Source organism: Anguilla anguilla, chromosome 3 (assembly GCF_013347855.1).
Source record: "Anguilla anguilla isolate fAngAng1 chromosome 3, fAngAng1.pri, whole genome shotgun sequence".
Classification (NCBI taxonomy): domain Eukaryota; kingdom Metazoa; phylum Chordata; class Actinopteri; order Anguilliformes; family Anguillidae; genus Anguilla; species Anguilla anguilla.
The window spans coordinates 8,934,070-9,075,659 of NC_049203.1; the positions used below are offsets into that span (position 1 = coordinate 8,934,070).

At 47.0% G+C, this 141,590-nt stretch overlaps 7 protein-coding genes across 11 annotated transcripts in view; 4 read left to right on the top strand and 3 right to left on the bottom strand.

Moving 5' to 3' along the window:
* Positions 1–1,248: 1,248 nt before the first annotated feature.
* Positions 1,249–5,260, bottom strand: lect2l (leukocyte cell-derived chemotaxin 2 like). Its single transcript, XM_035409710.1, has 5 exons — positions 5,049–5,260; positions 3,916–3,969; positions 3,377–3,482; positions 2,903–3,054; positions 1,249–1,754 (listed from the first exon to the last, which is right to left on the bottom strand). The coding sequence occupies exons 1-5, from the start codon at positions 5,086–5,088 to the stop codon at positions 1,588–1,590; spliced, it is 519 nt and encodes a 172-aa protein (XP_035265601.1). The 5' UTR covers positions 5,089–5,260; the 3' UTR covers positions 1,249–1,587.
* A 7,469-nt stretch (positions 5,261–12,729) lies between these two features.
* Positions 12,730–17,300, bottom strand: si:ch211-132p1.2 (proteinase-activated receptor 4). The gene is made up of 2 exons (XM_035407815.1): positions 15,870–17,300; positions 12,730–14,511 (listed from the first exon to the last, which is right to left on the bottom strand). The coding sequence occupies exons 1-2, from the start codon at positions 15,979–15,981 to the stop codon at positions 13,451–13,453; spliced, it is 1,173 nt and encodes a 390-aa protein (XP_035263706.1). The 5' UTR covers positions 15,982–17,300; the 3' UTR covers positions 12,730–13,450.
* Positions 17,301–24,819: 7,519 nt separating this feature from the next.
* rnf130 (ring finger protein 130) lies at positions 24,820–75,765 on the top strand. 3 transcript variants are annotated; one of them, XM_035409711.1, is made up of 10 exons: positions 24,820–24,977; positions 25,526–25,985; positions 47,311–47,505; positions 53,658–53,908; positions 58,353–58,424; positions 63,408–63,490; positions 69,534–69,630; positions 70,102–70,306; positions 73,498–73,591; positions 73,955–74,258. In XM_035409711.1, the coding sequence occupies exons 2-10, from the start codon at positions 25,715–25,717 to the stop codon at positions 73,968–73,970; spliced, it is 1,284 nt and encodes a 427-aa protein (XP_035265602.1). In that variant the 5' UTR covers positions 24,820–24,977; positions 25,526–25,714; the 3' UTR covers positions 73,971–74,258. The 3 variants fall into 3 exon arrangements, with proteins under 3 accessions (XP_035265602.1, XP_035265605.1, XP_035265604.1); XM_035409713.1 differs by having other exon boundaries at positions 24,823–25,053; XM_035409714.1 differs by lacking the exons at positions 73,498–73,591; positions 73,955–74,258 and adding an exon at positions 75,597–75,765.
* Positions 75,766–80,821: 5,056 nt separating this feature from the next.
* LOC118223280 (TBC1 domain family member 9B) lies at positions 80,822–103,969 on the top strand. 2 transcript variants are annotated; one of them, XM_035409586.1, is made up of 22 exons: positions 80,822–81,128; positions 83,268–83,378; positions 84,732–84,850; positions 87,394–87,622; positions 88,168–88,426; positions 88,996–89,203; positions 89,743–89,925; positions 90,576–90,731; positions 90,908–91,058; positions 92,642–92,856; positions 93,644–93,761; positions 94,480–94,765; positions 95,216–95,345; positions 95,743–95,841; positions 96,151–96,219; positions 96,727–96,967; positions 97,380–97,445; positions 98,012–98,083; positions 99,146–99,196; positions 99,625–99,690; positions 100,309–100,406; positions 100,748–103,969. In XM_035409586.1, the coding sequence occupies exons 1-22, from the start codon at positions 81,011–81,013 to the stop codon at positions 101,387–101,389; spliced, it is 3,687 nt and encodes a 1,228-aa protein (XP_035265477.1). In that variant the 5' UTR covers positions 80,822–81,010; the 3' UTR covers positions 101,390–103,969. The 2 variants fall into 2 exon arrangements, with proteins under 2 accessions (XP_035265477.1, XP_035265478.1); XM_035409587.1 differs by lacking the exon at positions 99,146–99,196.
* Positions 103,970–104,947: 978 nt separating this feature from the next.
* On the top strand, positions 104,948–108,642 carry mrnip (MRN complex interacting protein). Of its 2 annotated transcripts, none has more exons than XM_035410892.1 (6): positions 104,948–105,138; positions 105,252–105,311; positions 105,502–105,602; positions 106,118–106,187; positions 106,494–107,830; positions 108,303–108,642. In XM_035410892.1, the coding sequence occupies exons 1-5, from the start codon at positions 105,079–105,081 to the stop codon at positions 106,881–106,883; spliced, it is 681 nt and encodes a 226-aa protein (XP_035266783.1). In that variant the 5' UTR covers positions 104,948–105,078; the 3' UTR covers positions 106,884–107,830; positions 108,303–108,642. The 2 variants fall into 2 exon arrangements, with proteins under 2 accessions (XP_035266783.1, XP_035266784.1); XM_035410893.1 differs by having other exon boundaries at positions 105,502–105,593.
* A 566-nt stretch (positions 108,643–109,208) lies between these two features.
* On the bottom strand, positions 109,209–115,024 carry sqstm1 (sequestosome 1). The gene is made up of 8 exons (XM_035410891.1): positions 114,598–115,024; positions 113,705–113,800; positions 112,832–113,133; positions 112,140–112,305; positions 111,696–111,776; positions 111,216–111,385; positions 110,388–110,574; positions 109,209–109,895 (listed from the first exon to the last, which is right to left on the bottom strand). The coding sequence occupies exons 1-8, from the start codon at positions 114,764–114,766 to the stop codon at positions 109,735–109,737; spliced, it is 1,332 nt and encodes a 443-aa protein (XP_035266782.1). The 5' UTR covers positions 114,767–115,024; the 3' UTR covers positions 109,209–109,734.
* Positions 115,025–123,686: 8,662 nt separating this feature from the next.
* The window catches only part of mgat4b (alpha-1,3-mannosyl-glycoprotein 4-beta-N-acetylglucosaminyltransferase B), a 96,655-nt gene continuing 78,751 nt past the window's right edge, over positions 123,687–141,590 (top strand). Inside the window, exon 1 of the mRNA XM_035409048.1 lies at positions 123,687–123,992. Coding sequence (XP_035264939.1) covers positions 123,896–123,992 — 97 coding nt within the window. The 5' untranslated portion in view covers positions 123,687–123,895. The remainder of the gene's footprint in view (positions 123,993–141,590) is intronic.

The following is a 141,590-nucleotide window of genomic DNA, read 5'->3' on the forward strand; positions in this document are numbered from 1 at the left end:
AGGAAAAATAAGAAGAAGAAGAATGAGAAGAAGAAGAAGGAGAAAATGCAAAATCCCCTTAGTTTGGGGCTTTATTGTGTGGACATGTGAAGTTGTTTATGAATTCTGTCTGTTGAAATGGGGTGAGAATGTACAGAATTTAAAGTTTTTAAGAGCTGAGTGTCTGTGGCTGTTGTGGTTTCTGTGGGGAACCCCGAAAAGTGCCAAACTCTCGGTGCTGTATAGGCATGGGGCATGCCCCCGCCAAGGCGTAACTTGGCGGGATGGCATACCTGCCATCCCAATATATATGTGTGTGTGTGTGTGTACATACTGCCTCTCCTACAGATACCACATACTTATCATTTCAGATACACAATATGACACATGTCTTTCCAGAAAGAAGCTATTGTTTATAGTGGCACAAAGTGATTTGTGCTTCGTTCAGTATATTCAAGCCTGCATACCATTTAAAAAAAATGAACAGATAATGTGCTATATATATACAAATAGTTTTTCATCCCAAAGATGAGCAATGATATTTGGAAGATATATATACCATGGCTTCAACAGAAGTACAGGTACATACAGGTACAGAAATACACAACATTTTAAATGAGGTGACTTAATGCTTCCATACCGGCTGGCTCCAAGATGTCCACAGCCATATTTTGCCTCATCACAATCTCTCTTAGTGTTACCGGGGTTTCCACTATGGTGAACTCAGGGTTGGGCAGAGTTGCAAATGCCCCAGGGCAGAGAGCAGAAATGCAAAGGGGTAAGGAACTAGATGATTGATAATGATTTGAAGTATTGTAGAAGCCACGGTATAATGTGGAATAGGGTGCAATGCCGTGGCAGCATTTCTACAAGATTTGTACTGTACAACGGGGAAATGCGCAACTTTGTGGTCGTGATCCACCATTTTTAAATAAAGTTTTGAGCCTATGGTTAAAAAATAGTGTGTCCAAAGCTTGAACATTCCAAGGGAGGTTGTTCCCTAAGACAGGAGCTCTGTAAAAGAAGGTTTTGCCTCCCATTGTAGTTATAGTTATTATTGGAACTTTGAAATAAAGATTTTTTTTTGAGATTTTTCTTTATTTAATTCTTGAGATTTATAAATGATAGATAACTGAGTGAGTTGGTGTGTGTATGTGACGGATAGAGAGAGAGGGGGAGTGAGAGAGAGAGAGAGAGAGAGAGAGAAAGAGAAAGTGAGTGAGACAGCCTTACCATTAACCCTTTGTTATTAACACTCAGAGTCAGTTCTGTTTTGTTCAGTCTTTTATTAAATTGCAGCAGGTGAAGAAATTGACATGTTCCAGAAGCCTGATAGCCAGACAGCAAACATTCAGTGGAAGCAGATATAACTTCATAACTTTTCAGAATTCAAGAATAAAGCTGTTATCCAACAAAACTATTCTCTTGCGTTTCCTGCACTATCATTGTTCATTCTTCCAATGCTGTGTTGTCATTGGAGGCCAGTAATTAAGCCTGTCTTAAAAATGACAGTTTGTAATAAGGCTTTTCTTACGGGACCAGGCACCCGATGTGATGGTGAAGCTTAGGTTTAAAATGCCAAAGACATTTTTGGGGCTCTGGAACGACTCAGAAGTACTTGGTGGGATCCGTCTTGTCACACATCTGGACGTGCACGTGAGAGGTGATCCCTGGATAGACTGACTGCATGGGCAGCAGCTTTCCGATTTTCTGACCCTTCTTGACCGTCCCGGTGTACTTGTCCGGCTTCACGTAAAACAGCTTAAAGCACAAGCCTGCAAAAGGACAAAATGAGTCAGTGAATCCATCCAGCTACCAATGCAAATCATCTACAGTGCCCATGAAATATCATCAGTTTGTATACACATATATATATTGCATATACATGCAGTGAGCGCCAAAATGCTTGGGATAGAGACATATCTTTTATCGATTTGGCTTTGTAGTCCACAATTTTTGATTTGTAATCAAACAATTCACGTGTGGTTAAAGTGCACATTCTCTGCTTTTGTTTAATGCCATTTTTATTCATTTTGGTTGCAAATGTAGGAATTACAGAACTTTTTCACATAGTCCCCCCATTTCAGGCCACCATAATGTCTGGGACAAATGGCGTGACAGGTGTTTCTGATTAATCAGGTGCGTTCAATGATTCCCGGTATAAGGTATGAGAGAGCATTCAGGTTCCAGTTTTGATTCTAACGTTTTGAGTGCCTTTTGGGAGCTGATTCCAATTTTTAAAAATTTGTATATGGGCCAAACATGTTCTAAATGGCATTTATTAAAAATGAATGAAAAACATAGCATAGTGTAAAGAGTTATAACTTGGTGCTAGTGAGTGTTGTAATTTTCTATTAACTTTCAAGAGAGGTAGATATGCTAACACAGTGTACATGCAGACCTGGAGAGTTTGATGTGTGTGAATATATATTTTTCTGTAATCAAAAGGCCAGGAGTTCATCTATGATGGGCTGTTTTGGTCCTCGTGTGACCAGCTGAATAGCCCTAAGCTACAGGTTTAATTCGGAAGCCTCCTTTCATCCTGTCAAAATTAGAAGTGAGGGCCAGCTCAAATGCTGAGTTCATTATTGGAAAATTGATTGGTGAAATATTATGCACTGACATGATCAATTAATTGGCTGTTTTTTCTTGTCTCTACACAATGAATATCAGTTTAATTTTCGCAAATAAAAACTTTAATAGTTGCTAATCTGTGCGGATTAAGGGCAACCAGTCAGGTTTATATTTGAACACTTTGCCAGCACAGGTTCTCATCTCATCTTTGAGACAAACTGGGTTAATTCCAATGTCCAATTTCTGTTTGATTTGGATCTGTCAGTGTTTGTGTTGAGTGTACCTTGGCATTGCCGATGCCCGGCAGAAACAAGCAGGGCAGTACTTAAAACGTTCCGGGAAACGTTACCTCCTCCGCTGAGGTTGACCCCGTCATTGATGGCGTTGTTTTTCTTATAAGGAGCGGCGCGGCCGCCCAGCCTCACGTCAAACGGGGCGTAAACCGTCGCCCCGTCGGCGCAGACGATGTCCAGGCCCAAGTGCTTGCGTTTACCTCCAGCTCTGGCGACGAAAACATTCACAGGAATCGCTTGGGTGCTATTAGCGAGGGACTCCATTGCTTACCTTGGCGCTTAGCAACGGAGGGGTAGGGAGCGTTTGCGATGTGTTATTGTCACACAAAATGTGTTCCCCACTTGGGGGTTAAGTCCCTCTCCTACAGATACCACATATTTATCATTCCAGTTATACAACATGACATAGGCTACCACGCAAATAGAAGACTACATTTACAGTGTTTAGAAAGCGGCTTTTGCCAGGCACGCTGGGTCTTTAACTGAAATATACGCAGCATTTTAAATGAGGTAACTTGGCGCTTCCTCACCGGCTAGCTCCGTAGTTTCCACAGCCGTACCCTTTGCCATCGCAACCTCGCTTACGGTTGTTGGGGTTTCCACTGCAGAGGGCGCCAAACTTCACCAGTTCAGACTCTGAGAATAAAGAAACGGTGCAATTAATGAGCACAGATGGATATAGTGGCCTATTATCATCATCAGGCATGTGTTTTTTGCCAGAACAGTAATAAGTGTGCATATCTGTGCATGTGTGTGTGTGTGTGTGTGTGCGTATGTGTGTATGTGCCTGTGTGCTTGTGAATGTGTGTGTGTGTGTGTGTGTGTGTGAGTGTGTGTGTGCGTGTGTATGCGTGTGTGTGTGTATGTGTGTGTATGCGTGTGTGTGTGTATGCGTGTGTGTGTGTATGCGTGTGTGTGTGTGTGTGCGTGTGTGTGTGTGTGTATGCGTGTGTGTGTGTGTGTGTGTATGTATGTGTGTGTGTGTGTGTATGCGTGTGTGTGTGCTCAAGTGCACACACGTGTTTAAGATCACGTGCTTGATCATATTTGTGTTAGAGGCACATGTTACCTGCACTGAGCGAGTCCGGATATTCAGAAGACTGATCATATTCAGCACTCAGCGCTGTAGTAGAGAGATGAGAGCCAGTCTTAACACGGACCTGCCACCTTCAGATGCCCACACGCCTGCTGCCTCTCAGCACTGCTTTACTAGCACACGTCACACCCTCCCGTGCCACTCATCTCACGTCCCCGCTCCCTTGCTGTCACTCAGCGCCTTCTCAGATCCACGCGCAACTGCTCTCACTTAATTCTCTTTCATATGCCCCACCCACTGCGATCACTCAGTACTGTATCATATCCCCGCCCACCAGCTGTCACTCAGATCTGCCTGCCCTGCCTACGCGCTGCCATTGAACATTGAAAATCTAGCCACTTCTAATAAAATCACTAATTTGTCAGGTTACGTATATTTGTAATAACTTCCCTCAAGTTACAAATATCTCCAATAGTTTAAAGTTGTGGCGCAGCACAAATTATTTTAAATACCTAAATCCAGGCATCCATTATCTATACCCGCTTATTCCTGGTCAAGGTCGCTCAAGCCTATCTCAGCATGCACTGGGCGAGAGGAGGGAACACACCCTGAACAATTCGCCTGCTAAAATCCTAAATGTCAAAACAATTGTTGTCATTATGTACATATTTTTTATTTTAGACACTCCATCAAATTGGATAAAGATGATTGAAGAGTCAGGTCAGTGGAACGACTATCTCACACATTGTCACTGTCACCGCGGCTGTGCTGCATTCGGGATTAATGCCGATTAGTGCCAGTAAGAGCTGGTGTACGTTCTCATTTCTGTTGAAACCCGGCACTGTAATGCCTGATTCTACCTGTCAAGGTCATGACCGCAGACCACGATTCATTGGCCAGTGGAATCAGGCTTCATAGTGCTGGGCTAAGGCGAAAACCTGCACCCAAATCGGCCCTTTCGGATAAGATTGGAAGCTCCTGCCTTAAGTAACTTGCCCAAAAATTTCAGTGAAATCATCTCGTAATATAAGGTGATTTCACAATAAATTCATAATATGGGTCAGTGCATGCCGTATAGGTAAGCCTATGTATGAGTAATCTGCAAGGCTAGCTGTTAATGCAATGTACAGGTGAAGCAGCATCAAAGGATTTTGGCAGAAGCTCACCGGCTGAGACCAGGGCGGTCAGAAGAATGGTCGTCTTCATGTTGAAGCCTCCGACGGTGCTCTCCGTGCAGCTGCATGTGTTTGCCCAGAGAGGATTTGCTTCTTTTATTTTCGAGGCTAACTGGGGGCTGGGGTGGGGGGTGGGAGGTGGGGTGACAGGGTCCCCATCCCACTTCCACAAAACATCAATATACTAAAGATCCCCTTAGAGAGGGAAGTGTAGACTAACAGCCACAATAGTTCCTCCCCCAAGAAGTAACCACCACAGAATATTGCGTGTTCTGTATTTCACCCATCGGAGAGATGTTTCTGTTGCTCAACATTAAAAGCTTTCATAAGTCTGTAATTCATTGTGCACTGCTGCTCCAGATACCACTTCAAATATTAAAAATATACGTAAATCAATTTAATCATATTAAATTATGCTGAGTTTGGTGGCTAACTTCGGTGACTGACACATTTTGGGATAGGTAAATTGAACTAATGGTCACTGCTGTAGCCAGCTATAAATATTCAAGACTGGACAAATACTTTCCTTTTGTAAGATTCAGTGCATTAACATTCCCTCTGCATTTTGCCATTGAATCTGCCAACTCAAATGATGTGGATTTGCTGTTTGAATATCAAGGGCTTTCCCATCTGGCAGCCAAGAGCGTCCCTATAGTTTACCAATTCGTTTTTTTGGGATATGAAAACTCAGAATGCTTTATTAACAACAACAACAAAAACATAGTCATCAGCTTCTATGAACAATAACATGTTGTTTTAATGTTTAAAGGTGTTTCTGGGGGTAGGGAGGTGTGGGGGGGGGGGGGGGGGGGGGGCATCCCGACCGAGGGCCTTTCGGTGTGGAGTTTGAATGTTCTACATGTCCGTGTGGGTTTCCGTTGGGTACTCCGGCTTCCTCCCCCAGTCCAGGAGCATGCAGTAAGCTCACTGGAGAATATAAATTGCCGCAGGTATGAGTGTGTGTGAGTGAACGTTGTGTAAGCCCTGCAATGGATTGGACACCTGTCCAGGGTCTATTCCTGCACCTCACCCACTACATGCTGCAACCCTCCTGACCAGGAACAGGCAGTTTAGAAAATGGACGGAAGAATGGATGGATGGATGGATGGAAAGATGGATGGATGGATGGATGGTGTTTCTAGAATATAAATCGGATTTGTTTATGGCTCCAGCAGATAATGGTCTTGGAGTTTGTTTTAAAGCCTTTGGAGAGGAGCTTTAAAGCCTTTGGAGAGGAGCTTTTATATGTTAATGAAAATCAGTCTCTATGGATCCTTTCTAATGAGCAATAATGCTTGACATCCATAAAAAAGCTGTGCTATGCATGACATATACAAATGCTTTTGATTAAATATTGCTGTGTTCATTCAACAATTAGGACTGAATGCTACAGGAAATGAGAAAATGGACAGTACCAGCTTTGGGTACAGCACTGTCTTCTGAACGGATGGAGTCAGGAACTGCGAAGGGAAAATAGTTCTTTAACTCAGTATATCCAGTGAGTGGTTGGGTTAATGTGCTAACTGCATAAATCACAAATTATTAAAAACATAATTCACACACACAACTTATTTCTGAAATTCAACAGGGACCATATAGGGAGAGAGACTTTATCCAAAAAACCTGTTTCAAAGCAATTACAACATGTCTTGATTCAGCCTTGAAAGACCTTTGTTGCTCAACCCAGACGGTTATTATATTTGGCAAGCACATTTGGATTGGCGGTCATGTATTTTATTATGTTAAAACGGAAGTGAATATCAAAACTTTAAACAGTTAAAGCTGCAACACAATAAATTTAAAAAGTCAGTAGATACCAGCAATAAGAGCGGCATAAAACTATTGTCAGGGGATTAATGGAGTACACCAAGAAAAACAGAGCTCTTATCTCCTCTCCCTTAACTGCTTAGATAATGGATTAAATAATATTTAACATTAGAATGGAAAGAATCTTTTCAAGTGGAAATTCTATAATGCTACAATTATTGTGCATAATTCATATTTATATATGTATATATAATCGATGATATTAACTCCAAATCACATAGAAGAGGATATCAAATCACCAAATTCACCTAGAACAGGATAGTTGGGTAGGTGCCCCCTTTGGCAGGGCATCCCCACAGGCCAGACCTAAACGCGAATCACAGCCTGGCAAGGTGGCGCCCAATTTGGCAGGGATTTCCTGACCTCAGCACACAAGGGTGACTGACTGCAGCCTGCCCGTGCCAACCGCACAGGCTGCACCTCGGGATGAAACTGCCTGTAACTGTAGTGCAGTGTGAATCTCCAGCACAGTAACAGCACAGCACAGCTGGTAGACTGCAGCAGGTGGCTGCACACATGTCTGTGGATGAGCTCGCAAGCCTGCACTCTCCCAAACTGACAGAGGCTGTTTTGAGCTTCTACAGATACGGTGGGCCCTTTCAAAATGAGATGAACGGAGGGCAGTGGGCATTCGAAGCATTCCTGCGCATGTTTAAATATATGTTTGTGTATTAATTAACACATTGACCTTGTGGACCACACATTCATCCCAGTGCAGTCTGTTGTAATCACCCCACAAATCACAGTTACGGGAAACCACTGTTTATCACTGAATGGACCCGGACAATTCATTGACCAAGCAGAAAGAAAAACAGTCACGGTTAGGGGGCAGTTTGGGGGTCACGCATGTTTAATCTGCTGAGCTTCGGGGTTTACACAACATCCCGGCAAGTGCCACTGTACTGGCTTAGAGTAAACCAACTGACAGAGTTGCTACACCCTGTAACGTTCATTTGCGAGCGCCTTTTTTCACATTTGAGAAATGTCATTCGCTGGCTGCCACAGAAGGCAATTGCATTGCCTTTTATGGTAGTGAAATTAAGCAGGTTTTGGCTGTGAGGGACAGGGTGGAATGGAGAGTCATGTGACCAGAGTGGCAAATCACTGTCCAACATACTGCTGCTGCGGCTTACAGTCACTCTGCAAATTGATAATGGTCTTGAACCTGTTTTTCAGCCTTAACAAGCAGCAATCAATTTTAATGAGTGCCATCCATCAGGACCCAATTCTTTTTTTCTTTTTTTTTTGTTAATTGTTTCCTGCTTGATAGATATTGAAATATAATTGAGCGGCTATCTTGAACAAGGTCTAAATGAATTGTCCACTAATGGGAACGCCCTCATCTACACTGGAATGCTTATTCATTTCTGTGTGGTCATTATGGTCATTATGAACCTAAACCCTCCTTGAGTCTGGTTCCGCCCAAGATTGTTCTTATCCTACTTGTTTCACCGAGGATGTTCTTCTTTGTCATTGTCACCCTTGGCCAGTTTTGGGGGCGGGGGGGGTGGTTGAGGCTGGGGTCTGCTGTAAAGTACTGTATATTTGTTATGTGAGAATTACGAGGTTCAAAGTGACATTTTGTTAAAAAAAAAAAATTTTAAACAGCTGTTATGTACAAATAAATGCTGTATTCATCATCTTTTACTGGTTGTAATTCAAATTTTTTAGGAAGTTCTAAGTGATAAAACCAATTAACTGACAAGCACTTAAAAGCCTACTGTCTCAGAACTGCAGAAATGGCACAGGTCTCATATAGATTTTTTTTTTGTTTGTTTGTTTTTGTTTTTTGTAGTTATAAAATGCAGTATACAAATAAATTTGACCAAAGCTGGTTCTGGGTGAGTACCACATACAGTTAAGTTCTATGATTTGTATAGATCTCTGAAATTAAAGAATCTCATTCAACAAGTTCATGGTTTGCATGATACATGTTACATGTCCTCAGTAAAGTTATTCAGTCATAAAAAAAAAAAAATCGCATAAAAATTATTATTTTTTAAAAACAAAAAACTGTTGAATCATGACATGCGATGGAACAACTTGTATGCGTTAACTAAAACTTTCTTCTTCCACATCCTCTTCTTCTCCTTCCTCTTCCTGTTTGGCATCTTCATCTGCCAGAGGCTATGAAGTGGTCACAAGAAAACAATGGTCAAAGAGAATATTAGGGTGCAGTTCCTGTTACTGAAAGGTCTTGTGAAAAAAATCACGTGAACACTCAACATACAAAGAGTACACGTGCAAACTCAAAACAAAAAACCCACTTATAAGATGATATTCAATTTTTTAAAAATCGATCAGAACAGTGAAGCCTATAATTTTTCATGGACCCCCAAGCCACATGCCACGGACTCCCTGGGGGTCCACGGACCCCAGTTTGTGAACCGCTGCCCTCGAATATATTCCCATGAGAGTGAAATGTTGGGTCCTCTCATTACTGCATTCGGCAATGCTGTGCAAGTGTTGCCAAGCAACAGCTGCTCTCCGCGCACTTCGCAGCACTAGCGGGTTGGGGTTTGAGGTGAAGGTTCTGAGTCCTTACCGTGCCCGGTGATTGCTCGGGGGAGAGCTCGTCCTTTCGCCCTTTGCCCTCCCGGGTGCCCGCTGGGCGCCCGTTTCCCACCCTTCGCCGGTACAGTACCCACAGGGACGCCGCGGCGACGGCCAGGGACGCGACCGCCACGCCCACCATCACGGACATGTCTTTGGGACAGGAGAGGTGTTCACGTTCACAACGGCCGCCTCCGATAGCACGTCATTATAAGCATCCAGCAGACGCTCTTCTCCAGAGCGACTTACAGTGCACAACTTTTATACAGCACTTACATTGCATCCGTTTATTCCTCAGATCATACGCAGTGCGTCTGTCATAGGTATGAACTAATCACATTGACACTCGCGACGCAAGACACAAAAAGTCAGTTCTAATTTTGTGGTCTAACTGCTCACCATCACTTGGGGTCACTTCACTGGGATCCATGAGGCCATCAGGTGGAGAGTAGATGTATAACAAATCTGAAACGACACTCCAGTACCTGCGAGCAATGCACTTCAGTCATCAACTCTAATGATCTCATTTTCAAAAAAAATTTTTAAATAACAATTTCTAAATGGTTCACGAAAAGAACGCAAGGTGCTAATTCTAACCAAGATGCAGTACAGCTGCACAGAATTTTCATGTCTGGAGGATTTAAAAAAAAAAGTAATGTTCAGTCTAAAATATTTATCAGTATTGTGATGACAACCTGGTTAGCCACCAGATGGCAGCATACAGCCATACAATTCAAAAAAAGGAACACTTGCATCCTCTGAACAATTTATCAACCAATCATAGGCAGATACACAAAGACACTCAGTCAACTCTTTTTATCACCACAAACCTGGGTAATATTTTTAAAGTTATTTTATATCAACATGGAATGTGAACAGTTCTAAACTACTTCTTTGTGCTGCATAAAAATCCATATAATTATTATTGTCATGGCCAGTGTCTTATTGAACTGAGCTCAACATGCCTTCAGTAAATTCACTTATTAATTCTGAATCAAACTCTTGCATTAAATACAAAGGTGTTAAGTGCAACTCTGAACAAATCGAACACTCAGGAACAATGTCCAAGTCCTGCTTGCAAAATAGATTTTAATCTTAATTCCTGTTGATTAAATAATGCTTACATAAATACATTTTCTACATTTTTCAGCTTTTTCCACAGTTGGAGGAGACCAGCTGCAATACAAATGCGTCCGCATGATCGCAAGTCTCTGACTGGGTTGGCATGAGAAGCACAAGTTTAAGGGTACATTTTTTTTTACAACCTCCCATTTTCAGGAAAAAAATGTGAAAAGCCCTGTAAATGCCCTTAAAATCAAATCAGACATCCTGTTTCCTTTGAGAATCAGCAGTGAGCGCTGACTGCCATGGTAATTCTTTGGGCCCATTAAAAAGAAAATCAATTTAGAGGCCTCTTTAAAGTGCTCCCTATCAGCGAGCTGGGAGAAAGTGCGCCAAATCTCCTCCCCTCAACCCTATCTGAGAAAAACAGATATTGATCCGGCCTGAATACTGAATATTAGGCAGAAAGCAACAAAAAAACAACAAAGAAAACAAAAAAAAAACAAGATAGACATAACGGTAATTTTAGTTTTTTATAGTATGGTAAAATTTAAGCTTTGAACTAATGATACTTGCACTTCTGCCACAGCATGTCAGCAGTAAACGACTGTAGAACAAGCAAGCCGAGGAAATGGCCATACTGCAGCTTAATAGCTTCCAAACCACAAAACCAATCAAATCTCACAAACATATATATCACCATACTGTACCTTCGCACACTGAGGTAAATTCAGTGACACAGATGCTAAACTTAATGGAATTGAACAAGGCAGCACTGACAGCGAGTGCCTTTTCAGTTTATTTTTTGAAGATCAAAGTGCCAAATTGCTCAATTTTAGAAGCAGTACATACTGTATCTTCCTGTACATAAATACAGAACATTAGATTGTATCACTCAATGATAATAACCAGTGAACAGCACCTCCCCTTCCGCTGTACAGTCACAGCATTACTTTGCTACATGCAGTATTTATAAAGGTGACAAGCGCAGAAACTAAATTCAGCTGCTTAATTGCCTTTTTCCTGCACCCTCCTTGCATGTTTAGGGATTTGTTTACAGCTTTGCTTAACCACAATGCTGAAAGAAAACTTGCACTGGATATATCTTTGCAATGACAAAATAGTTAGTATTCTAAAGGAACATATGGGCAGCCTTTAAACATTAATGAGCACGGTGACCGGCAGAGATATAAAACAATTGCGCGTGACCTACCTTTGTGCATGAAGGAGTCAGTTGTGATCCTGTGTGAGAGGCCCTTGCAAATGCAACCCATCTGAAACAGGGCTGTGTCACCCCACCACCCTGACCGGGACTGCTGTGTCATTTTTGTCCTTATCTCCACAGACAAGTGCGTTTAAAAGTCGTTGGGGCAGCTACTGGCACAAGCTTGATTACACATTAGACGCGTACAGTAGACCTACAGATGGCGGCGGTCAGCTTCCCTCCTTCTGCCGCTTACCCGTTTCGGCTACCAAATTAGCACTGAAAAATGGCTCGCGTTTTTCATGACATCGCATTTCAGCGCGTAGCGCTATTGTTTTAGCTGCCGTCTTCTCGACCTTGCCTCGCCTTTGCTTACCCCGTTACATGACCTGAAATGAAAACCCCGTTGGTGTGAACATACCATGGTGTAGGGCGACCCTGGCTTCGCTACTCTCTAAGTACTTTTACTCTCTTTCTCTGTATGCTCAGTGGCACCACAGCCATCAGGGAAACATTTAGGCGAATCATTCCATTACAACAATTATCTCCAGTGGACAGAAACAGAGACCAGTCTGTCATGCTTGGCACATAACTCATATTTCAGAACACACCCGTATGTTGGGTGTCTAATTTACATGAGTATAATTATTCATAATCTGCAACCCAGCTGGAGAAATGTATATATCGAACACACCTCTCTCTACGGAGCAGCCTTAGACGTCAGTGTTTTTTTATTTTTTTATTTAGTTTATTTAAACAGGGACAGTGTACAAAGAACATTAACCTTATATAAAACAAGGAAAGATGTAATGTACCGGGTTATAGCAATTTGCTAATTTCCACCAGTGTGACTTTAAGACAAACACGTTTGTTTGTCACACAGGTTATCGTGTGAAGAGTATATTTTACCAGTGCTGCTCACTGGTAAAAACCGAAATAACTCACAGGCTAATGTAGGTCAATTCACAGTGAGCATCCACCAATGTGGCAGACATGCTCTAATAAAAAAATCAGACACCATTGACACTCTTTTTTAAAAGCTGTATATATTTTGACAAGACTCAGACAGCGATAACATATTAAATATATTATATCTTTTGCTTTTGTTACAGCCTTAGTAGTTAGATCTACTTTCACTCAGTCCCTATAAAGCAGGGGTTCCCAACACTGGTCCTTGGTGAACCCCTGCACATTCTGCTTCTTTTTGCCACCTTAAATGCAACTCCTGAAGAATAAAGAGCTGCCAATTGTTACTGCATTATGTCAAAACCAGAGAGAGAAAGAATATTACATTTCAACTTGTGGATTTTTAATCTGTCAGATCAGTTCTCCCTTAATTTCTCATTTCCAATAATAACTGGTGGCTTAATTTCTGTAATGTGCTGCAGCAAATGTTCCCTATGAAAGATGTTACATATTGGTTTATTGACGGATCTACAGTTGAAATCATTGAGCTCCTAAATGCTCAAAGTGTAGACAGTAGACCACTGGAGTTAAATCATTTGAAAAGGGAAGAGTTTGAAGCAAAACCAACTGGTAACCAGCCAAACATGCATTGCAGTAAAATCTATTTCAGCAGAACTACTGTACTTTAACACAGCAATCTTTAATCTTTTGCATTAAAGAAATATTGCAGTGTAAGGATCACTTATGTCACAATACAATACAATATACAGCGTACAATAAACATATACAATCCTCTGTAATTATGTTTTTTTTTCTTTTTTTAGATATTAAGGTATTTTTTTCAGTTTGAGTCTTGCTCTGTAGTAGCATTGAACTTGGTCAGCAGGGTACTTTGGGACTTTCCAGACTGCCCCGAATTGGAGGACGAAATCTGATTGGTGGTGTAGGAATCCGTGCCCGCACCGCCACAGCAAAAAATGGCCTTCCTGACTTTGGCCCTGAAGTCTTCAGACACAAAGTAGAAGATGAAGGGGTCCAAGCAGCTGTTGAAGGAGCTGACGGCGAGGCTGACCATGTAGGGCACGTAGAGATCCTGCTCGTCGTCGATCAGGTAGGAGTCCGAGTAGTGTAGGAGGAGGAGGAGGTTGCTGGGGAGGAAGCAGACGAGGAAGACCAGCACCACCAGGACCGTGACGCGCACGGCGTGGGCGTAGCGCTTCCCCTCGGCCAGCAGGGTGCGCAGCACCGAGCCGTAGCAGAACAGGATGACCAGCAGGGGGAGCAGGAAGCAGACAGCGAAGAGCGTGGCGAAGTACGGGTAGAAGAAGTGCTCCTGCTCTTCCTCCGGCAGGGCGTCGTGGCAGGTGGTGATGCGCGGCACGTCCAGCGGGTAGGACTGCCGCGAGGCCAGCAGGGGGAGCATGGCGGCCAGGACGACCGCCCACACCGCCGCGCTCATGCACAGGGACACCCGGTGGCTGCGCAGCGTCCGCGCCCCGAAAGGATGGACCAGCGCCACGTAGCGGTCCACGCTGACCAGCGTCAGGCACAGCACCGAGCCGTACATGTTCCCGTAGAAGAGGGCGGTGACCAGGCGGCACAGGGGCTCCCCGAAGATCCAGTCGTTGCGGTTGAAGTGGTAGAAGACGCGGAAGGGCAGGAAGGCCAGCAGCAACAGGTCGTTGACCGTCAGGTTTATCAGCAGGGAGGTGGACGGCAGCTTCTTGGTGCGGAACACCAGGACCCAGAGGGCGACCAGGTTGACGGGGAGGCCGAGGAGGAAGGCCAGCAGGTACAGGCAGGGCACCAGGAGCACCGTGGTAGGGGCCTGCACCTCCTGCATCTGCTTGTCCGCCAGCACCGAGAGGTTACATCGGGTGACCAGTTTGAAAGACCGCAGTCCTGTCAAGGAAATGGTTTTTTTTTTAAATTCATAGCCAAAATAAAACCACAGGCTGCAGGCAGACGAACCACTTTCATATTTCTGTTAACTGAAATAAGTTTCCCTTCTGCTTTTTATTATGTGGTGCTACAAAGAACTCGCACTCTGTACAGGAGGACAATGAACAAACTGAATACTCATTAATAGCATCATTTTGCTTTCTCTAGTCTCTACAAATGAGACATTTCATTGGCACAGAAAACATGTTCTATTGTAAAATATACAGTTTGACGGTATATACCAATATTCAGCCAATACTATGTTAAATCTCTACCTATATTAAATGGTCTAGTATTAATATCTCAACTGCTGATTTATGTTCTCATCTGTGTGTGGGGGTATTGATACACATGCACTCACACACGTACACAAGCACACACGCACGCACACACAAGCACATACACTCCTACGCACACACACACACACACACTCACACAAACATGGACACACACATGTTTTCAGTTACACAAGGAATGTAATGAATTCCTCTCCGGTTTTTATGTCATGAAAGAGTTCTTCATTCCACCAGTGAAGAAAGGACAACCATTGTTGCAAATTGCTATAATAAGACCAGTTCAAATCTCTCTCCATCTTGGATCATTATCATTTGCATAAATATTCTTTACTATCTATGCGTGAACAGAGTACAAAATGGCAGCACATTCTTTACTGGAGGGAGGAAAATTCAAGTCGAAAAATAAGTTCAACTGCTAAAAACAAGTAGGAAGACATATATGCACAAAAAGCACACACGTGCCTATGCACAGAAAGACACCTGAACACAAAAATATGCAATCATTCCTCCATCAGATATTCAGTACTTTCAAATATTCAATATGTTATGGCTGTTTCCTATAAAATATGTTATATTTACATTTTTATTTAATTTTGTTGTTTCTCTACCCAGTTTTTGAAGTGAAATGTGTTTCCTTTAACAAGACAATAATGGGGTTCTCTTATGTGAATCAGATGTTGAATTTTTATATAATGCCATAATCTCACTGGAACCATTTCAAAGACAAAGGAAAGAAGCGATTGTAAAATATTAGCAGTTCTGGCTGTATTTTCTGGCTGCTAAGTCTTCCAAGAGAAGTTGAGTCTTTAAACATTTATCTCTGCCAGAATCACCAACAGTGATTTCTGTTTTCAGCTACTGTACACTGTACAAAAAGGTATCAGCACATGAAGGATGGTAAAAATTTCTGTCCATAATTACTATCATCATCATCATCATCATCATCACCAATACTGGCATTATGTTCTTCATGATCTTCCTGGTGGTTTAACCAGGTTAGAATAGGAAGGATTGGAAACTTACGAGTGGACATTGGAGAGCACTCCTCCGTTGGAGTGGGTGCAGAGCCAGGGAGCAGAAGGGCCAGGGGGAGCAGGAGCAGGAGCAGCAGAGAAGGGGAGCTGGGGAGATCCATTGTACTCCAACGAGTCTCTTCTCTCTTCCCTCCCCAACTATGAACTGGAGCTGAAGTGCCACTTTCTGCCTCTGGAATGTGTTAGCACGCTCTCTCTCTCTCTCTCTCTCTTCCTGTCTCTGTTCCCCTCTCTCGCTCTTCCTCCCTCTGCCTCTCTGTTTTTCCTCTCGCTCTCTCTCTTTCTCTCTCTCTCTCTCTGTACGCCTGTCTGTCTGTCTCTCCACAGCATGTCCAGCAGATGGGAAGTCCCTTGTTGTTTATTGTTCTCGCTTTTCAGAGAACAGGAAGTGATGCTATATGACCTCCTCCATCCTGAGATCACAGATCACTATGCACAGGCCATTTGTCTGTCAGGTCTCTCCCCATTCATGCACCATATTTGGCTCAGGCACCACTTGCCGTCAATTAATGACTTGCAAACAGGCTTAGTTCTCCATAGTGAAAACACTACTAGGTTTACTGGGTTAATTGTACCACATGACTGATAACACATTCTAGCTCAGACATTTGATCTGTGACATCCATGAAGCCTCACTCTCCAGTCTCATGGAAACAGCATTCACTGTTGAGGGCACCACCATTGCTATGTGTTGATGATGTACCATAACCAGCCAGGTTGCACTTTTTCCAATAACAAAAGCATCCTATCAGAAAGAGAGATCAGCCTAGTCCCACAGATGTACATAGCTGTTGCTGACTGTCTAAACGGAAATGGAAAACATTTTTACTGTGTGTACACAGCTGAAAGAAGTTCCCCCTCCTTGGTTACTGCCAAGACACTGATTCACTTTACTCATCTCAGAATCGTACTTAGTGCACATGAACACATATCCTATATAAAATACATACTTAGGGGCCTATAAATCATTTTCTGCTCAGATTTGCACTTCATCCACTGTCGGCCTTCTTTCTGTAGCACATTCGTTTTCACTTTTCCCAAATGCGTCGAACAGGGCGTGGGGAAATGGGATGCTGCTATCAGAGTTTGGTGTCATTTCCTCTCATGTAAAATGTTTTTTTTTTTTAAACTCTTGGGCAGTTGGGCTTCCCAGCAATATTTCCTGCACAGGGGTTCGATAACAAAAAGCCAGTCATCACTACACCATGGTCCCCCTCCCACACCAAATCCAGCAACAACCCTAATTGCCGTTTCACAGCAAAACAGATCTCCAGCTTGATAAACAGAGGGGAGGGGAGGAGAGGTTTCGTGCCAGCAGGGAAACGTGTGGCTTTAATGAGTCATTGTGCTAACAAGAAGAGCATTGCTCTTAACCTTCAGAAGAGCCTTTTTCTGTTTTTTTCTTTTGGAATGTTTTTTTTTTTTTTTTTTTCAAAATTCAAATCGTTTTCGAACGTCGGTGTTCCAGAACTCCATTGCTGACAATTACCAGTCATTATTGTCAGATCAGCATCAGGATGTTCAGTTACTGGGCGGAGTGAAGCTGCAGTGAATAGCAGTTTCGTCTCACGGCGAGAAGGTTCTGACTCTGAACCTGTGTGGTTTTTGTGTGACTTCCTGTGTTGTATGCTCTACTTTCGTCTGCATGGGTTTTCCGCTGGGTGCTCCTCCCACACCATGCATGGGAAAACATTTTTCACTTATCTTCAAGTTAACAATTGTCTGGTGTTCAGGATACATTTAAATCATTCTTACAGTAAAAATGGACTCATATTCTCACAATTAATATATTAGCAACAGACCTTATTCTCTACAGAGAGAGTACATGGTTAGCTGGCAAGGTGTTATGCGAAAGACTATCAAGTAGGACCACCAACAGAATATAACACTGCGTGTGTAGTTCTGAGGATAATTCTGACAGTTCCAGGGATTTGTGACTGGCACTCGGGGCTTCTCCACAGATTGGAACATGGAACTTGCCAGGAGCAGCATTCTAAATTCAAAGAAAAGAGTGCGGGAGAAGTGCAGGACAAACACCTGAATCTTGATGTGCCAGACTGTTGTTAAATGTTTCTGGTGGCCAGAGGTTTCACCGTAGGTTTGCAAAAAGGGAAGCACTGTTTCCTATTTACAATCTGCCTCCCAATATCTCACAGTACTAAAGGCTTAATTAAAGAGTTCGTCCTGTGCCTTTATCTGTTTTGAAATGCGGTATCTAAAAGCTCCTCCAATGCATTCCTTTTAAATGGTAAATTGAAAATGTAGCGATTAATTCTTAGCTTTCTACCGACCCAAATGTAATTAAAATTCAGGTTTCCTTGTCTACAATTAAGAACCATTTGAAATTTGCATCATAAAAATATTAATCATAATAACTTTCTTTGTTATATTTCCACCAAATAAATGGCCTGGAGTTTAATTTGAATATATGGTACCATCTCATCCATATTAACCAAGAAAGGAATTGTATTTCCATTATCCAGTTTTGCAGCATGATTTTTAATTAAAATTTCTCAGATGGGGCTGAAATATCAAGTTGCCGTCTGTAACTACTTTGGCCCTCCCTGCAGAAACGTCAAGAAAGTGCCTGCTTTTTTATTTAGCACTTTTAATCTTAATTTTAGTTTGATAAATTCTAAGGTCAGAAAAATTAAATAAGCCATGTATGCCACCTTCATCAGAATTCTCCAGAAATTGTTTTTATGTCTAACCTCAAATAAAGTTCTCCCTGTCATCCTGTTCAGTGGTCATCCAATGACATGTTAACATTGGACTATGAACATTTTTATTGTTCTGTCAAAACCAAGAAATAAGGTGTTTCCACAATGTCTGAACCTGGATATTGTGCTATAAGTGCTATTAAAAACATGGTGTTACACAGCAGTGCAAAGCAATGGTCTTGAAATGAATAATACGATGTGATACTCGCATAAATTGTATTATAAGAGGTTTTGTGCAGTCAGGAGTAGGAGAGAGAGGAAATGACCGTATCTTATACAAGCATGATGTATCTTTTCATTTTTATGCTGATGATACTTAAATATATCTGTCAGTTAATCCTGGTGATTTGAGAACATAAGAGGCTCGCCATGGTTGTCTGGATGACACTAATTGCTGGATGGATCATCATTTTTTACAGCTACATACGGAAAAGACAGCAGTTCTCATTTTAAGTGCCAAGCGAAAATATGACTATCTTTGAGTCATCCCCGAATTTTGGACCGCATGCAAAAGGTTTAATACAATCTTGTCATTACCAGCAGAGAAACACTGCTAAAATGAGGTTTTCTGTTCTTTAATTCAATCTCTCGCAGATAGTGAGAAGCTCATTCCTGTTTTAATTTCCTCTCAGCTGGTCTGTTTTAATTCTCTTTTTACATGCTTGTCTCAATGCAATCAGTCCAGTCTGATGTCACATTACTCCCATCCTGACAAGTGCACAGATAGACACCAATGGATGCTGAAGTATATGCCCCCTGCCCTGAAACGGCTAACACCCCCGTTTGGCTGAAGAGATTTTTATACAGTCAAGCTATACACAGGTTCCCTTTTTATTTTGAGCGAAAATCTGTGGTTGGCCCTGTTTCTATACTTGCCTCACTGTGGTTGGCAGTAACTGCATCAGTATTAAGGTTTGATTAATGAGTTTAAAAGCAAAACATGGTCTGGCCCCTGACTATGCTGCAGAACATTTAACCCCTTCAGCTTACAGAGAGCTGGGATCACCAGACAAATCTCTCGTTACTGTTCCTGAGTCTAGACTTAGAATATAGGAAGACCCCATGTTCAGTCCTGGTTTTGATACAATCTCCATCATAAGATAAAAGCAGCCAGCACTGTGAGTAGTCAATGTGTGGAATAGCCTGCCAGGTCACGTAATATAGGCAGAATTTTCAAGATTAGGCTTGATACAGTACTAGATACTGTCTAGTCTGTTGGTAATCAGAGCACCAGGTACAATTTAATCAATTTAATCAGGAAAATGATGAGCATTGTTGGGTTGAATGGCCTATTCTCATCTGTTATGTTATGTTATGTTGTTATGATATGTTATGTTATGTTATGTTATGTTATGTTATAGGCAAGTATAAATTTATTTTACTTGAATGATAAATGCATGAAACTTGACACGTTCAGTTAAGATAGGTCAATACTACACTGTGATGCATTTTTCCGGGTAAATATGTGGCTGGACAGTTAGATGACAGAAATCATTGCCAGAACAGTCTTCCAACATTAAATATAGCTTTGGGTGAAGCCCTAGCCCTTCTAATAGATCTTTACTCATACATTCCTGATATTGCACTACTTTCGTTTCTGTGTATAATTAGTCAACCCCACAGCAATACCTCCACCTCCACATCGATAAACGATGACTGGTTCCTGGGCTTGAAATCACAAAGCGTACAGCCAAGCTTTTATTTTAATGGCTAACACAACGATATCATTTCAGGGTCATGTATGAAGCACATTCTTTATAAATAAACAAGAATCTAAAACTAATCACGCAACATTTCGGTAACAAGCGAAGAGCTTTTTGACATAATGTTGATGTTTACAAATCAGTAATCATATGTCCCATTGCATTATATTACCACTAGAGGTCCCTCCTGACTGATAAAAAAAATAAAAATTCAAACTCACAACCTAAGCTGTATTTAGAGAGAGAGAGAGAGAGAGAGAGAGAGAGAGAGAAAAGGAAGACCACCGTCAGCTTGAAACCAAACAAACACAAGCTTTTTTTGAATTCTTACCGATAGCGAATGGGTGTGCCCCTTCGGGTTCAGAGATAGGAATACTGTCACAGCGTGAATGACTCATGAGTGCTCTAACTGTCGGCTGGTTTGTGAAAACACATACATGAAAAAAGGCTTTACAGAGCCAGTATCCTGCAAGGGCAGACACCCTCAGACACGCAGTGGTCATCATTGAACAGCACAGCTGCCTGCTTTAGCAAATTGCTTACCTCTCTGCTGCCCCCTGCTGGGTTGTTTCTGGTGGAGCGCCTGGGTGTTGCACAGTGAGTTTTCAAAGCCTGGAACAAATTGGCAGGCTATGTTCATAGTCAAATGCCAAGCCTTGAAGGCCTGAATGGCCTGTTCTTGTCCTTATGAATTATTATGTAAGTTCTTGTGTTCTGTTCTGCCATGTGATGTACCATTGAAGGAGCTGTGTTTGCCCCAGCAGAAAGCATATCTTCTGTGACAGCTTCTCTGTTGAGCACTGTCCATATTTTAAGTTCTTCATATTATCCCGTTCACATTATGACTACCTGTATTGGCATACATGCATACCTATGTATCATATACTGCACGTGAGAAAATAATAATAAGAATAATAATAATAATAATAATAATAATAATAATAATAATAATAATAATACATTACATTTAAATAACGCTTTTCATCCAACCTCAAAGCACTTTACAGTGAAGAACAGAAACTCATCTCAACCGTAATCAATGTGTAGCAGAAATCTAGGTCATGCAAAGCAGCCATTTTCTCCAGAACGTTCATCACATGTTAGCTTAGGTGGAGAGAAAGGAACTGTTGAGCCAGTTAACCTGGGGGACGATTAGCTGGCCAGACTGAGAAAGCCATTTCGGGGAAAAATTCCAGGACACTGGGGAACCCTTTAACTCCATCGCATAAGAGCTATGGGAACCACAAACACAGCAGGGCTTAACAATGAAAGACGGCTTCCACAGTCGCCATCACTGCACTGGTTCGTTAGGTTCAGAAATGAAATGGCACCCTGTTGACTCACCAACACCACTTCCAGCAGCAGCTCGTTTTCCTCTGAGGTCTGCCACCCCTGAATTAACCAAGCCCACACCTGCTTTGCTCCAGCCAGGCAGCCAGGGTTCACGGTAAACATGTGCAGTGCCTTCCCCAGGAGGAACATATTGTACCCCTGTCCCATTAGCGCCTGTATCTGTGCAAGGTTCGCCTGCCGAAGCATGTGTTATCATGCTCAGGAGGTACTGTACATCCCCCCAGCCACAGGTGTACTTGCGCTGGTGTTTTCTATTATTACATCACATTACATTTTATTTGGCAAATGCTTTTATCCAAAGCAGTGTGCGATAAATGCATACCCGAAGGTACCGTTGGAACAACTGTAGAACACAGGCCGGATAAGGTACAATTCTCATAAAGTATCAGTTATCCACAGCCATGAACATCAATTCTAGCTCACATGGTAAGCATAGGCTACGTCAGTAAAGTTATGGTAAGTCATAAACTAGAAGGGAGGCATAATTGCAAGAGATATGATAAAGAACATCAAGGTGAAGATACAAGTGCAATATGAAAGAGCTAGAAGATCGAGATACACGTGATAGACGAGAGTGGCTCTATACTGGGGATAACCCTGCGGAGCAGTAGTGTTAGAGTTAGTCAAGGTACAGTCTGAAAAGAGGGCATCAGCCCAGCACGTGTCTGTAGGCAGTACGTATTCGGCTTTAAGGGCGGTGAGCGAATGAAAGGACATCTTCACATGACATACACTGATGACTGACATATTTACTCCACAGATCCCCCTCGGGTCCCCTGGGTTTTACAGAAACAACATGTCTGCCTCCCAGTTTACCAACAGGCACCACAGCTTTGATAAACATCTTTTTTTTTTTTTAAATGTCTTTTGTAGTTCTGATTGCCCAATATGCTGGCTATGTGCAATTTGGTCACCATACTGCCATTGATCATTTTGAAGAGCAAGGTTTAAAAAAAAAATATTTTTAAATTGACTGCATTTCAGCACTTTTACTATTACTTTAATAAATTGATGAGCAATTCAATGATACACGATTCAGTTTTTCACGGTTATTAAGCATTATCCCCATACAGCACTGCAGCGTGTGCCACAGAAAAGCGGAATCCATTTTCAAGTCATAACTGAGTCACAGTTAAACCCACTGTTTACACCCATAATCTCTGAATATGGTACACTGATCAGGCCATGGGTTGGTTTAACGTCTGGTATTAGGGAAAAGGCCACCTTAATCCCTGCCCCCTCTCCTCCCCGTTCATCGGTCCACCCCCAGGACAGCGTGCAGGGCCCTGCTCCCCCCCGGACGATCCTATGCCCTTACTCTTCCTCCCAGGCCCACTCACAGAAGGGCAGCGGAGTACTAGTTTACAGGCATCAGCTCTGTGGATGTGCAGAGCAATTCTGCCTGCCAGCAGTAAGCTGATCCCACACTTCAGCTGCCTGCGTGTCCCTATGGAGTCAATTGATTTAGTCAATTTGTGTGGAGTCAACTTTGCCCCCAGCGCGCTTTACCCCCTGCCCCCCTTCCCCTCCTCTCCCCCCTCCCAATTTACCCTCAGACCCTTTTGCTCAACAGTCCAAATACACAACTACATGCAGAGAGGGAGTGCACACACCATGTCCCCATTGACAGGCGATCACAGAATCCCCAGCAATCACAGAGTGATTCTAGACACCTCATGGACCAGGACGGCCCATAAGCGTCTGAGCACAGAAGCTGTAGCAGTCTCTCTTTCGTTAATTTTAACAAAATCTGGGTCTCGCCAGCTGATAATAGTCTAGTTCTTAGGGACGGACAGTACCCAGAAGAAGCCTGAAATACCTCTGGGCACAGCTAGTCTGGATGGCTGAAACCTGCTTTTTGTCACAGGGCTATTTATAAAAGGTGGCTGGGTGCTGTTGTTGTCGGGTTGTTTTTGGGCTTATGAAAGATTATATACAGGCAGCGAACAAAAATTGAAAACACTTTGGTAAATAAGAATCGCAAAACAATGACAAACTGCCACACATGTGCGTCTCATCCGTTAATTAAGCAAATAACTATGTCACGTACACAAATGCTGGACAGGCCCGGTTGACTATAATTACAGCTAGCAGGGCTCAAAGCACTCTGGGACTTTGAAAGCGGAGGCACATTTGGCAGCAGTTTCAGTGACTAAGTCAGCACAATTCGCTGATCTTTCATGACATAAGTAATGGTGGCTAAGGTGATGTCAGCATGTTACTTTGAGGGAAAGCCATCATTAGCAAAGGGCAACAGAGGGTTGACGTACATATTCCAGGTCAGGATGGTGATGTCCATCTATTAATTCAAAGAGCAAAGCAAAACAGATGGATAGCCGCATATCGCTTGGCCGCAAATTTCAGCCAGCACTAAGTGAGAGAGCTCAGCGAGGAAAAACAGTGGTGGCCCAACACCCTAATTAACCCTATTGACTGTACATTGTTGGGTTTTATAAAATAGTATTTATGGCTTTGGGTGTGTGTGTGTGTGTGTGTGTGTGTGTGTGTGTGTGTCTGTGTGCGTGTGGTTATACTTACAGTATATGGGCCATCACTGTTTTTCATCACTGACCTCTCTCACCCAAAGCAGGATGAAATCTGAATTCACATGCTATGTGCATCTGTCTGTTTTGCATTGCTCTTTGAATTGATAGACGGACATCATAATGTCTGTAAATATTTGGACAGTGACACAGTTCTTGTTGTTTTGGCTCTGTACTCCAGCACATTAAGTATGGAATGAAACAATGAATATGAGTTTTAGTGTAGGCCGTCAGCTTTAATTTAAGGGTATAACAACCACATCAAGAACATATTTTTTTAAAGAACGGTGCAACTCTACATGGATCCTCTGATACCCGCAAATTAAAAATGACAGATTTTAATCCCATATTCTTTGTTTAATTCCAAATAATTAACGACTGCTCTGTGTGTGTGCGTGTGTGCGCTGTTTTCTAGTGGGAAACAAAGCAAAACAAACAAACAAACAAACAAACAAACAAACGAGTCGTTTGTTTTCGCGTAATCTGAAGTTAACGTGATCAATTTGAGCACGAGCGCCATCATTAATTCGGGCCGCTTGAGCGCACATTTTGGGTTACTGTACACGCGCCAATGTCGCCCCCAGCCTCCCCAACCCATGTGCGCCAGCCCTGCCTATTCACCTCGCGCTTGCGCAGAGGGCTGTGCTGGGAGGAAAAGACTGGGGAAGATTCACAATATCTGATTGTTCCCGACAAAAGGCGTCGTTTGACGTTTACGAAAAATAACAACGGTTGAGCTTTACTGTAACGTTTTTTCGGTGGCAAATAAATGGATGAGGTGGGTAACGAGTTATGCAATTTATTACAGCAGATCGACGCAGAAATGAGCAAAATAGTGGCTGATTGCTAGCAAGGTAAAAAGCTATCTGGACCATAACAAGGCTAATTCTTATCACAAAGCAGAAATGACAACTCTTCGTTTTCTATCAATCATAGCTATCAGTTTATGCCTTTGGCGACCAACATGCATTGAATCAGGCTGTAATTAGATAACATAGATATTGTTTAATAGTACGTTTCGGTTTTTGCATATTTCGCGGAAGAGTGGTTACTATGATTAAAGGTGGGAATTGAATATTTATGCTGCTATAGCGAGCTAGTTCAGGCGGCTGTAGTGATACTTATCTTTGTCTTTGTCCTTGGTTCAGTGGGTATTAATATATAGTACATTTCTTTTATAAAGATTGAAACTATGCGAAATAACTAGTAAATGTTCCTTTAGTGGTGTAGTGTTTTTTTTTTTTTAACAGCTAACGTTAATTTAAAAATGCAGCCAGCTTGCAGAGGCTAAATGTTGCAATTTTTTCGTTTTTTCTCTCCCCCAAGACAGCGTAGGCGACGCATGCACTGGAATACGAAAATGATGTGAAGAGGACAGCATGTTTTTATTACGAAACCCCACACAATCGGCATGAAATAAGACTGTCTCATCCATCGCCTCTTGGATCAAGTCGTTCAAACCCCGAATTACGGATTGGGTGCACAAAGGGAATACAATAATAAGACTGTCCAACAATGCCGAAAAAGTGGACCGCAGTAACACCGTGCAGATGTCTCCATTTCGTCGTGTTGGTTCTGGTGTTTCCCAGATGTGTGCTGTCAGCTTCGGCGGACAAAAACATGGTCAAACAGGACGACTATTACAGCGCCACGGTGAACATCACGGTCCTGGACTCCAAGGGCAACCCAAAGCAAATTCTGTCAAAAGACGACGGGAGGTACGGACAGAGTTCATTGAAAACTGAAGCCAAAGGAATTGTGATCGCGCCAGCTCCCATTTTCGGAGGTAAGTGTCCCTCCACAAGTGCCCCGATTTAGTACAAAAGTCATTATGCACCTGTTCTCCGAATACTGCATTTCTATAATGTTTTTATTTTATTTTTATTTTATTTTTTGTCTGCACTATACAACAGTGTTTGATGAAACGATCTAATACGACCTAATTGCATTTTCTGATGTAATTTAACCCACAGCAGCAGGAAAAATGTTTTATGGAATAGTACTGTATCCCCCTCCCGGTTAAAATCTGCTTTTAATGCGTTATTTGGAGCTGCAAGGGGTCCAGTAGCTTCATCGACCCAGCAGACTGCCTCAGCTCCATTGGTGGCAGATGAAACCCGACTCTTCTGTCATGCTGTCGTCGCTTAGTTGCAACTTGATCATTTTTAACACGAACGCTTTAATACTAGAGGCAAAGCGTTACATTTACTACCCAATCCAGTTTTCTTCTTTAGCTTATTATGAAATGACACTGTTACCACAATGAAACCGAAAAAAAGGATCTTGCGAGTGAGTTAAACATGGTCGTGCCCCGTTGCAAGGTTTGCTTGTCCCGTGCCCATGAGACGGCAATGGAAAATATTAGACCTTCGTCGAATGTTGCTTTCAGCCCTTCTTCAGTGACAATGTGAGAAAAGCACCAGGCCTTTTGAAATGAATGACATACAGTGAGCTCCATGTGTGGGACAAAAACATAATTTGCTTTTCTTGATTTGGTTTTGTACTCCACAATTTTAGATTTGTAATCAAACTATTCACACATAGTTAAAGTGCATATTCTCAGATTTTATTTAAGGGTATTTTTACACACTTCGGTTTCACCATGTATAAATTAAATACCTATTTCAATATATCCCCTCCCTTTCAGGGCACCATAATGTTTGGGACAAATTAACGTTATGAAAGTGGTCATGTTTAGTACATATTTTAGTTTAATTGCATATCCTTTGCATGCAATGATTGCTTGAAGTCTGTGATCCACAGACATCACTAGGTGATGAGTATCTTCTCTGGTGATGCTCTGCTAGGCCTGTGCTGCAGCCATCTTCAGCTCTAGCTTGTTTTGGGGGATAGTTGCCTCAAGTTTTCTTTTCAGCATAAGAAATACATGTTCAGAGGTGATGTTTTCTGTGGACAGTAGTCACTGATGCATCCACTCCTGCCTCCTGAAGAGTGTTTCTGATTGGTTGGACAGCTGTTTGGGGTATTTTTCATCAGTATGGTGAGAATTCTTTGGTCATCAACTGTAGAGGTCTTCCTTGGCCTGCCAGGCCCTTTGTGATTCCTGAGCCCACCAGTGCTCTCTTGATTCTTAATGATTTTCTAAACAGTTGATTTTGGTAAGCGTCAGGCTTGACCTATGTTTCTAACTGTTTTTTTTTTCTTAGTTCTCAGCCTCATAATGCCTACCTTGTTTTTCATTGGCACAACTCTGGTCCTCATGTTGACAAATGGCAATAACAAACTAAATAGGCAGTAAAACATTAATCTTGGGTGAAATGTATAAGTGATGTCAGCCTAGTCTCTTTAAAAGTGAATTAACGAAGGGTTTTCATTTTTTTTTTTCGAGGTGAACGTTCCATTTTTATTTTCAGAATGGTAAATAACAGTAGCCCCTGGCTTAGTCCACAGGACATTTTGCAACATTTTGTTGTGTACAAGTGTGACATTCTGTGCTTGATGCACAGCCTACCCTTTTATCAACTGAAACATCAGCCATTTCCTTCTTTTGCACCACATTTTGCATTTTGCAAGCTTTCTGTCACTACACTTGCATCAATTTCCTTTGTATACTTGGACCCGCCTACTTCAAGCCTACCAAAGTGTCTAACTGTTTTAAGGTGTAAGTTCACAAGTATGTTGTGCTAAGAATGTTCTTAACTGAACATTCCCATGCTGATGAACAGATCACTACTGGTAAGTGAAAGCAATAGTGTTCTTGTGTTCATGTTGAAAAAGAAAAACATTTCAAAAAACCTACGCTTCAAAGTGTTAAACCAAGAAGACGATACCTGTGCATATGTCTGTGTCTGTACATACTTGAGCAAATGAGGGATACCTAATTCAGGTACCACACGCTTCACAGGTGTGGTACCTGAATTACTGAATCAGGTAACACCCTGACATGCTGTCACTTGCATATTATTTGCATATTGAAATGTTGGGTTGGCCCAATTGCCAGTTATTTTGGCTACCATGGCTACAAGAAGAGAACTCGGTGAATTTGAAAGAGGGGCAGTTTTTTGGGCATGTTTGGCAGACACTTCAGTGACTAAGCCTGTTGAACTTGCTAATGTATCAGAAGGAAGAGAGGCTAACAGCAATGTTGGCATGGAAGTGAAAGAAATGGGTTGCACTGGTTTCAGTCAACTTCCATTCCAAACCAAATTTGGGTTTTCCACCGAGTACTTGAGAGCTTCCACTCTTCAATCGGAAGCATTAGAGGGACTGACACTGTCACACCAATTGAATGTTCTCAGGCTAAGAATCTAGAATCTAGCTTGGGAATCTCGAAGTTGTCTTTTGGAGTGAGCTATCACTTTTAAGTTGATTGCCACTAGTCTAAATGTCAGAGATACCAGATGTTTCCACTGGTTTACGTAACTGGTCTGGAGATAGGAGGGGGGCGGGGGGGGGGGGGAGGGTTGCCGGGGCGACCCTGAGGTTGTTTCAGAGGAAGATCCATGTGATGTCAGCGAGTCCAGGCTGATCATAAATCCTCTCCCCTGCTGAAATAGCTGCACACCACGCACACCACAGTGTTTACCCATGTGACTCCGGCCAGCCAGCACGCGTGCATCTTCGCCCATTCACCAGGGGCTTCTTAGACAGACAGAACAGTCCGTTACATTTCCACGGCTATGGGCGTGTCATGGCCTAGGAACACTCGCTAGATTGTTGATTGGAGGCGAGGTCATTTATTGTATGTAATTATGTAGTATGTAATTGTTTCTGATATAGAGGCCATTTTTACACAGTCCTAACCCTCAAGCACTCGTGCCCATCCCTAGTAAAATGTCCAGTGTTAGTTCAACTCTCACAGACTACACATGAGTCCAGTAGAGAACATATGTACTCTGTAAGAGTTAATTTAACACTGAACATTTTACTGTGTAGTGTAATTTGTTCTGTCCCATCTCTGTTTCAAAGCATTTGGTGCTCTGGAGTGTGCCCCCTGTTTGCTCCTGGTTATCCCAACCCCCCCCCCCCCCCCCCTAGTAATCTACAAGATGCTGTGTTGGGCAACTCCAGGAAATAACGTGTGTGGCCTTCAAAAGATGATCTTACTTTTTTTTTTTTTGCTGTACATGCATGTAGAAAATACAGCTATGCACTGTTGAAAAGAAAACCACACCACCACACATTGTTGAAAAGGAAATGAACCATGCGGTGTTGAAAAGGAAACCATGCATCATTGCATTTTAATTATAGCTGTAACATCTCTGGCCTCAGCGCTATATTGAAAGAACACAGGCTGATTGGTGTATTGATGAAGTGCACAAGAGTCACATTAGCATCCCAGCAGGGGGGCTCTGGCTCCTAATCTCTCAGTGGTGGGGGCGAATCCATGCGGCAGTTACAGGGTGTTAAAAAAATAGAACTAGCCCGGCAAGCTTTAAAATCAAGAGGCGTTCCATGTTATGCAAAGACCTAGACCTATTTACGATGTCACTCTGATACTATCAGAAGCATTAAAAAAGGGCATTGTTTTTGAAAGATAATTCTTTTTTTAAATCATATTTTTGAATTTTACATTCTTTGGCACTAGAGGTACAATAGATGCTGGTTCTGGAAGCTTCTGTGTAAATGTACAGGCTCACTGGTGCGAAACGTCGAGTTGACATCAGTGTCACCGCGCACACTTGTTTCTCTTTCTCTATTACGTGTTAACTTAGGCCCTAAGCACATTATACAGTTATGCACTCTTGAGCAGTAGGGTTCTGCATGACTTCAGTCATTTTGAATGCACAGTACTCATTAACATGGGTTAAACAGTATATGAGCGAGGCTGTTTTGGTACCGGTCCTGAGAAGGGTGTGGGCCAGAAGGTCAGCTCAGCCTGTTTTTTTGTGACCAAGTGTTTATTGTTTGCAGAGAAATGATAGAATAAAAAAAATACAGTGGCCATTTAGAAAAACAAATTTCCCCCCTCATAATTCGACCTGTGAACCGACAGATGACCCGATTACGAGTGTGGGAGTCCTCCCCCAAGGTCCGCCTTCGGAGCGGGCGTCTGGGCGAAGGTCACGGGTACAGAACCCCGGAGCGCCGTGCGGCCACTCTGGCGTGAAATGGCGCCAGATGCCAGAGGTCACATGACCGAAGGTCAGCTGGGCGAACACGGGGCTCGTGGACGGCAACCCCCCCCCCCCCCCCCCCCCCGCAGCCGACCCACACCCAGCGCAACGTGAGCGAGGGGTGCCGCGCGTGCGTGCCGGACCCCCCCGTCGTAGGGCCACCCGGCCAGGTCCGGCACGAAACAGCGGTCGGCGCAGCCGGCGCCCTCTCAGCGTTCGATAGCTCTGGAACATTTCTTCTGCGAACACTGAGGCAGTCATTCCAGGACACAGCTGTTGATGATACATTTATCACCTCGGTTATTTTAACGGTAACAAGAAAATTGGAACTCTGAAAAATTCATATCTGGTTCACTGGCCATTCTGGCTTTTTGCATCCTTGGTGTGAAGCTGCTGTTCTGAATAAGCGGCGTTGCTTGTCGCAGCCGATTTCGTCTGACGCTGAACGGTAAATGTAAATGCTTAAATGAGATCAGTTATTCTCCCTTTCAGCCGTGGACCGTGTACGATGTGTCGGCCATGTCTGCAGTGCCTTTGTGGTCAGTGCCCCGTCACAAAATGGCGGCCAAAGGGCCGGCTTGGCCTTTGTTGACCGTTGGAGTTTTTAAGTGTCAAAGTCACACTTTGTTTTTGTGAAGGAAGCCTGGCATTTGGCCCCCTGTGTTTGGGATGACGTCGTTCTCATCGCTGGAGAGGCTGCAGTCAGCATTCCCGGCGCTGTGGCGTTGGCATTCCGTGCCTAATGAAGAACGGCTGGCTCTCCTGCTATTGGCGGTGTTCCTGGGATGCGCTGAGCGGGGTTCGGGTCCCCTCTCGTTTCTCTTCCGTCGTCTTGACGCGATTAACGTCTCGTGTTGACAGAGGCGTTGGCGTGAGCCTGGCAGGCGAGCGCTCGCGATGAGCGGTATGTAGGCCCAGGTGTGGCATGCAGGCGACGCGCTCTCTCTCTCCCTGGTCTTTCAGCGCCCCAGCCGGCCCTTACACCGACCCCCCACCCTCCGGGGGGGTCCTGCGGAGACAGGTGGCCGAGCCAGCGCCTCGCTTTTTTAAACAACGGCTCGGCCGAAAATGTCAAGGCTGACGCTCGCGACTCCGAGAGGTTGCATTAGTCAGAGTACCCCCCCTCCTCCCCCCCGGAGGGACGGACAGAATGCAGGTCTTTGCATGCCCGCCGTCGCGGCTCTTCTTGTCTTTTAAAGGGAGCGCGACACCCCCCCGTCCCGTCTCTTTTGCGTGACTCGTTATTGGGAGTCCCAGACGTGTCCCCGGTTCAGTAGGGGCGGGCCGAAACGCAAAGCTAAACATTAATGTTAACAAAATAGCCCTTTCTGAACTTGTGTTCTAGGACAGAGGCCAGTCTCTTGTCTGAGTCAGGCTGACCCCCCCCCCAGGGTATAGGGCGTATATTCGCTCAGCCGAGCCGAACGGGGTATTTCTCTTACGCGTTCGACACGTTCCGGTCAGCGTCTTTCTCTGGAGCCACGTACGCCTACGACAAACCCCCCCCCCCCCCCCCCACCCCATCCTGTTGAAGGAATGCCGCCTCTTATATGAGGGTAACGAGCGCCTATCTCTGTGGAGAATTTGGAGAAATGTTATTTTGCCACGGATAGTGTCAGGAGGGATGAGATTTAAAGGATCCATAATATAGATTTGGGCCACCTTGCCTCTGTCTAGACTTGTTGCCAGCTTCCCCATTTCCTGCTGGAGGGTGTGCTTTAAGTTACGCCCAGTAACGAGGACTAGAAGCGCAGAAAAGCACACCGAAGGCTACCGGGTGCTGCAAGATGGCCGGAGGTTTTGCTGTCTCTCTCTCTCTCTCTCTCTGTCTCTCTCTCTGTCTCTCGGCGCTTCCATCCTGGCCAGGGAGGTTTGCACACGAGCGCAGACCAGTTTGTCTGCCGTGGAGACCTCCCTCTGGGCATCTGCAAAATTTGAATGCTCCGACATTTAAATGTTCAAGAGCGAAATCGGCGGCGGCGTAGCAAACTGTACGTCCGCAGCGGAACGGCGAAGGAGCGTGTGAAATGAGAACTGCGGCCCTGTGTTTTAAAAGATTGAATTCCTGGTTGGAGGTTGATGCAGCTTCCAAACATATCTGCTCACTCATTTATTTAGCAGATGCTCTTACAAGATTGACTTACAGGGACGTAATGGGCGGGTGCATTAAATGCATAACGTAAGAGTAATGAAGACACCAAGAACTTAATAGAAAATATCCGTGAGAGGTGCGCTGTGTATGCTGCCTGCACTGTACTAGAATGCTGCATTAGGGCTTTGCAATTATCTAAATGTCTTTTGCATTGTGTAGTGTTCAAATTGTACCAAACAAACAATGATGCACATTCTTTCCAATCTTTCCTAGTCTGTAAAGTAGTTAAGTGACTGTTCGGCAGTTTTTGCCAGTGTCATGTTGTAGGCCTATATTGTAGGGTGGCATATGGGCCAAGTTGGTACCATAGATGTGGTAAATACAGCCTTTCAGTGTCATGGATGTCTGGTACCATAGAGTGTAGCTGCTTTTTCCTGGAGGCCGGTACAATGGTGCACACAGGCCTGTTATTTCTGTGTACTACTGCTAGAAAAAAATAAACGACTAAGATGTAAGTCATAGGCCTTTTATTATTTTGTATCAAATAAGAAGTATGCTGACTATGCAGATGTAGACCTGGCCATAGACCTGGGTATCGTCACAGTTTGGGTGTAACTGAGCAACATGTGAGTACATGCTTAGCCCCCGGCCTGTTATTTGAATAAACCAGCCATAAGCGTGCATTGTACGTTGGTTAATAGCCTATATGTAACTCAGTGTAGCCTATATTACGGGTTTTGTATTTCACTTAACTTGATATACAGGATATTCCATGGCTTCAAAGATTGAATATTCAGATATTGATTCGTGTTTTTTTTTTTTTGCATTTTCTCAGTGAGAACAACAAATTGTGCTCATGCAGGGAAATTGAACAGCAAATAGCTGTCTCTGATTTCATGCAGGTCTATCTATGGCGCTCCCTCATAGCTGTTGATACGCTCTGGAAAACACGTAGAGCGCGGCATTTCCTTCCCTTGCCTGCGTTTTGTAGTGCGTCTCCTTGTCGAGTCCATGCAGCGAACAGCGTGCTAGCCCAGCGCTGAGGACCGATGGGGAACGTACGTCGGCGGGATCCAGTGATTTTTGTTCAGCCGGCTCTGATGCGTGGCGGCCTAAATTCTGAGCACTAACCGACCCCGAATCGGATGGCTCCGCCTCCCCTCTGTTCGCCCTCACGGAGAGCTTTTACCATCTGGTGCGCACGCCTTTGGCTGGACCAGCACAGGGAGCACGCGGCCAATGGAAAATGAGAGTGGAGGCTATAAAATTTCTGAATGGCATGTCCAAAAGTGAGGTTAGCCTTCAAGCAGATTATTTTTAACCATTATAGCATTAATCAATGACAATTAAAGTTTAGGAACTATAGACAACAGTTGGAAAACGCTGTTGATTTAGCAAATTTAAGAAATTATACTGCATTATCATTAAAATACCATTATAATCCCCTATACTAGGCTTGGTTTAAGTGTGTTTTCCTAAACAGGTCACAGGAAATAAGGATACAGTCAAAAGAGGAAATAGGGTAGAGGACAGACAGCATCAGGAAATGAGACTGGAAACACAGATAATAGTTTAGCAGACAGGGACACACAGCCAATAGTTTATCTGACAGGGCACACATAACCAATTCAAGGTCAAAGATTGGAATGGAAATTCACTGCCTATAGGTTATCAGTGATCAAAATCAAAATCCAAATGATGTCAACTGCCTGTGGGATTTTCTTCAGTAAGTGGATAGATTGGACTGGGCACTCAAATTGCAGATCTTCACTTTCAAATTCTCTAACCCATTGCAGCCCTGTTCCTGGAGTTCTACTGTCCTGTAGGTTTTCGTTCCAACCTTAACGAAGCACACCTGATTCAACAGCTGGAGATCACGTTGAGCTGCTAATCAGAAGAATCAGGAGTGCCAAAGTAAGAGCTGAAATGAGAGTAAGAGTTGGAGGTAGATCTCCAGGAACAGGGTTGAGCAGGGTTTTCACGTAACATGAGTAGATAAGGAAGGTTCATGTTTAAAATGTCCCTACTTTAAAAAACAAAACAAAAAAAAAATCAAAGGAAACACCGCAGTGTTTTTCAATGTAATCATTCACAGACTAAACCAAGAGCTGTGTGCACTGAAGAATAAAAACATTGTTCTGGTGAAAGAAAACAAGTTGTGCTCTTCGCTGAGGGAAAATCGGACGTGATCTCTCTTCTGGAGAACGGAGCGGGCAGAAGTGAGACGTCTCGGGATTTTGTCTCAGGAAAAGCCTCTGCGCCCGGCGCAGCAGATTGAGCGGAGAAGGCGCTGGCCAGATTGAGCCGAGAAAGTTTAATGAAATCATAAGCGATGAAATTTTTTATCGTACGTGTCTGACGACTGAGCTTTTCATAACGTTTCCACGGCGTTTCTCCGCAGGCTGTTTTATAGGTTAGGCCTTCACCATTGTTAATTCATACTGCCGAGCAGCCGTGCTCAGTTTTCGTTGTATTCTTTTATCTGACTTCTCACGTTACAGCCGTGCCTCTTGTCCCAGCAATGTCGGATTTGCAGGATTATGTTGTAGTATGAGGTACGGGTCACGTCCGTGGACGAGGAGCTCTAACAGATAACGCAGTCTTTGCAGGTCGGCAGAGAGAGAATCTGTGCGTTCCTCCGACCTCTGTACAGTCTGAGGTCCACTGTTCGGAAGTGCGGGCTTAATTGTGTACAAGTTTTGAAAATGATTGTTGCTTGGAAACCTAGATAGTGCTACTGTTACTACAGGCCAACTTCCAATGACATCTCAGACATTGAAATGGGTAAGGGAGAGTAAGGAAGTTAAAAAATGTTTATTCGTTTATGTAGCCTAGTTATTTACAGGAGTACTACGGCTGCATTTATCATGAATGATGATTTTAGTTTAATCCTGATTGCATAATGACTTAATTTATGTGCTGGGTTGGCTATTGATATTCCTTCAGTAAACATTTTCTTCTTTTTAATTCTCTGCAAGAAGATCTGTGGTATGATTTTAACATAAAAAATCGTTAAATATCTGAGAATTTAAACCTTTCATGTTACAGTTATTGCTTTTATCGTGATTAATCAGTAACAATTACTGTAATATAATGTCATGTTTAAACATCTAACAACATCACTATATATCAAAGTGTAAACGTTTCAATAAATTTGCATGAAGGCCCATCCCTATGCTGGACCTGAGTGAATCGGGGATTGGGGATCTGTACAATGGTCCTCTGAGGCCTTCATCCAGAGATATGTAAGGAATCCCAACAGCTGTTCACGAATGAGAGAGCCGTTTGTTATCCTGCAGTTTCAGACGTTGAATGTGGTGGTGGCAGGACACATAATTTTGCAGTTGGCAAAAATAAATCAAAATGCATCTTGATACAAAAATGCGAAATGAAGGAGAAGTAAATTTAGCAAGTAAACTGCAAATCATGAAAGTTAAAGTTTGAAAAGGTAGCAATGTGAAGTGTAGTAATTTTTGCACTGTTTGTGCTGAATGCGCTAGCCTGTGATTTTGAAATTTACAAGACAAGCTAGCTCGCTAAGATAGGACATCTCCAAATAATGTCAGCTAGTTAGCTAGCTAGTTAGCATATTAAATTTAACAAGTGTCTGTCTAGCTTAATATTATTAGGTTAGATTTTTAAGCTCAGAATTCAGACTGCATGGCTTGTTCTATCACCATCAAATTGACACACAGGAGTAAAACAATTGAGCACCATGCTAATCATTTTATGAAGTACCATAATTAATGTTTATTAGAGATATAGGAAATTAAGGTTAGCTAGTTAGTTGTCTTAACAGCACACTTATCACCTTGAGATAACTCCTGACAATCCTTGCTCACAATTAGACATGTCAGATCAAATTGATGCTAGTGGATTTTATCCATGTAGTCAAATCTGACAAATACAAGTGGCCACATTTTCCGAACGGCTAATAATAGGTTAAATGAAAAGTGAATGAGCCAATGTAATTGAAATTCTGCCTATCCCCTTTTGGAGGCATCGTAGTTTGTCTTGTTTATTTTTCTGGATTTAATTCTCCCTCCTGACTGCCTGTCGAAGTCCTCCTTGGGGGCCCCGGGATGAAGGGAAATCGAATGTAACTTTGTTAAGGGCCTGCGAAACAAAAGAGAGGGCCGTGCCCGTGACCGACGCGTTGGACGTTTGATCGCGCGAGCGCGGTGCTATCGCGCGGGCTAGCGGTTCATCGTTATTCTACACCGCCGGGGCGGGTTGTACCGGAACTGTAGAGAGAGCCGCAGTGGAAACGGCAGCAAGAGGAGAGCTTTGCAGAATCACTGTGCCCCTCTCTCTCTCTCTCTCTCTCTCTCCCTGAGTAGTTCATCTTCTCAAGTAGGGGCCGAACCAGAACAATGGTGACGAGTTTAATAGACGGCTGTTTTTGTTGTCATGGTTACTGGTTCCGAGACTTGCAGAAGAAGGAGCTGGACCGTACCGCAGGAGGGCCCTGTCCTTCGCAGCATGCCTTTCTAGTCCTCTCAGGTGTGCTCAAATAGGCTACTCGAAGGCGGAGTTATCATGCTCCATGCTAGGGAAGATCTTTGACCCTTCGCCCCCTCCCTCATCCTTCGTCTCACTCTAATCACAGACCGTGGACCGGTTGTAGCATTTTTAACATTCTGATAGAGTGTTACAATAAGAGTTAGCTAAGCTGACCCTGGATCAGTTTTCATGATCAGAAAGTAGGCCTATGTGGAGTGTCCCTGACCTTCCCACTGAAGGACACACGTCCACCGCATCTCCTCCTGTGTTTTGCCCTCATTAGTTGCCCGACCACGTGCTCTTACTCACCGTCAACAAGGACGCTGAGATAACAGGACCGCATTCACTCTTGTTTTTCAGCAAAGATTGTTGCCGAGCTGCAAAAAAAAAAAAAAAAAAAAAGCAACTTTTCTGCCTTAATCGAGACCACGCGGCCAATCGGCTCCTTCAGAAGGGTCTGCAGGAGCTGATCTGTAATGCGAGTGGAGCCGTGGCGCCCAGCGGACGGGCGGACGTGCGGGGGGGGGGGGGTCCTCCTCGCGTGACAAAAACACGAGGCGTGACACGCCTTCCTCGGGGGACAAACACCGGGGGGTAAAGACTCAGTAGCGAGTAGCCGCGGGGGACTGCCACATTCAAAACGGCACAACCGGCCGGCCGCCCCGCGCTTTCGGGCTCGCTGCATGTAAAGCCTGCCTTCTCACGCTACAGGTTTTACGACCGCGTGACGGCTAGGTCGAGAGGGAAACAAACGTGCGAACGCACGCGAGCAAAGCTTCGCTTTTGAAGGCCCCAAAGGCCAGTTTACAGTTAGGCGATGTAGGACCAGACGGGGGATATCACTATAGCAATAGTGGAATGGTCACCAACATTCCATTATCGCTCGACTTTGATATCGAGAAATGTCACTTCTGTAACGTATGCACACGTTGCCCCTAAGAACGCGTTGCCGGAATGGAGTCATTATGGCATCTTCGTAGTTCACCCGGTCAACAGCATACAGACACGGAAACATTTTAGTCATGTTTATTAAACTCTCAACAAATGTGTGGTCTTCCGTTTTATTTATTTTAAGGTCGGGCTGGTTTACAGTTCACAAAAGATTATTACAGGAGATGAGAACATTCTCTAATAATAATGTCATGACAGCTGAGCCAGCGATGAGGTCAAAGTTCAGTGCAGTCTCTCAGTCAACGTCTCAGTGATGGGCACAACGATGATAGCGTTGTCATCAAATCGTCCATCGCTCTGGCATAAACTGAAAGTCATGACCGACCATCAAATGTGATAATCGCCGGTGGCAACCATCATACATGGCCTAACTGCGAAGTGGCCTAAAGAGTTTCTGCTGTCAAAAAAAGAAAAAGAATGTCTGCTGTCAGGGAGAAACTCCAGACAGTGTTTTCCTTGTGTAACAGTACAGCGTTTGATGCTGGATGGTTGGTTAGTGGGACAGAGTGGCTGATAATTCCTCCTCTAAGAGTGTCAGCACATGGATAGCGCAGTTACAGACAAGCATCAATCATAGTTCCTAAATTCCTGATTAAATAAATAAATAAAGAGGATGAGCGCAGAGATTTGGCGGGAATAAGTGGGGCTCCCCCCCGCGCTCCCCTCCCTCGGCCTGTCGCGATGCTGATTGGAGGGTCTGTCGCCGTGGCGCCGGGAGTGATTGAGCTGGATTTGAAATCGGGCTGCTTCTCGGGGTGAGTCAGGCGTTCATCAGACAGAAAATGCAGCTCAAAGCGAGAGAAGCCAAAGCGAGCATGTGCGGCAGTGATGGGAGTACTTCTGTTATACATTCTAGAAGGGTCCAAAAAGTTATTCTCAGAATGGCAAGCAAATGCATGCTACGCTTTTGTATGCCAGTGCCTGGCATGAAAGAAATTTACAGTCGAGAAAATACTTTTATTCTGGAACATACACAAAACATTAACTACAAGTTAGTAATGCCAATGATTAAATAGAATTATATTTTTAAAGCAAAGCTGTCTTTTTGCAAATCGTGATTAAATAAATACCTTAATAAATAATAAAATTTACTGTTTGATAAATAATAAAATCCGCTGTTCATCACAAACAGAAGTATAGCTCATGTGCTGGAATACTGACACGTGTTGTTAAACTGAAGAGGAGCATAGAGCTCGGGTCCATGTCATTGGCTATTGTAGCGTCAGGTGACGCGTGAGTATGTCGGCTGTCCCATTTTCCCCCGGCGCGTCTTCGTGCTGCTCCCTCCCCCTCCTCTACCCTTGCCTCCTCACATTTAGTGAAATGGAGGAGAGAAGGCGACGCAGGTAAGGAGTGACGGAGAGGAAGGAGGGGGACTGTTGGGACGCAGCCAAAATGGCTCCGGATTGTGTTCGGGGGCGGCAGCATGCTTCCTCTGTGCGGGGTCCCGGGTTGTACCTGCCGCACGGGGAACAGGACAAGCCGTCCCGGTCGTTTTAAAGACGCACTTTTTCACGTGGCTCTGAGCCCTAACAGGCCTTAGACTGTGAGGGAGGTGGAGAGCAGTACAGCTTCAGATGGGGGAGTAGTGGGCCGAATGCCCACAGAACATCTCTCCCATCTCTGGTGTTATCGCACAAAACTGAGGCTGTATGGACCAGCTGTATGTGCCAGCTCTATGAACTGGCTGTATGTACCAGCTGTATGTGCCAGCTCTATGAACTGGCTGTATGGACCAGTTGTATGTGCCAGCTCTATGAACTGGCTGTATGGACCAGTTGTATGTGCCAGCTCTATGAACTGGCTGTATGTACCAGCTGTATGTGCCAGCTCTATGAACTGGCTGTATGTACCAGCTGTATGTGCCAGCTCTATGAACTGGCTGTATGTACCAGCTGTATGTGCCAGCTCTATGAACTGGCTGTATGTACCAGCTGTATGTGCCAGCTCTATGAACTGGCTGTATGGACCAGCTGTATGTGCCAGCTCTATGAACTGGCTGTATGGACCAGCTGTATGTGCCAGCTCTATGAACTGTCTGTATGGACCAGCTGTATGTGCCAGCTCTATGAACTGTCTGTATGGACCAGCTGTATGTGCCAGCTCTATGAACTGGCTGTATGAACCAGTTGTGTGTGCCAGCTCTATGAACTGGCTGTATGTACCAGCTGTATGTGCCAGCTCTATGAACTGGCTGCATGGACCAGTTGTATGTGCCAGCTCTATGAACTGGCTGTATGGACCAGCTGTATGTGCCACCTCTATGAACTGGCTGTATGGACCAGCTGTATGTGCCAGCTCTATGAACTGGCTGCATGGACCAGTTGTATGTGCCAGCTCTATGAACTGGCTGTATGTACCAGCTGTATGTGCCAGCTCTATGAACCGGCTGTATGGACCAGTTGTATGTGCCACCTCTATGAACTGGCTGTATGGACCAGCTGTATGTGCCAGCTCTATGAACTGGCTGCATGGACCAGCTGTATGTGCCAGCTCTATGAACTGGCTGTATGAACCAGCTGTATGTGCCAGCTCTATGAACTGGCTGCATGTACCAGTTGTATGTGCCAGCTCTATGAACTGGCTGTATGGACCAGCTGTATGTGCCAGCTCTATGAACTGGCTGTATGGACCAGTTGTATGTGCCAGCTCTATGAACTGGCTGTATGGACCAGTTGTATGTGCCAGCTCTATGAACTGGCTGTATGTACCAGCTGTATGTGCCAGCTCTATGAACTGGCTGCATGTGCCAGCTCTATGAACTGGCTGCATGTACCAGTTGTATGTGCCAGCTCTATGAACTGGCTGTATGGACCAGCTGTATGTGCCAGCTCTATGAACTGGCTGCATGGACCAGTTGTGTGTGCCAGCTCTATGAACTGGCTGCATGTACCAGCTGTATGTGCCAGCTCTATGAACTGGCTGCATGGACCAGTTGTGTGTGCCAGCTCTATGAACTGGCTGCATGGACCAGTTGTATGTGCCAGCTCTATGAACTGTCTGTATGGACCAGTTGTATGTGCCAGCTCTATGAACTGGCTGTATGTACCAGCTGTATGTGCCAGCTCTATGAACTGGCTGCATGGACCAGTTGTGTGTGCCAGCTCTATGAACTGGCTGTATGGGCCAGTTGTATGTGCCAGCTCTATGAACTGGCTGCATGGACCAGTTGTGTGTGCCAGCTCTATGAACTGGCTGCATGTACCAGCTGTATGTGCCAGCACTATGAACTGTCTGTATGGACCAGTTGTATGTGCCAGCTCTATGAACTGGCTGTATGGACCAGCTGTATGTGCCAGCTCTATGAACTGGCTGTATGGACCAGCTGTATGTGCCAGCTCTATGAACTGGCTGTATGGACCTGTTGTATGTGCCAGCTCTATGAACTGGCTGCATGGACCAGTTGTATGTGCCAGCTCTATGAACTGGCTGCATGGACCAGTTGTATGTACCAGTGAAATGTTACGACTGTATGTACCGGCTGCATGTGCCAGCTGATTGTACCAACTGTATATACCAGCTGTATGTTTGCTGTATATCGGTTGTGCGTACTGGCTGTAAACCGGATATATGTACTTTCTTGTATACTGGCTGTGTGTACCGGCTGTATGTATCGGCTGTGTACTGGCTGTGTATACTGGCTGCATACTGACTATGTAGCTACCGATTGTGTGTACTGGCTGTATGTAGCCTAATAACTGTGTACTCGCTGTATCTACAGGCTGTGTTCCAACTGGCCCGTGTGCAGGTGCACATGTGTCTCCTCGCTGAGCCGACACAAAGCAGCGGTGTGCAGGAAGGCAGACCCCCCCCCCCCCAACTTTAACCCCCGGGGGGGGGGGGGGGGCCAGATGCCGAGCGTGCAACAGAAAGCACGCCCGACCACAGCGTAGCGTTTGCTGCAACGCTGCTTCCTGCCCAGTTTCCGTCGCTTTCTCACGACACGGGGGAGCGTTCCCGAAGCTTCTGCTCGATGGCGGCGCGTGAAGCGTCAGCGCAGGGCGCTCCTGCAGACCGCCGGGGTCTCTGCTTTTGATCCCAGCTCGCCGCTGTCTGTTCTCCATTTTAAGAGCGCGCAGTCAAGGCCGCCCGGCAGTTCAACGCAAGCTTTCTACACGGTCGCCCTTGAGGTCGCTGTTCTGAGAGGTCGAGCGATTCCGCGTCTGTCGTCATCGTCATAGCGTTTTTTTTTTTTTTTTTTTTTACGAAATGCGAGATTGAAATGCACCTCGTGGATCGCTGGGACGTCGAACGAAGGCGTCGATTTGGTGCTTTTGTTATGCGTGCGGCGGAAGGAGTTTGTGGCGTGCGTAGCTGCTCTTGCGGTGTGGGCGGGGCGAGGCGGGGCGGGGCGGGGCAGGGGGGTGCAGTAATGGGGGCGGAGTTATTCCCGGCGCTGCAGTCTGCTTTATGGCGGGGAAACAGTGGGAGCTTAAACCAATCAACTGAGTCACCCGGACCCCCTCCATCACTCTCCCCTCTAATCCAAATTAATATCGACACCGCGCCCTGCTGCTAGCGGGACACAGCGGGCCCCGGGGCATTCTGGGTAATCAGAGGAATCCATTGTGCGCTTATGTGTTTGCGATACGCCCGCCCAGGTTTATTTTTAGATTATTTGTGTTGTTTTTTGTTCTTTCCCCCTCGTTTAACGTTGTTTATCTGGGTCACGCGGCCGGGATTGGCCGGGATTACATTGACCCCCCGCTCTCCTGCGGTGGAGGACACTGGAGCGCTGCTCCTCGTTTGTTCCTATCATTGAATGACAATCACTAAAGTCTTAAAATGGATTTTATGGTAGGAGTCTGATTCCAGGGCCGCAGAGCACAATGTCCTCATAAACCAGGTTATTTTCACGTGGCCGTAGCCTTGACAACATCAATAGCCTACATATTGTGTCTGAAGCTCGATGGGCTGTCTGTGTAATTACGTTGGGGAATACGCTATTGTCACTTTCAAAGGTACCAAATCACGATAATGGCGGAATGGAACACTGCTGCCGTGCCGGGGTTAAGGTCAGGTTTAATTCTGAAAATTCTAGGGGAGGCCTGTTAATGGGAGGATACACTCAAACACTCACAGTGTCCCGTCAGGTGGGGTCAGAACGTAGTGCCTTTTCCAGCAAATTTTCGTATTCCCTGTGTATGTACTGTAATAAGGGTGCAATTACGGGCGGGGGGGGGGAGGGGGGGGAGGGGGGGTTGGAGGGCAAAACAACCCCCCTAATAATACATAACATGATTGTGAGAAAAGTGGTTCATATAATAAGGATGGGGATTTCATGCTGTGACATGGAGTCCGTGACTTTCTGCTTTTTTTTTTGTCCTTTCCGCGATTTCCTGTTTTTTGTGCTTTACGTGATTTTTTACGATGCCCCCAGACCCTGATCCCCCCCCCCCCCCCAATATTCAAACCAAAGTTACGCCCTTGGTATGTAAGCACTTAATGTTCTCTGAAGTATTAACATTTCAGGAAAATTCCGGTGGTTGAATTAGAGTCTGACTGACTGTGGTACAAAGATGTCTTTTTTTTTAACGATTGTAACGATTTTTTTTTAACGATTGTTCTTTTAAGTGTGCATTTCCTTGCGAGGACCCATACTGTAGGTCCCAGGAATGCCTGGCCCAATCCTATCCTGCATCTCATTACAGCCTCATTAAGGTCTTAAATTGCACTTAGGCGGTTCCTAAGATTATACCTTTCTTCTTCTCGAGGCTCTGATCATTTAAAAGAAGATTTTAGCCTTTTATAAAAAAAAACATATAAATAAATAATATTCACGATATTGAGTTTTCAAACTGGGCTGAATTCCAGCATGCAGAGTAGTAGCCTTTATTTGCCTTTGAGGATTTTTGACCTCCGCGTATAAAAAGCATCAGAAATGAGCGGAGAAGAAGAGTCGGGCTGCATTACCTGGACGTTCTGGGCCCGGTGAGTCATCAGGCAGTGGGCCACACAGGCTGTGCCCATTAAATCTCCATACTTGGCTCTGCTGTGTGCGCTACACCCTCCACCAGCCGTGAATCTGCCAAAAGTGTTCAGTTCTCAGAAGGTTTTTTTTTCTTTTTTTTTCCCATTTCAGCTTTCGAAACAGACTATTTCTTGTTGAGTTATGAAACTCTCTCGGTAGAGGAGAACTTTAAATGTGTTTTAAAAAATCACAAGAAAAATGTAGGTAGGAGGGTTATGCATGATACCGACCATATGCGAATCTGTGTGTATATTTAAGTGTGTGTGTGTATGCGTGTATACATTTACCTGTACATTGAGTGTGTGTGCATTGTGTACGTGTGTTTGTGTGTGTATGGGTGTGCCTGCGTGTGTGTGTGTATGTGTGTATACATTTACCTGTACATTGAGTGTGTGTGTGTGTGTGCATTGTGTATGTGTGTTTGTGTGTGTATGTGTGTGCCTGCGTGTGTGTGTGTATGTGTGTATACAGTTACCTGTACATTTGAGTGTGTGTGCATGTGTGTACGTGTGTTTGTGTGTGTGTGTGTGTGTGTGTGCATCCGTGTGTGTGTGTGTGTGTGTGTGCATGTTACTGTAGCTCACAGAAGCCTGTGTAACCCTGAGCATCTGTTCTGGGGACGCCAGAGGTGGGTGAATATTTCAGTGTGTGTCATAGCACGTGTCTTTAGAAGGTGAGAGGGAACCTGTCCAGGCAGCAGCCAGGCTGCACCACAGGAGCTGTCTCTCTCCTCTACTACCCCTAGTCTCCACCTCTTCTTCTCTTCCTCACCCTACCTGCCTGCCTATCTGTCTGTCTATCTGTCTATTTGTCTGTCTTGACTGTCTGTCTGCCTGTATATTTTTATCTGTATATCTGCCTGTCATTCTCTTTGTCTCTCTGTCTGTTTATGTTTATCTATATATCTCTCTGTCTGTTTATGTTTATCTATATATCTGTCTGTCCGTTTATGTTAATCTAAATATCTGTCTATCTGTATATCTGGGTTGCTTCCCTCTGTCTGTGTAAGGGGAGGTACAGACAGAGCTGCACAGGTATTTCCTGGTGTTCCTGTGCTTGGCTGTGGAATCTGATTGGCCTGGGAGAAGCTCAGTTTCTCTCTCGTGCGCTAGCGGTAGCGCTAGCGGTGACTGTGACCTTGTGCTGGGCGTCTGCCCGAAGCCACGCTCCCGAACTGGCGCCCAGCGCCAGCTCTCCTTCTGTACCCTGGCGTTCCCTGGGCCGAGCTTAAAGTCAACATTCGCCCTCCTACCTCCGCCTCTCTCTCTCTCGTTCCCTTCTTTCCCTCTCAGTCCCTCGCACACGCGTCTGTCCCGCTGTCTCCCTTTCTCCGTTTTTCCTCTCTATCTCACCTCCTCCTTGGCACTCGCACGCTCCCTCGTTTTTGTCACGCTCTCTCTCTCTCTCTCGCTCTCTCTCTCCCTCCCTCTCGTCTCGCAGTCATCGGGCGGTGTGTGATCTCAGAGGGGATTCCCAATAGCGCATTTAAATATAAAGCTCATTTTTTAATGGGTTCGCTGTGGTAAAATTCCTGGTTCTGTTGCCATTTATTCCATCTTAACTATTACCCTGGGCTGGCCAGCGGAGGATGGGCTCCCTCTCTATTTACTTACTCCCATTGGGTAGCTTTTCTCGCCACCATTTGAGGGTTTCCTCCACACTGGGGAGTTTTTTGTTACTGTACCTCAGTTGGTCACTTTTTTGCAGATTCAGGCCTGGTTTTTTCCAATTTTCCCATCTGTTTCCTCTGTAAAGCATCTTTGTGACAGTGTCTCTATACAAGTAAAACTGAATTGAATTGGTTCGTTTCCTGGGTGCGACTGTTTGGTTCCACCCAGAGTGGTGCAGTTTAGTCCTGTGAGCCCTCCACACTCTCAGTGACCTGTCAGTCTGTTGCTTGGTAACTGACACTTCCCCCGCGATACAGAAAGGTGAAGAGAAAGGGGTTTGTTAGATATTGCATCAGCTGTGTCACAGCCACACAGCGGCTGTGTGAGAATGATGTCAGTGTGATGTCACAGCTGTACAGTAGCTGTGTGGTGATGATGTAAGTGTGATGTCACAGCTGCACAGTAGCTGTGTGGTGATTATGTAAGTGTGATGTCACAGCTGTACAGTAGCTGTGTGGTGATGTCAGTGTGATGTCACAGCGCGGTGCTGGGAGTAGAGTGCATGCAGTGGAGCAGGTTTGCTCTGTAAGGACAGGCAGCTCTGCAGACTCTGAAGGTGATGAAGTGCGATGTCAGTGTGAGGTCACAGCTGTACAGTAGCTGTGTGATGATGATGTCAGTGTGATGTCACAGCTGTGCAGTAGCTGTGTGATGATGATGTCAGTGTGATGTCACAGCTGTGCAGTAGCTGTGTGATGATGATGTCAGTGTGATGTCACAGCTGTACAGTAGCTGTGTGATGATGATGTCAGTGTGATGTCACAGCTGTGCAGTAGCTGTGTGATGATGATGTCAGTGTGATGTCACAGCTGTGCAGTAGTTGTGTGATGATGATGTCAGTGTGATGTCACAGCTGTGCAGTAGCTGTGTGATGATGATGTCAGTGTGATGTCACAGCCCGGTGCTGGGAGTGGACTGCTTGCGGTGCAGCAGGTTTGCCCTGTAAGGACAGGCAGCTCTGCAGACTCTGAAGGTGATGAAGGGCGTGTTGCCGAGGTGACCACAGCGCTCTGGATTTTGCCCTGTGTCAGCTGTTTGTGCGGAACCTTCCGTCTCAACCCAACTGCAGAGCTGTGGAGCTCCTTCCATTACATTCGTTTAGCAGGCACTCCCTACGCTCACTGATGTATGTGTCCACCATGTCTTTGCGTCTGCTCTGCGGGCTCTGGTGCATTGCAAGGGGTATCCCTGGAAACCAAAGCACACCAGCTGGCACTGGGCATGTCTTGCTGCTGGAGTGGGCGTGGCTTATGGGAAGAATGCGTGTTTCTGAAGGTGGGACAGGTTGTGTCTTATAGGAGGAGTGGCTCTCTCGTTTTCTCCAAAGGTAGAGGGATGGAACCAGTCAGGGACAGCGCTAGTCTCTTCACGTTAGATCTTGGATAAACAACATTAGCACATAGGGTCCTTATCTATGTACCTGGCCAAGTTTTACCTACATTTTGGTGCGAAAGAAACAACAACTTTGATTTCATCTGAAAATAACAGAGGTATCGTTTGACATTTTTAGAGATTTTCAGTGCATCTTGTCAGATCTGACCTTAGTCTGCAGGAATAATTCACTTCCTCGGCGCAAGCTGAATACATTACATCACATTTGCCTCGTGTCCTTGAGTCAATATTTGATTGTCAGGAGCTAAGTGGTGGTGATCGATCACACGTACGCGTCCTTCACCGCACGGTTGGATGGGTCTGCAGTGTGGAGCTGAACGGGGCGTGTGATTGGAGAAGCTGGGGAAGGAGGAGATTTAAACCAGCGTCCTGTCACAGTGATGTTGCCTTCTCAGCTTTCCCATGCTAACCCCTCCCCCTCTTTCCTCTTCTCTCCCCCCCCCCCCCCCCCACAGTGGTGGACCGTAAGGGCTGTGACCCCCACACCCACTTCATCGTGCCCCCCAGGACCACGCACTGGGTGGCGCTGCTGCAGCGGGGCGTCTGCACCTTTAAGGAGAAGATCCTCAAAGCGGCCGCCTTCAATGCCTCGGCCGTGCTCATCTACAACAACTCCTCCAAGGAGGACACCGTCACCATGGCGCACGAAGGTAGGGCCGCTCCTCCTCCTGCACCCCCCCTCGCTGCACCCCTCGCCCACCCCCGCCCTTCCCTCGTCCCATCATACCCATCCTCGTCTCACCGTCCCCTCTTTCGCCCCCTTGTCCCCCCCCCTCCCTCACAGACCCTCAAACCATCCCCTCACCCCCCCCCCCCACCACTCATCCTGCCCCCCTCTCGTTCCTCCTCACCCCCCGCCCTTGTCACCCCCACCCAAGCCCCCCCCCCCCCCCCTCCCCCCAAAACCTCCACCCTCGCCCCCCCAGGGCCCCTACCCTGGCCCAGCCTAGTCCCCCATGCTGCACACCCACGCACTGCTTCACCAGCCAGAATGACTCCCACAGCTGGCTGCAGTGACTGCACACGCTCCTGGGTTATCAGCTTCACACCCGACGCGTGAGTAATGCAGGGATGCCATGACGGCGGTCCGGGGGGGGTGGGTGTGGTCGCCTCTCTGCCCCGGGGCACCAGCAGAGTGCGGGGGGGGGGGGGCGGTGAGGAACGACGCATCTCCTCCTGACAGCGAGCAGGAGGCGTGAGTCATTAGGTGTGACAGTGCGGACCCCCCCCCCCCCCCCCCCCCGAGGGATGGATGGGGGTTTTATATAGAAAAGGCCTTTATTTATTCATGAGGTCGTTTTCTCTAGAACCCACCCCCCCCACCCCCCGGATCCCGGATCTCTGTCCGAGGCACAGACACCCTCTCCATTCCCAGCCAGCCTTGGGAAGAGAAATCCTCCATGTTGACGTCATTTTGTCATTAGCGCAACGGCGAAATTTAATTTAATCGCTAATGCGTTTCACATTATCTACACGGCCATTTCATTTAGTCTGATAAGTTCCCCCTCCTGTGCACAAATCCAAGGCTTTTGAAGTCTGTTACTTAACACACCAGAAGACCCGCGGACCCTGATACTGCACACAGCTATAACTCTGCTCACTCAATAGTGTAGTATAGTGGTTAGGGAACTGGACCTGTAAGGCTATGGGTTCAGTTCCCAGGGTCGCTTCTGACGGACCCTGGAACAAAGTGCTTCACCCCAATTGCTTCAGTAAACGTCCAGCTGTATGGTGAATGGATTGTTTATTTCAAAAAATAATAAAAATAAGCTGATACTAAATTCTGAAATATAATGTGTAAGGTAATGGAAGTGTTTGCCGGTGCTGCCGCTGCACACCTAATTCAGCTCCTCCTCCTGCTCTGCTGAATTATGGCCCTCCTGAACCTGTCCTTGGCATTGTCTCAAGGTGGAGTTTACCCCATTAAAACTGGGCCAGCGCACACACTGTTTCACACACACACACACACGCACACACACACTGTCACGCGTACTGGTGTAACCTGGTGAGTGACTGACTGACTGACTGACCTACCCATGAAAGATTAGTGTTTAAATCTGTATCTTCCTCTGTCTCATTATGAAACATCCTGTCAGTGATGGTGTTAAAGTGTACTGCGTCACTGGCAAATAGGTCAGACACAGCAGAAAACACTGCCCTCTGCTACTACTTACGTGTGTGTGTGTATGTGTGTATGTGTGTGTGTGTGTGTGTGTGTGCGCGAGTGCATGCCTACGTGTGTGTGTGTCAGGGTATGTGTGTGTGCCCAGTCGTGCATGTTTATGTTTGTGCACATTCACATATATGCATACTGTATATATTGTCCTGTCCGAAAGGGCAATCCAAGTGGCCCAAACAAGGGAGAGAAGGAGACTAGAATAAAGGCGGAGGAGGAACTGAGACGAGGAGAAGTTCTCACTTTTTCTGCATCGCCATTGCAAAAACGCAGGTTCAGCGGGCCTCCTACTTCCTGTTTTCTGTCTGACATTTCCTGTTATCTGCATGCGCCTGACCCCAATAATGACGCCAAAACGTGTGCTTTGTCACAGGGCCATGCAGATTGCGTGCTTTTTGATTACGCCACAGCTCGTGTTTTTGCTGTGTGCTCCGAGCATGTAGGTAATGAGGTGCTTTTGCCCAGTTGTGCTGAACAGGCCAGAGTTTCTTGAGTTTTAAAGAATCGGAACAAACGGCCTTTTGGCAAATTTTGCTTGAAAGGAGGCAGTCAGGACCGAACAGGTGTGAAAAAGACGGTCATAAAGACCTTGCGGCAGTGGCAGGAAGCGGTCTTATCATTTCTCCATCTGCCCGCCGTTTTCTGTCTGTGTTCACGTTCTGTTTGTGTCTGAGTCATGGGGGGGAGTCGCTCAGTCTGCTTCTGCTTCTGAAGCGCTCACCGTTTTCAAGGCTGGAGACGCGCTGCGGTGCCGAACCCGCCAACAGCGCCTCTAACGTAATCATCCGGCAGGGAGGGCGCCCAGAGCGCCGCGAATCGCCAGGGAAACGGGACGGCGGTGCGGCCAGCGCACGCGCATGTGCGCGCCGCTCAAACCGTGTAAACCGTCGACTCCCACAACCTCCCCCCCCCCCCCCCCCCCCACGCCTCGTTCGCTCGTCCGCCGGCAGTTTGCGCGCTGGCGGGCGTTTGAAGGTTTCCGTGCCGACGCCCCGACCCCCCCGCCGTTTGGCTCTGGCCTTGCGCCGACGGAGAGCCCTCCCGTTTCTGCCCTCCTGAGCGCGCTCAGTTCTCCGCGTTAGCCTGACCAGTGTGCGCGCCGCGCGCTGCGCGCTACCTCTGAGCCGGGCGCTCGGCCCGATCCTCCCCAATACACACCCTCCTGCTGAAATGGCTAGCCTGCGCGCTAACATGCTAAAAAAGAAAGCCATGCCAGGCACATGAGCAGGCACAGACAGAAACACACCAGCTTGTTTAAGTGTTACCGTCTCTGCCAGTCTGAGAGATGAGGCGGCATGTGTGGGAGGCTGCGCGGGTACACAGCTCATAATGTAATGATTTCGGGAGATGATATAATGATTCATGTTCTGCACTCTGAGCATGTGGAACACTGACGACTGCTTGTGATTTGCCAGCGATCTGCGAGCAGCGGTTATGTAAGTGGCTGAATGTGTTTGTGTCTGTGTCTGTATGTGTATGTCTGTCTTTCGGTCTGCGTATGTCTGTTTGTCTTTTTGTGTGTGCGTGTGTTAAATCTGGTCTTGGAACAAGGGGTTATGTGTGAGCACACACACGCACACACACGTACACACATACACACACAAACCTAAACAACATGTTATGTATTTATTTCTTTTATACATGTGTGTGCATTGGCACACACAGGTATCGCCCAGGTGTGTTTTATTACATCACACCTGCATGTGGCGCTACCGTTGCCGTGATACGGACAGGGCTACCGTCGCCGTGTTGAGCCGCGCCTCGGCGGCCAAATGAGCAAGGTCAGGTCGTTGAGTTCAATTCAATTCAGTTAAAACTTTATTTGTACAGCGCTTTTTTTTATAGAGACACTGTCACAAAGACGCTTTACAGCGGAACTGGGCAAGAAACCCAAACCGTTTAACCGCGGCCGGTTTTGAGTGGCCTGACTGTAAACACAGCGGTGCGTTCGGGGGCTAACCGCCATGCCACGGTCAGTCCCAGAGCGGGCCCCACCCACCGCCCAGGCTGGCCCCACCCACCACCCCAGGCCTCTCTAACTCTCAGAGGTCATTTTCGGAGCGGGTCGGCGGCGGCCAACGCCGAGCTGCACCAGCCCGAACCCCCCCCCCCACCCCACCCCGCTCTGCCTCAGCCTGGGGCCAGCCAGAGCGCTACACGCTAACGGCCTCATTCTTCTCTCTGCGTGCGGTTGCTGTTCAGCCGAGGGCAGCCTCTGCTGTACAAACCCACACTGAACACTGAAACAGGAAGGAAAGGTAGCGCCTCTAAGAGCTCACTGTATGTTCCGTTATGAAGAGCTCACTGTATGTTACGTTATGAAGAGCTCACTGTATGTTCCATTATGAAGAGCTCACTGTATGTTACGTTATGAAGAGCTCACTGTATGTTCCGTTATGAAGAGCTCACTGTATGTTACATTATGAAGAGCTCACTGTATGTTCTGCTATACAGAGCTCACTGTATGTTCCGTTATGAAGAGCTCACTGTATGTTCCGTTATGAAGAGCTCACTGTATGTTACATTATGAAGAGCTCACTGTATGTTCTGCTATACAGAGCTCACTGTATGTTCTGCTATACAGAGCTCACTGTATGTTCTGCTATACAGAGCTCACTGTATGTTTTCCGCTTTTGAAGTCAGACTCCTGTCGCGGGGCGTTTCTGTGGGACTCCGCGACTTCGAGGTCGTCCCGGTTACGCATCCTTCACTCCCAAGGCACTATTCTGTTTAATAATAGGCACTGCTGACAACATTAATCAAGTGCGTTTCAGGAGGTGGGCGTGTCACTTTACTTAACCTTACCGGGCGCGCGTGAGGGAATTGTCCCTTTGCTTAGGGTGGCCGGCTAAGCACTGGCCCTGGGTTTCACAGGAAGAACCTCTGGAGTGTTCCCGGGGGTGTTTTACGCAAACTGGAACGATGACATTTCCGGTAACTGGCCATTGGCCCATCTGTCCGACCCTCACAGAGAAGAAAAAAGAGAAGTGGAGATATGTGCTGCAAAGAGAGGAGAGGAGGAATGTCTTCCTGGCACAGGCTGGAAGCATGACAGGGAGATAGAACTACCAGAGGAGAAAACCTGGGGGATTTGAATTTCGTAGTTATTATGCTAACATTGTCAGTAATTCCCTGCTTGGTGTGCAGTGGCTGGATGAACCCAGTCAGGTGTGGAATTCCATTCAGAGCCGGCCGTTTTCTTTCAGGTGCTCATGGGTAGGTGCAGGGGATGCGATTACGTCAGTGCAGTTCGTAGGTCCAGTATGTTTATGTGCATATGTACGTGCATTTGTGTGTGTGGGTGTGTGTGTGTGTCGGTGAATGTGTGTGCACGCTTTGTGTTTCTCTGTGCACGTGTGTGTGTGTGTGTGCGCTTGTACATTGTTGATGTATACCGTTCTATAATATCATTTGTAAGATTTCAGCGAGAGGATTGGATTGTGTTTTGTTTTAAGCCTGTGGAGCTATAAGCTGAAATGTATTGAGTGGTTTTCCTGTTGGACCTCTGGGCAGCGTTTCTGTTAGAATGTGGAGAAATGGCCCTGGTGCCGGTGGGACCAGCGGTGCCACCACAGCACATCAATCACCGAGAGAACTGCTCCTGGGGGCTGCTGGGAACTGTGTGTCTGTCTCACACTGAACACTCAACACCACAGGTTAACACTTCTTGTTGGGAACTGTGTCCATCTCACACTGAACACTGAACAGCACGGGTTAACGCTTCCTGCTGTGAACTACGTCTGTCGCACACTGAAGACTGAACACCACAGCATAATGCTAATTTCACCCCCGTGCTCAAAATCAGCCCATTCTCCCTGACACAGCAGTTCTTCTCAGCCTACCCCCCCCCTCGGTTTAGAAGATGCCCAGGTCCCCCCCCCCCCCCAGGTTGCTCAGTGTGCCCCTCTGTACAGCGTGCAGTGAGGCAGCCTGCAGGCCTCAGGCTGCTCTCCGGCTCCCCAGAGCCCGTCACCCCCCCCCAGCCCCCTCCCGCCCGTCACAGGACACCCGCTCTTGGCAGGGAACAGAGAGGCACGCTGTGCTCCTTCCCCAAGGTTGAAATCAAATCTGACTAAAAAAATCTTTTTTAAACTGCAGCGTGACATTTTTCACCCCCTCAGTGAGGAAGGCGCCGTAAGTTAGTCTTTTGTGACTTTCAGGGTCTCAGCCAGCGTTCGGTACGTTGCGCTGATGAATCCGCTGACCCTGCGTGAGGGTCCTAACCGAGCCCGTTCCTCATGTGGCTGACGCTGCTCCACCGCCCTCTTTCATTCTTATGGATGATAGGCCAGCGAAGGCAGCCGAGGACACCAGCCAATGAAATGAGTGGCTGAGCTGTGTGACTGGAGGAGAGGGAGCATGCTCAGTGCTGTGGCTGCTTCCCTTGAGGTTGTGGCCTGTGTACGTGTGTACGGGCATCTTGTGGACGTGAAGTTGGACAGAGGGCTGATTTATGGCTTTATTGTGGACAATGCGAATGCTCTTATACATGAAGGTGTGTGTGTGTGTGTGTTAGTGTTAGCGCATGTCTGAATCTGACACTGTGTATGTGTGTGTATGTGTGTATGTGTGATAGAGTTTGTGCATGTCTGAATCTGACTATGCATATGTGTTTGTGTCTCGTAGGCACCGGGGACATTGTAGCAGTGATGATCACAGAGTCCTACGGGAAGGACATCATCAGTCTGCTGGAGAAGAACATGACGGTGGTGGTGAGCATCATCCTGGGGCCGCGGGGCCCCCCCAAGAACATCAACCGCGGCTCGCTGGTCTTCGTCTCCATCTCCTTCATCGTCCTCATGATAATCTCCTCCGCCTGGCTCATCTTCTACTTCATCCAGAAGATCCGCTACACCAACGCTCGCGACCGGAGTCAGGTACGCCGCGCTCGACAACGTTGCGTGTCCACGGCGGCACTTCCTGTTTCACCGCTCAACAACTTCCTGTTACGCCATTGCAAACGGGTGAAGCGTTTGAAAACCTGCGCTCTGTAACATAGGGTCCTACACACTCGTTCAGCTCCAGCAACGCAGATTCCGTTAAAGCTGTGACAGGCTGTGGCTTTGCATGGCTTCTGCAGATTTTAAAACATTCTTTTGCGTGTGCATTTTAAAGCTCACTTGTGCACTGCCAGGGAAAATAAATAAAAACAAAAGTAACCTATCTCACCTGACCGTTTGAGCTGGGCAGCAGTCATTGGAGATTGACTGTTCGGACTGGGCCCATCGAAAAAAAGACTTTTTGACGACAATGTGTGATGACTCCATCAAAACTATTAGACACAGTCCTTTTAACGATAACATGTAAAATGACTCTTTATCAGTAGCCTGCTAATTACTGAATATGTTATTATAGATAAAATGTAATAATTTGCACTGATTTGTGCAAATTATTACATTCTATTGCAGGCCAACTCATCTATATAAAGTTCATTTTGCTGAGACCTTCTACAGTTCAGATAAACTGTTGTAATATGCCAAAATTCAGCAAATGTATTATTTTTCTGATGGTAGATATTATTTTTTTTTTTAGTGCGCTGGTTTTTCCCAGCATATTCTGTTGTATAACACCACGGAGACAAGCTTCTCAGTGTATGTTCAAACCCATAACATCCTTACGCAAACCGAGCTTCAAAAATAATGGAGAAGGGAGACTCTTAAGATGGCATCACGCGGTCTAAGCTGTTAGCTTTCAGGCCTTTGTCCATTTCTAATACACAAAGCTAGCTTTTAAAGGCCTGAAAGAGGCTAGCACCTGAAGTTTTTATGCCGGTTCATCAGCATCATCAGCGGGCGAAATGGAAACAGGATTACCAGTGGAACAGCAAAGTGCAATCGCGGGGGGGGGGGGGGGGGGGAGGGCGAAGTTGCGAAATCAGCGCTTTCTATAAAGGGTTCTCGGCTTTGGAACGCGCCAGTGGCCGAATCGAAATGAATACCCAGATATAAAGGCTTTTAATGCAGAGGTTAAGTGCTGGCCGGAGTGACACCGCTGCTGTGCTTACCTTTTTCGCCCGACCGCACTTCGACCTCGTCGTGCAGCTACCTGCATCGCTGCCCGTTCTTTTCTGCGTGCATAAACGTTTCTGTGTGTTTGTTGACTCGCTTGTCCTGTTCTTGTTTCTTCAAAATCACATCTTTGTTGAATCGACTGTAATGTTGTATCTTTTATAACCTTTCACTGTACGCCTGGAGACTAAAACTAAACAAAAACAAAAAACAAAAAACTAGGGACATACAGTAGCTGTAAAATCTATGTGCAACAAATCATTGCCATGCTTTAACTGAGTGTTGCCCTGTAGCTATGTTAAATTGCATTGTCCCTACCAAATAAAATAATTAAATTAAATTAATGACACAGTTTATCATTCAAACATTTAACGGCCTCACTTGGACAATATAGGTAGGGCAAGCTCTGGACCAATCAGTGTCTTTTGTTTAGTAGTCCCACCCTTAGTCCTGTGAGCCATCCATTACCTACAAACTTCGTCCAGCCAATGTGAAGCTCATGTAAGCCCCGCCCCCAGAGGGTCAGGCCTCCGTAAGCCACACCCATTGGCCCCCTCGACGTATCAGGCACACCCAGAGTGTTTACTTTGTGTACAGTAAGCCTCTCCCTTTGTTGTGGCAAGCTGTTGTATCTGTTGTGTTTGCTTGTTTTACCTTTTTGCCTTCATTTATCTTTATTTCTCATGAATGATTGGCCAGTTGCACCTGAAGGCCATTCCCATTGGTGAAACTGCCGAGCCCACACCAGCACGCTCAGTCTCTCTGAAACGCGTGTAAAAGGCTGTTCTTTCTTCTTCTCTCTGTCCAGTCCTCCGGCTGAGCTGCGCATGTCCGTCACACCCTACAACCCTCCAGAAAGTTCTTTGTCGTTTGTTCCCTCTTTCGGTCCCTGGCATGTTTGCAGTTAAGCCAGCAGTTAACGAGCCTCCCTCCGTGCAGGCATTCATGCGGCTGGCACGCTGTGTATGAGCCGTGTGTACGTATGGATGTGTGTGTGTGTGTGTGTGTGTGTGTGTGTGTGCGTGCGCGCGCAATGTGTGTGTGTGTGTGTGTGTGTGTGTGTGTGTGCCTGTGCTGCTGCATGGCTGCTGATCATTACCTAACACTTCCCCCCTCTCTGACACACACAGACACACACACTCACACACACTACACACACACACACACACACACACACACACAGAGGGAGAGTGGTCCTTCACCTGTCGTTCTCACCATCTGTCCACCTCGCCAGCCAGAAATCACCTTCCCGGCAACAGGAGAGTTCATCCAGCCGTATAGCAGGTTGCAGTGCCATATTCCACTGGTTTGACTTCAGTGCACGCACACCCCCATTTCCTTTACATAGTATCAGCTTAGATTTGACTGCTGCCTGTGTTGCATTGTTACTTGTGCGCTTCGGCTACATGCTTATCCAGAGTTGCTAACAAAATAATTCCTTTGCTCAAAAGCCTTGAGATTCCAGTGCGCGTCTTTCCAATCATCTGTTTAACTCCCTAACTACTACTGTAGAGCTACATCAGGCTTCCCCACCAGGTCTCTTCAGCAGGGGAACCAAAACGCAGGAGTTTGTAATAAGGGCTTTTAGACATAAACCCTCAACTAAAGCCATGCGCTTAGTTTCCCTCTCGTGCTTATTTCTGCTGCGCTTTTCGACGCAGCGCAGCGAGAGGGATTTTCTGTGAGTCAGCTGAGTGCTGCCGTTGCCTCTCGTTTTTCCGAGAGCAGAAAAGCAGCGTTTGAGGGTCGGGCCGTGACGCGTAACGGAACGCTGGGCGCATCTGACGGTTGAACCGCCGCGCCCGCGTCTGCTCTGGCGGCGGTTCAGTCGCGGTGAACCCCCTCTCTCTCTCTCCTTATCTGTCAGTCGCACCTGCATCTCGCCCATCCACCGCAGGATAACCCGCCGCTCAACTGTCTGTGGGTGTGGCCTGTGCCCCTCTCTTGAGAGTTTGCCAGTTGAGAGAGAACCTGGAAGGTCGCCTGACGGGACGTGGAAGAGAAGGCCCATAATCCTTCAGTGATTCGCCCCTTCGCTGTCTGCCGTTGTAACCACCGTCACAGCAGAGATGGAGTCATCCGGACCCACACACCCGTCCTGGGTTATGCAGTGCGCTAGTGTGCGGAAGAGTAGGCGTTGCCCTTCCCCGTCTCCCCCTCCATACGCTTTCCCTCGTTTCATCGCAACTCCACTGCGTATGTATAGCATATACATCGAGCAGGACGGCACCCTGTCCATTAGCGGTAATGCAGCCAGTGGAGCCTCATTGGCAGTCTCCGACAGCACTATGGAACACACGCTAGCACGGCGCGTGAGCTATTACCGCTAATCGCTTGGCGGAGGGGGGGGGGGGGGGGGGGGGGTGAGCGATCGTCCTGGCGCGGGGGCCGCGTCCCTTTCAGCGCTCCAGGCGGTAAATCAGCGCGGTGTTTAATCACGGCGAGAGAGGGTCAAGAGAGAAAAAAGCCGACACCCAACCAATCACGGCCGCTCCCTGCCCTGCCCTGACCCCGCCCCCGCCCCGTCGTAACTCTCGAGAGGCGTGACGTCTGATCCGCTGCCGCTCCCGAGTCCGAGCGCTGCTCGGTTAATTCCCGCCACCGGGAGCCGCTCGCCGGTGACGCGGTCGCCCCTTCTGTTCCGCGACCCGCTCGCCACCCGGGGAATGAGTCATGGGCGTCTGGGATGGGCCGCCGTACGGCTGAGGAAATGACCTGGCCGAGAGAAACAGCTGTCACAGTGCGATTGCAGCCAATCACAAAGAAGAAATTATTCCTCACGCTCATCTGGAACATGAGGGAGGCTCGTATTTCTGGCGATAAACGACGTGTGATTTTTACAGTGATTGACTGTGATTTCGCCAGGACAGCTGTTCCATTGTTTTATGCTTCCCTCCTGCCCCCTTAGCGTCACTTCTGAGTCATCAAAGCAATGGGACCACTAGTGAATAAAGGGGGGGGGGAGGTTCCTCTAGGTTCTAATCTCCCTGCACTGTGCTCACAAAGCGCTACCGCAAAATATGTAGCACGCCCCACCCCTCCCCCCTGCTGTTTTAGGGACAGTGCTTTATGATATTATGACGCCAGGGCGGAGAATGGAAACTGTTCCTGTCTGCTGTTGGATATGAGGCGTAGAAAAGCCTCCATTGCTCAGCAGTGGTCCTGGCTGATAGGAGATGGATGAGTGGTCATTGGGCCGCTTCTCTGGGGGGTTTGTCGAAATTTGTGAGAGCTCCTCGCCTTTTCGTCCTTCTTTTTGTCGTTTTTTTTAACAATGTGCGCTTTTTGTGTTTCTCTCTCTCCGTCGCCACAGCGACGACTCGGCGACGCAGCGAAGAAGGCCATCGGGAAGCTGACCACCCGGACGGTGAAGAAGGGAGACAAGGTAAGCTGACCCCCGATGACCCCGCCCACAGGCTGTCCGTCACACTGCCGCGCCCGCTCCCGCTTTTATCGCGCACCCCACCCACCGTTCGGTCTCTCCGTCTGTCCTCGGGACATCGAGGTGGCCTCAGATTACGAGGGGGTTTGGTTCCCCTGCTCCCAGCTCTCCGATGCCTCGCCCCCTTCGTCCACGGAAACCCTATTCCCTCAACCGGTGTCCGATTCGGTGTCCGATTTGGTAGCCCGGTCCAGTTCCTGTCAGATGAGCGGCCGTAGCTGATGAATGGAGAGAGAGAGAGAGAGAGAGAGAGAGAGAGAGAGAGCCGGAACTAAACCCCCTGACCAGACCGTGTGGCTCTCTCCATGCACCGGGGATCATTCACAATCTCCCAGTCGGGTATCTGGATTGCATTCCACCTCTACTTCCCAGTGCTCCATGCCAGGGAGTATTCTATACCGGCTGCACATGGTGCATAGTTGATTCATAGGCTTGTTATGTTTTTTCAATTGTGTCATTTTTTTTTTTTAAAGCAAAGTAAGCAGTTCACCCACCTTTTGTATTTGTTACTTGTGTTCAGACAGGGAGGAAGCAGAGAGGGTGACCGATAATGAGGGCATCACAGAGGAGAAAGGGTCATAGTGGGGGATCGAACCCCAATCCGCACTGGGGGATTCTTAAGTAGCCTGAGAGTCAGCTGCCCAACCCACTGCACCACACATCTCACCTTCTCATCTTATCTTAAATTAATGCTAATGCTAATTTCACATTAGCATGTGCTAGGTGGCTGGATCATACAATCTCTTGGAGGTTGTAGAATCTCCCACCAAATGTGTGGAAATATGTCCTCCCCTCTGCTCTGTAGAAGGAGTAACAGTGTCCGAGCATGATGTGGACGTACCGTAAGTCCCCTCGATGCACTTGGATCTGTCAGCGTTTATGCTGCACCGAAACTCCCGCCCGGTGGTGCCAGCTGTCCCGATCTGGCGCGGGTAAACACAGGCACGTTCGCTGGCCTTTCCGCCCAATGAGGGAAGCTCCAGGTCTCCATGCCAGCCAATCCCAATCGCTGGGCACCGTGAGACTGATGGGCACCGTGAGGCTGAATGTCCCCGTTTAAACTGTCCCAGCCCTTCCCCCCCCCCGGGAAGATTGGTGAGCTCCGACGGGCCGTCGGCGTGACAGGCGCCGTCTCAGCCAGCAGACGGTGAGCAGCGCTCTGCGATCGAGTGTGTAACAGCCGTGATGGTTTTTATGACGCCTCGGGTGAACGGGCAGAGCTGGCCGTCTTTCTCTAGCGCTGCTTTGAGTTGCTTCTGTGCCAGGCCTGTCTCACGTTACATTTTCTTTCAATTCGGACTCCAGCAGCGTTATCACGATAACGATAACAAAGACTCTTTGTTCACCCAGCATAACTGCGGCGGAACCTTGTAGATATGCGCACATCTGAAACGAAGGTCATTCGAAGGTCATGGCTTTGATGTGAAAGTACACTGGCTTTAATAAGAATGTGAACCCTCTGTTTACCGAGCTTGTATTTTTACATTAGTCTGTCCTTATTTTTAAATGGACTACTCTCGTTTTGTTGCCTGTTTTAAGTTAATAGCCAATAATCAATCCAGACAGGCACCACGCAAGTTATTGTAGATCTGGGACTAGGAGCTCTTAGAGAAATGAATGGATCCTTAGGGAATTATAGAAGAGGAAGGAGTCTACAGCTCCATGTAAAGGCAATCGAAGAGTTTCCTAACACAGATGTGTTAACAACGGTAGTACAGAGGTAGTCATGGGTAGCAGAACTGCTCTGTAGAGCCCCTTGGCAAGGTTGAGGTTCATTCGGGGATCATCCAGTTTGAGGTATCACTGAGGAATGTGCGACAAATGATTATTGACAAATGAAGATTTGTTTGTAACTATTTGGCTATTTACCATAACAACAAACAACTAATTATTTGCAGAAAATGTCGGAACAATTTTTTGCATGGTAGTGTCAGTGCGAGTATCTTACAAGTAACGTGTCAATCATAAGCTTGATTAATTTTGCATATTATTTAATTCAAATGTTTAATTGTTTAAAGAGACTCAGGCTAGTGGTCATAGTGGGAATGGAGGTTCATGTTAGCCTCCTAGCATAGGTCGTAGCCTGAATGCAGGCTCATGTTAGCATTCATGCATTGATTTTTACAGCAACGAACAGCTAGCGTGAGAAACGGTTGTGATTCCAGCTGAGGACCAGGTTACCTAATGAACCATGAACTGCTACAGCTCTAGACCAGGTCCCAGGGTGTGGTTACAGAGTGTGGTTTGAGTACAGGTCATTAATGGCAGTAGACTTACTACCATAAGTAAACCTGTTTAATTTGCAATAATATATGAATTGGTTAGGTCTCTATCAATAATGGCTAAAAATACACCTTTAATGCCTGTGCTGAGCAGATATTAAAACAACAAGTACAATTGATTTATGAATGCTAGAATAGGAGTGATTATTCACAAATAATATCAGTACTTTACGGAATTGAAGCCATTTTGAGCAACGCTGCTGGTGATTGATGGTCTGGACTCTGCTCTCAGGGTCTGGGAAGGTCGACAGTTCTGCTCATTAAAAATACATCGCCCTTAGAACGCTTGAACGAAATCAGATCCTTCAATCTCTGCATCTCAGGGTGGGGTGCATCAACTGTGAGCCTGAATGCCTGGAAAGATCGGAGGGAAGTCGGGGTGGAAAGGAGACTAGAATGTAAAATGGGTGACAAGCGCGGCGGGCCACACGTCGTCTGTGTTTTTTCGTAACAGGAAATGACCTCATTCTGCGCCTCAATGGGGTCCCCTTCGGTTACGGTGGTTTTCCCACAGCCATCTGCGGATCTGTGATGCTCCGAGTGGCTGCTGATAACAAGGCTCCCTCTGTCCCGTGTTCAACATCACTATTCATCCTCTATTGTGAGGTCGCCACAGTCCCGCGTACTGATTGGTCAGCGGTTATTCCAGGTTCCGTGGTAGCCTGGAGATGACTGACAGGTCGTGCTTGTAGTCAGGCAGCGGGGGGGCTGCAGATATTGGACTGAGAGAAAGAGCTCTGTGGGTTCTCTGGTACGCATGAGATAGGAAGCATCCTAACACAAGTCTCGGGGGGGTTGGCGGACGGGGAGGGGGAGGGGAGGGGGAGGGGATGTTGTCTGAAAGGTATTAGGTGGCAGTCGATGCATCGACCGCTCCGGGAGTAGGATGAAACTGGTGGGGGGGTGGGAGGAGGGGTGGAGAGCGCTGAGGTAACCAAAACGCCCCCACGAGCAGGGAGGAGAGAGCAGAGAGTTCCTGAAATGACCTTGAGCCCCTTCCCCCCCCCCCCCCCCCCCCCCAGCAAGATGAAAGCACAAGACTCTGAAACTGCTAGCCAGCGCTAAGCTCATTCACTAGAAGGATCTGAGCCGGGCTCAACAGATCGAGGGAAAAGGATCGGGACACAGCCGAAGCCTCACTGCAGGATCCCGAGAGGACTCCACCGGACGGTCTTCGGTCAGAAGAGCCGCGTCGCTGATGTGAAACTGCGCGGGCTGGTGTCTGATTGTAAGAAAGTACAAGCTGTGCCGTGTTTGGGCCCGTGGGTGTGGAGGGCTCCGTTTGTTCATTGAAGCGAAACCTTCCGAACTTTAATGGTCTGATAGGTCTGTGGCTGTGCTGGGGACTCGGCCCTGTGTGCTGGGTTTGGTCGCCATGGCTACTCTCCATCTCTGCAGCATGCGATGGTGTGCATACCGTGGCCTCGTTTTCCTGCCAGAAGACTGTATGCATTTTTAATTGCGTATCCATCTACTGGCATGCAGCTCCTCTGAAGTCCGTTCAGGCAGGAAAGAGCTGTCCTCCCCCGGGGTCCTAAATAAGAGGAGTTTACCCGTCATGTGACTTCCCGCTCTTTCCACTCCATGGCGCCGTTAATCAGACCTGGAGATTACAGCGCTTCACATAAATCCGTTCATTTTCGATGACGTGTATTTTTTTTATCTGTCCACGCGTAATAGGAACATTTCGCCGCTTGTGTGTCTTTTTAGCATCTGAGAGGGGTTATTTGGGAAATTGAGTGACACCTCTGAGCTAGAGATTTTTCAGTCAGTAACAGCCAGCTATCCAATACCAGCCCATACCACCATAGCGATCAGCAGCAGCCCCCCCCCCCCCCCCCCCCCCCCCCCCCCACCTCCCATCACTGACATACCTTGTAGCCTTAGCCATTAGCACCGTCCGGCACTGGCAGTACCGGTAAGAACAGGCAGTAATTCATCTCAGTCCAAACCGTTGATACCAGTGTCCATGGTGTGGAATTTCACTAGCATCATTTCCAGGAAAAAGCATCAGTTTAACTCCAGCTCACCGTCCCCCGCCCCCCGCCCCCGGCGTATCGATCCCCCGTCCCGGGGTGAGAGACGCGGGCTAAATCTGTCCTCCTCGGGGACGCGGGACGTCCTTGCCTCCGCGGGCCCCGCCCGGGTCCTTCTGTCAGCAGAGACGGGGTGGGCGGCGTCCGCGCTCCGTAAATAACGCCGCATCGATCCGCGGCTCCGCCAACGTGACCGGCAGCACGGGGACGGGGACGGGCCGCCTGCCGTCACCGCGCACGGAGGCTCTGCTGATGCGTGCCCAAGTGACCCCCCCTCCCCCCACCCCCACCCCCCTTTCGGCTTCCGTGTCTGCCTGACGCCCTGTAGGAGGCATCGTAGTCCGCACCACTCTCATCAGAGCAGTGGTTCTGCTAATACAGTGGTAACCAACCCTGTTCCTTGAGATCTGCTGTCCTGTAGGCTTTCACTTCAACCCTAATTTGGCACATCTGGCTCTACTGATTAGCAGCTCAACAAGATCTCTAGCTGCTGAACAAGGTGTGCTTTATTAGGGTTGGAGTGAACATCAACGCCCCGGCAACCTGTGAGGAAAGCCGCTGTGTTGTGAGTGAGACGCTGTGACGTTTCCCCGTTTTCACTGTTTCAGGAGACGGACCCCGACTTCAACCACTGCGCCGTCTGCATCGAGGGGTACCAGCTCAACGATGTGGTGCGAATCCTACCCTGCAAGTGAGTGACGCACACACACACACACACTCACACACACACACACACGCACGCACACACACCTAGAAACACAGTGTTAGACCCGCAATAGGCTACAGTGTGTCCCCTGCTATGAGATAAACACTCCATGGACAGATAATAGTAATTATAGTAATTCATTATGGCATTGTTTTGCTATTATTAAAAAAAAAAAAATCATTATTATTGTTATTATTATTATCATTATTATTATTCGCAAATTGTGTGCAAGTTTCACAGACTTAACCAGAACGCTTGTTATCTTGACTGAACCCATGACGTCAGCTGATAAAGACACAGGGAGGTGAAAACGCACAGCCCCTCCCCTGCCCCCCCCCCCCCCCCCCCCCCCGCCCACCCCACGCTGGCTGGCTCGCGGCTCGCTGCTCGCCTCGCCGCGGCGGGCCAATATTTCCCCCGTCCCGGGGCCGCTGGCTCTGAATCACGGCCATCAGTCATCCGCGGCCGACCTCTCGCTTGGGCAGGCTTCGCCCCGCGGCTAGCGATACCTGCCAGACAGCCGTCCATAACGGCTCAGATTAAAGAAGACAGATCCTCTCTCTCTCCCCGCGCACAGATGTGCCTGCAGGTGAACGCAGAGAGTCAGGACGGCGCGGGGCTCCGCACCGACATCGTTTCCAAGGAGCACTTGTGCCCCTATGCTAAATAAATTTAGGAGGGCTCTCATGCATCCCAATTAGATGAGCTGCTAAATTGTTTTTCCTGTTAGCGCTCGTTAATTTTAAAGGGCAACAGCTCCTAAAACGGGAGCACTGTAGAGCCCTGTAATGTAATGCATGTGGGAAGCGAGCGAGAGCACATGCGTGTGATAAACGGAGAGCAAAAAAAGGTGTGAGGTGTGGAGAAGTAATGAGGCATCGTGGGAGGGCACAGAAAGTTTGAATCAAAGTGTAATGAGGAGAATGTGCTGTTGGGGCTGGTCTGACTCCCTGCTTTTCGCCCGTTGCCCCCAGAGTGAATGTGTGGCTGTGTGTGAGTGTGAGCGAGTTTGGAAGGAGTCCAGCGTTTCTGAAAGCAGGGCTCTTCTGTACATTAAGAACGGGGCTGTGAAAAAGGGCTTTACCGGGAGCTCATTTCCACCTGCGCCCCCGGCGCCCGTCCTGGGACAGAGGGGTGCGTGTGCGCTCGCTTTATTTAGGGGGCGGAGCTGGGAGCACCGCCGGCCCGCGCGGAGCTCGGTCTGAGGGCTAACACGGCCAACTGAGGAGTTATTGAGTTCGGGCAGACGTGGAGGAGAACATGCACACACACGTGCACACACACACACACACACACACACACACACACACACACACACACACATACGCACACACACGCACACACACACACACACACATACTCACACCCACATACGCACATACACACACACACACACACACACACACACACACACACACATACTCACACCCACATACACACATACACACGCACACACACGTATGCGCATGTATAATCACATACGCACACGTACACACACACGCATGTGGACATATATGGAGCCTAATGGAACAGTTTAGCCTCTAGTGGTGGCCTTTGGGAGCATGCCAAGAGAACAATTGAGGGAGAGAGAACAGGAGGAAAAACAGGGAGAAATAAAAAGAGTGAGGGAGGGAGGGACAGAGAGAGAGAGAGGAGGGGGCAAGGAAAGACAAGGAGAGAGAGCCAGAGACAAACAGAGAGAGAGAGAATACACAGGACTGTGTCAGTTTGTTTTGGATACAGTGCTGTGTTAGTGTTTCCCAGGCTGTGGGTTACAGTTCTGCATGGCTGAGTGCCTGAGTGCATGCAGTGCCGCAGTCCCCAGCTCAGGCGCTAACCTCTGGACCGTCACCTCCGAGCCTCCCCGCACTCTGCGTGGACCGCTGTCTGCTCCGCACCCTTTGACCCCACTGCTGGCGGGAAGCCCAGACACGAGCTGTTCAGTCCTGCTGTTACACAATCCCCCCCCCCCCCCCCCCCCCCCCTCCCCAGCCAATGGGCTGCGAGTGTGGGGGCGAAGCGGAGGTCAAAGGTCAAACTGTGCTCGCTGTTCCCCCTTTAACCGTCCCTCTACATCTCCTTCCTTCTCTTCCTTTCTCCCTCCCCTCCTCTCTCTCTCTCTCCCCCCCTCCGCTAATGGGCCTGTGTGTAGCCTAGCCTCAGTCTCGCGCGCGGCTCAGTAATGGCGCTCTAATCGTATTGCGCTGTCTCGTGTCCATCGACATGGGGTCGATGGCGCGAAGCCCCCCCCCCCCCCCCCCCGCCTCGCCCCCCCCCCCTCGCTCTGTGGGAATCGGATAGCGGTGGTACGGTCTGGTCCTGGGCCCCTCATGCCATTAGAGCCTCCTGTTTCTCTTATGGATTTGATGTCAGGAGAGTTAATGCAGGGACCCGAGGCCGCTCGGACAGGCGCGTGTATAAGGTGACAGTGTCTCTTCCCTTACGAGCACAGCCAGTGTCATTTACACGGGAGATGAGTGCGCACGCCTCCGTTCACAGAAGCTCGATAAAGACAGGATAAGGTGATTTTTGTCGGTTTGTAAGGTTCCCTTGGGAAGTTTGGTTGAGTAAAAATCACCAAGGATGACTGTACAGAAGGACTCCTTACCTGGACAGCTTCCGAAATAAGGAACGCTGGAGCACACTGAACTCGAAGCAAAAGACACCGTTTAATGAACTAGGGGTGACTGACGTTTCAGCATCTACGACGGATAACTTTGCTGTTGCTTCCTGTTTGCCATATACAGATGCCCCACCCAGTTTGTTTGCCCTCTCTTTTGCCCCCTGTGATGCCCCTTGCGATGTGCTTTGCAACTATTTACCCCCTAAAGTTCAACATTGCTGTTCCCCGGCTCCTGCTGGTTCACTGCCCCGCCCCTCCACATGACCTCACAGCCCTTTAACCCTTTAATTTAATGTGTAAGATAACAGGTATGTGACTAGAATGTTCTTAGCTGAACGCTGATGTAACAATCACCTCTGGTAATTTGAAGCAGTGGAGTTCTAGAACACTGACATTCCCAAAAACCACCTCTTCAAAGGGTTAAGCAGACTGGTGCTGTCTGGTTCTGTTAATGCCCTGTGCCATGCCTAATAGTGCCCCCTCTTCTGTTGTAATAATGTTTGCCTTGTCTGCTGTCTGCAGGTCAGTGTTTTCAAATATCCAACTGCAAATATCAAGTCTCCTCCTCTTTTGTGTAGATATGCTAGTGGATAAATACTGCACATAAAATGTGAAAATATGTAAAAATGTAAATGAAAAAGGTAAAAATGTATAAATTGCTTGAATTGTGGAGGAGCTAAATTCTGGAGGATGTCTCACACACACACACACACACTTGCGCACACACGCATGCACACACACACACCCTGTGCGGTACACTTGTTCACCCCTACACTGCCTGCGTCTCCCAGAAATACATCATCTCCAAAATCAATGGCTGATAGAATAATTAACAGAAACACTCCCCACCCTGCCAGTGCAGTTCAGTTTGGATTTCTGTCTCTACCTCGCTCCCTCTTCGAGAATCACATCAATTTTGCGCCGCATGCTTTATTTTAGAAATGAGTTTGTTTGTACAAGTGCCATATTTTATTTTTTCAGTTCGTTCTCTGCTGCCTACTGAGGCTTGAACCTGCTTGTGCACGATAGCTCTCTCTCTCCATCCATCTCTCTCTCTCTCTCTCTGTCCATCCCTCTCTTGCTCTCTCTCTGTCTCTCTCTTTCCCACTGTCTCTCTCTTGACCCATCTCTCCCTCTCTCTTTCCCACTGTTTCTCTCCATCCATCTCTCCCTCTCTCTTGCTCTCTCTCTCTCTGTCACTCCCTTTTTCTTGCTTGCTCTGTTTCTCTTTCCCACTGTCTCTCTTCACCCATCTCTCCCTCTCTCTTTCTTTCTGTCTCTCCCTTTCTCTTGCTCTCTCTCTTTCTCTCTCTCTCTCCCTGTCTCTCCTTCCTGCGTGACATTGACGGATTGTCTTGTGATCACATGACCCTCTATCGCGCTGCCCACTCCCCCTGTGTCTCTCACCTCCTGGCTGTACGCGTCACACCTGAGATGAGGTTGGGGAGGGTGTAAGGGGGTAGGCGTGGCCTCACTGTTACTGCCCTTGTGATGTACGGAGGGTTCTAGGTCACCCTGGACCTTGCACAAGGCCTCTGCAGCAGCAAAACACATTAACTCCGACAAAAACACATTTCGCTGCTGTACGTGCCTTTTCACACGCCTGCACAGACACACGACACCCACACTCTGTCCCCCTTCACTCTCCCGTACAGCAGCTTTTACTGTTTACGTCACACCCCCCCCCCCCACCCCACCCCCCCTTACCCCCTGCGCCAGTGTGTTGGGCGAGTGATAAATGAGCAAAGCACTCCAGAAAACAGGAAGTGGGAGTCGAGTCGGTGCTTAATGTGAATGAGCGGGGCCTGTTTGCTCGCCGAGTGGGGAAGTCGTCGTTTGTCTAGACGTGAGAACGTGCGCGTGTGCCCTGGAGAGCTGGATGTGCTGACCCCGTCCTTTCTCACGTCTTAACATCCTTTGACAGTGGCTCTCGCTGGAATTTGGGCCTTCCTCTCTCTCAGTTGGGCTGTATTTAACGTCTTTTCAATTTGTGGTGAAATTGTCAGAAACTCCAGCAGTGTTCTGTTTGTTTGAATACTCACCCCCCCCAAAACTCCACCCCCCCACACACACACAAGCACACACACACGTGGAAGCACACACACACTGTTACCGGGAAGCATTTTGTTTTGCCAAACGCACTATCAATGGACTTGTTTCTGTACCAAGCCCTTACAGATAAAGCTGTTGTAGCATTCACAGTTGAATTTTTTTTTGTCGCTGTGTTGTAACTGTGTTGTAACAAAAAAAAAGCAAACTGTAACCACATTCTGTGCAAAGAGAAGTGCAGTCTGTGTTGAACCACAATGGCCGCCTTGTTTTTCGAGCGTAGCCGCAATAGCTGCTCTGCTGCAGAATCTCTCACTTTGCCTACTCATAGAGTATAGGGTCTTATGGCCGGGGCGGGGGGGGGGGGGCGGGGTGCAGGAAACGAGTCACAGGCCACATTAAAGTACTTCTCTGTTCTGTCCTTTCAGTTCCCTGTCAGTAAAAGTTACTCCCTTTAGCCCTCAACCATTTGTCCATCACCCATTCACATGCATCAGTCTACCCCCCTCTCCCTACCTCATAGCAAGAAAGGAAAAAAAAGTAATAAATTAAAATGAATATATATATATATATATATATATATATATATATATATACATATATATATATATATACACACACACGACGCACACTCATTTATACATAAACACACGCTTTTAAAAATGCAAGAAATGCAAAAAAAATTTGAAAGGTTGTTATCCGGTCATGAAATGTTCGTGGCGTAGACCCTGCACAGCTGCTGCTCAGTAGAAATGGCGCCTGTAATGACTTCAGCTGCTAATAAACTTGATTCATCTTCACGAACTGGTTACGAGAAGATGTGACTTCCATTAGATTTAACTACTACTTTGATGGCTGCTTTCGGGCTCACAGGTTGATGGATGTTTGCTTAGCTACCAGCATGTGTTCTGAATCAACATTCATGGATCTCGCAACAGATGTCTACTCTACATTTTATTTATTTATTTTTCTAGTGACTGGCAGACAGTCACCCAAACATCGCAAACCACTTACAATTAAGGACATCTCTAGTTTCTGAGTTTCATGCTAACGGTCGTGGTCTTGGCTACGATACGGAATGCATTTTCTCGATGAACTGGAAATATTTCTGTTTGGAAAAGATGTTGGATTTCCTCTAATCTCTTATCATCTTTCAGTCTGGGAGTCACTGTTGTCCTCCTGAAGACAGCTTCTTTTTGATTGGATGAATGTGGCTAAAGACATAAACCCTACAGATGAAGGCCAAGCTGCATGGGGCTGTTGAAAGCATTGGACAGGAGCACGGGCTAACATGAATTATAATAGGGTGGTCCTGTTGCTGGGTCAGCTGACTGTGCTTCCTCTCTGTTTCCTCAGGCATGTCTTCCATAAGATGTGTGTGGACCCCTGGCTGAACGAGCACTGCACCTGTCCCATGTGCAAGCTGAACATCCTCAAAGCCCTGGGCATCATGGTGAGTCCTGGACTTGCAGCACTGTGCTGGAGTCGCACTGCAGGTTGCTGGTACTCACAGTGCATTGCCTGTGACGGTGGTCATCGTTCTGTGATGTCATGTCATTTCTCCTTCAGCTCAGTTTCGGAATGATGGCTAATGTTGGTGTTGTGCTGCCACCTGCTGGAATGTCATGAAAGGAATTGCTAAGCTGTTATTTACTTGTGTGGCATAACTTCACATTTTGTATACCATTATAATGATATTAATCTATCCTGCCAGATATTTTATTACAGCTGACTACTCTTACCCCACATCCTGTAGTGGACTAAGTAATCTACAAGCTGTGTTATGGTAAACATGTAAATTATGGTCCATGTTGGAGGCAAATACTGACATGGAACATGACTTGAGTTGGCTTGGAATTGTTGGTCCCTTTGATCACCATGGTGACCTGGGGTGGCCTCTCTCTCTCTCTCTCTGTCTCTCCAGCCCAACCTTCCGTGTGTGGACAACGTGGCCTTCGACATGGACAGAATATCCCGGAGTCAGACAGCCAGTCAGCGGACCGCGCTGGTCGACCTGTCCAGCGAGAACTCAATCAGCCTGGAGCCGCTGAGGCATTCTGGGACGTCCCAGATTCCGTCCGACGGGGAGCTGACCCCGCGCACCGGAGAGATCAACATCGCCGTCACCAGTAAGGCCCGCCCCTCCCCCCCACTCCCTCGGCCTCTCTCTCGCAGGTTCAGCTCCCCCCCCCGCCTGCTGTCGCTCAGGCCTCTGCCTCATTGGGTCTTTCGGCTGCCTGTCAACCTGTCAGCTCCGCCTCTCTGCCCTCCTGCTACCCCTTCTTCTTGCAGGAATCGCAAGGTCCACTTTGCCCATTTATTAACAGGCACTGGGTCCAGGTGCATTGTGGGAGAATAGGTGGCACCATGGTGTTTGAGCATCCTGTGCTGTCGTTGTGCAGTGTGTCCGTAGACAGGCTCTGTAGGAAACACTGCATTAAGAAGTGGTATGAAGTCTTGGGTACGGTCCTGCATTAATGTTGCTTTGAGTTTGAGACCTCAGGTCTCAGTGGTACTGTGGTGGATAGTGTAGAGTCTGTGTATCTGTCACAAATGCGTATCACTGTTGGGACCATACAGGAAAAGTGCGTGTTGTGAGGAGGTTTTTTGGGGGGTAGGATCACTTACGTGCGCGCGGGCACACACACACACACACACTCACACACACACACACTCTCTCACTCAAACTAACATGCTGTTATACACTCCCACACTCCCCTTACAGTCCATACACTTACTCTCACTTACTTCCATGCCTAAGGCCCATGTGCACGCACACACACACACACACGTGTATATGTGTGTGTGTGTGTGTGTCTTTTACCTAGCCAGCCCTGGTGGGTGTGGCCCTGGGCCTTGTTCTCAGACCCTGCCACAGAGTCTGGCCACAGAGACAGCTCCGCTGCTGTCTTATTTAATCCCATAATCCCCTGGGCTTTGTGCTTCAGTTAACTCTTTTCCATGGCAGAGAGCCACTCAAACCCAGATCAACTGAGTATCTGCGTGCTCCTCTGCTGAGCCACTCTGGTGTACCCTCTCTACGTCTATGTCACAATGTCGTTCACTACCTTTTCATTTTCATGCATAACGTGATAAAAGAATACTGTGAGTTTATTAGGACAAATGCACTCAAGAACATAATGTGAGTACACAGGAAGTCATGGTCACAGTACTTGGAGTGCACAGGAAGTGGCAGTTTTTTTTCTTCTGTTCCTTCATAACAGTACTGTGAAAACTGTGGAACAAAAATCAAAAACCAGAAATTGGTCAGAAATGGGTCAGATGGATTATGACCAATAGCTAAAGCATGGGCATGGGCGCCAAGGTGATCTGTTTCCATGGTGACCCTGATACATCAACCCACATGGGCTTCATCGAACAACTGCAAGTAACGTTATAGAAGGGATGTAAGGGACGCATTTAGAAAAACGGAGAGCACATGGCTATCACATACTGTAGTGTACTTAAAATCCCAGGATGATATGCTCATTTCCAGGGTTTCGCTGAGTGTATTTGGGAGCATACTTTTCAGGAAGTGAACAACCACTTTAATCCCATAAATACAACGGTAAGCTTCGCCTTAAAAACGAGGAGCAGCTCTGCTGACGTTCTCCTTCAGTAACGACGACAACGACACGTGAGCGTGGCTGGGCTAGGGCGGAACGTCTTGCTACACTTCCACAGTACACTTGTAAAATAGTATGGAGGATATGTTTTGCATACTGCCCATCACATACTAAAACATACATACTAAACTGTATGCAGTGTACTTAGCAGACAGTACATATTTTGAGGACTCCGTAGTTCGGAGGTCTACACGTACGTGGCAGTCTGTGCCCCTCTCGGATTAATTGTACACATTGTGAATTAAAGATTAAAAAGATTAAAACGGGATTAAAAAGTTAATATGTAGAAAATGGAGGCTGCAGATCTTCAACCTGCTGTGTCCTCACGGGTAACAGGTACCCTTAAGCGAACTGCAGGGAAGATATCGCTGCGTCTGTAAATGAGCAAGAGACGTGCAGCCAGAGAACATTGTCCGTTTAAGCATTGGTGCGGTCCGTCATCTAACGCTAAACCCTCACTTTGTATCGAGCACGCAGGCTTCAGTGCATTTCAAACGAACGTAGCCGCTGTTGTCAAACTGCACCGGAATGCTAATCACATACGATTTGATTGCTGCCGGCTTATCTTGACTCAGCTGGAACTCCAGTGCGGCGGTGGCGGTTGATTAAGATGCAACAGGGCTTGAATTGTACACGCAGTTCTACAGACAGGCAGTTACCGCTCCGTCCGTTACAGTCGTTCCGTCTGCGCTTCCCCCCGTTTAAATTTGTGTCCCAGCTGGTTTGTGCGCAGACGGTTTGCGCGCGAGTTCTGCCCTGCCCTGATCTGTCAGCCGCTTTGACAGAAGGACGAAGGACAGCCCCAGCGTAGCGGTCCGTTACTGGGGCTGCCTGACTGCTCCGCTAGGGCTGGGTTCATCTTTAAAAGCAGAGGCTTGCGCAGTTGCCCGGAAGACCCGGGTTCGAGCCTGGCCTGATCGTCGACCGCCACACCCAGAAACAGGCGAAACGGGTCTGACTTTGGGTGAATGCAACGGAAAACAACATTTTGAGTGCCCCCCGGTGCTGTCCCCGTGCGCCTGACGGTGACCAGCGAGGACCGCTCACGGGAGCTTCTTGGACGACCAATCAGATGTGTAACGGTGCTCACTGCCTCGAGTGAAAGTGGTTTATGCAGCTGCGCTGGAGTTATCCATATGTCTTCTGGACAGGTGTATGGAGGTCTACCTGTCCTCTGTACAGGTGTATGGAGGTCTACCTGTCCTCTGTAGAGGTGTATGGAGGTCTACCTGTCCTCTGTACAGGTGTATGGAGGTCTACCTGTCCTCTGTACAGGTGTATGGAGGTCTACCTGTCCTCTGTACAGGTTTATGCAGGCCTACCTGTCCTCTGTACAGGTATACCTGTCCTCTCAGGTGTTTACAGATATACCTGTCCTCTGTACACGTGTGTTCCAGTATACCTGTCCTGTGTACAGCAGGTATACCTGTCCTCTGTACAGCTCTGTGCATGTATACCTGTCCTTTGCAGCAGGTGTACCTGTGTGTTGCTCTCCAGCCTGTCGTGGTCCTGCTTGCCGTGGACCTCCTTCCATCCTTTCGTTCTGCAGGGGGGGGGGGGGGGGGAATGTGGGTCTTTCCGCTGTCCTGTCTCTGCGCTCAGCTGGCTGTCTGTGTGAGGAGGACGCTCTCTCCGGCGGACCCCCCCCGCACCCCCCCCCCCCAAAGTGACCGCCTCCTTTGTTTTATTGACAGAGGAGTGGTTTATAATCGCCAGCTTCGGCCTGCTCAGTGCCCTCACCTTCTGCTACATGATCATCAAAGCCACCGTCAGCTTCTCCGCCACCGAGTGAGTACCCCCCCCCTCCCTGCCCTCCCTCCGTCCCCAACAGTACGCTCAGACTCCGTGTAAGAGCAGTTGCATACTGTAGATGTAACATCTCACCCCTCTAATGCATGCAGTATTTTATTCAGTCTCTTGCGCTGTGAAAATGTACAGATTGTATGTGTATGTCACATTTGTGACAGTCTTTGCTGTTTTTACCAAAATGAATAATTTCCATTAATGAATTCCATTAATAGTTGAAGTTAGTTTGCCTTACAAACTAGTGAAGATTTAAGAGAAATGTGTATTTAGGACTCCTCCCACCTTTATATTTACAGCAATGTGTTTTTAAGGCATTTGAAATGGCTTCCATCTCTTCTCTTGCAGTATTGAGTTGGATTGAAGAACCCTGTAAATGCACTGATCCATATACTGTCTTCTGGAACTTCGCTTTGAGATTTTTCTTGTTTTAGCTACTTTTTCTGTACTCCATTTCTATACGCAGAGTGATTTTCTTCTTATTTTTTAGAAAATTGGTACAAGACGATTTAAGGAATTAAAACTCTTAAAACACCACTTTTATGTTTGTGTCCAGTGATTATTTGCTCTTGTTGACCCTGCTGATCAGTGTACATTTGTCAGAGCCTGTGTGTAACTTTCAATTAAACACACTTTTAAGTTTTCATTTAAATCAGTTGTTATTCTTGTGTTGTAATTGCTTCATTTGTATGTGAATGCCTTATGCAATAATATTTGAGGTGAATAGTTGCTGTAATGTTTGTTGGCCACTAGGTGGCACATTTTCTCTCTTCACTTAATGGAAACTTTAAATTAGGGGTGACGTAAAAGAAAATGGCTGCATCCTTCTAGTATGTACTGTCTAGAAAGCATACTCTTACTACTTTCTAGTGCCCAATGGACAGTATGTAAAAAGATCCTCCATACTCATTTCCGACCGTACTGCGCAAGTGTCCTAAGGCATTCTGCCCTTGCATGACCATGCTCCTGTGTTATTACTGAAGGAGAACTAAAGCAAAGCTGTGCCTCGTTTTTAAAATGAAGCTGTGCATCATATTTGTGGGACCAAATTGGTTGTTTATTTCCTGAAATGTGCGCTCCTGATACACTCTGCAAAACCCCAGAAATAAGTATATCATCCTGGGATTTTGAGTACACTACATTTAGAGAAAATTTTGCCTACGTAACAACTCTCTCATCAAATATACGTGACTCGTATTCAACTCAATAGTGGGTAAGCAATTTTTTGGACGTGGCCTGGACCTGACACCGGACTGTGGGACCCATCTGTGCACTGCATTAACAGGACGAGTGCTCCAGCAGCCACTAGAGGGCAGTGTTTGGTCTGATTAGGTCATACTTGTCAGTGGTTGACAATACTAGCTTGCTCTATCCACTACAGGATTCATATAGACTTTACTCTTCTTTCACTCTTAAGAGAAACAAGAGTGATGTCTATGTCAGTTCTCAGTATTATAAACAGTTGAATGAAACAAAACACAACTCCCACAGGTTGAAGCAGGGGGTACACTTCTTTCCTACACTGGCCTTGACTTACCAGTCAGTCTGCTGTCCCAGGACAGTTCACAAAACACTAAACAATACTGAAAACAACAGTCACAATACAGGTATGATGATTTGCACAGGCCAGAAAGACTGTGGTTTTTTTCTTGTTGCTTGGGTTTGATGCACAAACAGAAGTTTGTATTTCCGTGCCATTTGCTGTTTGTCTCCACATCATGAAGTGGATGTAACATTACCACTTCCTGGGGAAATGCACGTTCCTACTCCCACTTCCTGTTGGGCCACACAAGGTAGAAAATAAATGTTTTTCTTGTTAACTTGCACACAAATGCTGGAAAACTAGCATATTTCTGTTAGATATGGATGAAGATATTCATTTAATTTTGAAAACGAATCCGAGCGAAGTGTATATGTTGCGTGTCAATGTATGTTTATCGCGTGGTAATGGTCAGACGTCTTATTTATCTTTTTTTTTTTTTTCTTCCAGGCGGCCATTTCTTCAACCGGACGTCCCTGTCGCCGCGGAGCGTGGTGTGCGAGATGGAGCTTCCCGACATTCAGGCTACGCTGGACCTGTACGACGAGAACAAGTCCTGAGGACTCGCCCGTCCGCGTCCCCAGGCCGTGGCCTCCCAATCCACAACAGCGGGATGGGGATGGGGGTGGGGGTGGGGGTGGGGGTGGGGGAGGGGGCGGGGCAACGGCACATGACAAACGACAAACGACAAAGGCACGTTGCTGCCGCAGAATGTACTATTGACCATCACTAAAGAGGAGAGGGAATTATCCAGCGTCTCATTTACCCTCATTCTTATCGCGAGCTCCGCCCCCGCTCCCCACAGCCCATCGCCCGGGAGACCGTTTATTTTTTTTGTTTTTTGTTTTTCACTAAAGGGATCATGAGGGAAAAAAATTACTTTGGTATGTTTTAAATTTCTTCTTTCATTCTTTTTGATTCCAAAAAGTATCCGTCCGTCCATCTGGCCTGGAATTGTAAATCAAAAATAGCCATGCGTTTCAGTGTATTTAGAGCATTCTGCATCTGTGAATGTTGTAGCTAATCTTTTTTTTTTTTTTGCTATCAAGAAAGAAACTTGTATCGACTACTGCATTGACTGAAAGGGGGGGGGGGGGGTGGCTAATAGAGTCGGCCCACAGATTTTGTGGTCACTCGAAACCAACTTCTGACTATGGGTGCAGTGGGTGGGGGGAATGTTCCTCCCCTCCCCCACCCCACACCCCCCCACCCTTCAGCCCATTTGTCTGGAATTAACCTGCCGGAAATGAAGGACTGTGGGACTTCTCTCCCACGACGAGCTCCATTGGTCCAGAATAATCATACAGCACACACCTGTGTATGATATGCAGCATTACTCTTCTGTAGCGGTTCAGTGTTTCTCTGTATTAAACATTTTAATGTGTATTTAAAAAGCCTATGAAATACCCACAGCGTATACTAATCATCCCCAATAAGGGGTCTTGTGTATATATATATATACACACACACACACACACATATATATATATATATATATCTCTAAGTGGCCTCGAAGCACTGTTTGTTCGTTTCTCATACGTGTACAAGCAAACTGTATGGAAGGAATTGTTTTTATTTTTGACTTTTTTTGTGTGTCTTAAGTCTTTGTACCTGGATTTGAATGAAGACGTAAGAGTCTTAAAACATGACCTCTTCTTGGATTGGATGAGGAGGATGTCCGTCACCCTGTTGCCTACACCCCCAGTGCTCCTCTACATACTGCCTCGGCATCAAAAGTCTCATTATTGCCCATTCCCCTTTGGAGGAGTTAGCCACAGCCCTGCGTGTCTCTGTGGTACTTCTGTTAGAGCTTCAGAAAATATGACATTAGCTACAACTTCAAACCGGAGGTCAGCAATCCAAGTTCAGAAAGCGAAGGTCATCCCCAGTATTTTGTTACAATCGCCTCAATTTGCTAATTAGCACAATTCATCGGCCATTCTTCAGAACTAATTAGTGAAATCAGCTGGCTGAGTTAATGGAGGGGAAGAAACACATGGTAGGACTTCTACATTCTGACCCCTGGACTTTCCACCCCTCCTTCAAGGTCAGTCGATGGGGTAGTGAGCAGGGCTAGATTTGTATTGTCAGAGGAAAATCCCAACACTGAGTACAGCCACCCCTGCTTGCTGTGGCAGTGTGTGTTTCTACTCTTTTGCAGCTCAACATGATCTCCAGCTCTTAAACGAGGTGTGCTTTGTTAGGTTTAGAGCAAAAACCTACAGGATGGTACATCTCCAGGAACAGGGCTGGGAACCAGTCAGTCAGCCGGTCTCTTTCCTTCCAGGCTGTGTTGCAGTATGCTCACCCCCCCCCCCTTCTCCTGCCGGATTTGCTATAATCCATTCGCCCCAGTTTTCTCAGTCTAGACCACCCCCAGCCACTGTTAGAGCCAGCCCAGTCATGATGATTTACAAGTGTGGGATTTTAGCTCAAATACCTTTTCAGCTCCCTTGTGTTGTTTGACACACACGTCATCTGGAGCAGCACCATTACTGTCTTCAGGAGCCAGTTACGCTGTCTGCGGTTTGTCTCTCAGTGCTGCTTTGAAAAGGAAGGAGAGTTGTAGGTTTGTCTCCCCCTGCTGCTCTGGATGCCTGACTGCACGTATAGCCACTCCTACTCCCAGCTGTGTAGGGAGAAAGGGAGTGGTTTCAGAGGCAGCTCGGGTACATAAGTGAGAGGCAAAGCATTGTGGGAAGGGTGTTATAATAAACATGGTCCTCAAACTCTTTCTGTTCCTCGTTTTATGACCGTGGTGTCTCATTTTGTAATTGCAGCCCGGAAGTTACGAAATAAACCTGTCATGAACTGAAATCATACTGTGATACAGAGGTATGGCATTAGATGTTGATATTTTCAATGACATTCCCTTCTGGCCATTGAATAGTGATTTCTGTTATAAATAAACTTTTGGCTTCCAAAGGAAATTACCTGTGTGCCAGGGGACGTTTCAACTTGGACTTTTTCTAATGTTTTGAGAATTTACCACTGGTTGGGGGGGGGGGGGGGGGGGGGGGGGGTTGGAGGACAGCTCATTGTGTCTTTCACATCATTTCATAATAACACCTACTGTACCGTATATGTGATGGTGTATCAGGGTCCCATAATACCCTGAGAGGAAGGTCAGTGCCTTTACTGGGTATTTCCCAAAATGCGAATTATCTCTGCCTCAGTTCAGTTTCCTCCCACAGTTCTCTCCTGGAGGAAACAGTTAAGTATTGTGCAGTGTCTTCACTGTGCCATGATGTGGCCCCTTGTAAAATGAAGGATACTTGTTTCTAAATGCTACCCACAGTACAGTGTCGTGTTCTACACCTGATAAACTGCTTGAATTTGTGTGAGGATGGAAAAGGCCCTGCATATCTGTACTAATGCATACAGCTCGAGTGACTTTGAACAAGTGATTACCTCTGTTGCCACGGTACCAGGTTTCTGTGGTGGGTAAGCAAATTGATGCATTATTGAAAATCGGTACATAATTAATGTGAGCAATCTGCAGCTGCCTCTCCCGAAAATGCCACCCCTTTTTCCTGCGGATGTCAGAAATTAGACGTGTGCGCGGTCGTGAATGAGATTGTTTTCCTGCCGCTCCATTAAAACCTGATATGAATCTGGCCATTTTATACAGCAGGGAGACGTTAGGAGGGTCCTTGAAGTGTCACAACTAAGGCTTAACAACCTTCCTGAGAGAAAGAGAAGCAAGAACATCCGGAGTACCTCTTTCTGCTCCATTTACAAAATGGCTTATTGAGATGAGCGTGTAAGGTGAGCCAGCCATGGCAGTGCTACACAAATAAGCCCAGTGCTGTAATACTGTACATTTCTGTTTGGCAAGGCACAGCTGCTCCCTGTGTAGAATGGTTTGAGGGTGTTAAACTATGGCAATAAAAAGTGGGTATGGAGGGGGGCAGGGGCAGGAGGTGATGACAGCTGTGGAAGGGTTTAGGGAGTTTTTAAAGAAGGAAAGGGGGATAGACGGGGAGGTGTAAGGAAGGAGAGGTGAACGGGTGGCATAGTGAGAGAGAGGAGTGCTGGGGGTAGGCTGCTCATACCTGCTCGGGCCTCCCAAACTCCCCTGGCTGGGCTTACAGTTGGCAACCGCTGCAAGGCCTGCACTATGCACGGACAGGAGAGCAGATCCATTCTACCTGCAGGGGTCCATGGCTAGGAGGAGGAGCAAGGTACAGCGCCTGCTGACTCGGACTCTTGGCAAGGTGAGAGATACAGGTGAAGTAGCAGGGCTATGGAAGGAGGTGCTGCATCTCACCTGAGGCCCTGGCCAGGCCTGCACAGCCATACAAGTCCACGCTACAGGAAGCTTTCATGACTCCGGAAGACATCAGGGCAACATGCTTCACAAGAACATGATTCCTGGCTGCCTGTCACAGGTGAATTGAACAAGAGATGTTTTCCCCCTCTTGTTTCTAGAATGTTCGATACTCAAATCAAAGCAACGAAAACTAAGGTGATTCTATTATTCTGTGCATCAAACTGTATTAGAATGTAACATACATTTAAAAGAAAAAGTGGGGTGGTGAAAAGAATGTAAAACAGGGAACAGTAGCCTGTTGCTAAAAAAAAAAAAAAAGCACAAATTCTGTAATCTCTTTAACGAAACATTAACACAACTAATACTACTCCACGTCTAATAACAGCGCATAACCAACGTATGAAACGGTGGTATTTCGGCTTGGTGGAGACATGTTCTGACGTGCCTCACTATCACTGTCCAGACTTCTCATTCCCTTCTCAGCTGTCCGAGTTTCAGCTTGCAAAAAGAAACACGGCGAATCGATTATGTTAAAAAGACATGCTCAAAAATCAAGATCATTTTGCTTTTCATTCCAACCCTTACAAAGCACACTTAATTCAACAGCTAGAGAACTTGTTCAGCTGTTAATTAGTAGAGCCAGGTGTGCCAAATAAGGGTTGAGATGAAAACTTACAAGATCTTACGTAGATCTCCAGGAACAGGGTTACCACTGATTTAGTAGACCTAAGGGTCATTTGGCCTATCTAAAAACAGTTGGCGATGGGAATACGAAATTTAATAAATAAATATGTATAATCACATTTATTCATTTGAAATCTTAGTAATTATTTAGTAATGAAAAGCTACTTAATAACAGAGTTGCAGGAAGGTTTTTTTTTATTTTTTAGATTAGGCCTATATACTTCAATTATGTGCACAGAATGGTAGCCTGTACATAAACGTCACACTAAACAGTAAGCCTGCCTGATCTGTTGTGCTTTGAAAAGTTGTAAACACGTTAAAGAACACAATGGAATAGGAAGGGATAGGTGACTAACTGGTGATCACCTCTTAGCAAGCGGAACTCACACAAAAGGAGGTTCATGAATATTGACCTAAAATGTGAATCAGATCATTGTATCGCTTGGGTTGTAGTCTAACGCAAAAATATTATTTATTAAATCAGGCTCATTTTAAACACAACATAGTCCTGTTTTTATTTGTATTTGTACCATCGGCTGTATTGTTTTCCTGGGCTAGAACAGGCTATGCATGACTGCATTCTCTTGTTGGTAGTATACAGCGCACAATAGTACATAACTAAATAACTTCATACCTGTGATGTGTATTTCACCTATTTACGTTCGACTTTTTTGGTCAGTGCGACTGCTTGCCGTAGCAGAGTGACGAATGGTGGGCGTGGTTACGTCAGAGGAGGAAGGACCATTGCAGCAGCAGCAGAAGCAGCTACGGCGCAGCAGACGGCCCATGGAGTGAACCCAAAACAGCAGGCATAGCGTCTGCTAAACGCACCAGTGACACGCGAAAATTAATCAGAAACACGAAAGGACCCTTTTCAGCGTGAGACGAGAGTATTTAAAACGCACAGATGTGGATAACTCCGGAGGAGGTGTTGCTTGCAAACGCTCTTTGGGTGAGCGAAAGGGCGAACCCCTTCTTCATTCTTCAGAGAAGAAAGGGACACGGGAAAGGAGGGGGCATCACTGGTATGTCATCAAAAATGAATTTTTAATTATCAACTTATTACGTTTCGGACCTAGCACTGAAGTTAAATATTTGTGCATGGTGGAAACACCTTTTGCCAAGTAAATCACAATCATCAGAGTGCGTTTTACTGGTTCCTGTATGTTGTCAATAGCTAAGTTGGCTAGAATTTTTTGCTGAACAACAACAACAAGAAGCCATCTCAAGCTAACTTGTTTGTGGTTCAATAGATGACCGATGTTAACTGTAATACACCTTGAAACTAAGAATTATTCAACACAAGCATAGTTTCATTATTGGACATAACATAAATGTTATTTTTTGCCATTTACGTTAGCTACCCCAGCATTAGCCTAACACAAGAAAATGTTTGCTAGCGTTGCTCCTCGATTCATGGCATTTTTTCATGTGATCTGTATATTGAAGTTGTATAGATCTGTACCTCTTAAGACAGAAACACAAATAAACGTTTTGTACGCGCTGGATAGCTACGGCTACGAAAGGCGTTGAGATGCGCAGGTTTTATATTGCTCTCTGTGCTGTTGTGATCTCAAGATTGTAAGTTACACGTTTAGCTTACGTGGGTAAGCTGTTTATTGTTTCGAGGGGAAAATGGTATAGGCAATATTACATGTGTATTGTAACATTGCCTGTAACGTTACATGTAAATAAACAAGCCCACCCTTTTCCTTCTCGGAGAACAACGGCTGCTTAACGATCAAATTCAGAATTACACTGTCGCCCTGACCACATGACCAAAACAATGGACCCATTTTCTCCCCGTTCCTCCCCAAACAGAATTATCGACTCCAGAGCTGCTGTAATTAATCAAATTTCATCCAAAGCGTCGGTCTTCACGGATCTAAATATTACACCACCTCAAAAGATCCTCTTTGGCTTATTTTATTTGTCAGTCGCCGAGATGCTATGATGTCATCAAATGTTTTCAACTTGTTAGTTTCGGGGGCTTTTTGTGGAAGTTGTCATGTCTTCTCAAACGACATCGGTCTTTAATTTGTCATGTCCCGTATTAAAAAGGTATGTATTACATTTCATATAGGGCCTAGCGCTGAGCATCTATAAGTGGCTGTTTACATGACATTCTCGGGCTGGACATTAACTAGTCACGTGAAACTTGTCAGAGCGGTGTGTCATACAAGTGTTTGGCACTTCATGCTGAAAGCTTTGTGTTTGCGTGTGTGTGCTTTACACGGGTATGTTTCAGGTACCCTAGTCTGCTTTTCAATCATTTTAGAGCCCAGGATGTGAAATTAATTGAAAATTTGTGAGTAAGAGGAAACACGCTAACCGTTTGTGCAGTTTTGTTTGGTCGGTGGGCAAAAGATAACATCGCGCAGAAAACCAGTGTGCGGTCTGCTTCTTCCCCGGCTATTTGGGGGTGAACATTGCTATTTGTGACAGACTCAGTCAGTGGGTGGTTGCTGCGGAGTTCAGTGTGGTCCCTCAGATTACTGGGGTTGAGGTGAGAAAGTGCAGCTTTCCTTTATTTATAGTTATTTCCATGGAGCACACATTACTTTTATACTCTTTTTATCTAGCAGATGCACTCGTCCAGAGTTACTTGCACAATATTGACAGTAGCCTGATTTTGCACAATAATAGGCCACGTATTGACTCAGCTGTAGCTTTACTGAAGCAGTGCAGGTTAAGAACCTTGCTCGGGGGTGCAAGGAAGCAACCTCACTGAACTTCCAAAACCATACCCTTCTTTTGGCAAGTTTAGTATCCTGACCTCTGCCACGCTGTCCTTGCTACTTGTGTATGGGGTTTTCTCTCTCAGTGTAGCCTAAATGATGTGCATTCAACATGCATAGTAATGGGACAGTATAGGCTAGTAGTACAACGTCCCAGAGTGTTTGGAGTGGCAGCTGTGTGTGAGAAGTAGACTCTTGCTGTGAGCATTCTACTCTGTGTGAGAAGTATGCCCTTGATGTGTGTTCCCAAGCCTTTGTGTGAGAGGTGCATCTGGATGTAGGTGTTTTTTGGTCTGTGTGCGAGCTAGGCCGTGTCTTCCTGTGGGTGGACATGCGTGTGCGTTAGAGGTGCATCTTCCTGTGGTGGTTCAGATCGTGTGTGATAAGTGAGCTCTTGCTGTGTGTGTGTGGTTTTTTTTTTTTCAGGCTTGCTGGTTGGGACCCTGGACGTGGTCTTGGACTCCAGCGCCAGGGTCGCCCCTTACCGGATTCTGCACCAGACGGGGGAATCGCAGATCTACTGGAGCATCGCCTGCGGTCAGTACGGGCAGCGTAAAGGTCAAAGGTCGCCGCGTCAGGAACTGTGCCAGAACAGACTGACGAACCGGGTCCATTATAAGAGCGGATGTGAACGTAGAGCAGTAAATACGGTGGTGGCAACGCTAGGAAATAATTTGTCACTAGGCTACCGTCTCGCTGACCTGAAAGTCATTGGAGCGTCATATTTATAGTGCGTGAATTTCTATTTTTCATTTTTATCACACAGACGGTTAAGTGATCAGTAAATCACAATGATATGCTGGAAGCTCTTTATCAATGGAAGCATCAGACACCTGTTCAGCCTGTTGGTGAGACACAGCTGAAAGAAGAGAGCCAATGTTCAATGACACCTTTTGTCTCTGTGGGTGCAGTCGTGGGAGGGAATATTAAACACACGGGAAGTGGAAATTAATATTAATGAACCTTCATGCAGTCGGCTTTCTGCAATTGGTCATCTTCATGTTTTTTTTTTTTCTCAGCTTGTACACCCATGTACACCCACACCCACACCCACACCCACACACACACACAAAAGCACACACCCTTCCCTAACGCATAGAGGTGCTTGTGGACTTTAAGAATAACACAAGGGAGTATCATCCATGACATGATCAAAACCTGTGAAGTCTTGGACCGTGATTAGGGTAAGGGTAGGGAAGGGTGCCAAATTTTATAGGAACTTTGAAGAGCTGCTTTTGGCCCTTTGATAGTTGATTATTCGTTATGTGCTGCTGTAATGTCAAATGAATGAGAGCTGGACAGGCCAAATTTGAAAGGCCTTTAGTTTTTCTGAACATAATTTAACCTCATTACCGTGGGAGTTGCTTTCTCAGTGAGCCAATGAATGTGTCAGGGAGTGCATAGGTGGTGGAAGAAGTGAGTCAGAGAGTGAGAGAGGCTGTGGTTTCTAATCATTATGTGATTACAGAACTCATTGATAATAATCAGTGCTCCAATTAATGTCTAACAAATTTTGTCTCCAACAATCAGATCTTAAAAGATCGTTCCGTGTCTATCATTAGCAGACAGCTCATCAGAAACAAATATCCTTCAATCCACATAAGACCTGCCTGGAACAATCAGAAACATACACTAAACTGAAATTACATCAGAAAACCCCAGAAAGTAAACTGTTACTTCAAGAACTGTCTGGGTAAAGTGAGTAAACCTTCATGACTGGTATAATGGGTGGAGCTACGGTGCACTATGATGTCATTCAAAATACCTGCTCTCCATTGGAGATGCTTTTTGAATGGTTCGTATCGGAGCCGGTGGTAACTTAGCAACTTAATAGGGCTTGATCAAGGTATTGAGTGGATGCAAGTGGCTCAAAAGAGTTTCCTCTCCTAGGCTCCTCCCGTAAGGAGATCACAGTACACTGGGAATGGCTGGAGGCCAACCTGCTGCAGACCCTCTCCATCTTTGACAATGAGGAGGATATCACCACCTTTGTACGGGGGAAAATCCAGGTAGGCGATGTGGTGCTTAGCTACAGGGGGCATGTGGTGCCTAGCTACAGGGGTGTGTGTGGTCCTTAGTTACAAGGGGAATGTGGTCCTTGGTTACAGGGGGCATGTGGTCCTTAACTACAGCAGGCATGTGGTCCCTAGCTACAGGGGGTGTGTGGTCCTTAGTTACAAGGGGAATGTGGTCCTTAGCTACAGGGGGCATGTGGTCCCTAGCTACAGGGGGGATGTGATCCTTAGCTACAGGGGGCATTTGGTCCTTAGCTACAGGGGGTGTGTGGTCCTTAGTTACAGGGGGCATTTGGTCCTTAGCTACAGGGGGCATGTGGTCCCTAGCTACAGGGGGTGTGTGGTCCTTAGCTACAGGGGGCATTTGGTCCTTAGCTACAGGGGGCATGTGGTGCTTAGCTACAGGGAGCGTGTGTTGCTTAGCCACAGGGAGCGTGTGCTCCCTAACTAAAGTGGGAATGTAGTTCTGCACTGAAGTGTGCGTGTGGTGCCTTGCTTAGCGTGGTCCTCCGTCTGTACAATAATGGCCTCTCGCATGGATTTGCTTTTCTCCACAAGTCACAGGTCAGGCTTCCCAGGTGTTGTTCCACGTAGCTGTGTTGAATATTTACAGCGAATGTCTTATTCATTTGGTTATCTGGTGCCTTTATTCATTAAGATTTAAAGGGCATTTCACAGTTGGTACCCCACTGAATCAATAGTCTTGTTCTGTTAGTGCGTGCCATTACCCAGAAGGTTATAGGTTCAATTCCCAGTCAATTCATAGCAAAGACATCTAAAAGGTGCTTCTCTGCTTCAGTCTTGGCATAAAAGTCAAGCTATAGGAATATGTGGCCTGCAATAGACTCACATCATGTCCAAGATATAAACTCTTAATGATTTTGCTTAGTGTTGTCTGAATAACGTTGTCTGAGTCAACTTGCTTAGTTCACACAAGAAAAACTGTAGTAGTCCTTTATCTGTTTCTAATACAACAGCCAGTCTCCTTTTGGGAAACCTCAAGTGTGGCGTACATTTCAAATTAACTTCCCTGTTTTGCGTCTCTGAACAATAAAACAAATAGGCGTAGCTTTTTTGCACGTGTAATAGGGCAAATAGGTGTTTGATTATGAAAGAATAAAAAAAATAGTTCAGTTATTGAATTGATTCCCAAAGAGCTTTCAGGGTAAACAGAACTCTCTAAAGATATCTCCTCAAGTTACCGAGTAGGTTGCTATTTCAACAAGCTATACAGAGTACATAAACTATGCTGTTTTTAGTATACATTATTAATACACTGTTTAAACTGGCTTCTTCCATAAACCATGTGTGAGGACAGTGATCTCAACATCCTGCTATACAGCATCTGTGCAGTAAATCAGTAATTTGAACATAAAGTATAACAGAAATGTCTCTACTAGACCTGAAAAAACAGAGGTGGAGGAGCAGCAAATTTTGGCAAGGGATTTGATGGGATACTGTTGATTTAAAATATATAGACCCGTAATGAAAGTCTTTGTTGACAGACAGTGGGGATCTTGGACAAAATGACCGGTTTAATTTTGTTGAGACTGTTATGCTTTTGATTTCAATCAGAGGCCTTTCGAGTCCAGAGTCCACTCATGTGATTCACTGCTTTAATATCTTCCATTTTAAGGCTTTAGAGAGACAACAGATTAATGGTTGACTGACTCTGGGCCTGTTCACATTAAGACTATGGGCACAGTCTGGACAAAGCCTGAGAATGTTCCAGAAAAAAAATGTCATTAAAATATCTTGAGTTTAATATCAGACGGTTCTTCACAAAAGTTTGCGGAAACAATTTAATATATCATATTTCCATAGCAACGGCCACATCTTCACAGCTTGCGTTCGTGAGATTTCTATTTCTGCAGACATTATGAATGACCTTGACAACTCCTCTTTATGAAAGAATATTTTTGCGTAAGACAGTGGCCTGCAAATTCAAAATAAGATCATACGGCATCAGACATCACTCAGAACTTTAAAGACAGCTTAAATAACATTGATAATGAAATGCTGTTATCTAATATGTTGTTCATGTCGTTATTAGATGCATAGTAGTTGTGTTATAATTGTTGCTGTATTTTTATGCTTTTAAACTTTTAATTGTTTTTACAGTGTAAATTGCTAGCTCACTGTATTTCAGCTTGCTAGCGTACATTTTATACAGTAATGTGTTTTTAGTTTCCCCATTGACGGGTATGTAAAATGGAGCATGGTAGTGAGTGGAGCTCTACATGTAGTTTATTGCATCTGGAGCTGTAGTTAATGAGATGCCTGGAGTGTCTGTTTGTCTTGCTCAGTCTCAGCCAGTCTCTCTCTCTGTCTGTCTCGCTCTCTCTCTCTCTCTCTCTCTCTCTCTCTCTCACATTCCCACCCTTCTTCTCCCACTCGCTCTCCCTCTCTCTTTCTGTCCCTTCATCTCCGACTTCTACTGCTGCTCTCTCTCTCTTTCTCTCCTCCCTCCCCCGCTCCTGCTCTCTTTCTTCTCCTTTCCACCCCCGCTCTCTCTCTCCCCCACCCCTCCCTCCCAGGGGATCATAGCAGAAGAGAACAAGAGCAAGCTGCAGGCAGAAGACGAGGATTCTGGGAAGTTCCGCGAGGCGGAGCTGAAGATGCGGAAGCTGTTCGGCATGCCGGACGAGGAGAAGCTGGTCAACTACTACTCCTGCAGCTACTGGAAGGGGCGGGTCCCCCGCCAGGGCTGGGTCTACCTGAGCGTCAATCACCTCTGCTTCTACTCCTTCCTGCTGGGCAAGGAAGGTGAGCGGGGGTGTGGGGGTTAGAGACTGACACTTCTGGTCCTGCTAGTCTCAGCCAGCCTCTCTCTGATGTATTCAGCTGTGCTCAGACACAGACAGTCTCTCTCTCAAATTCCCATTCAAATATGCTGTTCAACTTGATCACTTATAGGTACACTATTGCCAGAGCGAGCATTTGAATAAGATGTAAATCAACAGTAAGAATATGTAACAAGAATTGTCTCTCTATCTCCTCCCTCAATCCCTATGTCTCTCCTTCTCCTTTTCTGTCTCTCTCTCCCCCCTCTCTCGCATTCTTTCTTACTCACACTTCCCCCTTCCCTCCCTCTCTTCCTCCCTCTCGCACTCTTTCTCACTCACACTCCTCTCCCCCCTCTCTCTCTCTCTCTATCCCCCTCTCTCTCCCTCCCTCTACCCCTCTCTCTCTCTCCCTCCCTCCCTCCCTCCCTCTCTCTCTCTGTCTCCCCCTCCCTCCCTCTCCCCCACCCTATCGCACTCTTTCTCACTCACACTCCTTCTCTCCCCTCCTCTCTCCCCCCCCCTCAGTGACGCTGGTGGTGCAGTGGACGGACGTGACCCTGCTGGAGAAGAACGCCACGCTGCTCTTCCCGGAGAGCATTCGGGTGAGCACGCGGGACACGGAGCACTTCTTCTCCATGTTCCTCAACATCAACGACACCTTCAAGCTGATGGAGCAGCTGGCCAACATCGCCATGCGGCAGCTGCTGGACAACGAGGGCTTCGCCGCCGACCGCTCCCTGCCCAAGCCCTGCAAGACCCTCAAGAACGTCTCCGCCCTCAAGAGGTACCTTGACCCCACCCACCGCAGAGCCGAAAAAAAGTCCCGCCCCCCTTCCTCTGGGCCCCCTCCCCCGGCTCAGCTCAGTCACGGCACACAGTCTGCTTTCAGCAGAGTTTCAAAGCTTTAACCTGTTAACTTGTGTTGTAGTGACGCTCTTTTAAAAGCTCCCCTGTTGGGGTGGCAGGGCTTCACATTATAGCACCCTTATCTTCTTTGGGATGGTAATACCCCGAGTTCACTGCTGTGTCAAAGTGTGTCAGTGCTGTCCGAATGTATCAATGCCGTCTTGTCCTGTCTGGGCGTGTCAGTGCTGTCTCTTTCTGACTGTCAGTGTGTCAGTGCTGTCCCATTCTGTGTTTAGCTCTGTTCAGTCTGACAGTGCCTTGTCTGTGTCAGTGCTGTCTCTCAGCGTGTAAATACTGTCAGTGCTGTTTCTCAGTGAGTGAGCACTGTGCCTCGGTTCTACCTGTGTAGTATAAGCTGTGGTCATTATGTGCTCTGAGCCCTGCTGGCGCAGTGTGTTCAGTGATACTCTATGTGCTGAACGTCTCGCTTGCCGGTTGCCCTTTCAGGGACTTTGACGCCCGGGCGAAGAACGAGCGGTACCGCGCCATGTTCCGGCTGACCCAGGACGAGCGGCTGGACGGGCACACGGACTGCACGCTCTGGACGCCCTTCGCCAAGATGCACGTGGTCGGCCAGATGTTTGTGTCCAACAATTACATCTGCTTCGCCAGCAGAGAGGAAGACCTGTGTCACCTAATCATCCCTCTGAGAGAGGTGAGAACGCCCACACACACACACACACACACACACACACACACACACACACACACACATACACACCCTTGTGCACGCACACACAAGCGCACGCACTCTATCACATAAATGCAAGCAGTGTGCGCTCACTTGTATGTGTGTGAGAGGTGAGAAACCACACACGCATACACTTCTATTGCCTTCTCTCACACACACACACGCAGCAGATACACATTGATGATAAGCTGTGTGCTTGAGAGAACTGAGAAACCACATGTGCATACACTGATGCTCTCTCTTGCTCTCGCTCTGACTTATTCTAACACACACACACCACATGCTTGCATATGTATTCCCATACATATTGTGTGTGTGCCTGTATGTGTTTGAGTGTGTTTGTGCTTGTGTTTGACTCAGTTTGTCTGTGTGCCTGTATGTGTTTGAGTGTGTTTGTGCTTGTGTTTGACTCAGTTTGTGCGTGTGCATGTGTTTGAGTGTGCTCTTGCTCTCCCACCTCTCTCTCCGTTGTCTCACTCTGTTCGTCCGTCCGTCTGTCCCAGGTGTCCATTGTGGAGAAGGCGGACAGCAGCAGTGTTCTGCCCAGCCCTCTGTCCATCAGCACGAAGAACAAGATGACCTTCCTGTTCGCCAACCTGAAGGACCGGGACTTCCTGGTGCAGCGCATCTCTGACTTCCTGCAGCGTACGCCCGACAGACTGTGGAGCGACGGCAAGGAGCTGCCCGTGAGTGGTCACCTTAGCCTGTCAGTCAACCAGTGAGCCCTCCCTCCAGTCAGCAGACCAGCCAATGAGTGCCTTTCACCAGAAGTCTTAATTTGCCTCTCCCTTTTTCTTTGTATACCCTCTGGTTTTCTCAGCTTTAGCCTTTCAGATTTTCTGTTTTTTTTTTTCTTGTTCAATTTGAACTATCTATTGGAATTGGTTAATCTGGCAACCTTTTTAGTGCACCTGGCCTCTGGTGATCTCCCAGTGCATTGTGGGCTGCTGAGCCACAACAGGATGTAGATCAGTGCCCAGTGCCAGAGATGACATCACAATCTGTTCCCCTCACGGATCCTGTGAAGCACATGACTTGACACAGAGCGTAGGTCTTCGCACGGAGAGACGTCGCGGTGTGGAATAGCTTACCAGGTCATGTGACAGAGGCAGAAACCAGGCTTGATGTGGTGCTGGATACTATGTAGTTAAACAGGGAGCACTTGGTACCCTTTAGTGATTGGAAAATGGCACTCATTGTTGGGCTGAATGGCCTGTTCTCATTACGTTGTGCTGTGCTGTGCTGTTCTGTGCTGTGCTGTGCTGTGCCATGCCATGTCGTGATCCCTGTTCTCAGTGGAGCTTAACGGCAGTGGTTGCTCTTTACCTGTGTTCAGGAGTCTCCGAGCCCCACCTCGCCCTTCCTGTCGACCTCCCCGGCCCCAGGGGAGAGCCCCCCCAGCCGGCTGTACCAGTCCAGCCTGCCCACCGCCACCCAGGGCCTGCTGAGCATCTTTCGCAAGGGCGCGCCCGAGGACCTGGGGCCCAAAGCTGTGAGCGTCCCGCCCCGGCCCCCTCTCTTACCCTCACCCCTGAGCACCCCGCGTGAGGTCGCTGTTCTGGGGTTTCTGACTGGAGCTTATTCACCAGCCACCGTAATGTCCTCCTGATATTGACGTCGCTGCGCTTCAGTCATCCCGTTTTGCTTTCTTTTTTTGTTTTTACTCAGACGAAGGAGAAGATGAAGGAGGAGTCGTGGAACATCCACTTCTTTGAGTTTGGACGGGGCGTCTGCATGTACCGCACCTCCAAGACCCGGGAACTGGTGCTCAATGGCATTCCAGAGAACCTGCGTGGGGAGCTATGGCTCCTCTTCTCAGGTAATACACCCCTCGGCATGTAGAGGGCGCTATGGGTGCGCTTCTCAGGTAATACGCCCCTAAGCCTGCTCAATGGCATCCCAGAGAACCTGTGTTGGGAGCTTTGGCCGCTCTTCTCAGCTAATACACCCCTCAGCCTGTAGAGGGAGCTATGGCTGTTATTCTGACTTGTAACTTGTCCTTTTCCCTTATCAACAAGATAATTATTTCATAAAAATAAAACGTTTCTTGTAATTGTGATGTTGTCTCATAATGAGAAAACATCACATAATTACAAGAAGAGATTATAAAAATAACTTCATAGCAGCATTTCAAATGAGCAAGTAAAATATATATTGTGCCACTTCCCTCCTACCTACAGGGGGAGCTGTAGCTACTGTTCTCATCCAGTAGTCCACTAAGCGTACAGGGTAAACAAATCTAAATCTGGAAAACAAAGGATTGCGGTGCAGGATATTTTGAATGTTTTGAGAGTTGCCTGAGGCAAGTTGTGCGATGGTGTAGACACAAGAAATGCGGTGGTCTGTAGAAACCTCGTCAGGAAAGGTTTCTGTTTTGCTGCTTTTGTCTCTACCTCCTGACTAAAGAGGAAGAGCATTCTTGCAGAAAACAGCACTAGCATGGCAAGTCAGATGACTGTTTGCCCTAAGCGGTGGTCTGCCATGAGCTCGATTCCGATCATTTCTGCTTTCTTATAGGCTTCTGAGTCACATGACTCGTGTCAGCTGAGGAAACCGTAATATCAGCGTTATTTCAACCCAACAAGGAAGTGCTTTTACTTTTATTTTATCAACGTGCTCCTTGTACAGACCCACAGCTTTGTCCAGTGTTGTTTCTCGGGAAATGTATCACAGGAAAGATTCACAGGTTCAGATGTAATTAAGTAAAACCATTTATGTTAAAGTGCAAAGTCCTAAACTCGGTCTGCTCGATGCCTGTCCTGGAGGGCCACATGGGTACTTGACCTTGCGGCTGACCTATTTATCTGGCCGTGAACAGACTGTTTCTGTAGGGCCGTGCTCCAGCCGTACTTCCTCTTCTGAAATGAAACCAGAAATGGCCTCAGGGCAGACTAAAGGCTCGTTGAGTGCCAGGGTTGCCAGGTCTGCAGTTTTCACGCCACAGGCTATTTTTCTTAGTCGCGGGTAGAAAATTAATTACTGCAGGTCACGGTTTTTGGGGACTATTATTTTGCAAATGCCATGGAGAACGGAGAGCTATGGGCTATTTTTTGGTGGGTTTTCACTGCCTATTGGGCTGCAAATTCTTTTACTATGCCCTGGAAAACATTTTCAGTGCTCCCATTTTCGGAGCGCTTGCTCCTGAAATTTGATGAGTGCTAACGGGAAGATTAATTTTAGTATCACATTTATTAATTGAGATGCATTAGTGTGCTCCTGATTTTTTCATTAATGTGCTCAATGTGCTCCTTGGAAAAAATGCTAGTGTAGAACCCTGACATTTGTATCGCGGTAATGCAGCTGTTTTTAAACGCTGGAAAGACGCTTCCTGGTTGTAAAGGAGGCGTGACCCTGCCGAGGCATGACTCCGCCTCCTTCGCCCGTCCTCCCCCCCCCCCCCAGGTGCGGAGAACGAGATGGCGACCCACCCCGGGTACTACGGCGAGCTGGTGGAGCAGGCGATGGGGCACTGCTCCCTGGCCACGGAGGAGATCGAGCGCGACCTCCACCGCTCCATGCCCGAGCACCACGCCTTCCAGAACGAGATGGGCATCGCCGCGCTCCGCCGGGTCCTCACCGCCTACGCCTACCGCAACCCGGGCATCGGGTACTGCCAGGTCAGCGCCCTGCTCGCCACGGCCTGCCGCCTGAGGGCAGTGCCCTCTGCCCCAGCTGGAATATACAGCCGGCCCTTAAAGCTCTAAAGAGTCGCCTGCAATACGTATATATATACCTTTGCATTTCTGGATGAGTCCATGTACTGTGCGCGTGCGTGTGTGTGTGTGTGTGTTTGCGAACGAGGGTGAGCAGGTCTATGTTTCTGTCTATGCAGTTGTGTGTGTTAATTTAGTTTGTATGTTTACTGTGTGTATATGTAAACGTGATTTTGTGTGATTGTGTCTTTGGTTTGTGTCTATATATACTATACATGATTGTGTGTTGACAGTATATGCTATGTAAATGTGAGTGAGTGTGTGTGTTTGATAGTTTATATGTTGACTGTGTGTATGATATGTAAGCGAGTGTCATGTATGAATGTATATTTGTGTCTGAGTGTAGCAGTCCTGCAGCTTCCTGTGTGTTTGTGTCTGAGTGTAGTAGTCCTGCAGCTTCCTGCGTATTTGTGTCTGAGTGTAGTAGTCCTGCAGCTTCCTGTGTATTTGTGTCTGAGTGTAGTAGTCCTGCAGCTTCCTGTGTATTTGTGTCTGAGTGTAGTAGTCCTGCAGCTTCCTGTGTATTTGTGTCTGAGTGTAGCAGTCCTGCAGCTTCCTGCGTATTTGTGTCTGAGTGTAGTAGTCCTGCAGCTTCCTGTGTATTTGTGTCTGAGTGTAGTAGTCCTGCAGCTTCCTGTGTATTTGTGTCTGAGTGTAGTAGTCCTGCAGCTTCCTGTGTGTGTGTCCTCAGGCGATGAACATCGTGACCTCGGTGCTGCTGCTGTACTGCACGGAGGAGCAGGCCTTCTGGCTGCTGGTGGCTCTGTGTGAGAGGATGCTGCCGGACTACTACAACACCAGGGTGGTGGGTGAGTCTCTGTGCTGCTGCTGCTGCTCTTAACTACAGATGAACACTGATCTGCAGCTAGGACAACTCCCTAGAGCTACGCACTGATCTGCAGCTAGGACAACTCCCTAGAGCTACGCACTGATCTGCAGCTACGACAACTCCCTAGAGCTACGCACTGATCTGCAGCTAGGACAACTCCCTAGAGCTACGCACCGATCTGCAGCTATAACAAATCCCTGCAACTACATGTTGACGTACCGCTACGACAACTCCCTGCAGCTACATGCTGAAATAGAGCTACAACTCCCTGCAGCTACACGCTGACGTAGAGCTACAACAACTCCCTGAAGCTACACGCTGATGTAGAGCTACAACAGCTCGCTACAGCTACACACTGGCATACTGCTACAACTGACTACAGCTACATACTGTGCTACCACTACAACTGACCACAGGTACACACTGAAGTACTACTTCAGCAGCCGACAACAGATACACACTGACATAACACTAACACTGACTATAGCTGCACACTGAGGTATTGCAACAGTTAACCACAGATACACACTGACATAACACTAACACTGACTATAGCTGCACACTGAGGTATTGCCACAGTTAACCACAGATACACCCTGAGGTACCACAACACACTGATCAGCTGAGCACTGTTATAACACACACAGCTGTTCCTTTGGCGTGTGGTTAAGAGGCCCGCGGTGTGTGTGATGTCACAGGCGCGCTGGTGGACCAGGGCGTGTTCGAGGAGCTGACGCGGGAGTGTCTCCCGCTGCTGTACGAGCACATGCAGGAGCTGGGCGTCATCTCCACCATCTCGCTGTCCTGGTTCCTCACCCTCTTCCTCAGCGTCATGCCCTTCGACAGCGCCGTCCTGGTGGTGGACTGCTTCTTCTACGAGGGCATCAAGCTCATCTTCCAGGTGTCCCTGGCCGTGCTGCACGCCAACATGGACCAGCTGCTGGCCTGCCACGACGAGGGCGAGGCCATGACCATCCTGGGCAGGTAGGGGGCGCTGTGGAGGCTGGGGTATATCTGGATATCTGCATTTCCCTCTTTCAGATGTATTTACCTGGCCTGTCTTTCAGATATTTATCTGTCCTTTCCACATATATTCATCTGTCCTAATCGACAGGCATATTTACCTGTCCTTTCTCAAATATATTCACCTGTCCTAATCCACAGGTAGATTTACCTGTCATTTCTCGCGTATATTTACGTGTCCTAAACCTACGGGTATAATTATCTGATCTCTCAAATATATTCACCTGTCCCCACTCTCAGGCATAGTGTCTTGTCCTGCGTCTGGTATATTTACCTGTCCTCTCTCACATATTCACCTGTCCCCTCTCTCAGGCATAGCCACTTGTCCTACCTCTCAGGTATATTTACCTGCCCTCTCTCAGGTATATTCACCCGTCTCCGCTCTGATAATTCACCCGTCCTTGCTGTCAGGTACCTGGACAACGTTGTGAACAAGCAGACTGCGTCTCCGCCCATCCCCCACCTCCACGCCCTGCTGACCAGCGGGGACGAGCCGCCGCCCGAGATCGACGTGTTCGAGCTAATCAAAGCTTCTTATGAGGTCAGAGGTCACGCCGCTCAGGCTCCTTTACCCTTAATTGGATCATTTTCTGTATGATTATTCCCCTCGTACTCATAGGTTCTCTGGTATTTCACTTTAAAACGTAGACTTAGTACTTTTTCTTCCTCCCCCTTTATTACTCCACTGGTGATGAATTTTTCAACGTTTCCTAGTCTGTTAGCATTACTCTTCCGCTACTCTGCTGATCCCTAACAGTAACCCATGCTGACACTCACAGTTGTGTGTCTGCCCCACTGCACATGCCCACTCCTGCTCCCTTCACATCTCCTCCAGTTTAATGCCTTTGAGCAGCCGAACCGTTACAGCTGAGTAACTGTGTCACAGACGCGCTTGAAAAGAGGTCACATGACCGCCCCTTTATCCCGTTCCCCTGCAGAAGTTCGGCAGTCTGCGAGCGGACGTCATTGAGCAGATGCGGTTCAAGCAGAGGTTAAAGGTCATACAGTCGCTGGAGGACACTGCCAAAAGGAGTGTGGTGAGTAGCACAGCTGGCTTCGAAGCTTCGACGTGTGCTGTGGTAGAGTATTTGCAGCAGCGTGAATTTTCGTGTTGCAATGCTCTGTCATTATAGCAGCAGTCCTTACATTGGAGTACGTGTCCTGACGCTAATTTGTAAATCCTGATATTGACGTGTGAATCCTGACACTGAGGTGTAAATCTTGACATCGTTGATTGCATCCTGATATTGATGTGTGAACCGTGACATTGGTGATTGTGTCCTGACATTGAGGTGTGATTCCCGACATTGGTGATTGTGTCCTGACATGGAGATGTGTCCTTTCAGGTCAGGGCTATCATGACAGACTCTGCCTTCACCATCGAGGAGTTGGAGGAGCTGTATGTTCTCTTTAAGGTGAGAGGCTGCTTCTCCTCTCTCTGTGGGGGTTTAAATCTGCTCGGCAGGGGAAAGCCATTTAATTACAAACACGAGGGGGATTACCTCTCTAAACCTAATCCCGGGGCCACTTCTCATATTTGGAGGAAGTTGTTTGCTAGGTCTGATATCAGGGTCTGTGTAATGTGGTCTTATCAGCTGACTTAAGTTAAACAGGAGGTCCAACACTACTTTTTGCCACTCTGCTTTTCCTCTGACTTAACGTGTGCTCGCGCGTGTGTGTGTGTGTCTGCGTGTATGTGCATGTGTGCGTGTGTGTGCTTGCATGCATGCGTGGTCGTGTGTGTGTGTCTGTGTCCGTGCGTGCATGTGTGCTCGTGTGTGTGCTTGCGTGCTCGTGTGTGTCTGTGCCTGAATGTGTGCTTGTGTGTGTGTCTGTGCGTGCATGTGTGCTTGTGTGTGTGTGGGTGTGCGTGCATGTGTGCTTGTGTGTGTGTGGGTGTGCGTGCCCGTGTGTGTTTGCAGGCGAAGCACATCATGAGCTGCTACTGGGGGGCCAGCACCAGCGCGGCGGAGCGCCACGACCCCAGCCTGCCCTACCTGGAGCAGTACCGCATCGACATGGGCCAGTTCATCCAGCTGTTCGCCGCCCTGGCGCCCTGGGGCTGCGGCATGCACACGCCCGCCCTCTCCGCCCGCCTCTTCCGCCTGCTCGACCACAACAAGGACGGCCTCATCAACTTCAAGGAGTTTGTCACCGGACTGAGTGAGAGCGGGACCTGCTGCTAACCTAAGCTAAACCTAAAGCAAACGATGGAGAAGTGTTATTATAACCTGATGACTGCATTCAGAAAATATCTGCGCTCAATGGTTTCTGAGAGTGGATGATGTGATGGTTTCGGCATATTAACTTTGTTAGGGAAATGGCATCTTATTTACTGAGCTATAGCATCACCACAGGTGTACAAGCTAAGTAGAAAGGAATTCACTTTTGGAAATACCAAAAGGAATTACTAAGAATGACCAAGCGTGTATTTTCAGGTAGGCTGTTAATAAGCCCTAGTTCTGATGGTTAAAATGATTACAGAATACAGCAGGGGGACCTGAGCTCTGTTTGTGCAGCAGTCGGAGTCTGACCGCGCTGCGTGTGATTAAATCATACCGTACTCTGTCCTCAGGTGGGATGTACCATGGAGACATGACTGAGAAACTGAAGCTGCTCTACAAAATGCACCTGCCTCCAGGTAACCAGGAGAAACAGCTGTCGCTCAGAAATTCGCCTGTGTTCACCCGTTTGACTCATTCGTTCAGCTGTACTCCAGGCTGTTGGTAGTGTGCCTTACACTGGTGTTCATGTCAGTGTCAGCCATGGAGTTCAGTTCGCCCCTCAGTCTCAACAGCTCCCCTGTTTTTCACTCGTTGGAATGAGCGGTCATGTCCTTTCTGTCGTCAGGGAAGGTGTAGAGAGATGTCTGTGCAGGAAACAGTGTGAGCGTGATGGGGTCAGTGTGTGCCTGGCCGGGGTGTATTCTGGGATGTGTGGGAGGTTTCTGTGGGTCAGTGTGTGGATACACTGCAGTGCATTATGGGATGTGTGGGAGGTTTCTGTAGGTCAGTGTGTGGATACACTGCAGTGTATTGTGGGATGTGTGGGAGGTTTCTGTAGGTCAGTGTGTGGATACACTGCAGTGTATTGTGGGATGTGTGGGAGGTTTCTGTAGGTCAGTGTGTGGATACACTGCAGTGCATTATGGGATATGTGGGAGGTTTCTTTAGGTCATTGCTGATGTGTTTCCTGTTTCTGTCGTAGCTCTGTGTCCAGAGGAAGCCGAGTCTGCGCTGGAAGCAACACAGTTCTTTACTGATGACAGTACCCCACAGGGTCAGTGTGTTACTACACACACACACACACACACACACACAGTTCTTTACTGATGACAGTACCCCACAGGGTCAGTGTGTTACTACACACACACACACACACACACACACAGTTCTTTACTGATGACAGTACCCCACAGGGTCAGTGTGTTACTACACACACACACACACACACACACACACAGTTCTTTACTGATGACAGTACCCCACAGGGTCAGTGTGTTATTACACACACACACACACACACACACAGTTCTTTACTGATGACAGTACCCCACAGAGTCAGTGTGTTACCACACGCACACACGCGCACACACACACACACGCACAGTTCTTTACTGATGACAGTACCCCACAGGGTCAGTGTGTTACCACACACATGTACACACACACACGCGTGCACACGTGCACACACACACACACGCACACATACACGCCAGACATTCTTTTCTGGCAACATTTTTGCCCATGGTCAGTGTCTTACACATACACAGCTGTACTCCACAGTCAGTGGAGATTTAATGGACTTTGTGTTGGGGCTTGGTGTCTGACACACACACACAACATTTTTAATGACAATGATACTCTGCAGGGTCAGTGTCTTAGACATGTGCACATACATGCACATTTTTCACTGATAATGGGTCACACATACGCACACACATACACACACACACACAGACAAACAGACAAGCATTCTTCACTGACGATACTATTCCACTAGGTCAACATTTCCTTCTGAGAGAAATAAAGAACCTTATTTCTTTTGGGGCTAGTTTCAGTGCAGTCTTTTCTCAGCTAATGTTGTTCTTGTAGCAGCTGAACATATTTTCTTCCCACAAACCATCTCGCTGCATGTTTCCTGTGCATGGGAACGCCCAGTCCTACTAATCAATAACAGAGTATATGTTCAGCTGAGTGGTATCTTCATCTCATGGTCTCGTTTGCTTTTCTCTCGTTCTCTTTCTCTCTGCCTTTCTCTGTTTTCTCCTCTTTCTTCTTCTTCCCTCTCTTGTTCTCTCTTTCCCTCGGCTCCGTGTCTTCTGTTTTCCCACCTCTCCAGATCCTCCCTTCCTGTCTGCTGTGGACTTCCTGCTGCAGGAAGTGGCCTCAGGTTTGTCTCTCTGTGACTCTGTAGTCCTGTTTCGTCATGCCTTGTCTCCCCCCCTCTCTCACTGCTGCCTGCTTCCTAACACCTCACTGCTCTCTTACACTCCCATACCCATAATCCCCACCCCTCACACACACCTGTCTCCTGGTATGTGGAGCAACTTCACCTTGCACTCCCTTTCCAACTTTTTATACCTCAGAGCCTCACTTTGGTATCTGCTTTTCAGTCTGTGTATTAGAGGTTTACATGGAAATGATGTGGAAGCATAGCTGTGTACCTGGGTATTGTAGTCCGTTTTTCAACATTGACGAGAGTAATGTAGTCCAGTGTGGTATAGTGTCAGTATGGGTTTTGTAGTCCACTGTGAGCACCGAAGGTGTAAGAATTGCGGTCCGCTGTTAGCACTGATGTGGCTTCCTCCATCTGAACAGGAGAGGAGGTAAAGGTAGCAGAGCTGGGAGACGACTCGGGGAATGGGAACCCAGAGGAGAAGAAAGGTACACCTCATCTGCTGCCATTGGCTGAATTCCGCGATCCAATGCAGTTTTAGATCCAATGTAGCTGCTACCTGGGAGAAGCTGGTTCTGATTACTGGACCTGAGTTATGAGTCAGTTAAATCCTGACCTGTTTATATTGTGCTGCCCTCTGCTGGGTGGCATAGGAAATGGCACAGAGGGGACACATTTGTTTAATTCAGTGGTTAACCGTGGACCCCTGGACCTGGAGAGACGCAAGCTCTGCTGGTTTTTGTTTTCACCAAAAAATAAGCACCTAATTCAGACCCATGTAACCAGGTGAAGTGAGTTACTGTTGTAAGTAATTAAGTCCAAAATAACAACAAAAATCAGCAGAGCGTGAATGAATTTAGTGAATATTAGCGAGATGAACAGTTCACAATTATGGTGGATGTTCTTTTCTTTGATATTTTTTATTGTTTATTTTCTCAAGGTATACTTGGTTAACTACCTATATGCCGTATTTAATATCAATATCTAATTCTCAAATTCAGCATCCATGAGATGCAACCAGTTAAAATAAACCTGTATCCTTTTCCACTGGAACTCGCTGTGACAGCTGAATGGGGTTTTACCAGGGTTACTTTTCTCTTTCGCAGAAGAGAAAGTGAAGGACTACAAGTATTATTTGAGGATGTGGGCCAAAGAGAAGGAACCCAAGAAGGAGACAATCAAAGACCTGCCAAGGATGAACCAGGTAAAGAGAGGAGTGCTGGACCTGACCGCACGGCTGGCCAGGGAGCCGGACCGCAATATGACCGTAGTGCTGGTTAGAATGTGAACCATCTGTGTTGAACAGAAAGGCTCAGCCTAGTTCCAGTGCTGCTCTGGTTCTGGTATTGGTATTTTTTCTTTCCCTTATGCACCCACAATGGGGGCCACAGTAATGCTCTGAGATCTGTTTGTGAGTTCTGTTGGCTCGTGGGTAAATGGTTTTGTATTGTACTCTGACCACTATGAGTTTGATTCGGTGTGTGTGACAGATCTCTGTTTGACTCCCCTGTGTGTGACTCCCCGCCCCCCCCCCCTCGCCCACAGGAGCAGTTTATCGAGCTGTGTAAGACCCTGTACAACATGTTCAGCGAGGACCCGTTGGAGCAGGAGCTGTACCATGCTATCGCCACCGTCGCTAGCCTGCTACTGCGAATCGGCGAGGTGGGGAAGCGGTTCAGCAACAACGGCGCCAAGAAGGCCGACAACCATGCCACCGCCGCCACCACCACCGCCATGGCTGCGGCCTGCCACCCCGAGCCGCCCCAGCCCGAAAAAGAGCTCCCGACGGGGGAGGGAAGCCCAGGACAGGCCCAGGTCTGCAAGGCCCTGGAGGAGGCGCAGCTGGAGGCCCCCGTCCCACCCACCTCGGACGAGGAGGCCAAGGACGACACCTCGGTCTCCTCCTACTCCATGGTGAGCGCCGGCTCCCTGCAGTGCGAGGACATCGCCGACGACACGGTGCTGATTGGCTGCGGGGACCAGCGGCGCTGCAGCGTACCGGACGTCGATTGGTCCATCACCTTCGAGCAGATCCTGGCCTCCCTGCTGACGGAGCCCCCCCTGGTGGACTACTTCGAGAAGAAGCAGGACATCCGCTCCAAGATGGCCGCCTGCAAGGCCCAGCGGGCCGTGGAGCGCCAGGTCAGCACCTCCAGCGAGCACGAGGTTGCCCTGCTGTCCGGCTGACCCCTGGACCGGCCGTCCCAAACTCTCTCCATCTTTGGGGATGACCCCCCAGGTCAGACTCGGGGGTTCACCATGCACCCGAGCCACCTCTCATAATCCCCCCTCACTGCACCCTGAGGACCCCAGACTCTCTTTGTATCTTCCCTCTTCGTTTTCCTTCTTTTTTATTTTCTGAAAGAAAGATCTATAAATGTATATATATAGGAAATGTATCTACCCGAATAGCCTAAGAAAGAGCATTAATGTATGAACACAGCATATTTATGTAACGGTGTGGGACCTCCCCTCCATACATCACAAGTTCCAGATCCACGTCATTTCAACCCTGAGAATATCAACCACCCATGCCCCCCCCCCCCTTCAAAGATGCCTTTCTATTGGTTCACTCTGTGGCTCCTAACACTATAATTGGCCATTACCCAAGGATATGATGCGTTGGGTGGGTGGTGGGGGGAGTTACGCTTCTAGTGCGTCTTTGTATGAGCTGAGTTGTGTCTGCCTTGTCTGGCCAGAGCAGAGTGAAGAATCTAAGCCTTAAAGAATAATAGCAGATGGTTGTTCTAGTGTACCGTGTGGGCTTGGACTCACGCAGCACGCTGAAGAGAAAATGGTAAGCTGAACGCGTTGAGTAAGGACAGCACATGGGCTGATCAATCTGGCAACCCGCTAGTCTTATCAGTACTGTTTTTTTTTTTTTTTGGTTTTTACATTTTCAGAACTAGCTGTCTGAAACTACCTCTTCAGGCTTTCCGTTCTTTTAAAACCGTTTACTCCACTTTTCCTCCCCTGAGTTTCTGTGAATTGGGCGTGGGTCAGAATCCATCGCTCGCTCTTGTCGGGGTGAGAGGAGAGGTCCCAGGTGTACGGGGGTTGGCGAGTGGCGCACCCGTTCCGGTGTGGTGTGCGACTGGCCTGTGTGGTTCACCCACGGTTCGGACAGTTCAAAGCGGTTCACGTTTCGGCAAGCTGTGTTCACGAATGGACTGTGTTTCTCTTATTTAGTTTTGGAATCATTCACACTTGTACTAGACTGTCAGTTAAATCGCACACACAGCATGTCGCTGCTCACCTTCACAAACCCAGGCAAGGTATTTTACTGTAATGCAACAAATAGGAGCAAATCCCTTTTGCTTGTCGCTAAATTGCTTAACTTTTCCTTCGTATTATTGTTAATTTTGTTTTACAGTCTGCTCTGCCCGTTTCTCTTAAATAAGGCTAATGTGTTAAAGGTCTGAACCGTGGACAAAGCATTCTGTAGACTGAAGCATTTGTATACATAGGCAAAAGCCATCTTCAGTATCATAAACATACAATTTTGTTCAAGTATATCTGTCACTTTTTAGGTTTAAAGCTGTAATTTCCTGAACATCATATTTTATTATATATATTCTTTAAAGCCTGACTGTAATTAGCTTCCATTTCTCCAAGTTGTTAGTGCCAGTCTATCTAGAGATTAAAGGGAAGTCGCAGATATGATTCAGAATGTTTTTTTTTGTTTGTTTTTGTTTTTTTAAACATACAGGTCAATATGGAGGATGCTAAGATTCAGATTGAAGTTCACGTCCAGGGCCAGTGGACGTTTGTTACTGTGTTTAACTGTGTTGTATGTACACGGGCCGTATTCACTGTCCGTGGGTTTGGGGTTTCTCAAAGGTCTCGCGCTGACTTGGTGGATATTGCAGAACACAGTGGGCGACCCGCAGTGGTCTAGACTCCTCGTTCACTAAACCCTGTTTCGCTGTGAAGTGAGTCTCATGCTGGGTGGCTGGCAAACCCAGAGCCAGGGGACTTAACCATTTTAGTACTGTTTCACACATTGAGTATATTAATATTTTGAGAGCCATAAAGTCAGAGAATACAGCTTTCACTTTTTTTTTTTACCCAACAGTGTTTTCCTGTTTTCACCCTATATTCAAGGTTTGCTCGTTGGAGGGGAAAACGTAGATAAAGCACAGAATAGCATTAGAAACCTCAGTGTAGTTGACCGGTGGCTTCTAGAAGCAGCACATAGTTTAGGGACTACAGTGAAGAATACTGGAAGCCGGACTTTACCCACCCTGCGAATTTCGTGTGACTGTCGTTTAAGGTCCCGCCCATCGCCGCGCGTCTGTGCCGTCTGTCCGCCATCTGTGTGTCTCGATCTTCGCGTGGGCGTTCCTCGTCTTGCTTTTCCCGCTCGTGCTAAACGGGGACCCTGTGCGAACAGCACTAAAATCGCGTCCGTCGTCGTAGAGCACCGCTCAACAAGCGTAGCATTGTGACCGTGGTGAGAATACTAATATTAAATTATATTATTTCCGTCTGCAGGCTAACGTGAAACACTAACGGGGGGGAAATAGCTTCTGGTTTTAAACTGCAAAGCCTAGCGTATTGGTGTCATTCAGAAATGCCTTCCATTCAGTCTGACCTGTCTTAGCTCCTGTGCGATGTCCACATTTGAGGCACGTGATTTTTCCAGACCACCTGACTGTCATAATTTATTTACACATATTTGTTCAGTGCTAATATGCCATTTTTAACTGTCCTTGATATCTGCTGTATTAAATCTATATTATGTAATAAATACAGATACAGAATAAATGCGTTGTTGTGTGTTTTTAATTGTTTGTGTAGGCCTCAACATGCACAGTGATTCCCACAAGAAATTGATCAGAGAGACCAGCTTTATATGGGGGGGGAGAACTTTTTTAAATTTAAAAATTATTTTTTCAAATGGATTGATCAGAGAGAGTGGCTTTGTGGGACTGCTTAATTGACAGCAGAACCAGGAAGTACCTGTTTTGTTTGCAGTAGGAAAACCGGTAGCACCGTCCTGAATGCATCATCGGTTGGTGTGCTGAAATGTTTTCTCCTGGTTTTTTTTTCACGAGTGTGAATGATGCTGTCATTACAAGGCTTTACATCATAGACCTAGTCCCTCAGATTTAATAGTCTGTCGGTTTATGAAATGAGACAGGCGTGCTCTTAATATTCAAGGTTTTAATGAATTGGAAATGGCATATTTGTAAATGCACTGTTGCATAGAACCTGACTGAATGAACCTTCACTCATTCTCAGATCAAGTCTGCTTCACATACAGCAGTGTGCATGTACTTACATCTGACAAAGAAAGCTTGAATTCCGACGGGATTCGTTCCGCTTTGCATTTGCTGAATAATTTTTGGTTGCAGATTTTTGCAAGCCTTTATGGCAAGGCCTTCTGGCATTAAATAGTTTCCTCTCTATAACTGCATTTTACATAGTTACATATGCATTTGGACAAGTCATAATTACAATTCGATCAATCGGAATGATAATTCAAGATTTCTTAAATAATAATCTGACTAGCAGCAACGATAATTCAGGATATCAAAGACATTTTGGCCCGTCATAATATCTTTAAAAATATCTATAACAGATATCATCATTCGTCTCGGTCACGCTAAATAATACGAGGGCTTGCCGTACGCGCTGCCGTACTCTGTTGCCTGTGCTTGTCGAAAATGTTCACTTCCTCTCCGATGCGCAAGGTGGCGCGCGATCATAAGGGATTCAAAAGTGGGAATGTTGTGACGTTGACATAATGACGATTTTCGAAACAAATTGCCGGGAGAATGTTGGATGTATCACGAATCGCCGCGTAGTTGTATTTTACTTTGGGTATTTAACTTAACTAGTGCACATATAGAGTTCGTTGTCCTGAGAAGAACATGGTGCAAGAGTTTCATGTCCTCAGGTGTTTTTCCTGTCAGACGTTTCAAGTTCATCAGGTAATGTAAACTCACTTAGCCAGCTCGCTAGAATTAGCTAAACACTATCAGCTGGACACGGTTCCCTGGTAGCTAGCTAGCTGCAAAACTCACGGGAGGCTCTTTATTTTCAGGTGAAAAAGAGCAAAAAATGGAGCTGCAAGATGTGTGGAGAAAAGCAATCGCTCGTAAAGGTAAGGCGTGTACATTCATGATTGGTGCAACCATGGCAGCTAGTTAGGTATCTGACTGCAGTGACCTCAGACGTCAATTAGCAAGACAAGCAAGTCTTTAAGCTAACTGTGTGTCGGTGTGCTTTTTTCCTTTTGAAAATGATGAGAATTTCCGTACGTGTGGAGTAAATGTGTACCGTATTTCTCACAGGTGTACGGAAGGGGTTCAGGGGCAGATTGCAGACGTCACGTCCAGAAGCTGAACTCCCTGCGCGGGGAGCTCCACGAGGCAGAGCATGCGAGGTTCTCATGGTAACGCGCGCTGTGTTTTTTGAGGGAGGAGTTGTTGGTTACCGCTGGAATTTAGACCGGCACCCACCACTTCTGAACAGACTGCCCCAGGTTATTTGCACAACGGGACCAATGTTGTTGTTCTAGTTGAACTGGAAGTTAACTGGAGCATCTGAACTCATGACTGAAATGAATCAGTGGAAATCCCATTTTCAGATCCATTGGCAACAGTAACTTGTGTCCATTGGTGTCCAAACAGCTTATGATTCTTCGTAGCCTATTTTTAGCATTAAATAGAAAGGATTACAACCTCTTTTTTGGTACCAGGTTTCATTATTCATTATGGTGTTACATATTTATACAGAGGCTTCTACAGGGACTAGTTCTAATCTGTGTACTGTGCCTTAAATTTACCAGGAAATGTGTTCAATGGTGTTCAAAGTCATTGCATCTGAAATGCCATTTAATAACTAAGGGTATATTGGCTGTGTCTCTTGAAGCACATGTTGGTTTATCATCTGTCGGTGTTTGAACAGGGAGCCGGAGGATGAGGAGGAAGAACTCAAAGAGGAAGGCGATGAAGCTCTGACCTGTGAAAACCAGCAGGTGAGTTGGTCCAGACAGGACCTGCGTGAGCCAGGTTGGAACTGGTAGTTATGAAGTAGCATCTCCATTTATACATAGATGTTATATATTTTTGTAACTTAATGCGTAGCCTGTTATGTTCCTTTTTTTGTTTTAAAATGATGTAGTTGTATTGTACTGTGTGCTCATCGTCCATCTAAAATAAAATGGCGTATCGTATCTCCATTCCAGCATGCTTGGTGTGATTTGATGGTTCATTAATATTATACAGTTCTCCTTCTTTTCCCATTACCTAATGCGATGGGCATTTCTGTCTGTTTCCCACAGGGCGCGGCAGGCGCTGTAAGTCGCTGGAGCAAATACCTGAGCGGAGCAGGTGGGGGGGCGGGGCCTGAGGAGGGGGAGGATGAGGCGGCGGAGGAAGAGGAGAATGTTTCCATGGAGAGGAGCGCCTACCATGGCAGCTGGCGCGGCTGCACCAGGAAGGCGGGGTACTGTGCCCGTTCTGCGCCGCCACTCCTCCTTTCAGCGGGCGTGGCTGCGGGTCACCTGACAGCAGGCCGCTTGCCTGAGGGCTTCGCTGCTGTTCCGCAGCTGCGTACTCTTTCGCTGCTGAATGCTGCGCGCGGCATCTGTTCAACTCGGGTTTTATGCGTGTGGACCTTTTCACAAAGACGCTGTCACAGTGACGCTTTGCAGGAAAGAACAGGAAATTGAACAATTTGAGACCAAGCCTGAAACTTCCAAAAAAAACCAGCCAGGTTTAAAAAAAAAAAAAAAAAAAAGAAAAAAAACCCTGTGAGAGAAAAAAAAAAAGAAAAAAACAATCAAATGTTGGCGAGCCAAAAACTCCCCGTTGGGGAAATCTGAGAGAGAGAGCAGTAGGTTGCAGTTCACTTTCTGCTTTCCCATATTCTGATCATCCAGACCCATTGCTAGCAGTGGCTAGTACTACAGACACGGCTGACACACCAGGCCAAAAGAGACTACACTGACGTTTCTAATGCTTTTTTGGTTCTCCTGCATTTCATTACAGCTGAACCCTCTGTGCCTGTTTGCCTTTCAGAAGGGTGTGAATGGCATGCTGCCAGTCATGTATATACAGGTGTCACACCTGACATCCAATATCACCTGACCAGACATTTTCTTCGTGAGTGACATGCTGAAGAATATTTTTTAAGGTCGTTGATTAAGACTAGACACGCACACTCTGTTCCATTGTGTGCCAAAAATCAACCACACCCAAGTATTTAGCATGTGGTCTGAAACCTAGACTAGACTAAATATGGACAAAGTCACTGTGATGTCACCCATTGACTTTCTATGGGCTTTGTGAAAAGTGTTTTCAAGCCTGTGGTGTGCAGTCTGTCTGTGGGCGCTGCCATGTTGTACAATTTGGAGCTAGAGGCTGCGCAGTAGGGAAAAGGGGGACTCTGATTCGTTCACAAAATATTAAGAGGCCAGTAAGAAAACAGCTTGCCGATTGGCTGCTTTATGTGTGCGCTGAGTCCGCAAAGCTCAGCGATTGGTTATCGGTCGCCAACAGAAAGCGCAAGAGGAGCTGGGGTTTCTCGCTGCTGTCCGGGGAGTCTGCTCGTGCCGAGCGCGGCAGGGTCGACCAAAGTGCAGTTGAGGACCCTTGGCACAGAGCCAAGCAGAGCACGGTACGCCCCTAACTCTTTGAGCTTTTCAAACAGTCTTTTGCCCTCGTGTGCTTCACAGACTGAGCGTCTCCTCCACTCAAATACGAGGGCGGCAGTGTTTTCAGGGGTCTGTTTCTCTGATCTTTCATTGCGGACTTCTGTGAAAGATTGAAAGGTGTCTGGCTGCTGGAAGTGTAGGCTATGTTGTTATTATGGTGTCTGAGACGCGTTCAAAATGCATGCCTTTCCAGGGAATTCTGCTTTGTATTACATTTTATAAATGATCCATATATGTAGCTGGATGATGTATTGAAGTACTTCGGGTGTAATACCTTGCCCTATGACACATGTGCAGAACCTCATTAAGGATTTGAAGCTCTGGTCCAAGTTTAGTTCCTTCATTTTTTGACATTAGATTGTTAAAGGCCTCCTCCTGTTGGGGCTGATTGATGGATCAGCTCACATTTTGTCACCATGGTGTCTGTGATTACAGCAGCCTGAAGGGAAGCACGACTCGCACTCCAGCTCCTGGGCAGCATCAAAAAGTTCCCATGATGCCCCAGGCACCAGCAGACCGCCTCCTGCAGCTGACGCTCCTCCCCCACTTGGAGCCAGCAGCAGAGGTGAACCTGAGTCCAGGAGCTCCAAATGGAGCAGGTTTCTGTCTCTGCGGCATGAGGATGACGAGGAGGATGAGGAACCACAGAGAGACACTTACACAGGTACCTCCAGGGGTAGAGCAGGAAGTGAAAAACCACTAGGTTTCCCTTCTGTCTCCATGGGTCGATTTGAAGAACACGGCCGTTTCCAAGAGGAAGTCCGTTTAACCAACAGAGTGTTTGCGGGGGTTTCAGAGAAAAGCCCAGAAAGCAGCCTCAAGTTTTCTCCTGGTTACCAATGCATTCAGAAGGTGGCCAATCACAGAGACGGTCTTGGCCACCTCCACTCAAGACTCCCAGCTAGTGCAGCTCCTGCCTGTCCCCAGAACCTGTCAATCAGCAAGCCACACCCCTCTCTCCACTCCCTCTTTCAAACTGACGAGGACTTTGATGACTCATTTTAGGCCTTGTGTGCATTTCTCCCTCCCCCTCTTGCCCCCCCTTTTCTGGACCTCAGAAAGCCTGGATTCCTCCCCTATCCTCTCTGTTTACACAATTGTTAAATAACGATCTGTTTGTGTCCGAAATGAGCAGAGCCAAGGTAGATAAGACTATGCAGTGCAATGTCCGTTTTATTCACCTCGTATAAACTTCCCGGATCACGTGCAGCCCTTTGTATCTTGGCAGAAAGATTTATAGATGCTTTAAGACTTTGCTTTTATCCTCATTCATATTACTGCTGTATATTGGTAGTAAAATAAATGTGCTAATTTGGAGATTGTATTCAACAATGAGCAGAATCTCGTTAATGCCAAAGCGCTTTATTCAGGACAGACAAGACAGAGAAACAGTTTTTTTTTCCCTCTACAAAGTGCCCACATGACCAGCAAAATCACGACCGGCAATCAAGGTACCATCCACTTCATTGAGAGCTTGTAAAGTTTACCTTATGCTAACAATTCTCAGCTCCTTACAGCTGAACTTGTTTGTTTACTACTTTACCAGTTTAATTTGGTCACAAATAAAAGTACTTTTACTTTTAAAAGTATGTTAACAGGCTTAAATGCCTGATTAAAACAAAAAAACAACTACTCAGTATTATAACTAGCTGAGCATTGAGTGATCGGATACACCACTGTTATTTTGTTGGTACATATATCATTAGCGCTAATTCGTGTTAAAGCTGGTAAGTACTTCAGCTCATTTTTAGATTACATTAGAGAAGGATAGAAAAGAAGTTTCTGATAGGCTAGCTGTGGTAAATGCAGGGCTCTTCATGGTGCGGAGTGACCGCTCGGTCACCCCCCTCCCCGGGCGCTGTGCTGGTTACTTCGGAGGCCCGGGCTGTTTGGAGTACTGGATGGTGTCCAGCGCCGACCCGATGTCGTAGTTCTTGGCGTGGAGCAGGCGGGTGAGCCAGCCGCCGTCGTCCATGAAGCCCATGGAGAGCATCTGCGACAGGGACTCCACCAGCCGCGGGTCCGCATCTGCCGAGAGAACCGAGCCGGTTAAAGCTGGGTTTGAGTCCCTACTCCGGGAACTGACCTATGGCCTGGTTCACTGTAGCCATAAACTCCTCAAACTTCACTGGCTATATCCTGTCCCCATTACTATTTATACCGGACTTGCAGGTAACTGTGGCTTTTTAATTATTTGCTGAACGTTATACTATCTTTCAGTGGTCACGAGTGTAGTTCCGGGGTGTCCAATCTTATCAGAAAAAGGCTGGTGTGGGTGCAGGCTTTTGTTATAGCCCAGCACTGACGCGCCTGATTTGTACTTCAAGGTCTTCACTGAAGACCAAGATTAGTTAATTTGTTTAATCAGCTGTTGTAGTGATAGGCTAAAAAACCTGCACCCACACTGGCCCTTTTCAGATGAGACTGGACACTTCTGATATGGCATTTAAGACTGGAGGTGGTACAGGAAGTGAGGTAAGACCCGGCGGTGGCACATCAGGATATGAGGTCATGCTGTACCTTGTGGCAGGTGGGGGTACAGCGCAGCCTCTCGAAGGCCCGTGGGACCCTGCTCGGACGTGCTGGGGGCCCCTGGATCTTCCTCGCCCTCCTCCATCCTCATGGACTGCAGCTCCCCCGTGGAGGGGTCCACCTCCTTCGGACTGAGGTGCGTCCACTCCTCATCGCTGCCCAGGTCCTTCGGCCCCTGGGGGGGAGACGGAGACGGGAGTTTGTACAGGTACACAGATCGAAAGCCAGATTGCCTAAAACGGGCCTGTGTCCAGAGGTCCACAGGGGTTTTCAAGTGCTATCTCAGCTTTTACAGCTTTCTGTAACTGGATTTGGCAGTTTGTGGTCTGTTTGCAGGCTTATATAATTTGTGTATCAATCTTGTGGTTCAAATATTGGAAGTTGAGTCAAATGTCTCTCGAGTGAATTGCCTTTAAAATGTTGTTATGCTTTGAATGGTCAAAAAGGGACAGAAATTGGAGATCACAGTCCAGGCTGAAACATAGTTGGTAAAATGCCAGTTAACACTGGATACTTTATGAAAGTAATGCCTTGTGAAAAAGGTAAAAGAACCCTCTGTAAGCCTAGGGTGAGACGGTGGCGTTGGATTGCGGCAGCGTAGTACAACGGTTAGGGAACCAGGCCTCTGATTCTGAGGTTGCAGGTTCAACTTCTGAGGCACTGCCATTGTACCCTTGAGAAAGGCACTTAACCTGAACTGCATTCAGCATAAATGGACTGCTTGTAAAAGTGTAAGCTGTGTAAGTCGGTGTGGAGGAGAATGCCTGCTACATGCCCAGACTTAACTACATTAATCTGCGTTAGCCAATAGAGTACCTTTGTCCCGCTCGCATTGCTTTTCAGACTGCTCTGTTTGTCTGTGGTTTCCTCTTCCTGCCTGCCGTCAGACTGGGTGCTGGGGGGTCCTCCGGAACCGGGCGGGGTCGGGGTCGGGGTGACTTTGGTCCGTTTCCCTTCGTGCTCGACGTCAATGTCCACGTCGATGCCTGCGGACGCATCGAATATTTACACGGCGCATTTCGCAAAAACATTCGTCATAAATGCGCTTCGATGCACGAGCCAGACTAAAAGCATCATGAGAAGCAAGCCTGTGGTGACGGGACTAAAGGGGAGAACTCTAGGGGGAGGAATCAGTCTCAAACAGCCTGCAAGCCCATCCCCCTTTGGCCGGCCCTGGGCGTGGGTTCGTAGTGACGCAGCACGGTCAACAGGCCAGTCTGTAACGCACGCCATCTGGACAAGGCTTAGTAACAGTCGCTGTGCGGCGATGGAAAGACGCCGGCGCTTTTAACCTACCCAGGGGACTCAGCATGGCCGCCACGCCCTCTCCGATGTTCTTCAGGTACTCCACGTTGGCCTGGGCAGAGGCCGCTCCGTCTGTGGGTGGAGCGGAGGAACCGGTCAACAAACAAGTTTTCAGCTCAAGGGAAAGGAGATCAACTTTTAGGAATGGAGGTTCTCGCTTTTGTACAATTTAGCTAATGAACCAAAGCACTTTTCGTTGTCCTGAGGCATTTTAATGGAGGATTCTACAGCCGAGTGAAATGGCTATGTCAGACGTTTGAACATATTTACATATTTTACGATTTTGCTATTCTTGCTTTTGGAGATGTAGTCGCTCGTCAGTTTAACTGAAAGGTTTGAAATGAGAAACCGGCTGGATGCAGTGTAAAGCGAGAAGGCCCTTCCACCCTTTAAACACCGATACGGAAAGTGCTGTTGGAGGTGTGTGGAGCTCACCGGGTGGGGCCTGCCCGTTCTCAGGGGCAGGCGGGGTGGGCTCGGAGGCAGGGCTTGTTCCGGACGGGCCGGGCTCAGCCCGGGCCTGGTTCTGGGCCCCGGCCCACATGCAGTGGCCCATGCCGTGTCTCATCTTGCGCATCCACTTGCCCCGAGGGAACCAATGCTGAAACGGCCAGAACCAGAGACACACTCAGGACTGCTAGAAACAGAACTGGACCACGCACACGGACCGAACTGCGTAAACTATTTAAACAACTCGTTAAGGAAAACAGACAGCAGCTGAGAACTGCCTGAACCCAATAACAGAACCAGATGCACAGGCTGAACCATCATTTGACAGAAATGATTCATACGGGAACATTACGTTCCCGACTCCAGCTGTTACTGCTCCTTAGAGCCAAGGTCCAGCACTGCGAGTACAGCCTACTGGACAGTGACTGACTGTGAACATCACACTGGGACACGTCTTGTATCATCATGACGATCTGTCGGGGCTCTACGGTACTCCCAACTGTAGGAGCATTTGCTCCTGAAAATTGATGTGCGGTAACAGAAAAGATCATTTGGGTGAACGTCTAATCGGGATGCACTGGCGCGCTCCAATTAAATTTTTCTGGTTGCATGGAGGCAGCCTTAACGTTGCCATGGTGACAGGGCAGAGAGAAGGGGGGGGGGGGGGGGGATCTCACCTCGAACATGTTGTTGAGCGGGTGCCAGATGGGCATGAGGGCGTGCTCCTTGTGGAGGCCCTTGGCCTGGCAGGTGGAGCACAGGTCGTAGTCCGGGCACACGGTGCACTTGAAGCGCGTGCCCGCCACCGGGCCCTCACAGCCGTCACACGTCACACTGGGGTGCACCATGGGGTGGGGGTGGGGGTGGTGCGGCGGGGGAGGCATGTGGGGGGCTCCCGGGGTCGGAGGGAAGGGGAACGGGAAGGGGGCGGGGCCCTGGAAGCCCTGCGGGGGGACGTCCCGCTTGTTCTCCCTCTTCTCTGGAGGCGAGAGAGAGAGACGGAGAGGGGTGAGAACAAACTGTGCTCCGCGTGTTCTCCCTGTTCTGGCTCACAGGCTGGCATACCACCCGGATAGTAATATGACACCTGGTGCCTATCTACTGGGCTCTGCCTAGACTTTTAGGGGCCCTAGGCAAAAAATTATTTTCGGACCTCTCCAAAACATTGGCACCTTCTGATTTTTAATCGATCTGTCAAGGGAATGCGAGAAGGCTGGGCACTGGGTAAGAAGGCGGGGCCCTAGGCACAATGCCCAATCTGCCTAGTGAGAGGGACGCCTCTACCTGTCTGCTTTCTTTAGTGGCAGCTGCCTGTTGGTGAACTAAGCAGGTTCTTTCATAAGTTACTTTATAGCTCATCAGTTTAACCCTGGAAGTTGTAAGATCACAAATATGTGATTAGAATGTCCTTAACTGAGCATGCTAATGCTGATGTAACAATCACTACCAGTAACTGAAACAATGGAATTCTATAACACCGACTTAGAATGTTGAAAAAGGCCTACTCTTCAAAGGATTGATATTGTCCAGGATACGCTAGATAAACTCACCTTTGATGAAGACGCGCAAGGTGTCCTCCTTCACGGAAGAGAGTCCCATGATTAGCTCCTCATCTGATGAGAAGGCGATCATGTCCCCATCCTCATCTGCGCATAAGCACACAAACGCACGCAAATCAGTGAGTGCTTATCCTACTGATCTAAGATAATCCATTATTTACATTTGGATTGTTATCTTGTCACATGAGAGCGAATGCGTCACGTGGTCTGCTGTTCCTACCACAGTTCATTGTGACTCGGCGTTGCGCAAGAAACCCCAAATACTGTCAGTAGCCTATTTGGTCATGTGACTTGAGAACAAAATTACTAATCCGCACATTTTTAAAAAATTACCTGAAGCATAATTTTCCACTGAAATAAGCCAATGCAGTACTGCTTCGAGTTATCCTAAGATACATTCTTGTATTGGTTTGAGCAGATATAGCCTACAAATAATAATTCCGAATATGCAAAAAATAATGTGTAGCCTAATTCAAGGAACACTACACGTCAGCGCCGGTCTCTTAAATCGCGAAGGCCAACTAGGCTACATGTCTGTTGTGACACAGAACTTGTTTGTCAGTTGCTGTGCTGAAAAAATACAAAAACCGGGTCAAAGACTGGTTGACCATTTCGGACTTGATAAGCGAGAGAGGAAATCTAATGATTGCCTCTATATGAATGTAAATAATTGGTCATTTATTTGCACTATCCATAGGAGACACTGTACGTAGATTGCTTTGGTCACGGAATGAAACCTACATTAAAGCTTCAAAACACTGCTCCACGTAGGCTACAATGCGGAAGGGCCCACGATTATGTCGTTATTCCCGCCAGTACAGTCCAGAATTTAGTCGCCCAAGTAAAAATATACAGAACGGCCCAAATAAATTGCCCTTATTTACCTTTGTAGTACATCTGGAAGGTTGCATTCCGAAGGCTTTGGAAGACGTCGGCCACTTTTCGATTCAGGTACTCAAAACTGGTCGCCACATCTTGGTCTACGGTGAAACGGCGGATCTCCCTTTGGACGTCCTCCCTGCCGAGCAGATATGCTTTCACTGTCATCGACATAATCGCTGCTTTTCTCCGGCGTTTACAATGTTCAGATCTGTCGTGAATTATCTGTTGCGCAGCTAGAAATTACTCTCGCTGAAACGACTTCCGATCAGCTGTGCTGGTCCCTCTGGTGATGCCTATCCTGTTTGTCTGCTACGGTTACGTATGTACTCTCTGCCGACCTGTAATTTTTATACGGCACACCAGCCAATCAGGTTTCACCATTGACCAGGAGGGGGAAGTCCGCCGTCTGAAACCACCCCATTCCTTTATATTTGTTATTGTCTGCCAATGCTGCTAGCGTGAAGGTAGGCTGCAGTAGCTATACAAAGGGGCGGAGCGATTAAATGTGGGCTGAAGGGCGAGGAATGACGAAGCAATTTCTCAGCGGGAAATCCCCTGATGAAATCATTGTGTTTTCACCGTTAATAATTATATTGTTTTTAAAAACTGTCTTTGAACCTTTTTTTAATTCGGCATATAATGCAACATTTTCTTTGAGAGCTGTTTTACAGGAGATGCAAACTTTATTTATTTATGTATTTATTTTTTTACTCACCGATTAGTTGTGATGGAGACGGGTATTGTTACAGCTATAATGCTGCGTCAGTATGAGTAACGACCTTGAACAGGTTAGGCCCTTCTGCATGGCACGAGGTCACCGCGTCACTTATTCCGAATGTCACTCACTGACTCATCCATATAAATTACACCTGGAAGCTCCTAGAACAAGGCCAAATAATCAAACAAATTTCATTTACGATGAGTGTATTTATTTGATATAGTCTAAGGTAATTCAAATCAGTGTATCGATCTGTGTATTAATTCAATAGATGGAGCTCACAGAGTCCTAAAACTTCCACACAGACCCCACAATACTAACGACCGTCTGTGGAGAAAAGTTGGCCCTGTAGGTTACATCTATTGAATAAATGCACAGATCAAGAACATTTATTTGATTTAGCTAAGACTACATCAGATACATTTTTTTGTAATTCAGAAATAATATTAGAACCACTGTCAGAAGACTCTTGGCCACTAACTCTTTTGTTGTAGCTAAAATATTTATCAGTTGGTACTGTGGAACTTTTACAGTGAATACACTTCCAGTACGCTTTTCATTGCCATGATGTTGTTGTTGTTGGATGGATTTATGATGCAAAGGAACTGGTATAGGAGGTGAGCATGCAGTGAAGATGAATAAATGATGATGGCGTCTCAGTCTCGGGGGTATGCTGCGACTTGTATTCTCCCAGATTGCGGCCTTTCATTGGCCCGACCACCTTCAGCCGCAGGGCCTGGACAGGTCATTCTCATATCATTTCACAAACCTTTAAGGGAATGGGGTTAACTCGCTTCAATCAAGCGCCACAAAAACGTAACCCCGCCTCCTAGGTTGGGTTACGCGTCAGGGAGGGACCGAACCGTACTGGATAATATAATGATTACATGGCCAGACTGAAGGGGTCTGATTGGGAATTTAGCCAAGATACTGGGCAAGTCCCTTCTCCTTGTGGCATGTACTGTATGTGACCTATAACAGTCACAGTGAGCCAGGACCCCAGTTTTAAATTTCAGGCAGACCTGGGCCAAAATATGGTTGCATCTGAAATTTTATATGAGAATATCTACTCTTCTAAGTATTTCATATACTTAAATACGCTCAGCTACATTTGGATTAATATTCAAGCACTGATCCCACAAAACGGAATATTATCCTAAAGTGTTTAAATATGGATATGCTGAAATGTAAAAAATATATTCACAAAATGTCAAATAAATTCAGGGGCTCAGAAAGGTTAACACAGACAAGTTTAAACCTCTTGAAATCAGGATAATGATGTAGCTGTAAACCAAAATCCATTCTATAGTTGGCTAAATATTACAATTTTATAATTAATTCAATATTTCCATTCAAATTGGCTTAATGAGTTGTCGGGAATGTGTAGTGTATTCAAATTCTTTTTTTACTAGGCTATATGTATTCCATCACTCTTAAAATAACAGTTGCTGTTCATAGAGAATATTCATCCCCATACATATTTATATTTATAAACTATATTTAATCAATTTCTGGTTTTAGGAATTATGCACAGTCATTCACAGTTCAATGTAAACGTGAATCCCAACCTGCGACTCTCAAACAGCAGTAAAACCATCGACACTCCCATAGGCTAGCTCTGCCTTAAACTATTTCAATACACTTTATTTTTCAGTAGATGGCAGAAAAATACAATTGTTGCGTATACACTCAAAATAAGGTATATGACTGAAGCTGACATGCATTCAGTACGGAAAGACATAAATGCGGGCTCTATCTGACATGTATTCAGTTTTAAGAAACCATCCATTTAGCCAAAGCACAGAAACCACCAGTGAACTTCGCTTTTGGATAATTCTCATGTCTCCCGCTTTGCGCCACATTGTATAGGCCTACTGGCCTCTACCAATAATCGTGTTTGTTTTTGTTGTTTGACAACCCATCTACCCGTATGGTAACCCATCTAGCCGTTTGGCAACCTACCTCTAGCCTTATATGTGTTTAGTCTAAGACAGTGCTCGTGCAATCAAAGTAAAAAAGGATATTCAACCATCTTCTCATCACGAACATTTTGTAGTTGCTTGTTCTATGTCAGCGAGTACTGATATTTACGAGTTGTTGAATTGTACGGAAAGTTTAAGACATCCGCGGATATACTGTCGCACAGGCAAAGAAGCCTCTGTGTGCCTGAGCGCACAATAAGCGACGAATTGGCCCAATTTGGCTGTCAGTCGTACACTCTACTCAACGCTGGGTGTCGCTACGTCCCATGATGACTCATTCTGGTCATATGCCTCATTTTAGTTTTCCAGTTGACATCATTTTTGGACTCGTGTTGACTTATCTAGAAACGACGAGAACTCACTAGAAGTATACAAACATGAATCAGGCGTTTACGATGAAAGCTGTTTACGGAAGTTATGGCTTTCAACAGACCGTATGTGGAGTTTTGGGCTATAAAGAGAATAGCCCACACTTGATACGAGTAATGTTTAATAACGCTACTGCGGAAAAGAACATTTCAAGATAAATCCTAAAAATATTACCATAATATTATACTATAATACTAGAAATATTTGAAGACGAAGAACCGTTTACCGTAATTGACAAATACAAATCCCGAACTGGACGGAACACTTAATAGTGGCCAACGTTGTCCCATTCATGAAGAAAACCATATTTAGTATGTCTTGCATATCATAAGGGGCACATCTCCAGTACAGCAAAGTTTAAAAAAAAGATAAAAAAACGTTTTTGTGAAAATTTCCTTTAATACAAATGGAGAATCTTTTATCAACACACAGAACTACCAATATTTTTTTCCGCCGTTTAAAAATAGGAGTATTCGATTGTCCTAATTTATCAATGCGTGACTCAGGTGCACGAGTTACTAGTAGGCAATCAGGGTTTGTTTGCGTAACCGTTTTGTTCACAGTTGTGCTGTGACGCAACGTTTGCATCCGATTTCACATGGGCCAGTTGGCTTGCCCTTTTATTCAGAGCGACTTACAACTCGTGCACCAAGATAAGGTCTAGATTCGTAAATCACCAACATTTCAAGTAGCAAACAATGGGAGTGAAATGGTCGGGCCATAACACACCAGGTAATCTTTTCGTAACAAGAATTAACGCGTGGAAGGGAAGGTAGAGTTTCCCCTGTAGGGAAATGATAAGATAGGGAAAGATGGGAATGGGAATCCGGATGGAGTAGGAGGAGAGAGGTAGGGAGGGACATTCAGGGCCCCAGACCCCAAAAGAGCAAACCATAAAATACAGTGGTAATTCTGGTAAAGTAAAAAATAAAAACCCTGAGGAAATGGGAAGAAACCTTGGGTGGATCCTGATTCAGGGTGGTCATCCACTCCAAGCACACACAGGGCAGATGAATGAAATTGATGAGAGAAGCCATTTAGGTTTCAGCAACAGGCAGTGCATAGTTTGCTTGGAGGGCTGTGGGTGTTGAAGTCCAGAGTAGTGCAGGTGGGTTAACGTAGTCATGCACAATAGATTTGTAAAACCACATCGCAAATAACTGTCAACTGTGTCAAAAAAAAAAAGTTTGCCCACGTATTTTACTACGGACGGCTACGTCAGGAATACGTAAAATGGTTCATGAATTAAAAACGTCCAATGCCTGGATCATTTACAACGGGACGCGAGTGTTTATTTATTTCCACCGCTAGGGGGTAATGTCACTCCTTAAATATTTTTATCCAAATTGAAATGTCTCGTATAGGCTACGATTCACGGTAATTAAATTTTATACTACATGAATATTTAGAAAGTGGTTTAAAGCTGATATGCCCTTGGTTCGTAAGATCAGGTTCTTAGTTGTGCTTTCAACGAGAAATACAGCGTAGAACTGGGCTAGACTGAGGTGGTGACACCAAGTGTCACATCTACTGTTCAATAATTCACATTTAGTCAGTCACCCAAGTTCCGAGATGGACACTTCTCGTTTAGTCTCTGCATTTGATACTGTGAATTAGATTAGATCTCTCTCTCTCTCTCTCTCTCTCTCTCCCCCTCTCTCACTATACCATTCTGATTCTGATTCTGATTCTGATTCTGATTATTTATTTATTTGGTTTCATTTTTACTGACTGCCCCTCAGGTTGTGACAGGCCAGAGCATATTTAGCTGCGATGAGGCTGTAGGTCGTTCCCCTAATAAGACTCGCAGCTATTGTTCATTTGTATGCGAGGGGAATTTGTTTCGGAATTTTGACATATTATTAAAATATGTTTTTCTTATCTGTGAATATTTTTTCGCAGTACAGCAGGAAGTACATGTCAGTCTCTACCTTTCCGGTCTTGCATTGGCCACATATACATCCTTTTGGGTAGCCATGTTTTTTTGTGCCTTCCTTTTTCAATTGCTTTGGTGTGGTCACTGAGCCTGTACTTGGTTAGGATTGGCCTTTGCTTTCTCTGATGGTGATGAGATACTCTGCCAGATTGTATTCTCCATTTTGGGCCAAATAGTTCTAACGTTTATTTTGTGTTTTGATTGTGTTCCAGATAGGCATATTTTGTTTGTTTAATTATTTGGTTTACTCCCAATTCTTATTCATGTTTATTCTCTCTCTCTCTCTCCAAAAGATTAATATGGCACAACCAATAAAACCAAATAATTTCACAATTAAGGCCATGACAACAATCCGGTTTATTTCAGAATACAAGGTAAAATGCGATTTAACAATAAAAATATTTGTTTAAAAACAAATGCAAGGGGGTTCGTTAGTTGAAATGTCGTCTAGATCACTACTTTCAGAATCAATATTCCGGTTCACTTAGGTACGTTCGTGTAGCCTATCTGTCACAGTAACGTATAACTAAACTTTGTAGGTCTACCGTCGACGTTATTTTTTTTATTTCTTCGAATTTAAATTGTGGTTTTAATAACACTTAAGTTTTATACTGTAGTGTAAACCTATTTTGGAATGGATGACGGAAATGAGCTCTCTTGCCCATGAACACTCCAGATGAGTCACACCACTATTTTCGTTGTACAATAAAAGAACCTAGTTCTTTACAACAATATACGCTGTCTATTTTTAAGGGTTTTCATTCACAACCGAGCGGTTATTGACATTTTACGCGCAAACCTTCAGCGTGCGAAAGTTTGACCTTGAGGACATACAGGAAGCTGCGAAATCTGAGTTACACATTACACAGTGTATTTTACTTCTAATTGTTCATGAGACTTTTGTCAGACGAACATGAACTTTAAGGGAAGAACAAAGAGGAAGAATTGAATTCCGGCGCTGCGGAGTGGCTTAACCTGTACAAAGAAGTAGAGAACGTAACCAATGCGTAAAGAGGGGGAATTTGATGCTAATTATATAACAAGTAGGCTACTCAAAACGTGAAAAAAACCTGAGATGGCGATACATGTTTAAGTCTATTTTGATTAACTAGCGTGATTCGCGGCCATTTTTTAAATACTATATATAGTGCAGTGTATTTGGACAGTGACACAATTTTTGTTGTTTTGGTTAAGTACTCCATCACATTGGATTTGAAATGAAACACTGAAAATGAAACACAGACTATCGGCTTTAATGTAAGTGTATTTACGTCCATATCCAGTGATTCACATCACATAGCCATTTTAGGAGGCACATTTTAAGAGACCAAAAAATGGACAAATTCACTCAATCTTAAATAAACTTGCCATATTTAGTGCTTTGTTGCAAATCCTTTGCATTTGATGACTGCCTGATGTCTGTGACCCATATGCATCACCAGATGCTGGTCGTCTTCCCTCGTGATGCACTGCCAGGCCTGTACTGCAACCATCTTCAGTTCCTGTTGGTGCCAGGGGATTTTGGCCCTCGGTTTTGTCTTCAGCAAGTGTGAAACACATGCCCAGTAGGATTCAGGTCAGGTGATTGACTTGGCCAGTGAAGAACATTCCACTCTTCTTGGCCCAGAAGAAACTCTTCAGCTGCTTTGGCAGTGTGTTTGGGCTCATTGTCCTGCTGCCAGGTGAAGCGCTGTCCGATGAGATTTGAGCCATTTGGTTTGATCTGATGAGATGAGATGTTTCCGTACACTTGAAAATTCACCCTGATGCTGCCGTCAGCAGTCACATCATCAATAAAGACAACTGAGTCCATTCCAGTGGCAGCTATAATATCACCTCCACCATGTTTCACAGATGAGGTGGTATGCTTTGGATCATGAGCAGTTTTTCTTTCAGCCCACTTTTTCTTTCCATCACTTTTGTACAGGTTACTGCTCATCTCATAGGACTTTGATTTAGAATGTAATAGTTTTTTAAATGTACTTTTTAGCAAACTACCCTGACCATTCTGTTCTTAAGGCATACCAGTGGTTTGCATCTTGCAGTGAACCCTCTGAGGTTATGCTGGTGTAGCCTTCTCTTTATTTTAGTCTTTGACACATCTATGCCTACATTCTGGAGTGTTCTTGATCTGTTCAACAGTTGAAAAAGGTTTTTTTTCCCCCACAATTGTTAGTATTTTTTTGTCATCCACTTCAGTGATTGTCTGTGGTCTACCGGGTTGTTTGCTATTGCTGAGCTCACCAGCGCATCCTTGTTTCTTAACAATGTACCAAACAGTTTTTTGAAACATCCAATGTTTTAGCTATGTCTCTGATCGTTTATTCAGATTTTTCCTCCCCACGATGACCTGTTTTCCTGGCATTGACACTTGGTGCCCATGTTGGGAGACAAATCAACAGACTCCAGATATATCACATGGCCCCTCTGAACTGCACTATAGTGAACTATAGTGTTGGTATTCCATTATTCCTGTTAGCCATTACCTCAACTGAAACCTGCTTACCCCGTTTTATTTGCTGTGGCAGATCCCTTGTAGCATTTCTGTTACATTCTATTCTACCGCTACTTTACACCAGGGCAGCCAGTGGAGGATGGGCTCCCCCTCTATAGCCGGGTTCCTCACGAGATATCTTCCCATCAGGGAGTTTTTTCTTGCCACTTTTTGAGGGTTTTCTCCCCACCTGGAGTTTTTTTTTTGTAACTGATGTGCTTGCTATTTGGGAGTTCAGGCCTGGTGTTTGCTCCGTTTGCTATTTTTTCTGTTTCTTGCTTTGTTACTCTGTGAAGTGTCTTGAAATTCTATTTCAATTCAGTTTTTATTCGTATTGCTCTTTTTTACAAAGCAATCTGAATAAAATTGAATTGAAATTGAATCAAATGCAAATGCCACATCTACAATCATGTCGTGACTGTTATCTAGTGCATGAAGCAAAAATGCAACAACGTCCTGCCAAAAAAGAGGCTGAGCGGCCAATTGTCCAATTACTTTTGGTCCCCCGATATGCAGGGAGGATGTATAAATGAAATTCTTACATGGCTCACCCAATATGGATGCAAATACCTGCAAAAAGCTGGCAGTCTGCACTTTAACCTCGTATTCATAGTTTAATTTCAAATCCAATGTGCTACAGAGCCAAACACAACGAAAACTGTCACTGTCCAAATACAGACCGTATTGTATGCTGTATAAGATCTATGTTGGCCATAATAGTTAGGCCTATCTAGTGAGTTGGAAGGGAAATCAGACTATAGGCATTGACCGTGGCTGGGAATGGGATTCAATCAATATTTGCCATTAACCGTTACTAATAGTTGAAAGCAAGACTTTTCTCAATAAAAAAACCCACCATAAAGAAAAGGTGATATGCCTGCATTTACTTTTAAGTCCAAGTTAAGAACACATGTTTGTTGAATGCCAAATTGCAAAGGATATTTTAAATCTGAAGTGTGACTTCCTGACAAAATGAACGGTTTTCTGTCCAACTGTTAACTACAACTGTTAACTACTTCCTCCACACTATCTATTAGCCTACATAGTTTTTATGTTCCTGTATAAAATTGTTTCAGAACATCGAAGTTTGAACAGTGTGATGAAAATGATTTACAGTTATTATTTTGAGGCGTAGTTTGAATTTTATGGAAACTGTATTAATAATATCAAAAATTAACTACGTTGTATTAAAGTTGCGATACGGTGGCATTATTATTATTATTATTATTATTATTTTATTATTATTTTAATATAGCACCAAAGGCTGCTGTTTATAATGGAGGGCATTGGGACACTGATAAAACAGGTTTAAGGCAGTACGGGACGAAATATGTCGTGAACATCCACTGACAATTTTCGATGAACAAACATGCACGATTGTGTGCTTCGCCGGTGTTGAAGGTTGCGCATACTGCTGATGGTTCTCATGTCGCGGGTCAGCGTAGCGCCCCTTCATGTCTCGCCGGATTGCACAGCACCAGCTCGGTAAACCAACACTGTTCGGAGAATAGTGTCGAGTATGAAAATTAAGCTGAGGGCTGTTGGCTAACACGTTTCTGACGCCCACTCGCATTGATGCGTGCTTCTTTCTCTTTAAGGAGCTCCTGGCCGTCTCTGCCCGTGAAACCCTTCCCCCTTTTCTGTACTCCCCTCCCAGACTCTATCGTGCCTGCGAGTGTGTCTGCATGACCGACGCACAATAACAAAACTGGTCCCTGCTCCGTAGCCCTTGGTGTAACGTGAAGGAACCCTGCAACAGATACAACGCGTTCGGTTTGGACATGATCCCGGTGATCCGGAGATGAGGCTCAGAAATGGCACCGTCCTAACTGTCTTATTGTTCGGTCTATGCGGATTCATATCGCTCTCTTGGTACACCGCATTCAGCAATTCTAAAGGTAAGGTTTCAGCCGCACGGGGTGGGGGGCGTGTGGGGATGGATTTTGTTGATATTACTGTGTGGGGAAAAACAGAAATAAAAAACAGTGTTTGTTTATTTGTCCGATGTTGACAAATATTAACTTCTTTTCTTTGCAGTGGTTTGAAACGTGTTGTAACATTGTGGCGTATTTCAGTTTTCAGTGATGTAATGAATTTGATTCAGTCGAGGAAGAATCCAATGGTACGGCGTTGGCTACCTTTTTTCGTGGTACCTGCTGTGCTGAACAGGTTTGCTGTGTTGCCTGGTTGCCAGCTTAGATTCTCAAACATACGCATTGTGTTGAAAACAAATTCTAAATCGCTTGCTTAGCCGTTGTAGAAATAAAGCACACTCATTACTTCACAAAATGAAGGCTGAAATGTTTTCTTGTTACCTTTCGAGTTTACTTCCCATGCAGGCTGTGACAGCTAGCGAGCAAATGCGCGACCAGCGTGCTACGCTAGTATCAGTCCAAAGTGAAGTGCAAGAGCACGGAATAGGTGCAAAATGCAGTTGATATTTTAATCGGGCCATCTCACACTGTCATGTGATATATCAGAAATGCGTGGGTAGTTAATAGGACCCAAGCCTGAAAACACACGCTATACGAGTGATATTTAGACGGGTAGGCTATTTTCACCGGTGATTGTCACGCAAAACGCGAAGCATCTCAGTTTGGGTTCCACGCGCGATTCCGCATTTAAGTTAGGTCAGCAGTCCGCTTTGGACCGAAGAATAGCCTACAGTTACATGCCGTATAGCCGCATTTGACAGCAGTAGCCAAATACAACCACGTACGGGACTGACGTTTAATTTTTAACTTTTGCGGAGGCTATACCCTTCATTTGTTTTTAAGAGAGGAATTGTACTGGATACCAAGTGGCTTCAGTTTGCAATTATTCTGGGGGCACGACAGCGAACTGTAGATAAATAAATGCTATTGTCAACTTTGTATTACATTGTTTAGAACAAGTAAGAGTGCAAAAAGCAGAAAAAAACAGCACTTTCTCAGAAAATATAATATGTTCACTTTAAGCAATATCCCCCCCCCCCCCCCAGCAGGCTTCTGTCATGATATCCGCAGCATTACTGAGCCCCGAGCATAGCGAATACTTTCTTCCGCGATAATCAGCCGTATTACAAAATGCAGAACCGCTCTTTCGGCCTTGCATGATTATCTAGGCTGAATTTTGCAAATAATTGTTGCAATTTCCTTGTTATTGCAGAAACAGATCTATTCGTTAACACCGTGTTTATCAGTACTAGGCTACTGTTCGTTGTCAAGCTCTTTGTCATAAAAAAATGAATTTCTGCTAACTGGTTGTCCAACTTTAATTCGAAATTCGTCTCAGTTTGAACTGCCCTAGCCTTAACTAACTTCTTGGAAGTGCGCGCTGTTTTTTTTTTTTATAGCATGCTCGAATGTTGGAACTCAATCAATGAATACAATTATATCTGATAGACTACCAGTTTCCGCGGAGCTCTTCACATTATAGAGGCTTTGTTTTTCAGATTCTACTTCAAAATGCTTTCCCAATTAAGTAGCCTTACAGTAAATATCTTTTTAAAGGTTCAAATGGAATTAGATTTTATGCTATACTTAGATTGGGTTGGGTTAGATACAGCTCAATAGAGAGGTTTGCGTCAGTAATAACAATGGGGCAAGAGAATCGTGTTCATTTTGTACAGAAGGACCCGCCTTTGGTATATAGGTGAGAGGCTCAATTAAACGAAAGGGCATTCTTCATGGGCCTGTTTGTCTGATCAAGCTGTGATGCGCTTTTTGTTATCAGTGTGCCAAGTTACAGAAATCTTGACCGTAAATAATGCACGCGACCTGCTGGTTGTGTACATCTTTATTGCGCATATGTCATTATAAGGTCACAGCAGTCTCGCAGCGCTCTTTCTACACTTTGTACTGGTGTGAGGAGAAATTAATTGGCAGCTTCCAGGTGACTGAAGGAGCCGTGTGTTCTGTGGGTGTTCATCTACGCGCCGGTTCACCGTTCTTCTGTAACAGACAGTCATTCCCACCGGTTGTTCTGGTTTCCTGCGTTCTTCATGGCTGACTGAAAAAATGCAAACGAGTCGCCTCTGCATGTTCTTGTAACCTCCGGGGCAGATTGCTCCTAGTGGAGGTGTGCTGGTGAGGGGCTGGGCTGATCGGGCTGTCCCACACTGAAAAGGGGGGGGGGGGGGGATGTTGAAAGAGACATGGGTTATTTAGCAACAAGACCAGGTCAAAACCTAATATATGGCTGGACCGAACCAGCCGATCAATGGTGTAACTTCATCACTCGGTCACTCAGTCACAGACATGCTCGGTATAACTTCATCACTCAGTCAGTCACTGACATTCGCTTTTATAGGGCTGGCCCCGCTGTTGCGGTCCAGCCAAAAAAAGTACATGCAGTAGTATGTAATGACTGTGAATGTACATCCATAGGTTGTTTGTACTGAAATAAGGGGGCGTGAGAGGTTGGTTTACTTGGAAAACGATTCTGAATGTGTTCATAGAGGAGAGGAGGCCCGCAGTAAGGAAAGAATGGGCCCTGCCCTGCTTCTACTGTCGAGTGTGTGGCCACTCTTCTGGGGCCCTGCAGCTTTAATTGGCTTTATCATCACCATCGTGGTATCATCAGCGATTCCTTTGATAGACTTCTCTCAGATCCCACATCCTGTTCACTGTCATGTGTGGTTGCGCGCAGTTTCTCCGTCGGATGATTTTTTTTTTCTTTTCTTTCTTTTTTCTGAGGACGGCCTCCGGTAAGCGTTTCTGAGTGAATGTAATTAACTTGGCGGTGGTGGAGTTGGGCGGGGAGTGGCGATGATGTGCGCTACGCGTTCGCTGAGTGCTACGCGGCGCTCGCTCCGATTAACGCGTTGAGGCAGACAGCGGAACGCCGCCGCCGCCGCCGCCGTGTTCGGTGTATGGATTCTGTGCGCTCAGGGCTATTCTTATTTCAGGGGGGCCGGCGGTAATACATCGGCTCTGGCGTAGATGAGACCGTCACCTGGCCGGATTCCTCAGCCTCGCTGCGGGGAATAGGCGTCTGTTTCGGGTGCGTGGTCATCTTTCAGCGGAACAAAGACGGGCTTTGACGGCGCTTATGATGGGAACGCTGTGCTGCAGGAGTCCTGTCTGTTTTTTTTTTTTTTGTTTTTTTTTGTTGGGCCGGATGACAAACGAGCCCCAAGCCTCCGTGATCGTTAAAAGACGAAATGGTGCTTAGCGGAAGAAAATAGCTGCGTTTCTCCCATTCCTGGCCCGAAACCGATTCGCAATCGGATTCTCTCAGTCTGCGCATCTAATCAACCCGCAGTTTAGCTGTCTGTTTTGATACGAATCAATAGAAAGCAAAGAGCTTCAGGACAAGGAATGAATGGCTTCGCAGAGGGAGCGAGTCTGAGAGAAAATGAGCTCATGGGACTGAGAAGATGTATCAACATGCTGAGGCTGTGCCTTTCTAGCCCATGGCAAGACCCTGATGACCTGTACTGTAATGGTCCACCTGTGACAATATTGGTTTAGTGTCCAGGCAAATGCGAGAGAAAGGTCACGTAAATGCAGGCACAGGCTCTATTAAAATTGCTGTGAAAATTCCCAATTGTTGTGTATACGGAAATAGTAATTAATTTCCATTACTGGAATGGAATATTTAATAATGGAATTATTAAATAATCTCCTGTGACTGCGCCTCCAAGGATTCTTAGGCTAGGGAAACTTTGAACTCGCTGAGTGTTTTATGTAACGTGCAGTTATTTGACCAGTAGTCATGGTTCAGGTTCAGACCGATGGTTCAACTGTTGACCAATCAACACACATTTCAGGGTGAGACCCCCCCCCCCCATCCCATTTTCCAAAGTTTCTAAGAATTGGTGGATTGTGGCAGTTAGTTCCCTGCAGCAAAATGCAGAGAGAGAGAGAGAGAGAGAGAGAGCGAAAGAGAGGCTCAGCTTCCTTCATGCCACTCAGATCTCTTCATTCTGCTCCTGGAGGTGACAGCTTGTAGTTTCCTAGTGACGCATCGGAGAGTTTTGAAGCCTAGCATGGAGGAGCCTGCCAGCTCCCACATGTTGGGTCAGATCCACACAGATCCTCAGAGGGGCCGTGCTTTCGTTATCATCGGTGAAAATCAGGCCTTTGAGAGCTGATTGGGTTTGGTTCTTCTCGGTGCTGTTTTTTTTTTTTTTTTTGGCTGGACCTCAACAGCGGGGCCAACCCTACAAGAACGCAAATGTCTGTGACTGAGTGAGTGACTGAGTGAGTGAGTGATGAAGTTACGCCATTGGTCGGCCGGATCACGTGTGTTAGGACCAGCCATATACTAGGCTTTGACCTGGTCTGGTTTTTTTTTTTGGGTCATAGATAGTTTTAGCTGTTCCTCTTTCCCATTCGCTCTTGAGCATGGCTTTGTGAGCCATCTGCCTTAGACCTGTCTTTGTCCAGTGCTGCCCAAGGGGGAGAGAGGGGGCAGGGAAGGGGCCATTTATTTCTTTGCTTGAGAGATCTAGATCACAGATCGGACCTTTTTATTCAAGCGCTCCTCTCTCCCTTTCTCGTTTTCTCTCCCTCCCCTGTCGGTGTGGCGAGGGAGACGGGTGTCTTGTTCCCCCTTGCTTTTTGGGGGATGAGACGGATACTCCCAGATTGAGAGGAGGGAGCCCTGGTGGGGGAACAGGAGCCCGTGTGTGTGTGTGTCAGTTACTGGGAGATGCTGTCCTTTGTCGGGGAAGGTGTAACCTGAGGATGGGACAGGCAGGTCCCAGGGTCCCTCGTTCCATCTCGGCGAATCCGATAGCCTACAGAATGACATCTCTGAGAGGAGGGTGGGGTGGGGGGGCTGGTGGTGGGGGGTAGAGGTGGGGGAATGTCATTAATGTATTCATTTGGGACATACAGAATGCTAGAAGAGCAGTTAACAGGAAGAAAAACACAAATAAGTAGATCTTCTTAACGATGTGAAAAAATACACAGATAAATCAATTACACTTCCATTCCCAACTGATTATTCATGATGACCTGCATCCATGACAGAACTGGACCCATTCAACCAGGACCATGGGAAAATAAGTGTATGCTCTGTGATACCACGACTGCAGATATGGGGGATCAATAAAGCTTGTGCGAATTTGTAGGGCCAGAAACTGCTGGTCTATAAGATAATGGATTGAAATGATCCAAAATGAATAAGTTTCAGATGGCAAGGAAACACGACCCCACACAGGAAGGCTAATGGGAATCAGCTCTTCTGTGGTCAGTGGCTGCGTCTCCAGGGAGACCGGACAACCCTCACCGACCAGAGAAATTCCATCGCGTTCGGCTTTTCAGAGCGAAGGTGACTGGTCCAGAAGGCAACCCCGTTTTGCATGACCGCTGTTTGTCATTGGTAGATGGGTCCTGTTTCTTGCTTGCCTGGATGCTGCACTCCATGCCCCTCATAGCGTTCGCTCTGCAGAGAAGCCACACAGTGGCGTATCACCTAAACGTGTCGTCCTGTTCGTACGCGTGAGGCCTATACGCGCACACGCTATTTGCACACAACAGTTAAAGACTGGTGACATGTAAGATGACTCATAATGGAGGTTGCTGACCTTGCTGTCGGGGAAGTCAATTTGATGATCTGCCATTACCTTCAAGTGCAAGGTTTGGAGGCGAGATACCGCGATGCTGACAGCTCAGGAAAGGAGTAAGCTTAGCTGCGGATTGGCCGGCGGGAGCCTCGCACGATCACGAGACGACGCGGCCGCCCGACCGGCACCCAGGGCCCGGCCGAGCCACTGCCTTCCTGCTTGATCGACAGCCAATTGTGGATTCCCCGCGATGGTGTTTGTTCATGGCTGCAGCTAGCGGGGCTCGTGTGATTCTCGCGGTTCCCCGCGGCCGTGTTCGGTCGCCTTGATTGCGGGCGGGTGCGTTTGATTCGCTGCGGGCCCCGCAGATTTTCGCTTGATTGCCGCAAATTCCCGCCGGACGTTCGGTTCCCGCGGAACTTAGCAGCCGTGTCTGATGACCGTGGTCGTCGGCATTTGGTTTTTTGAATCCTGCATGTGCTTTTAAAAAAATAATAAAATACGGTCCCTTCCATCCTGGTGGGTGGGTGGTTCTGCTGCTGCAGTGGATGCGCAGTCTTTGTTTGAGGTGGGTTAGCGTTCAGCTTGGGCTCGGGCCGGAAAAGGATGTAATTGCACTAGCAGGCAACGCAGGCCGCCGGACTGCAGCGGTGACCGTGGGGATGGCCACGTCGGCAACCGCTGTGATGATCGTACCGTTGACCACAGCGATGGCTCCTACCAAGGAGGCTGCTCTCGAGGTCCCGCCGCAATGGGGCTGTTGCCATGGAGGCGAGTGCACAGGTGTCTGCGGGGGGTGTAATTGTGTTTTTACCGAACGTCCACTGAGAGGAAACGGCAAGTTGTTTGTCAGGACCTCTTCAGGCCCAGCCAGGCTTTGACGTGACATGTTCTTTTGAAAAATAATGGGGCTGTCTAAAATGTCCCCCTTCCATTTAGTTATGTAGTTTTGTTGTTTTTTTTTTCCAGTTTTTTGTTTTCTACGTGAAAAGCACAAGCTGGGAGAAAATGTCATTGCATCTGCAGTGAGTTAATTTGTGAGTTAGTAAGCTGCTACTGTAAAAAAAATAAATAAATAAAAAATGTTGGCACTGGCACCGTTCCCCTGCCCGATAAATAGGTAATAAATGTGTCTGATGTTTGCGCTTAATGGATTGGGCCCAGCGTAAAGAAGGACCCCGCCACACAATTCTGCTCACTCTTGAACGGTTAAAACTGCTCTGCTTCATTGCCTTCTTCGATGTACTGCTGATTGGCCTTAACGGCAGCGCTGCAGCACCAATACATCGGTCTCCTTTACGGTATGGATCGGGGTCCACAGAGCTATCTGATTTTAAAACGTGGAAAAAAAAAAATAAATAAATAAAAACGAAATAAAAAGTTTATTTCCTGAAGGGGTTGAAACCCGACCCCCTCCAACCGCCATTTGCATCTGATATGAGGGTTTCCGCTTCTTGCTACATTACATTACATTACATTACAGGCATTTAGCAGATGCTCTTATCCAGAGCGACGTACAACAAGTGCATTAGTTCAAGGTGCAGAGGTGCAAAAGAAACACACTAGAGTGAACTTAGCAGCCGTGCTAGGGAGGCGGTTGACGCACGCGCGTTGGAGAGACGTTGAAACGGCGGTTTGCGGTGAAACCTGCGGCGGCGGCGGCGGTGGCGAGGACGCGGAGGCGCGCCGTTAATAATTCACCGCTGGAGCGCCGCGCGGTCGTCTCCCGAACGCAGGAAACTTCGGCGGCCCGGCGGCCTGAGAGCCCGTCGTCTCAGCCGGAGAACGCCAGAGCCAGCGTGGTTTATTTACGCACACCCCGCCCCGGCGATTAAAAATATAATAATGACTAAGACGGCCCTTTCTGATTTAATCAGCTTCCGCGGTGAATATTGGCGGTTTTTTTTTTTTTTTCGTACGCGGTGCGGCGAATCCGAAGCCGCGCGCCTCCTGAACGGGGCGGCGGATTTGTGCGCGCTCCGCTCATTCCCGCGCGACGTCGCCCCTGCCGCCGCCGCCGCCGCCACCTCCACCGCCGCCTAGTGATTAAAGCAGGACTCCTGCTTCTAAAGTCAACCGGAATAATAACAAGGCCACGGTCTCTGTCTGAACCCACCGTCTGTGGCATTCTCCAGCTCATTACTATGCGCAAGAGATTTTTTTTTAAATAACGAAAAAACGTGGACCTTTGGGGGATATCTGCCGAAATGGTTGCGCACTTTAGGCACAGTGCAGATATTTGTATGAACACACACACACACACACACGTGCGTGGAGGTGTGCATGAAAGTGTCTTAACAGGGCTGTTGGGAAGTGCTGATTCATGATTACTGTTTACTTTAATGCGTGCGAGCATACATGTTCATCAAGTTGTTTTGTTACCTTATATGACATTTATTTGGCAGACGCTTTTATCCATGACGTACAGTCATACCAAAGGTCACTGGAACAACTACAAGACACAGGAACGATACAAGACAGATAAGATACAATACTCATTTTGTAACAGTTGTTCATTGCCATGAACACATTAAGTCCAGTTCACACAGTAAATATTATTCTCTGACCTAGCCTATGCTAAGTCAAACTAGGTGGCACGACAAGCTACAACATCAAGATAATGATACAAAATACAATATAAGTGCTGGATGGAGGAGCTTATGAGGATCTGTTTGGTATTTTGTGAGGGCACTATGAGGATCTGTTTGGTGTTTTGTGAGGACACTATGACGATCTGTTTGGTGTTTTGTGAGTACCTTGTGGGGATATGGTCGCAGACAGATACGGGCTCTTCTCTCCGAATTTAGCCTGTGCTGTGTTGCCCAATCTCATCTGCTGTCTACTGTTGCTTATTATGCAATCTGGCCTCGAGCCAAAGGCATCTGCCCCGAAACGCAGCAAACACATTGAGAGCGTACACACAGCCAGGTGGTCCTTATTGATTATTAATGCAGCTGCTGCCTAACTTTTAATATCAACATGGAAAAATACATCCGTCAGCACACACCTGTGTTGGAATTTTATCAGTTGGCAGGACGATGATGAGACTGAACATCTGTGGACAAGGCTAGATTTGATTTGCCGCTCTCCCGTCGTTTTGAGAGCTTGTGCACACACAGCGACTCTGAAGATGAATTCTTGGCTGGCAAGTTTTTAAATATTTAAGAGGAACTTACGATATGAATGTCCTTATGATATATCTGCAAATTATGCAAAATAAAGTACAGGAGGGAATATATGATCTGTGTATGTGCACAGCTGTGTGTTTGTGTGTGTTTCTGTGTGTGTGTATGTGTGCATTTGTGTGTGTGCGTGTGTGTGTGTGTGTGGGTGCGTGTATGCGTGTGGGCCGCAGGTGGGTGTGTGTAGGTGCATGGGTGGATGCTTCTGTGTGTGTGTGTGTTTGTGTGGGTGCGTGCGTGAGTGGGTGGGTGGGTGGATGCTTTGCTGGCTGTCAGTTTGCCTGTGATGGCATGGAGTACTGTATTAATTTGGAGCTGGCCCTAATGTGTGTGCGTGTGTCTGTGTGAACGCCACTGTCAGCGTGCGTCTGCGAGTCTGTGCATGCCACTCCTCTGCTGTCTGACTTCTACCATGCGCTCTGTTCCCCTGGCTGTCCCAGGCCCCAGAACTGGTCCATCATTGGGGGCCTATCCTGTAATGTGCCTCCCCTCAGGAAGGAGGGTAATTTGGGGGTACTTTGCCGTACGGTGGAGTAACAGCTGCTGTGCCCACCCCCCCCCCCTCCCCCCCAGGCACCTGAGTTCCTCTTTAATCTCGAGCTGAACTGAAGCACTGCAATCCGGCCTCTCCCCCTGGGCAGTGGTACTCACAGGCTTTGATAACTGGTCCGCCATCGCTGTGGTGACTCTGTGGCTATAAATGTAAAATGGAGTGGATCCCTGTAAACCCTCTGCAGTGCTGCAGCCGTCCTGCAGGAGCCGCGCTACGAGATGCCCAGGGTTCGAGCGCGGGGTCAGAGTTCAGCTCGGAGGTAACCGAGGCGTTTGGGGGGAGTGAACGGGGAGGCAGACACAAGAACTGAGATTGCACAGTCAATATGAGAGAGAGAGAGAGCGGGGGTGGAGGGAGAGAGGGAGAGAAGGAGGGGGAGATGCTGGGTGTTTGTGTATTTAGAGGGAAACCCTGGCTGTTCATTAAAGGGATGGATTACCTGGCCTCAGATGGCCTGAGAAGATGTGGCTTCTTTAGGGGGGTTTGTTCTCTGCCTTGGCTGAGAGCTGGAAGGGGGGGTGTGAAAACTGAGCTGCGATTGGAGCTGAAATGTGCAGGATCCTCCTCAGTGTCTTTCCCTTCAGTGGACTGTCCTTTCACCGACTCCCCTTCTGTCCGTTTCCAAGGCTCGGTTCTCCATTCTCTCACGTTCCTGCCCACACGCTTACATTTCCCTCACTGTGTTTCTCTCTGTCGCTGTCTCCCGTCCCTCCCTCGCCCGCCCAATCTCACAGAGAATGCTGTGAGACCGCTTGGAGGTGACGTGTTTACCCACAATGCAGCAGGACTGCGAGGGACACGTACTCCCTGGCTCTGTCACGTTAGGTTCTGTCCGTCAACATGCTAGTAGCCCACAGCTTCATAGCGCTAGTAAAAAACCCAAGCAGAGCTCTGCTGTGCTTTCACATGCTTTCACTGATGTGTGTAAAAACATTTAAGAGCACATCCACTGGTGCTGCTAAATTTTTCAACTCAGGAGCCCATGTGCTCTTTGGAATAAATGTTAGCATGGAGCCCTACCAGGACTGGCTTCAGCCTGCGCTAATGGACTTTTTCACCTGTGCTTCCCAGGAGCACTCCAGAGCCCTGTGTCGCTAACTATCTTGCTGTGTCAGTTCTGAACAAACACAACTGTGCGTCGTGCTAGTTTAACGCGGCTGTCGGACAGTGAGTACCTCCCGCTGAGCTGGCTGTGTCGCCTGCGTTGTTGTCACGAGAAAAGCAAAAATGAGATGCAAGCAACAAGTGTGCGTGCCTCAGTTTGTAGTCCTCTATTGCTTGAGACGGCCGCAGGGTGTGATATTAAATGGTGGGGCCAAAGAAGCAGAACCGTGCATGGAAAGCTACGTTGTGCGCTGGATGAAACATGCTAAGCCGCCCTCACACGCACCCAAGCCGGTTTCAAGGAACTCAGTGCAGTTAGCACTACAGGGAAAAGGAGAGGGAAGGGATACTAGGAAGGCGTGAGACGTAGTACAAACAAAAAGTTCCTGGTGCTAGTATTGGTATAGGAATTATCACTGGTGTTGGCACAGTTACTATGTAGGAATCAGGCAGTGAGGAGAGGTACAGCTGGTGGTGATATTGGTAGTGGTACAGGGAGCTTTTCTGTTAGTGGTGCAGTTAGTGATATTGACAGTGGTACAGGTAGCTTTTAAATTAGCGGTACAGGTGTTGGTGTTGGGAGTGGTCCAGGTAGCTTTTCTTTTAACGGTACTGGAGGTGGTATTGGGTGGGGCACTGTACAGTATTGGGAGTGGTACTGGTAGCTGTACAGTTAGCGGTACTGGAGGTAATATTGACAGTAGAACAGGTAGCTTTTCTGTTAGCGGTACTGGAGGTGGTATTGGAGTGGTACAGGTAGCTTTTCTGTTCGCGGTACTGGAGGTGGTATTGGAGTGGTACAGGTAGCTTTTCTGTTCGCGGTACTGGAGGTGGTATTGGAGTGGTACAGGTAGCTTTTCTGTCAGCAGTACTGGAGGTGGTATTGGAGTGGTACAGGTAGCTTTTCTGTTAGCGGTACTGGAGGTGGTATTGGAGTGGTACAGGTAGCTTTTCTGTTAGCGGTACTGGAGGTGGTATTGGAGTGGTACAGGTAGCTTTTCTGTTCGCGGTGCTGGAGGTGGTATTGGAGTGGTACAGGGAGCTTTTCTGTTAGCGGTACTGGAGGTGGTATTGGAGTGGTACAGGTAGCTTTTCTGTTAGCGGTACTGGAGGTGGTATTGGAGTGGTACAGGTAGCTTTTCTGTTAGCGGTACTGGAGTGGTACAGGTAGCTTTTCTGTTAGCGGTACTGGAGGTGGTATTGGAGTGGTACAGGTAGCTTTTCTGTTAGCGGTACTGGAGGTGGTATTGGAGTGGTACAGGTAGCTTTTCTGTTCGCGGTGCTGGAGGTGGTATTGGAGTGGTACAGGTAGCTTTTCTGTTCGCGGTACTGGAGGTGGTATTGGAGTGGTACAGGTAGCTTTTCTGTTCGCGGTACTGGAGGTGGTATTGGAGTGGTACAGGTAGCTTTTCTGTTAGCGGTACTGGAGGTGGTATTGGAGTGGTACAGGTGGCTTTTCTGTTAGCGGTACTGGAGGTGGTATTGGAGTGGTACAGGGAGCTTTTCTGTTCGCGGTACTGGAGGTGGTATTGGAGTGGTACAGGTAGCTTTTCTGTTAGTGGTACTGGAGGTGGTATTGGAGTGGTACAGGGAGCTTTTCTGTTAGCGGTACTGGAGGTGGTATTGGTACAGGTTGTGGCACAGGAAGGATAGCTGTGTGTGTGAAAGTGTGTTGTTTAATCCTATGGGCTTTCATCACCAGGCAGCGAATTTAAGATTTCTTACTGCGTTTGTCGTCTCTCTGAATCCTCAGCTTATAATGAACCCCTCAGACCCTTTGGCACGTTACCCTTGATTGAATTCAGTTTGAGATGAGCTTCTCCATGCTTACTGCTTGATTGATTCCTGCTTCATTAGATTGGTTCCCTGGAAAGGCAGAATCCAAAAAAGAAATCCCTCTCGGACGGCGTTATGTTGAATGTGTCTGCACGAAAAGCCATTAGTCACCTTGTCCTTAACCCAAGGAGAACAGAAATGTGATACAAAGCTGGATTGAATCTGAGACGTTAACGGTATGATATTTTACATTGAGAGCTGTATTGAGGTGCAGGTTTACTAGGCCTTTTTCTATAGGCAGAACATTCGGTCCCGTTTCAACAGATTGTCGAACGTTAAAACGCAGAAAACGCGCTGAGGAATCTCACACCGAGCGTGTTTTCTGTGTTTTGCGGCGTTCCTCAGAACATGATTCATGGGTGTGTTGTGGGTCCTGAAATGTATGATTCACTAGAGCGGTGGTGGGAAAAGTTATTTCAAAGAGTTAAACTGCGTGATTAGCTGAAGGATAAAGGCGTCTCAGAGTTTCCCTCTTGGGCTCCATGAATTTTCAGCTTTGAATTCATCCTGCTTTTTTTTTCAAATGGAACCCGCCCCAGGGCTAGGATACGCGTGGTTAGCATACCTGGTTTGACGGACCATTCTGGGAAGGGTGGAGGAAGACGTCTGTCAACTTGGCAGATACTGCGTCTCCAGCTGCAGCCCGCTGTACTCCCCGATGGAAAATTAGCCCCTTAACCCCCTCGCTACAGTCGACTCCACTGAGCCATTTTAGCCTTCATCCTCTTTTCAAGAGCTGCTGGACCACGGCCTTCCTCTTTTAAAGCTGTTGCAGAACTATGGATAGGCTTCCAATGAGTCAATGAGGCCACAGTAATACTACTCTTGTCCTCTGAGTGTATCTTCTTCCAAACCTATCAGGATCTATAGTTGTTGTTTTCTTTGAAAGACCATGAGGATGTGTGTGGAAGTTTTGACCCTAGCGGGTGAGAAGGTGAGGGGCGGGGTAAGTCTGGAGTTTGGGCGGGTCAGTGTGTGCTGGGCCCTGGGGTTTCAGTGATTCCGTGCCTCTCTGAGTGTCAGCTGGCGTGGCCTTTTGTTAGCCAAGACCCAGCAGTCTTCTGGAGTCAGACTGTACAGAGAGAGCCAGCCGATCCCCAATTACTGCTGTTTCACCTCACTGTGTCGGCCATCTGCCACTGGACCTGTGTGTGTGTGTGTGTGTGTGTGTGTGTGTGAGTGTGTCTGTGTTTGTGTATGTGTCTACGTGGGTGTGTGTGTGTCCGTGAGTGTAATTGCACTCTGGGCTACAAGCCCACACACTGAAAAGAGTACCACACAGAGATGCTGGCGTGTGCATACACACCCACACACACACATACACACACACTAAGTGTATAGTGTATTGCACAGTGAGTATTGCACATGCTCACAGGCACAAGGAGACACAGCCACAGACCACACACACACTTCCCTCTGTGATGACACCAGCACAGAGCGCTCTGTGACTGTCTGTGGAGTGATCCTGATGTTCTGGTCGTGTCTAGGCTTGTCTGTGCAGGAGGTATTTGTGTTCTCGTGTGTCCCGGACGTGTGATCAACACCCCCCCCCCCGCTGTGCTTACAACTGTGTTGTTTCCATTCATGCATACCCCCCAGGGCTCTGGGCTTTGTTGCCAGGATGTCGTGTGGCTGTCTGAATCCGTCACTGAACAGTTGAGCCAAAATGGACGCCCTCTAAAGCACTGGTGTGGTGAACTAGGCAACTCCTACTTGTAAGACAGCTAGCCTGTCAAGCGTCAAGTCCGGTAGAACTACTGAGCCAAAATTAATGAAGAAAAAATTTGCATTAAAAAATTACTATTAAAATTTGTTTGAGTTCTCTGACTGTTAAACAGGCAACATCCTCCTCAGCTCTCTTGAAAAACAAAAAACAAATATGCCAGTCTTAAATGGTTGGCTTTCATGTTGAAAAGGGGAAGTGTGGGGTACTTATTGTAGGTCTCACGCTTCCCGCCCAGACAGAATGCTTCCTCAGTGACCACACACCCGCCTCCCCCCAATTGTACAGAGCTCAATTTCATCAAAATGAGATCCTGCGGGTTATGTTCTCATCTGTGAACTCTGGTTCTGTCCTCCCTTTGGCCTGTCGACTCCACTAGCTGCTGTTTTCAGAGATGAGTTCCAGCCACCCTCTCCTCCGAGCATGCTTTTTCTCTGTCCTCTCTCTTTCACTCACTCACTCTCACTTTTCCTCTTCCTCTCTTTTCCCCCCCTTCTTTTTTTCCGTGGTGTTCCCTGACCATGAAATGACCGTGACTCGACCCTTCTTGACAACAGTAACGCTTGTGTGTGATGGCTTACTGTCAGGAACCGTTTTCTTTTTTTTTTTTTTTTTTTTAAATAAATAAAAAAAACCTCAGTGTGATCCGCCTGGTGTGATTGCCGTAGCCGTAAGAGAGGGAGCAGCTCCAGGTCCTGTGCAGAGACAGAGGCCCCATTGAGAGTTCAGCGGCCAGAAACCCGGGCCCCTCTTCCCAGAAGCGCTTCCGCACCCGGTCTCTCCTTGCAGGCTCGGACTGGCAGCATCCACAGCCTTCAGGCCTGCGCTTTCATCAGCAGCCAAAGCAAACTATTAGCCCCCTGCGCCGCCCCCCTTCCCCCCCCCTCCCCTCTGGAAGGGAATTAGAGCAGCACACCCCCGGTCTGTTTTCCGTCTCAGAGCTGCGGGGGAAACGTGAGAGGCCCTCTGGAGACTTCGCCGAAGCGGCGGACTGTGACGGCGGCCGCGGCCGACGTGGACCGCGCGTACACCCCCCGACCCCCACCCCCCACCCCCACCAGCACCCCCCACCGAACAGCCTGCTGCTTCAAACGTGCAAACGCTTAAACGGCTTCGCTGTGTAAACACCGCCTGTTGTAGCGCCTGAGGTGGGAGTTTGGAGAGGGGGTGGGGTAAGATCTTTCTGACAAACAAGTTTTGCATTCATTCCTGTTCACCTTAGGAGACCTTGGTGTGTACCCCAACACACACACATACATACGCACACACACACACACACACGCGTTCTCTCACACAGTTCCTCACAGTGTGGTTCCGTTTGTACTGTTTGAATGGCTGCGATAGGCATCGTAGCTCTGTCACAGTTACCAAGACAACAAGAGTCTCAGGACCTTGCCTGGGGGACAGCTGATCTGGTCATGGGACACTGTCACCCGTCTCTCCACAGAGAGGTGCCCCAGGGGACCGCCATGGGTCCGATCTTTTTCCCAAGTTAACACAACGGGCTCCTGTGTGCGGTCTTGGCGGGCAGACTCTGTACTCTTTGCTGCGGATTCTCTCCAGGTCGTGTAACATGTTTACCGATTGGTCCCTTTCCGCTCCGAGCATCTGGTTACCTGGCGCGCAGGTGCTGCGCTCCCCTCCACGGCCTGCTCCACGGGGGCTCGGGGAGAGAGAGAGGGAGAGGGGCGTAGGGTTTCTGCGAGGAACGCCTGGCTGGCGGGTGCTGATCCCGCGTCCGCTTCCTGGAGCGTAGCGTCTGAAAAATGGATGAACCGCATCGTTAATCGGGCAGGAAGCGGAGCGGGAGCCCGGGGAGGAAAGCCGAGCGGGGCGCTTCGTCGATCCCGTCTGGCAGCGAGCACCTCTCTCTCTCTCTCTCCCTCTCTCTCTCTCTCTCTCTCTCTCCCTCCCTCTCTCTCTCTCTGTCTCCCTCTCCCTCTCCCTCTCTCTCCCTCTCTCTCTCCCTCTCTCTCTGTCTCTCTCTCTGTCTCTCTCCCCCCCTCTCTCTCTCTCTCTCTCTCCCCCCTCTCTCTCTCTCTCTCTCTCTCTCTCTCTCTCTCTCTCTCTCTCTCTCTCTCTCTCTCTCTCTCTCTCTCCCTCTCTCTCTCTCTCTCTCTCTCTCGCAGAGTCGTGTGGGTGAAGCCGCTTCGCTGCTTCACGCCACGGGCTGCTGTGCCAGGGATATCAGACTGAGTGAGCTGCCTTCAGACAGTAAAAAAAAAGAAAAGAAAAACGCTGTAACATCTGGATGGTGAAAATGCTAAATTGTTCAGATTAAGCGAGCAGTTGGTCAGATTAATTGGCACAGTGTGGACAGATGGGGCGGGGGGGGTGGGGAGAAGAGGCTAGGGCAGGGAGCGGGGAGCGTCGCCAGTTTGGGGAGAACGCCACGGTTACGAGGAGCGGTGGTGCGGTGACACGGGGAACAGCGGTTAGATTAGGAGGAGCAGCGGTTAGATTAGGAGGAGCAGCGGTTAGATTAGGAGGAGCAGCGGTTAGATTAGGAGAAGCAGCGGTTAGATTAGGGGGAGCAGCGGTTAGATTAGGGGGAGCAGCGGTTAGATTAGGAGGAGCAGCGGTTAGATTAGGAGGAGCAGCGGTACGCCGGCGGGGGTAATGGCGTCACGGTTAAGAGGAAGAGCGAGCACTGACGGAGCGGAGCTCGGGGTATACGGGGGGGCTGTGCTGCGGGGAGCGGTTAGAGTGAGGGGGGTTCAGCCTTTTCCGAAAAGTGCCGATGTGGGTGTGGGTTTTTGTTTTTAGCCCGGCACTGTGCCTCCTGATTAAATTAATGAAGACCTTGATGAGCAGAATCAGGTGTGCTAGTGCTGGGTCATAACAGAGCCTGCTCCCGCGTGAGCCCTTCTCGAGATTAGATTGGGCACCCCTGGGAAGAGCAGTGCACCCTGGGTAGGAGACACAGAGCTGTGGAATGCCCAGATGCTCCGCGCGCGCACCTGTGCGTGACAGTGATTCTGTCTCAGAGGGGACTGTCGGGCCTCCCAAACACGCTACGTTTGCCACACAAACACACTGTGTTTGTCTCCTAAACATGCTGTGTTCCCTTCCCAAACGTGCTACGTTTCCCTCACAAACACACTGTGTTTGTCTCCTAAACACGCCACGTTTACCTCACAAACACGTTGCGTTCCCCTCCCAAACACGGCATGTTTCCCTCGCAAATACGCAACATTTGCCTCTCAGACACGCTGCGTTTGTGTTTATTAGCTCACTATTCTGCTTACTCATCCTGTTGCGTGCGATGTGTTTACCCAGAATTCCCTGTGCCTCTGTAGCAGTGCTGCGGGCACACGGGAAGGTGTGGGTGTAATATAGCGCCTCTGCAGAGCTTTGACAATACACCGGTCAAACCCTGGACCGCTGCCCGCTGGCGTCCAACCACCCCCCTGCGCACGTTGTCCGACCCCCGCGGTTCGACAGCGACCTCCCTCCCGCGCCGTTCCGGTACCCACGGAAACGTGCGCTCTGCGCTATCGAGCGGGATGTTTGATGGACGCGAGCGGTCGCCATGCGGGAATGCGTTTCCGATGGCTCCCCTGGAGCCGCTGGGCCTGGGGGTCAGCGCGGGGTTAAGCGCTT

What these genes read in the sequence shown, in the direction of transcription:
- sqstm1 (XM_035410891.1), bottom strand. Translation starts at nt 114,766, where the DNA reads ATGTCGATGACAGTGAAAGCATATCTGCTCGGCAGGGAGGACGTCCAA. An exon ending in CGCTCAACAACATGTTCGAG is followed by an intron (nt 112,306 to 112,831) that starts GTGAGATCCCCC and finishes TGGCCGTTTCAG; the next exon opens with CATTGGTTCCCTCGGGGCAA. An exon ending in GGCCATGCTGAGTCCCCTGG is followed by an intron (nt 111,386 to 111,695) that starts GTAGGTTAAAAG and finishes ATGCGTCCGCAG; the next exon opens with GCATCGACGTGGACATTGAC.
- mrnip (XM_035410892.1), top strand. Translation starts at nt 105,079, where the DNA reads ATGGTGCAAGAGTTTCATGTCCTCAGGTGTTTTTCCTGTCAGACGTTT. An exon ending in GAGCATGCGAGGTTCTCATG is followed by an intron (nt 105,603 to 106,117) that starts GTAACGCGCGCT and finishes GTGTTTGAACAG; the next exon opens with GGAGCCGGAGGATGAGGAGG. An exon ending in TGACCTGTGAAAACCAGCAG is followed by an intron (nt 106,188 to 106,493) that starts GTGAGTTGGTCC and finishes TGTTTCCCACAG; the next exon opens with GGCGCGGCAGGCGCTGTAAG.
- si:ch211-132p1.2 (XM_035407815.1), bottom strand. Translation starts at nt 15,981, where the DNA reads ATGGATCTCCCCAGCTCCCCTTCTCTGCTGCTCCTGCTCCTGCTCCCC. An exon ending in GTGCTCTCCAATGTCCACTC is followed by an intron (nt 14,512 to 15,869) that starts GTAAGTTTCCAA and finishes TTTCCTTGACAG; the next exon opens with GACTGCGGTCTTTCAAACTG.
- LOC118223280 (XM_035409586.1), top strand. Translation starts at nt 81,011, where the DNA reads ATGTGGATAACTCCGGAGGAGGTGTTGCTTGCAAACGCTCTTTGGGTG. An exon ending in TAATCATCCCTCTGAGAGAG is followed by an intron (nt 89,204 to 89,742) that starts GTGAGAACGCCC and finishes CGTCTGTCCCAG; the next exon opens with GTGTCCATTGTGGAGAAGGC. An exon ending in GCGACGGCAAGGAGCTGCCC is followed by an intron (nt 89,926 to 90,575) that starts GTGAGTGGTCAC and finishes ACCTGTGTTCAG; the next exon opens with GAGTCTCCGAGCCCCACCTC.
- lect2l (XM_035409710.1), bottom strand. Translation starts at nt 5,088, where the DNA reads ATGAAGACGACCATTCTTCTGACCGCCCTGGTCTCAGCCG. An exon ending in GACCGCCCTGGTCTCAGCCG is followed by an intron (nt 3,970 to 5,048) that starts GTGAGCTTCTGC and finishes TCTCTACTACAG; the next exon opens with CGCTGAGTGCTGAATATGAT. An exon ending in TCCGGACTCGCTCAGTGCAG is followed by an intron (nt 3,483 to 3,915) that starts GTAACATGTGCC and finishes CTTTATTCTCAG; the next exon opens with AGTCTGAACTGGTGAAGTTT.
- rnf130 (XM_035409714.1), top strand. Translation starts at nt 25,715, where the DNA reads ATGCCGAAAAAGTGGACCGCAGTAACACCGTGCAGATGTCTCCATTTC. An exon ending in GCCAGCTCCCATTTTCGGAG is followed by an intron (nt 25,986 to 47,310) that starts GTAAGTGTCCCT and finishes CCCCCCCCACAG; the next exon opens with TGGTGGACCGTAAGGGCTGT. An exon ending in ACGCTCGCGACCGGAGTCAG is followed by an intron (nt 53,909 to 58,352) that starts GTACGCCGCGCT and finishes CCGTCGCCACAG; the next exon opens with CGACGACTCGGCGACGCAGC.